Raw genomic sequence first — 121896 nt, forward strand, 5'->3', positions numbered from 1 at the left:
TCACTATTGCCTTTCCATATTACACAATGGCATGGCCTAATGATAGCACCTGGCTGCTATCGCAACGCTTAGCCCTTTGATGCCCTGGATCCTCCTCCAGGTTGGCACATCCAACGACGCAGTCACAAGACACTTTGTTGTGTCTCCCAACACAGACTCAAGTGCATGAAAGAGATACCAGGACATGGGTCATTACATGAGGAGAGCTAGACAGGGCTGTAGAAAGGAATCAACCCATCAGCAGCACCAGTATATAGCTTTGTGCGAGTAGGAACAGGAGGACGACTATCAGAACTTTATAAAATGACTATCAGCGGGTTACTACTCTGCATGTTTCTAACCAAACTGGTATAAACAGACTGCATAGGGCCTGACGTCCGGTAGTGGGCTGTGAATAAAGGTCTCTTTACCATGCAGTTTGATTAACATACACCAGGGAACACCACAATTAGTAGGTCTGCCATTGCCAACTCATTCTCTTCACAGATGAGGTTTACATTGAGCATGTGCGCGATGTGAAAGAATGGAGACAACATGGTGAACATTATGCTACCTGCAACATTGTGCTCCCTTACTTTGATTGGTGTATATGTGAATTACTCCAAAGACAACGACTACAGCATTTTGGTACATAGAAAGAATAGACTGCAATCAAGTGTAGGGTGGTTACAAGATTGGATGTTAAATCCCATAAACCAGGGGTCCCCAACTCCAGTCTTCAGGGACAACCAACAGGTTATGTTTTCAGGATATCCTATAGTAAGAACATCTGTGGCAATGTCTGAGGCACCGACAATAATGACATCACCTGTGCAATACTGAGGAAGTCCTGAAAACATGACCTGTTGGGGGGTCCTGAGGACTGCAGTTGGGGAACACTGCCATAGATAACATGCCCACCTGAAGTGGTTGGATAATACATGGTAGTGGCCGGACTGCTGCTGTGGATGAACCTTTTTAATGGGGAAACTACCAAGGATGACAGTAGATGCAGGATGCAATTAGATCATCATGACTATCAGCATTTTCAAATTACACCAAGTTCAAGGTTAAGATGTAAAAGTATACGTAATAGACTGTTTTCTTCTAACAAGTTTCTGTCTTGGACAGAGCCCTTTGTCAGGCAGTTGTAGCATATGATATGCTATGTGTACCTGATGAAGAGCTCTGCCTGAGCCAGAAACGTGTTGTAAAGTGTACATAATGTTTTCTTCCATCTTAGCCTCAAGCTCGGTCCATTTTGACAGCATGATACACATGATGATTATGCGCTGCAACAGCTTTTCGATAACAGATGCTCTTTGACCATAAAAAGGTTAAAGTCTTACACACACAAAAAAGCACAAATTTCTTCCATGTTCATCAAAATGGTTTTATTTCTTTTTTTTCCAAGACTTTCTTCATCTTATTGTTAAACAATAAAGGTTGTTAAAAAAATGTACACAGTATGTTAATTTTCTTACATACAAGTTTGTTATTAGATAGAATTATTCACAACTTCAAAAAATAGACTCTCAGACTTCAGACATAGAAACTGTAACATCATTCTAATGTAGTCTGGTACAAGAAATAATAACCGCTCGCATTTACAGTTTAGTAAAAACTAAACATTTCTATACATAAGCGACAAATGTCAAAAATATATATTACAATTCATTCTTGAATTTTCAAGAAACATATGTCTGTGCTGCCACTCTCCTTCATAATAAACCTTTTGTAAAACGGAGGTTGCCATCTGTCAGGTTAGTAATCTGCTGAAATCTGCATACGGATCGACTAGAAATGTATTGTTAAACAAATTTATGTATACTCTATTACATTGGTTTGTGACCAGTAAAGGATGTACCAAATGTTTTGCTCAGTAATTACTAACTTGAAATTGGTCAATAGGACACATTGTTCTGAAAGGTAAACAGTATTTCCTTGGTAGACAACCCAAAAGCTACAGCCAAGGGAAAGGGGGGGGATATTGCATAATTTTTTAAACTATCTAAAAATCACTCCTCAGTCATAAATTAAAGGGTCATCATGACCCCTTTTTCAAATAAAGCTAGCCCAGCAATTAGCTGATGTTAACCAATTTGCTAAGAGAAGTAGCAGATGCTCCCTGCAGGGGGTGCTCATTCAAATAAATGTGTATTCACGTAACATCTGGCCAATCCGAGCCTGCCAGAGCAGCTCTTTCATGGGGACTGTCCACCCTAGCTACTAAAGGAAAGAGGTCTAATTTTATAGATAATCCTATTAAAAGTGAAAGTCACGTAAGAGTTTTCCTTACTGTGGACTCCATTAAAAGCAGACATAATGATTTCAATGGTCTGTCATTTTGGGGGTGATCTGCAGTGGTTTTAAAGAACTTACAGCTTGTTCCTACAGCTGCCAGCAAGAGATGAGGCCAATTTATTCATAAGGTGCCACTAAAGAGATGAGCCCAATTTATTCATAAGGTGCCACTATCCCTGCCCAACCTCCGTGATTGGCAGTTTTTGAGCTACTGCATAGCATACTGAGAAAAACTCCAATCACAGAGGTATAGATATCAGGGTGGTTAGGAGCACCTCATGAACTAGACTCCCCTCCTGCAGGTTGTTGCTGTAAGTTCCCAGCAAGTTCTTAAAACCCATGGCACATTACCCCATGGGTGGCAGATCGCTGAAATCAGGATGCCTATCACTTCTTTATGCTGCACACAGTGAACAGAAAAAAAAAAAAAAAAAAGACAGGTTTGGTTCCTTTTAAGTAGATTTCTGAAGACCTGTGCGCTATAGCTATATACCATCGACAACAGGCATATTTTCCACTTTATGGATTGTACCCTTTACTTTGAAGGGAAACCCTACGATGCACTAGCATTAGCCAAAAATGTAGAAGAGTACATCTTATCTGAACGTGCCTATTTAGGTCAAGCAGAACTCAGACACAATGTCAGAGACATCTGTAGGTTGGTGTGGCTAGTTGGCACAAAAGCTCTAGTATCTAGTAGGTTCTTCCTGTTTGTGATACTTTAAAGTAGAGTTTCGAAAGAAAAAAAATAAATTTCTTTAAATCTAGTTCCTTAAATCTTCATTATCTCTGTGGGCCATTCATTCTGCTGCAGCTCTGAGGTTTCTTGCATCATACAAAATTTCTAGCTTATTCTAAGCCGGGTATTTGGGAGTTGTGAAATCTCTTTCTCTGCGATTCCCACATGTAGAATGAGATAATCAGCTCAACAATATATATTCGAACAATCTTGAGCAACTAACATGGGTAATTCAAATTTGAAGTTTTGTGCAGCCGATTCAGCCTTTGTATAGCTGGGAATGTAAAAAGCCCTAAACACTGGGAAAATACAAGGAAATACTGTCCCACCTCCCAGACCAAAACGATTAGTAGTCAAGTATACTCAATTAAAGCCAACATGGTCTGCTTTCTACAAAATATTGCACATCGTTGCTCTGTACACCATGTAACTTAATAAAAACATTCAGTATGGTGCATAAAGAGGATGCTACTTGGTTTTTTTATACAGATTTCTTCCATAGAAAATATTAACAGTTTAATGTAGATTTATCCCATTGTTTTACAATAAAAAGAATCACAGTCATAACATGAGAGAGTAGCAATGCACAATAAACTAATCAGGCTGTCTTCATTTCCCCTTACAATGGTAACGGAAGTCCGACAAGCCAGAGTGATTGCAAAGACACAAACTACAATTATCTTAAACGTACATTATTGGAAAAAAAAACTGATAAAGAAAAACTGCAATATAAACAGAAATCCACATTTCACAGTTAAACGTCAGCACTGCAAAACTACTACAGTAGTCAACTTTCCTCATATTGCTTTCTCTGGATAGAAAAGTAATTCCAGCGTCTTGTAACATTTGGTCATACTGAAATTTTTAATGACAAATTTACAAAGCAGGAAATCCCAGACACAAATACGTGCTTCAATTTAATTGACTCTGCAGATTTAAAACATGTTCCACAAGAAAAGTATTACAATCCTGTGCAAAGTAAATACGGAGATTTCTTTATGAAAACCCTCAAGGTATCTGTTTTACAAAATTAGGCCACACAGGAGATTCAATTAGAAAAAAGGTCTCCCACTCAATGAATACACACTGTACACCAGCTCAAAGGAGGTCGAAAACCCAACTTGCAAAACAAAAAGGCAGTTAATACATATATACATATATTTTATACATAAGTATATATAGAGAGCGCAAACATCTGACTTATTCCTACATGAATTAACATGCAACAGCCAGAACTCAATGAAAAGTTAGAACTCCAAACAAGTTTTCAAAGCACTTTACAGAGGTTTGATGTGGGCGCTGTTGGTGACATGGCAGATGTCAAGTTGGTAGTCCATAACAGAGGATATGCTGGGACGCATCTGGCCAGTACTGCACTACCAACTTGACATCTGCCGTGTCACCAACGGTGCCCACATTGAACATCTGCTGGGTGTATTATAAGCTTCAAGAGTTTTTGTATCTGGCTGTTGTATGCCACTTCATATATGAAGAAATCAGCTTTATTTTTGCACCGTTCTTTATGAACCATTTGTATTACACACACAGAAACACACACATGCAGAAAAAGTTGTGTAGTAAAAAGTAGTCGTAAGGGAGATATCTGCCAGCCCACAGTACTTATTAGAAGAGGTGAGTTCATGTATTTCAGAAGCGTTATGGATTTTCAGTAGCAAATCTATCCTAAAAAAGCAGGACAATTAATACTATGGTACATATAGATTAGGGTTTCAAAAACCCATCCACATATGGAGTGGGAAAAGTCTGTGCAAAAGTCTAAACATACTGCAGGTTTTAAAATCCATCAGGTACTCATTACATTGGAAATCTCAAGAGTTTTCAAAATGTGTTTTCACCATTTGTAACATATGAAGATTTGCTACATATTTGTGGCAACGTGGGACTTAAATGATGGGTTCCACTGCCATGATTGCCTCAACTGAGTACGGGTAACAGGTGAGAAAGGCATTTTCATATTCACTTTGCAGCAACTAAAGCACATACTGTTGTAATTGGCACTCTAATGACAAGTTCTTAAAAAAAAAAAAAGAAACCCAAAACTACAGAATAAGAATATACTACAGTGCTAACATGTGAAACACAGGTGATTGCTGAGTGGAAATGCCTACTGTACTGTCAAATGTGTAATAGTAAGAACTGAGAAAATCAGGGGCAGCCAGCCACCTATCATACTTACACATTTATTGTATTGTTCCATCAACAAGGCAGCAAACTTACAGCCCTTATCTACACGTTACTAAATTGCGCTGCAGCAATTTTTTACTAGGCCAATAAGATTCCTGCAGCAAGTCTTTGATTGCAAAGATTAAAGGCCCACTGGACAAACGTCGGACAAACGATGCCAGACACTCGTACCCATGTGTACTCGCTCTGTGTTAATGCACAGGAGCAAGTAACACTGACTCACTCACAGAGCGGCCAGCAGGGGTCGGGCGGCTATAGGAAATTTCACTCCCCGCTCTCCCCCACCCATCTCCATTCACTTTAACAACGGCCGTTCAGTGTAAACAGCAGCCGTTTAGTACTGAACAGCTGATGCTAAACTGAATGGAGAGGGACGAGGCAGAAAGAGGAGAGAAATTACCTCAAGCTGCCCCGGCCACATGCTGGCCGATCTATGAGCGAGCCAGCATTACTCACTCCTGTGCAGCAGCACGGGAGCGAGTACACCCAGGGACGAGTGTCGGGCATCGTTTGCCCGATATTTGTCCAGTGTAAGTGGGCCTTTAGTGACAGCCTGGATTTATATTAGGGGTGCTACTTGTCCAACATTACCATATTTATTTAAGTTAACAGAACTGTTCAAGGACAAATAGCTCTAAATTAAAGCAGATGTTCACTGTTCACAGTTATGAAGAATGTGTATAAAAAGTTAGGTAACGTTGAAGAATATGGTAATCCCAGAGAGTTACAGCCCATGAGACACGCTTCATTAGCCAATGCTAAATAGTGGATGTGTTCTATAAAGCAAAGTTAAAGGGGCCCAATCTGTGTTATAGCTCTGCTGCATTTATAGTTCCAAAGGCTTCATAGCTGAAACCTTAAAGGGTTTGCTCTGCTGAACTACATTCTGGGATGTAAAGTCCTAATACCAGGCACTGTACAGTTATCGGATATAGAAACATTCCTTGTTCCATGGCATTATTGGAAGCTAGTGCACGTAATGCAACAGGTTTACAAAATTACCCAACTTTTTATGGAGTAAAGATACTATGGGCTTTCAAAAGGTTGGCACACACTTTAAACCGTTTAACATGTAGATTTTTAAGAAATAAATGCTATCCTACATATGGGTACCTAAAACACTGATAAATGGGAAAGTCAGATTAAAGTAAGTTTCCCATTTTAATCATTCAAGCATGTCTGGCAGCTGCCAAGCTACTGGCACCAGTTGAGACACCCTTCACTCTCCAAACTAAGCCATGGCACTCTATATAAATAGAAGCCACTCGTCTTTCTGCTGTATGCTAAGTACTAGAGACTCACAGGGAAAACCAGCCATTAGTGGATTTCAAAGAGAACCTCTCATCAACCATAAGAACCATAAACAATGTTCTGGTGCCTATAGTTTAGGTGATGGCAAGTCTAGGGAGTGGTGTCTCATACTCAACCTGGTTCCCTTGTTCCTGCAGTGCCACCTGGCAAAGTCCACATGCACACATCAACATGACTCTTCAGAGGGTTGTGCACGCACACTCCCATAGAGGTGAATGGAAGTGCAGGCACACATCCTTCTGATAAGAGCCATGCTGCTGTGCGCACCAACTTTGTCAGTAGACTCCACAGGAACAGGGGGACCAGGTGAGTACAAGACAGAGCTCCACCTAGACTAACCATCACCTAAACTATACTAGGAGCACCATAACGGTTTATGGCGCCTACAGTTGATGACAGGTTCCCTTTAAGGGTTGGGTAGAAGGTAACAGGAGTTAAAGAAAATATTTCTCTACTCTACAAGATCCGAAATGATTGTCAGGCAATAAAATGACTAATTGCCCATCACCAACTGTGATTATATATATTTTGATTGAGGCGATCTTGCACATTGGGATTACAGTTTCTAAAAAAATACTAAGATTTCCGATCTAAAATTGAAAATTAGGTGCAACATTTAAAATCTAAATCTATATTTTCAGGACACATGACCCCTTGCTCATACTGTAACCAAAAGGGTAGATCCTCCAGTTAAGAACTGGATTTTACCATTACTGTCAAATGAGATTAATTTCCAAATAACTTTTAGAAAACCTACCTTTTGTCCTACTGTTAATTTATGATTAGACATATATGGGACAGTTAAGTGATCCTGTCACAAGTCCCTTTACATTCAGACTCTAAAATGTTCTAATAACCGTGAATTACTGGGTGAAATTGTGCTTCCCATACACACTTCTAAAGACTGGTAATTAACTTGTCATATACGCCCCTTCACTCTGTAAAGGACATTTTACATGGCTCCCTGGTCAGGCAACGTGGTTTTCACCAACTATTAGGCCATTTAAGGGTGCTGCAGACCACCCTACAAACGAGGAAATTCATTTGTCGACTGGTCGCATCCTTACTGTATGAATGGGGATGTGATGCAGACAATGATGATGCTCTATGGGGGACAAATTATGTGAATGATTGCCCTCTAACAGAGATGGGCCCGGTAGACTAGCGCCCTAATCACCAGATTATCTTAATATAAAAGTGCCCTAACCAGTTTCAGCCATTCAGCAGACTCAAGAGTAGTGATCATATGACAAATGTCTAAGAATCGTGAAGAACCTGTTTCTTTGACATCAGTAGGAAGTGCCAAGAGAGAGCAACCCCTAAATCGCATGGCCCACTTGGAACCCCTTGTTTTTTACACAAAAAAAAAAAAAAAAATCTGTTCTGTAACAGCGACCCCAAATATAGCGAACTTGTATTACCAGATGGCCAATCATTTAAATGGCTATTTACTACTATTACAAATGTTTGTCTGTTTGCCAAAAGTGGAACCTAGTGTACGCAACCGTTTGCCCAAAGCACCACATTCTGAAAGGGGTTGGTGTCTCTTAGCACAACGCCTTTAATTCTGGCTTCATCCTACCACTTTGCTCTTTACTATGTGCAACAGTACCCACTAGATCAGGTAGGATACAGCATCATACTAATGCACTAGCTACTCAAAAGCAAGCATGTGACAGATTTCCTTTAAATAATCCCAAATTATGAATAAAAGTAGTAAACTAATGAAAGTACTAGAATAGAAACACCACATTTATCACGTCTGCAACCATTTAATTTACAACATTCATTCAACAACTCTACAAAACATAGCTGTAGAAGGAAAAAACTGTTATACAAAACTGATGCTTATGGCAGTGTTCATAGATATCAGACTACAGACCTGCTGCTGGGATTACTACTGTACAAGTAAAGCCAAAACCACTGCTACATTTTAACATTCATGGCAGGGAGCCTTTTATTGGCCTACATCATTAATCATGTTAAGTGGCCTGCAAAATTACAAATCAAAAATGCATGAGTGCGAAGAAATTTCAACAAAATATTCTAAGTGCACCAATTTAACTTGGGGAAATACTGGCATTTTCTAGACAACGAACACCATGGAAAAGACGTCTTAAAGCTAAAATGCATCACTACATGCTTACAGCTACACTAGGATGGTGAAAACCGAAGGACAAAATAGGAAGTGTTAGGAATACACAGCAGAAAGCCTATTGCCAACATAAGAACTTGGGGCACTTTCCCATTTGAATAAAAAACTGCTAGACTTCAGAGTACTTTTAGGTCTACAGAGTTGTCATTATGCCAGGCTTCCAAGAGAAGCATACAACAAAGTGACAATGCCTCTGTGCCCATTAATGGACTAACGCTATCCAGGAGGAAGAGATTCTTTATGGATAATGAGAAGAATTATAGTTATTTTTCATATACAATGATAACAACTATCCAACTTACGGGGGTCAGGCTTAAAAGTTCAAAAGGGAAAGTACCTTTAAAGTTGTACCCATGTTGGGGAACTTCACAATCTAGAAACAAGAAACAAAAATCATTCCTCATTTTTACAAGAGTGAAATGTTTTGATATTTTTAGGCATGTGTTTGGTTCACTTTTTAAGTGTTATTGGTAACTATGTAAGCTTAATACCGGGAACTGCAGATGCATGGGGAATACATCTTGTCTGCAGATATCAGTTTGGGATAAAAGTAAGTTGAAAAGGAAAACAGACAACAGAGGCATGCATTTAGGATTCTTGGACAGTGTGGCGTGCATCCACATTTATGACAGCTATTAATATTTGGTGTGTTTGTGGACCTCTACAATTAGATTTCCAACAGAAGACCGTTAACAATATTGGATAACTGAAGAAGCAGTGATGCAGTTTAGGATGATTTCCAAGCATTATGGCTTCCAGAGCCTACAGCCTTCATTATTTTACTTCAAAACACTGAATTAAGTAAAAAAAATATAAGTGCAATTTTTAGATTTCTTAATTTACTTTCAGAAGATGCAGTTTTCTAACACTTCTCTGGATTCTGCAGCAAGAAAGCTGTTTTTTTTACACTTCTCTATATTACAAACTATACAGGGTACTGTTTGTTGTACCACATCTGACTGAAGACCAATCAATGTCAGACTTTTCAATGTACACCCTTTAAAACATACATAAAAAAATAAATACATTGAAAAAGAGAACAAGTGTCTGTAAGCGTAATTCTTTCATGTGCATTTTTACTTTTGGTAAAAAAACAAACAAAAACATGAGGAAAGACTCTTTAAAAAAAAGATTACAGACATATATAAAACAGAATGCTTGCTCTCTGCGTCAGCAAAAAAAAAATAAAAAATTCCCCTATTCGGTAAAATTATTGCAAAATAGACTACAGAAATGGAAGGCAAAATGAACATTATAAAGTCATGGAGAAGGGTGACAGTATCTTATGTGTCACTGTTCGTTGCTGCTGAAGTGATTTTCATATATTGGTTGAAGATGGTTTCAAATGCTTCATCTCGGTGCACCATGGCGCCAAAGATAAGAGGCTGCAAGAAAACGGTTTACATTATTAAGCAGAAGAGACGAGAGATAAAACAGAAAAAGCTGAGGATACCTAAGGGGAACAATACTCCCAAGTTGGAAAACAGATGTGATAACATACAAATGTGACAAAGCAACCTTGGATGGAGATTACAGATTTAAGAATATCAGTTCGTAGCAGCAGTAAATACCTTTTGTGTTGAGGGGGTTGTCACTGCAATTCCCATGCCCGATCCTGGCAGAACGGAAAGAACTTTATACTGGAAAGAGAGGAGATTTTGCAATATATTAGGCTGAATACACATGTCCGCAAACACATTTCTTAGCACAGGTTGTCCTGTGAACGGCTATACTCTTACACCATCACCAGAAGGCGCCAACTATAATTAAAGGGGTTTTCCAGTGAAATACTATTGATGAGCTATCAAGATAGGTCATCAATAGTTGATTGGTTGGGGTCCGCCGGTCAGGACCCCAACCAATCAGCTGAGCGGGCGCATGCTGTCAGCGCCCCAATAACACAGAGGTTGGTTGATTTCAATAGGAGCCGTGCCTGCAGTTACAAGCGCCAGCCACTATACAGAGGTCGGCGCAGAGACTTCCACTCCGACATCTGTGTATTTGGAGTGGAAGTCTCCGTGCCAACCTCCCATGTAGTGGCTGGCACTTGTAACTTCATTTTGTAACTCATTGAAATCAATTGAGAGCCGTGCTTGCAGTTACAAGCGCCGGCCACTACACAGAGGTCGGCGTGGAGGCTTCTGCTCAGACTTCTGTTATTGTGATGCTGGCAACAGACCCCAGCCGGTCAACTATTGATGACCTATCCGGAGGATAGCCACAATCCCGAGAATGGGGTTCTCGTCTTCATTTCACTGTAACCTCAGCAGTGAGGAGGAGACTGAATGAAGCAACGGTCGCACGTGCACAGTGCTCCTCCATTCACTTTCAATGGGAATGCCGGAGATCACTAGGTACAATTGCTCTGCAATTTCCATAAGCCCCATTGAAATGAATGGAGCAGCGCCAATCACTCCATTCAATATGAAATCATTGCAGTCGGGAGAAGCATCACCACAGTGAAAAGAGCCTAGTATGTTGCTTGTACGTGTTACAATAAAAAGGAATAATACAATGCAGTTTCAAAATGAACGCAGAATAAAATCCCATAGTCGGACTTCAGGTTTCTACCATTTAAAGAAGATTCTTACCATTATAATATATTTATATTGCAAAACAAAAAAATCCATTGGTATCTGGTATCACAACATCTTGTTAACAACTCGTAAAGTTTATCTAAAATTGAACACACATACATATACATACACACACACACACACACACACACACACACACACTTACAGCAGAGATCAGAGAAAACCTCCGATCTCTGCTGTGTTAACCCTTTACATGCTGCAGTCTATGCGACTGCAGCATGTAAAGGGCTGTCACTGCAGCATGTAAAGGGCTGTCACCATCGGACCCCCGGAATGTGATCAGGGGTCCTGATGGGTCCCTGTGGAAGTCCCCTAAAGGGACAAAAAAAAAAAGTAAAAAAATTATAAAAAAATTAAAAACACTTGTCTCCCTTTACTTTGTAAAAAATCAAAAATACAATCACACATGTGGTATCCATGCGTCGTAATGACCCAGAGAAGGAAGTTAATACGTTATTTAACCCCTTAATGACATGGCCCCTTTTTTTCTTTTTTCCCCATTTCTTTTTTTCCTCCCCCCTGTTTAAAAAATCACAACTTGTCCCGCAAAAAACAAGCCCTTATATGGCCATGTTAATGGAAAAATGAAAAAGTTATGGCTCTTGAGACGCAACTGCAAAACTAGTTGAAATTCAATGATTAGACCATTTTAAAAAACCTGCCCTGGTGGGCACGACAGGGTGGTAGGAAACCCGCCACTCAAGGGGTTAAATGGGTTTTCTGGGACACTTGAAAAAATATGTTTTGAGGATTTAAATGATGAGTAATTGAATACTTTCCTATTCCGGCGGTTCCCTGTTGAGCGCTGCAGCCTCAGTGCCTTCCACACAGAATCCAGAAGAAGCTGTGGGCGGTCACATGCCCTTCATTGTGTACGTGAGCGCTCAGCTGTACATTGTGGTCATATGCACAATGTACGTCACACGACTGCCTGCCAGCAAGTATTTAATTTCTCAGCATTTCAAGCCCTTTAGGCCGCCTGCAGACGAGCGGGTCGGATCCGGCAGCGAGAATTCTCGCCGCGGGACCCGACCCGAGAGCCTGCAGGGACGAGCGCGTACTCACCCGCGCCTGGCGGCCCCGGCTCTTTCATGTGCCGGCTGCCGCGCAGCCGGCGCATGCGCAGGCCGGAGCCGGCGGCCGGGTGAGTGCGTGCCCCGCACAAAAATAGGACATGCCGCGGTTTGTTTGCTGCGTGAGATTTCGCGCGGCCAAACCGCGGCCGTCTGCATAGGAGTGCGTATTGTAATGCACTCCTATGCAAACTTTCAGTGGCTATTTGTATAGCTCCACACGTATCTAGAAGTCTCACTACCCGATGTCTGCTCTTAGCAAGTGCTTGAGGAGGTCATGTTTTTATGACGGACAGACCTATTCTCTCACTCCCTCAGGGCTGGTGTCCCTAATATAGCTGAAGCTGCATCTGCTGGGCACCAGGTCTGGTACACAATGTATTTCTTACTATGGGCTATTTGCATTCTAGGCAGACGCGCGTATTTTGCTGGGCATCGGCTTGTTATAGTTTTTGTCTTCTGCCATGGGGGGCGGGGCTTAACTCGATTTCACAATTCAGTGAAAATCCTAAATCGTGAAGACTTCAGATGGCAAATTATTCAAATCGCTCAGCCCTAAGTTATTTATACTCTAAAATGGTACCAGGTAAAAATAAAACTCCTTCTGCAAAAGACCCTTCCACCATTGACAAGCTTTGATAGATTGAGGACGTGAGCTGTGTCCAATTACACAATGACCTTTGCACACCTCACAGAGCATGCCTAGAACATTTTGCAGACTTTAATCCCTTAAGGACCAAGCGCGGTAAATATGCAGCGCTTGGTCCTGGGCTTTAAACCCGGCCATTACCAAAAACAAATACTGGGCAGGATTAAAGCCCCTACTACTGCAATTTTTAATTGCTTTTGCCTTCTCCTTTCCTGGGTGTATAGCACTCAATGAGTGCTATGTACTAAAAAGTGAAAGGGGAAGGGTTTCTTCCACTACGCGACCTGGTGATCACATGACCGCCGAAAGCCGCCTGCTACAGCAGAGCTGCAAGGTCCTAGCAGACCCTGATCAGCTCTGCTAGTGACTATTGTCACTACAGGGGGATGTTTCTCCCTGTAACTGAGGCTCCTATGGATGCACCAGCTACAGTGGAAAAATGTCAAATAAAAAAAACCTAAAACGTGAATATACCCCAGGGGACTTATATGACGTCATGGGAATCATAGATGGTAAAAAAAACAAAATTGTAACAAAAATAAGTTTAAAAGAAATTACAGAATAAAATAAATATACATAAGAAAAAACAGAATGACACAGCTGATGCCAACCAAAACAGTCGCAGTATACCCCGTAATCCAAAACCTGGTTTATATATCAAAACATACGAAAACAAAATGAGGAACCTGTTCCTATAGTATATTTATGCTAAAATAAAGTAATTCAAAAACAAAACTATGTTAAAAAAAACAAAAACTTTTTTTAGTTTTTTACCCCCAATAAAAAAAAAGGCAGTGAAAAAGATTTAAAAAAAAATAAAAAATAAAAAAAATCGCCCTATATGTCACAGAAAAATAAACGCAGTAAAAATTATTTGGTAGCTGAAGGAAAAAAAAAATAGGGCAGCTTACCACATGGGTAAAACCCCTAAAAACTGAGTAGTCCTTTAGGTACAAAACTGCCTGGTCTTTAAGGGCCGCCTACACACGTACGGGTCAGAATCCGGCAGTGGAGTTCAACCCGGTGCCCAGCTGGTGACCCCAACTTATCAGTGCGCAGTACAGAGGACGCCGATACATAAAAACTCAGCCTTATTTGCATTCCACTACAAAAATATTTGTAGGTATGAATATATAAGCTATGAAGACACTGCTGGAAATATATACAAAAAGCTCAAGGACAGGCAGCTGAAGAAAAAAGTCGAGAAACAGCAAAATTACCTTTTGGACGTCTGTTATGTCTGTTAATTTTATGACTTTATTCCTCTTCGATGAACCAGATTTTGAGCTTTCAAAACACAAGTAACTGAAAAAGAAAAAGATATTATTGTATCCGTAATTATTTAAATCGAAAAAAAAGGAAAACCGTTTTTAACTCCTTAGTTACCACGTTATTGGGGTAGTCATGAAGAGGCCTTAGGCTAGGCTGCCATAAAAACATTGCAGTTTAGACAAGAGGCTAGCAAAACTATCAATATCAGATCAGTGGCGGTCTGTCTCCCTGAACCTTTTCTCATCTGATTCCTTAAGTAACCACTGCTTCCACCACGTTGTTTACTGGGCAGAGCACCCTGAATTTTGCAATGGCCGTGTCTGGTACTTAAGATCTCTGCCATAAGTCCTTTTCAGCCAAATGGGATTGATACACAATCAATAGACCATGAAGAGTAGCCACAGAAAACCCTTTAAAATGTATATATGAATGTGTGTGTATAAACTCCGCGCCAGAAGTATATAACAAGTAGCTGCAACCGTAAGTAGGCTACTACCGCAGCCTACCAAAATAAATGAAATACAAAAGCGATAATGTACAAACGGTGAGCTAAACTTTATGAATGTGCCTATACAACCAGGAAAAGAGGCATTCAGAATGCCCCTGTGTCTCAGCGCTCCCGTGCTCCTGCACGGGACCTAGCAGAGCAGGCTGGTTCACGGAGCGGCCAGCAGGGGGGCGAGGCAGTGCAGGAGATTTTTCTCCTCTTGCTCCCTCGCCCCCCTCCATTCACCTAACACAGTGGCCTTTCGCTAATGAACGGCGGCTGTTTAAGCTGCACAATGGGCTTCATCGCTGATCTTTCATGCTGCATTAACGATCAGTGATGGAAGTTCATCGTTCAGCTTAAACAGCCGCCGTTCATTAGTGAACAGCGGCTGTGTTAGGCGAATGGAGGGGGGTGGGGGAGCGAGAGGAGAGAAATCTCCTGCACTGCCTCGCCCCCCTGCTGGCCGCTCCGTGAACCAGCCTGCTCTGCTAGGTCCCATGCAGGAGCACGGGAGCGCTGAGACACAGGGGCTTAAGTGGCTTATGTGTACTCCATTCTGCTGCATTCTATATGCCTCTTTTCCTGGTTGTACTAGTATAGGCACATTTATCAAGTTTAGCGCACCGTTTGTACATTATCCGTTTAAAACTGTAGTTACATTGACAGAAGAAAAAACAAATCCCTCAGGTTTTCATCATACAAGAAATGTCCAGGCTGACCTCTAGGAAATCGTTCTATTTAGGTTAACCTATGTCCACAGCTTAAAGTCACTGTATAGGAAAGAAAATGTGACCTTGACTATCTCATCCCCTGCAGCATCTCACACGTATGCATTTCCAGATCCAGAAATAACATGTCATCAGAATAACCTTTACATTTTAGAGATTTCCTTTTCATATTGTATTTCCAGCACACACATTAATAGATTAGTCCCTGAACGATCTACATGTTTTACAGGATCAGCAGCATCTCCTTTCTCCTTCTGTAAACCTGGCTACAAGTATGTGATGTCATCATAATGACATCACACAGAGGTGGTTTGTTGGGTAGTGAATAATCATAAGCATAACTACTGATTATAAATTGTTACATCGTGAGTTGCAGGAGTTATTTCAAAAGGAGCTACAAAACATGGTTTACAGCTAGCAGAAAGGTCAAATTGACTGGTTTATTTCTTGTGTAACACAATGCACAGGAAAACTTACTTTTCTGTAACATAAAGCACACCATTTCGGATGTAGTCTGTGGGCATTTTCCGATCTCTGTTAATCAAACAGCAGCGCCAACCAGTGTCACAAGCTAGAAGAGAGGGGGAAAAAAAAACAAAAGGCTACTTGGTATCATCACCAAATGACGTCTTGTCTATATAACTACACTCTTCTCTAAGGCTAGGGATACACCTAGACTTTTCTCTTGGCACAAAGAAATGACTTCCTCAAGGAATGTATTGACTAGCTTGAAAATCTCCTTAAATATCACGATTCTGAAGAGTAGTAGCCACTTTTCTATTCTATAAATGCAATAATCAATTGCAAATCTTTTGACTAACCACTTGCTAACGTTTGGCTAAAGTACTTTTACTATGCAATTTTGGTGCATTGCCTGCCAATTGCAATGCAATTTTGAAAGTAAAATTACAGTTTACTGCATAACGCTGTGTGGCCATCAACTAGGTTTTAGGCCGTCGCAAAGTGGAAGCATACCTTTATAATTACTAGATTGACCCGGTGTTTGCTACACAAACAGTTTGGAAAAATGGTTGTAAATGTTTTAAGAACTGTCGAGCCGAGGATTTGGCTTGAACTGTTCGCCATCCACGGCTTGGTCTTTCATGTTTTGGGGACATGGCAACAGTCAATTAGTGTGTATTAAATGTTGGTATATTACAACACTTAGCATATTATGTGTTACTGTGGTAGAATCACACACTGGTAGAGTTGGAAGGGACCTCCAGGGTCATCTGGTCTAACCCCCTGCTCAGTGCAGGATTACCTAAATCATCCCAGACAGATGTATGTCCAGCCTTTGTTCGAATATACTGGGGCACCCAGTAAGTCTTCAGTGTATCCTACGGTAATATCTTGCATCTCTGATATACTATACAGATTAGATCTACTACAGAGAGAATACAGTCACTGAGCAATAGACCACGATATAGCTGCGTGTAGCAGAGCTGATTGCATTTACCTGCATGTAGCAGAGCTGAGTCTATCTCCGACCCGAGCATTTCGCTTCTACTGTTCACCATCCACAGCTTGCTATGAACATCGCTCAGCAACACTTTACTGGTTGAGGAGCAGCAGCACCGCTAGACTTAACATAGGAACTTTGACCTGGCCTCAAGGTATCGGACTCAAATTTTATGATTTTATGGAGATGGCGAGCACGTAACAAATCTAATGACACCAAAATAATCCGCCAAAGGTCACGCAAAGGGGTCAAAGTGTGGTGCACGAAAAAGGCTGCAGGATTTTTTCATATTAAACTAGCGTGTCCTGTGTTTTTATAGTGATTCTCAGATGGAAAGCAGACATGCTCTGTCAGTGCACATTCAGGGACCCAGACAAGGTAATTAATGGCTTCTTTACTTACACCCCCCAGGGTCCCTGGATGTGTGCAGGCAAAATTCATCTGCTTCCTTTCAAGCAGCACAAGCCAGCGCTGAACACAGCCACCAGTATTTTTAGAGACATCTTCAAGGTTGCAAGAGTCACAGCCTGTAGAAGTGAGCGGTACCACTTTGGTAGCTCCAGGAATTTCCCAAGGATGAGGCACTTTTCTTATGTTTTTCTCTCTTTTTATAGTGCTTGCTATTCAAGTTGTGTAGCTGAAGACAAGGTTGCTTAAAAAAAAAGTTAAGCTCGAAAGATATTTCCATTGAAGTGCCAGAGCAGTAAAACATCCCATCCAAATATCAGCATGCTGTCTGCAGCCAAATTTCAACTCCAGCAATGTTATCCATATTAAAAATACAAATGAAAAGCACAGTCACCCCGAAACATATAGTTACAATATTTATGGAGAATGGGATTCTTTTCCTTTAGACAACTTTATCATCTTTAAATATGAACATAACCGATTCCAAAGATGCTGCTATACAATCAGTTTACTAGGAACATTGTCCAAGGGTATAGTTACACGATGTTATTACAGGAGAAACAATTATTTTACACGTCTCAACTGTAAAACTGTGCTGCCATCATCGCGAAATTGCAGTCAAGCTGCATGCAGTTATTAACAGCAAAGTGTGAGTACACTCCAAGGGCTCACAAGGCTGCTGATAATGGGAGATAAGCAGGACAAATCCAGAAACTTGACCATGAAAATAAAATGTCATCAATTGATTATTTAAAATCCATAAGCATTAAAAAGACTGTGCAGACAGTGTGCTTCTGATGCTAAAGTAGTCGTGAAGCCAGAAAATCACATGTAAACATTTTATTAACTGAGCATCAGATTATGTGGTTAAAATGCGATTTTTGCAAATTTAGACATGTAGGACTTGAAAATCAGCCCAACATATCCGGTGTAGCAAGACACTTAACTGGGATTCATCAGGGCAATCTTAGTGCCTTCCATTTCATTGGTTTCAAAACCTTATCTGAAACAAATCAGGGATGGTGATTGGAAATCTCGAGTTTTTAAAAGAGGAAGACGCCTGGATCCTTAAAATGGCTATCAGGTTTCCTGAAGGGTTGAACTACAAGAATGATTAGATATTCATTTACTAAGACACTCCATTTTTGTACGGTATTAGGTTATTTATGACGATTTATATGACAACTGCCAAAAAGATGGCCAAATTCAAATCTGTAAAATGCGTGCGAGACTTCATTCCTTGGTTCACAAATCGATCAGGCTGGAGAATCTATGGCAGAGATAAAACTAGGATAGCATTGGGGCGAAGCTAAACATGGACAAAATCTGGAAAAGTAGGGGTATCAGTATAGCAACTAAACACAGGATAATGCAAACCACCATTTTCCCCATAGCCATGTATGGATGTGAAAGCTAGACTTTGTAAAAAGCTGATAGGATTGACGCGTTTTAGTTGTGGTTCTGGCGAAAGCTGCTGTGTATGCCCTGGTGGGCGAGAGTAACAAACAGAGAAGTCCTGAATCATATAAGACCCGATACATTACTGGAGGGCAAGATGATCAGACTCAGACTCACGTATTTTGGCCATGTAATGCGAGCAGAGTTGCTAGAAAAATCTATAATGCTTGGACAGATCTGCGGCAAAAGAAGACCTGGCTGCCAAAGAACACAATGGTTGATACTGTTAGAGCTGATACTGGCATGGATATCACATCACTGAAAGAAGCCGCACAAAACCAAAAAACATGGCGGCAGCTCGCCTTTAGGGTCGTGAACGATTTAATGGCTAACAACATATGACCTTATGACCGCTTTGTTTGATCATGTCTGTGGATAGCAATTATAGAATTAATGTTTTGTGTGCAGTTATTGGTTCGGTATTTGTATTTTAACCCGTGCCAAATACGCATTTGTTCAGCCATGGCTAAGGACAGGTGTTCCGTCAGAAACACGCAGGATTACTTGTGAGAATGTCTGCACAAGCTTTGGAATGCTTATGGATTTTAAAGAGCTGAAATGTAATTTCTACAGTCAAGTTGTTGGATTTGTCCTACTACCTCTGCTTGCTTCAGCCGATGGTAATATATCTGAGCATCTGTGGAAAGAGTGCAGCAGCTTATTCCTAACCTGAAGTTATGTGGAGGTGAGCACAGTTTGTGAACTGTGATCAATCAGAGATTATACCTTGACTAATTTATTTTGGGATTATGAACCAATCTTTTAATCCAGTCTCACTCATTTTTAAAATTCTAAGAGCCATAACTTTAATTTTCCCCACGAACACAGCCATATGAGGATGTATCTTATGCTATAGTGACATAATATGTCACTTTTTTCAGTGGGGAAAGCAACTCTGCCTTTTTGTAAACCCTTTATGATTTCCAATCTAAACAAGGGATAAGGAGAAAAGAGAAGGAGTCTCTTGGTATATAATTATGCAGGAAATTACGTGTCAAATTTACATGATTCAGAAGTACAACATGTGGTAATGCAATAAGGATTACCAAGTATGATTTTTTTCCTTTTAACCTTTTTTTACACTGTTTAACATCCAGTAAGCAGCACTCCGCCACCACTATGTTTTCATCAACATGACATACTAAAAGTGAGGATTGTTTAATAGCTACAGTGCATGACAGAACAATGTCTGGGAACCCCTTGGATTGGTCGATTCTGTGCCTGAGAGGTATTTAGACATGTGCGTTGATTGGAACGCACACCAGTCTATCATGGTGTCAGAATCAGCAGATGGCCATACTGTTTCACACTTGAAAGTCCCCGAGACAAATCAGCTACTGAGCGAGTCTATATCTAAGCTAATGTGACTGATCAAACTAAGTCACAACTATCTCTTTCTAAGCTGTCAAGACATTGAAAACTCAGTTTATCAATACGTATGATGCATGGCATATATTAGTACTTATCCAAATTTAGATTGTAAGAATTACTTAGTGAGGATTGATATATTTTTGTCATAATTAAAGTGAAAGGGATTGTCCAGTTGTACACTATTAATGGCTTATCCTCATTATAACTCATCATTAGTAGATCAACAAGGTTCCGTCACCTAGGATCCCCACCAATCAGCTCTTTGCCATGCCTGTGCTGAGCTTATTGCAGCAAGAAGCAGACTGCTCTGTTCCCACTGCAGTCACCAGGCTCGGTATTACAGGCAAAACTCCCATTCACTTCAATGAGAACTTAGCTTGCAATACCAATTCTTACCACTTTAGTGAGAACAGTGCTGCCTGTTTCCTGTAGAAAGTAGCTCAGTGCACGAGTGCCCTAACCTAAAGAACAGATGATCGGTGGGGACCCCTGGAAATGGACCCTTGCTGATCTACTATTGATGACCTTTCCTGAGGATAGGCAATCAATAGGTTACAACTGGACAGCCTGTGTAAGTTTTAAAAGGTATGCCATTTCTGTGCAAAAAACAAAAAACAAAACATGGTTGTATAAGACAGGCTGTAGTTTTAATTACTACCATTTTAGGACACTTCTTTCTTGGCTAGCTTTTACCACTATTTTGGGGATTGAGTACCCAGCAGTGCCAGATATATCCACTGTTTGTTAAGGGGTTAACCAAAACGCTCCATCTATCGGAGAATCTTACTTGTTCTACAGAGCACTGGCTACAAAAGATTTTAGATTGATATTTCTAACAAGCTGAAACTTTAAAAAGTTATCTCCCTCATGCGTCCAAGCTCTGCCAGCAAGTAGAACAATCATCCATAACAATTCTTTTTTATTCCACTTTGAAAGGAGGCTTTTTACTATTATGATATAGTTGCTTTATTCCCTTTTACCCAGTTACCTGGCAAAGGGCGCTCCGTTTCTGATAAACTGAAGACCTCGTGAAAACTGCTCTTTTTTGTAGTGTGGTATCTTCCCCCATCGTCATCTCTGCTTGTTGTTTGTGGCGCTCCAGAGGTCACGTTAATTCTTGATACCGATTGCATCTGAAAATTAAGCAGAATACACTATTTTTATAATAAACCAAAAGTATGTATAACTAGTAAAAGGGAAACCACAGTTAGGGCAGATACATAAAAGCAGCAAGCAAAGGTCTAAGACAGCAGAAGCTTAGTAATAACTAATCTAGTAATATTCCATATGACTTACAGTGTGAAAGTAAAACAAAGCAGGCTTCTGCGGGGTAGAGAGCTATACACACTGGGAGCTTCAAAAGGAGAGATGCCAACATTCGGTAGACACTTGTCAAGATTTCACCATAGCAAAATACTTTATGTCAAGACGGGAGGGTGTGTGATAACTGCCGTCAAGAATAGTAAAGCTTAAGGACAGGAAGGGCACAAAACCATACAAGCATACACGTTCCCAGAAGGATTTCTACAGATACACAGCCCATGTAAAGATGCCTATTATTCCAGAAATATCAGCAACGGCCTATGAACAGACATTGTGCCTTTTCTGCAAACACAGCAGACTCTTATTCTGTTCCTGGACAAACTTCTTTAAGAGTATATCAGAACTTCAAGACACTTTCCACACAAGTCCAAGCATGGCCATTTATACCAAGACGTCTCTATACACTTTATTTAGCTCAAGCACTCTCTAAAACACTAATGAGCACCAAGTCATATTTAGACATAGCGGTTCTCACACACATGCAATAACCATGCATCAAAAATTACAGCTTTGTGATCTTAATGAGCTACACCTATATTAACGAAGGAGCCACGCAGCCAATAACGTGGCGCAGCTGCACCGCCTGAATATACTATAAGGGTACGGAGGTTATTCATTCATTTCTAGGAGGCATAATGAAGGATGGCACGATGCAGAATTCTTAGAGAAGGTGCTATGTTACTTCACAGGGAATACATGGACGTCTTAACACAGACATGTTGGGAGAACAAACATTGTTTAAATTAAAAATAAAAGTCATCAGACCCTAATTGTACCTGGCAATGGCATGGTTTTATTGACCTGGCACATTAATTTTTCGTATAGCAGGAAATAGTCTGAAGGCATTTAATGTAGGGGGCTTTTTATAGGTTTTTATATTATTGAACATTGTATTAATCTGCAACCCAACAATGATATGCATATCATGTACTATACAGTATACATCATCTGTTTCTTTTATCAGGAGTATGGAATGTATATAGTCTGAAGCCTTTGTCCTTTAATTACTGTGTATATAAGATATATATTAAATGTATTATATCAAATGCATTCCTGGTGACATTTTTCAAGCCCATCATTTTCATTATTATTGGGTCACTCTCATCCACAAAGTTCAAAATCTACAAGTTTCCAAGATTTGACAGTTCCACACTATACACAAGTTTCCAGACCAGGGGCATAACTAAAGGCTCAGGGGCCCTGATGCAAAAAGTGAGCTGGGGGCCCCCCCCTCTATCTGTATCTGTACCCGTACCCATACCTAAACCATGCTGCACAGAAACATAACTTGAATATTCCGGCCCCCAATGCAAAACGTGTAACAGGCCCCCCAACTATAATGCTTTATTCATATTTCTGGGCTCCCTAAGGCTCCTGGGCCCGGGTGCAACCGCATCCCCTGCACCCTCTATAGTTATGCCCATGTTCCAGACTATCCATGTATATTTGCCCCACTATCATAGCACCGGGGCTACTTGCCCAAGAACGACTGTGATGGAAGAAGGAAGAATTCAGACGGCCTTTTTAAAAATCGTCTGTGGCCCGATGTGCACGGACAATAGTCACACACAACGATACATAGCACAAGTATGGTGGACACAAAGTAAAAGTGAACACTTTTGAATAGAAAGGCTTAAAAAAATTGCTCTAAATAAATGTATTCTATGATAGAAATCAGCAAGTACATTACTCTTCTAGATTTTGAAGACCTGTAAAATTAGTCTTATTTGATCATTGCGTTTTTTGGTGACTGTACAATCTATCCAACTTATCTACTTGTAATGTTGGAAACTTCCTAGCATGTAGTGGTGATTAGAAATACATAGTATTACATCATGATAATGGAGAGCTACCCCAAGAAAGGAGTGGAGTAGCAGGATCTCAGAAATAGGTAACGATAGATGGACAATGTAGTCATATGCTTATGTGGGCAGCTCCATGCTACACACAAATGTAGAGGCCATGCACAAGTGGAAATTGGAAATGCAGCTCTATGTGTCAATGTAAAAAATAGCCTGTAAATGAAGACAGTTAAGAGATGTGGTGCAAAATCAATAAAAGATAAGCCAAGCAGACTAGATCAGGTGGGTAATGAAATCCAAAAGAAAACCAGTTGCACTCTAAAGTTCCATACCTTTTCATGCCCTGACAGCTAGCAGGAAAGGAAACAAACACATATGTGACAGTGACAAAAGAAAAAGGTGACAGCTTCGACATTTTATCCACGCAATACACACAGGAGCTGAGCAGAGCAATGCACAAACACTACAGATATGCGCAATTAAATCAATACTCTACCACCGCCGGCTGCAGTGAAATGCGGGGAATATGATGGAAACAGTGGATACAGCTGGTTTTAACAGTAAATGATGGATTATCTACCATTCCAATCCACCTAGATCTCCACTAATACTCATCGATGCCCCAGTGGTGCTCCCTCCAGCGTTCTTACATAGGAGCGAGTATTGTTGACATCTCTCACAGCGCTGACGGAATGAGACGAAGCGGGCCAGGGAGCGTTCTCCCCACCGCCTCCATTCACTGTAAGCAGACAGACCGCCGTTTACACTGAATAGCTTGTCGTTCAGTTTCTGCATGCGTTTACACTGGACAATTCTGAACGGATCGTCCCATGTAAAAGGGCAATGAAGTACTGGAAGAACCTCAGGATTCAGAAGCTGTGATCAAGCAAAGCATTAGAAAATATCTTTATATACGAAAAAAAGGGGGGGGGGATTAATGGAATACATATATTTTTTTTATTCCTTTGGTCATCAAGTATTGGTTCATTTGACCATTGTCAGTAACTGCAGCGGTATAACGGTTTTCAAACACACAAATGTATGAACTTATGTTGTACAGTTGCACAAAACGTAACGGAGCTGGGTATGCCTTGTGGCGGAAAACATACATGTACTTTTATTAACTTCCATGAAGAAAATGTGACTTACATGGCGCAGATGGAGCACACTGTGGTTTTATTTCTTTTTTGCATACCACCATATAAACATATTGCAATGTGATGCCTATTTAGGATCTTTACACTACAGGGACCCATATCACATGCATATTCACAGTCAATGTTGTAGGCAAAATCAACTTCTGTGATGTTTTTTTATATAGGAGGATGCATTTAGGACCCAAAAGCCAGTCACTACTAGCATATCCTTACCGTCTACATAGCGCATATCCCGTATGTAGTGGGCATGCCTACTACATGGAAGAGTCATTTTAGTGATAAAACATACAAAATTAAAGAAAATATAAACCATAGCTATATAGCATGCACAAAAGAGGAATCCCAAAATACAGTACAGCACAGGGCAATGAGTTACAGGGTCTTGGCCAAGCTAAGCACTTACTTTTCCCTCAAAGGAAATGGCATATTTTGCTTAATCAAGTGCTGTAAAGTCAATTTCTTAATGATTTTTTGCATAATTCCATCATCGCTATCTTTACACACAGTTTGAACAAATTCACAGCTGAAGTTTCATTTAAATATATTGAAAGATATAAAACTTAATGTGGGGTGTCCTTACTGCTTCACACGATTGCATTGGAGAAATAATGACACTAGAAGTAATGTGAATGCAGCCATTGGCCGGCATACAGACTACCTCTAGTTTGAGAGTATTTATTTCAATAAAAGTAACCAATTTTACTATTTTTTTCTTTAATGGTATGATATAGGCCTCCTGCAGACAGCCGGGTCGGATCCCGCTTGGAGAATTCTCACAGCAGGATGTGAGCCGTGCCCCTGCAGTGACCCGGCGCTCGCCTGCCCCGGCGTCTCCCTGCTCTGCTATGTGCCAGCTGCCGTACAGCAGGCATATACGCACAGCAGAGTTTACTGATAAAAAGAGGGCAGGTAGAAGCACCACATCCCTCAACATGCGGAGAGCCAGACTGCTAAATTGAGGAGCCACCGCACAAGTGAAGGTACTGATGAGCAGCCACTCACACACCTTCCTTAGGGTGCCTTCACACTGGCCAGAAAATTGCGCGAGATTTGTGTGTTGCGAGACAAAAAAATATCAGGACTCTTTCACACAGGCTACAAAATCTCACTACAAAATCATTGCTACAAATCGCATGTATGTGAAGCCCATGGTTTCCAATGGGTTCTTTCAGGCTACAAAACATCTCTCATGTGAAAGAACCCATTGGAAACATACGTTCTGCAGCGATGACTTTGTAGCCCATGTGAAAGAGGCCTTAGTCTGCATCCACACAGGCTACAAAACCAAGCTCATAGTTTCCAATGGGTTCCTTCACAAGAGTAATGTTTTGTAGTAAGATTTTGTAGCCCGTGCGGATGCAGCCTTAAACCCATTCTTTTGGATGGGTTCATTCACATTGACAATGTTTTCCTGCATGGCACAGTGTTGTGATGCCATGCAGGAAACACATTGCAGCATGCCCTTTTTTTAAGATATTGCCAATTATTTACAACACGGTTGGCAGCAGCAGCGCCGGTTCCATTGAAAACAATGGCAGAACATCGCAATCCTCTGCCGCGGCTGTGACACCTGCAGCAGGGGATTCCTTCAGTCCCACAGGGATGTGAGGCTGTTGCATCCAGGGGTTACTACATGTCTTCAATGGAGTCGGTGGCAGCAGCGCCTTCTCATTGATGACAGAGAACATTGCGATCCCCTGCCGCGGCTGTGACAGCTGCAGCAGGGGATTCGTTCAGCCCCGCAGGGATGTGAGGCTGTCGCGTCCAGGGGTTACCACATGTCTTCAATGGGGCCAGCGGCAGCAGCGCTGGCTGCATTGAAGACTATAAGAGAACATCTCCTGCCGCTGCTGTGACAGGGATGAAGAGAACCTCTGCAGTGATGTGAGGCGGTTTCTATTTGAAAACTTCTCGCTTCCAGGGGTTTTCAGAAGGAGTGCGATGGCTATATCGGGCTGTGTATTACGGCCCGATATCGCCTTCGCTAGTGTGCAAGAGCCCTTATACTGTGGGGGCAGCTGCTTAGTACTATTCTGGCATACAGAAAAAACCATACAGGATGTCAGGCCACATAATACATGTAGAGCACCATGCAGGCTTACAACTTATTAACCCTTTCCAGTCCACTGTCTGACGTCTTAAGACATTATGATTTAAGGCCGTACAGCTCCGATGTTGGAAGACATTCGTCGGGGTTCTCTTACTGTATATTGCCAGCCTCTCTGCTGTTGGAGCCAATCCAATGTGCCACCTCATGCAGTACTGGCTTTAGCCAGCAGATAGCGCTGTTGTATAATAGCAGAAAAAGAGTAAGCCCCCTAGGAAAACCAGGATACAAATTTGATTGGAAAGGGTTAATGACGCCATATTTCAATCCAGCAGGCTGCCCTGCATCCCAAAGGTGAACCACATTTATTACAATAAAAGTAACAATTCCCTATAGAACATTTTTCTTCAATGGTATATGTAGGCAGATGATGCCTGTATCACACACCAGCAGTTTTTTTCTCTGTCTTCTAGAGTTTTGGGTGTGTCCTATTACTTGTATCTGTTATTTTTGTGTTGCCAGACATTTATAAATTTTTTGGTCGCATAATCAGAAAATGGAGGTCTTATCTGTTCTATGGTTCTGTAATAAATAACCTTTTGACCTAGATTACTTAATGTGAGCTGAAATAAAAGACAGAATGCAAAAAAATCCTGGAGAAACCCATCAACAATATTACAATCAAGGCTTTGGATTGCAGAATTAGGCTACTTTCATGTAATGTTGTTTTGAATCCAGCACAGATTTGGTTTCTGCTTTTAGGAGTTTAATGCTCAGTTAATGTTCTGTTTGATTTTCTATAAAGGAAAGTACAGCAATAACCAAAAATGCTCACCCTTCTTGATGCAGTTACATTAGTTCGCTCTTTCAGTTGTGGATCTGTAGGTAGGTTTGTCCAGATAATGTATGGAGTGTCATATTTGTCTCGAAGCCTCGGACATCGCTTGAAAATGAAGTCAATGAGGAAAAACTTAATGCCTGTATAGAGCCCTAAAAAGCAATGAGACCAAATAGTTATAATATCCTCTAACAGAACATCCCAACTTTTTGGATACTAGGGAATCTATAGTGCGTTGAACAGGTATTCAGACCAAAAAAGTACGTACAGAAAATTGTCAAAATTTATAAGAATTTTCTAAAAGAATCAATACCACATTAACTTCAATGTACAAATAACATTGAAATATATTAACTCCTCAGTTAATATATTTGTTGGTTTAACCCCTTGAGTGGCACGCCCGGAAAAGTTCCGTGACGAGCTCCACTGCCTAGAAGATTTCCGGGCTATGTATCACTATGGGAGCTGCAGAGCACAATGCCACAAGCTGTGACAGTGTGCTCTGCCTGCACAGACCCAGAGAGAACAAAGCAAGGGCTTTGAAAAACATGTCGGCAATGTCCTGCTTTGTTTACAGGTTGCCATAGAGACCATCGGCTTGTCAGAAGCAAGCCGATGGTCTCTGTGGCAGGGAGAGCTGGTTGTTAGCTGTCAGAGGACAGCTAGGTACTAGCTCTTACAGCAGAGATCAGAGAAAACCTCCGATCTCTGCTGTGTTAACCCTTTACATGCTGCAGTCTATGTGACTGCAGCATGTAAAGGGCTGTCACTGCAGCATGTAAAGGGCTGTCACCATCGGACCCCTGGAATGTGATCAGGGGTCCTGATGGGTCCCTGTGGAAGTCCCCTAAAGGGACAAAAAAAAAAAAAATTTAAAAAAAATTAAAAAAGAAAGTAAAAAAATTATTAAAAAAATAAAAAAAACACTTGTCTCCCTTTACTTTGTAAAAAATCAAAAATACAATCACACATGTGGTATCCATGTGCGTCGTAATGACCCAGAGAAGGAAGTTAATACATTATTTAACCCCTTAATGACATGGCCCCTTTTTTCTTTTTTCCCCATTTCTTTTTTTTCCTCCCTCCTGTTTAAAAAAAATCACAACTTGTCCCGCAAAAAACAAGCCCTTATATGGCCATGTCAATGGAAAAATGAAAAAGTTATGGCTCTTGAGACGCAACTGCAAAACTAGTTGAAATTCAATGATTAGACCATTTTAAAAAACCTGCCCTGGTGGGCACGACAGGGTGGTAGGAAACCTGCCACTCAAGGGGTTAAGGACCAAGTGACATCGTGGCATTGCAAGAGACATAATTCATTAACATATCTGAGTATGAGGGCTTGTTATTTTGGGGACGAGTTGTACTTTTTAATGTCACCAACGTAGAGTACATATAATGTCTTGCATAACATTTATTACATTTTTGGGGGGAGGAGGCAGAAAGACTCTTCAAATTTCACCATTGTTTTTAGCATTTTTGTTTTTACGGCATTCACCATTCAGTTAAATTAACGAGATAAGTCTCTGACCTGGATCTACCTAGGTTTTATTGGTGCCAGTGTGAGGTACATGTGACTTTCTAAACCTCCCCAAAAAACGCAATAAAAAAACAAGGCAAAATAGCAATTCTGGTGTTAGCTTTTTTAAATTATTTTTATGGCATTCATCCTGTGTGATAAATAGGAAAATATTTCCATTGTCTGGATCGTAAACGCAGTAATGCCCATTTCTAAAAATTTCTTTTGGTATTTCAACCATTTGAAAAGTGTTTTTGTGGAGGGAAATAAATACATATTTATTTGAAACTGGGTTTTTTTCTATAAAATTACAATTTATGGAACTTTGACACTATTTTTAGTCCCTCAAGGGGACTTGAAGATGCGATAGTTCAATTGCTACTATAATACATTACATTATTTATGTAATGCATTCTACTAAGCCTATGGCAGTAGTCTATAAGACTGTCAAAGGTGGGGTCTAATAGGTTGAGTTACATGGCAGACATGGAGGCCTGTTTCTGGCTTCCAGATGCCATGCGAACCCACTGATACCTTGCGATTGCGCTGCGGAATGCCAATGGCTAACAAAAAGGGCACCCCCTACTTCTCATCTGCTTACATGCTTCAGTTATTGAATGTGGCATGTAGGGTGTTAAACTGCCAGGATCTGAGGTTTCTCTGCTACTGGCTATTAGAGCAGAAGCCTGGCTGCCAGTAGTCAGCCAAGGCACTACCTTAAGATGTGCAAATTAAAAGCCCATTAGTAATGTCAGTAAAAGGTGTATAGACCATCACTAAGGGGTTAATAATATAACATGTAATTGCTGGTTGACACTTGTGCCTGCGCAACAAACATTAGAAGCAGTCCCGGAAGTTTGTGGAGTGGCTAGCAGAGTCGCCTGAATGGAAGAAAATTTGTGGTGGAATTTAAAGGTGACGGTTGCCGCATGCCAACAAAAGAATTTTAGTGAAGTATAGGCCAGTACACATGAGGAATGGGCCAAGATGCCTCTGGAACGCCGTCAGCACAGCTGATGTCTGGCTATGTAACACTTTTGCAGCAGGTTAGCAAAAGTGGACCCCTTTAAGTACTAAACAATCTTCTCATGAAGGAGTTGAATCATTCTGAGGCTACAGTAGTCATTAAAAGTGGTATGTTGTATTGAATTTGGAGAAAACCCTTGTAATATATTTGTTGTGTTGAGCTATTTAAATTGTTTTTTTGTTATTTTTTTTGCAAACGGCTAAAAGTTTGTAAATTTGGCAAATAAACCTAATTCGCAAACGAGGCTGAATAATTGTGATTGCAAATTTAGGAAAGGAAATGTTCTTAGAACTGCTTTAAAAGGAGAACTATGTTGCATTACCCCAATAAAAAATATTGTATGTGGCAACGTGGCACAACGTACAAAAATATAACAGAATAGACTTACCTACACAGAGTCCAATCAATCTATATGGAAAAAAGCAGGAGGCGATGAAGGCTACCCATAAGCAAACATATAATTTTTGTGTAATTTCTGGCTGGACCCACATGAAGAGACTGTAAAATTGTAATGAAATAGAAGTATAGGTTAGTTAGTCATACCTAAGAACTTAGGGGCACTTTTGTAAACTAAAAAGAGATTGAAAAAAGTAGAAGCATACTTTTTGATTTTTTCCAGTATGTCTGCCATCTTTCCAAACAGGTTCTAAGAAGTAACAACAAGTATTAATATACTTTTGAAAGCTGTGACTTTAACAAACGCAATCCTATGCAGACGGCCGCGGTTTGGCCGTGCGAAATTTCACGCAGCAAACAAACCGCGGCATGTTCTATTGCGAGCCCCGCACAGAAACCTCACTCACCAGCTGCCGGCTCCGGTCTGCGCATGCGCCAGCTGCCTGGCAAGCCGACACATTAAACAGCCGGAGCCGCGGGCACGGGGTGAGTACGCACTGGTCGCTGCAGGCGCTCGGGTCGGATCCCGCAGCGAGAATCCTCGCCACCGGATCCGACCCGCCCGTCTGCAGGCGGCCTTAGAGGACATTAACACAGGTATATTTCTCAGAGTTTCTCCTTTTGGGAACATTTTGAGGGTATTGTTAAAGGAGATACAGGTTCCTGATGGAAAGGATTAACCCTTTCCAATCCAATTTGTATCCTGGTTTACCTAGGGGTCTTGCTCTTTTTCTGCTGTTATACGACGGCGCTATATGCTGACTAAAGCCGGTACTGCATGAGGTTATCCCCGTTGGATAGGCTCTGACAGCAGAGAGGCTGGCAATATACAGTAAGAGAACCCTGACGGATGTCTTCCAACATCGGAGCTGTACAGCCTTAAATCATAATGTCTTCAGAGGGCAGACAGTAGATTGGAAAGGGTTAAATATCATGGTACTACATTAATCTACATCCATGCTCAAATCATTAGCACACCTAGAATAATATTTAATTCTTCAGACAGGCTAGGTTTTGCCCCTGGTCTAGAGGTGTACTCCCAATCAGTTAAGTTGAACAAACCTGTGCTTTCTGTGCTACATCGAGAACCAACTGAAACTTTTCAGAAACCGTAAGGTCTTCCTTTGGAGGCTCCTAAAAAAAAAAAAAAAAAAAAAGGATAATAAATAATTTCAAATTCATAAATTGCATCTTTAGAGCTCATTCACATGGGCATATGCGTGCAACACTGCGAGTATCTTGCCGTTTTGTAGCATCACAGCCCATTCGCTCTGCCGGGAGAGGTTGCGTAGGGCTGCGATTGACAATGCGCATGTTCGGGCTTCTGGCGTCACAGACATGCACAGTGTGACTTTAATCTCTTTTAATTCCCCTGTATTGAAACGCTGTTCCTTTGCAATGCCTCCAAATGGACAGCGTTTAATAATGATACGGGTAGAGATAGAGCATGTTACAATTTATTTCTCCTGTGTATTATACACAGTGTCCACTCACAGTTCAAACGCAGTTGTGAATGGAAGAATGAAAGTCCATAGACTTCCACTGCCTCCATTCACTGTGTGTTACACACACTAAATACGTGTGCATAATATGCGGTGACAATACGTCTATTTGAATGAGCACTTAAGTCCTAGAGGTCAAGTTAAACATAATGGGGCTTATTCACCAATACTGTCCGAAAGTTAGACAATGCAAACTTTGATAGATCCGATACATTTTAAGACTGCCTAGTCTCAGTACGTTTGCTGAATGCTTCATCTGTGGAATTTTAAGAATGTCTAGTCTAAGTTTAGACCATCTATTAGTTGGCTTACTTTCCACCAAAAATTGTTTGGCACAATTTGTCTTGATTTGGCACAATTTAGGCTGTGCATTATTCTATTAGTGGCATTATTCCAGTCCTGCGACAGTCAGTCATCTGTTAAGACTAGAGTCACAGACACTACCAGTAGTATACCAATATGTGCCTCATAACACATGATGATCTTAGATATTATGAGACCTGTATATCTCAAATGGGAAAAAAAACAAACCATTTCCCTGCATCTGAATGCTGCGCAGAGACATTCTGCACTACTCAAGCCCAGCGTCATGCTTTCCTGCATTACATGGTTGCAATTCTATAACAAAATGTTATGACCCAAGTGGGTTCATTTCATCTGTGCTAATCTAAACCTACAACACATATATATTTTGAAAATGAGATAAAAGGGCTACGCACAGATAACAGGCCATGTTTATGATAAAGTTACTGAAAGTAATGAACACGCTCAAAATACAAAACTATGCACAGCCATTTCACCAAATCACCTATGAAAACACACATTAAACCCCTGGCTAAAATGGTGTGCATCCCTTTGAGAGACCAACTCTACAACACCTCTAAAAGGTGTCCGGTGGCATCTGTAACCAAAATGTTAGCAGCTCGTTCAAGTGCTATAGGTGGGGATGGCACCAACCTTTTCAGCAATTTGTGCCACAAGCAGCCCTACTGTGGGACTGGACAAGATAGGCTCACCATCATGACCCAAGAGCATCAATTAGACTTGCCACTAGTTCATCGCTGTCCTTTCCACCTCACAAGAGCTACCATTTCCGATATACCCCCGACCGGCATCTAACTATCAAAATACAGGTGCTCCCCGACTTGCGAACAGGTTCCGTTCCGGGAGCCCGTTCGCAAGTCCGTTTTGTTCGCAAGTCGAACAAATGGTAGTATGGAGCGGGATCGCAGGTGGATCCCGCTCCATACAACGTCGGGTGCCGGCTGTTCTTACAGCGGGCACCCGGCGGCAGCAGTTCCGACGAGCCGCGCCGCTTGTCCTAACTGTTAACACTTTAAATACCGCTGTCAGAGCGGTATTTAAAGTGTTAACAGTTCTGACGAGCGGCGCGGCTCGTCGGAACTGCTGCCGCCGGGTGCCCGCTGTAAGAAACAGCCTGCACCCGACGTTCAGGGGGCCCGTACAGCGTCCCACGATGAGATCGCGGGACGCTGTGTGGTTGCTAGGCAGCCGGGGACCTCCTGAAAGGCCCCAGGGCTGCCTATGCAGAGTGCCTATCAAGCGCACGGCTTGATAGGCGCTCTGCATAGACAGCCCTAGTGCCCTTCAGGAGGTCCCCGGCTGCCTAGCAACCGCGATCTGACCGGACAGGCTTCTATCAGGCTTGATAGAACCCTGCCCGTTCCCTGCACAGTATGATGTAATGCCATAGCATTACATCATACTGTGCAAAACAGATAGTTCGTATCTAGCGAAATTCGTAACTCGAATGTTCGCAAGTCGGGGACTATCTGTATAACAATTACCGAAATCGCCCAAATCCTTATGCTTACCCATTTCTCCCGTTTCCAAACAACTTCAAGAACTGACTGCTCACTCGCTGCCTAAGGGTGTTTTCACATGAATGGCATTTGGCTACGGTATCAAAAAATTCTGCACAAAAATGTGCATGCCTCCATGTGGATTTTGATGAGAAATTGACAATTGCTCAATTCTGCTGGCATTTCCGCATCAAAATCCACATTTACACAGACGGATTTGGATGCCGAATTCCACAACAACATACTCAACTGCATGATGAGGTCCATGAGAAAGCACTCTATTATATCCCACTCCTTGACTGGAACCATTGTGACAGATCATCAAGATTACTCACTTCACCTTTCAGGGGCTTTAATGCTATGACTGAGCCGGTGTTCACATCTGCATTCAAGCGTTTTTCTGTTCTGTCATCGGAGCACGAAAACAAACCCAGAAGGGAACACTTTTGTCCTTTGGCAAGACTGAATGACACCGGATAGATCCCATTGACTAGAACGGGGTCTGTGAGATTTCTGTCATGGTCTGTCAAAGATTTTGGAAAGAATCCATGGTGGAGGCTGTGAACAGATCCACTGATACAGATATGAACAAAAGCCTGAACGGTTTATGCTCCATTTGGCTTACAGCCACCGCAAATGGTCAAAGCTAACCGTACACTTAAGGAGCAAGGCAAAGTATGTTAGGAGCCCCTTTGGCAACGCAATTTTGGGAGGGGGGGGGGGATGGATGGCAGAGCTTCATAGGCAACAGTAAGGACATGTTCAGATTGAGGATTCTGGCGTAGTTTGGTACCAAAATCCACATCGCATTCATTTGAATGACAATCTGGATTTTTTCATTTTGGTTTGAGATCCACATTGCAGAAGTTAAAAAAAAAAGTTTTACTTAAGGCAAATGCATGTGGAATCTGCAAAGAAAAACCTGCACACGGATTTTGACCAAAGAGTTAAAGCCGCAAGTGGAGAGTGACAAAATACAGGACAGGGATATACAACTCAATGAAGCAATGCAGTATACACAGTACAAGCTATCATTTCATCAAAAAATTAAAAATTAAAAGTGAAACCTTAAAAAGTTTAAAAACAACTTTTCCACATTAAAACCCTAATGAAAAACATTTACCATGTGCACTGTATGTTAGTACCATTTCCCAAGAGTCCTTTTATTTTGGATGTCAAGACGTGTGTAATTAGAGCAGCATTTTTTTCTAATTATGATGAAAATATACAAAATCTATTTTTTTTTTAAAAAAACGGCCCAATTCCGTTCTGAGGTGACTTTGAGAAACCTATAAATTAGAAACACCCATAAATGAGCCCATTTCAAAAAGTGTCTCCCTCAAAGTTTCCAAAACAGCATTTACAAATTCTATTAAGGGGGTTTTCCATGGAAAATACTATTGATGACTCAGGATAGGTCATTAATAGTTGATCGGCTTCCGCTCTGACCTCTGTGTATTTGCGGCGCTGACAGCATGCGTCCGCTCTGCTTATCGTTCGGGTCCCGAGTGGCGGAACTCGACCGATTAACTATTGATGACCTATCCTGAGGTATTGTATTGTACTAGATGCCTGTACCCAACAAGTGAAGGAACCCCCCCATAGATCTCGTCAGGTTAAAAAATTAAAAAAAATATAGCAGCGCCTCTGCCTTGGATGGTAGTTCATCTAGTAGTACCAGTAGGCTCGGTTAGGGATCGTCCTGGCAGCCACTATACTACATTCCAAAGAAGTGGTTTCCTCCCTGGCTATATAGCCAGTTCATGTATTCTAGGCACAGACGATACACTATTTGTACTTGTGCCTGGAATAGATCTAGTCTCTCATTGGGTTATTGAACTATTTTTGTCCCTGTCATATTAGAACAGCGGGACTACCAGACGTTATTTTCAATCGAGACTCTGTGTTAGCATCTTTACCCAGTATCAACGCAAAGCTCTCGTACCTCATGAGGATTTGCCTTAGAGGCGGTGAAACGCATTCAGCTAGAATACACAGTTGATAGAATTCTATGCGGTGGTCTATTTACCTTCCAACTACTGAGTTGGTTCCATCAGTACTATCCAGTTTGTGAACACCTATTCTGCAGTGGGTGATTTTTATCCTATCCCACTCCACGTTTATTATGACCAGTAATTAGGGACTTTCACCCTCTTTTTATCTATTTCTGAGTGTTTTGTTTCGTTGCTAGGATGGTGAAATCCACTACAACTTATAGGGACATCATGCCTCAGCTGTCAAGCCCTAGTGTGTGTGTTTAATATCTTTACTTAATAAAAATTACCTACGTGATTTTATAAAAAAGTCTAATCTGTGAAAAGAAAAAATGTAACAATTAAAAAAGCTACAAAAAAAACAAAAACATAAATTTGGTATCATTCTAATCATACTCAATGATACCTGCTGAATAAAACTACAAAACTAAACCCACCAAAGAATCGCCCAATGGCATTTTTTCATTTCACTTCAATCAGACTTTTTCAAAAGCTTTACAGTAAATTACCATATATACTCGAGTATAAGCAGAGTTTTTCAGCACATTTTTTTAATGCTGAAAAAGCCCCCCTCGGCTTATACTCGAGGGAGGGGAAAAAAATTAAAAAAACGCAATACTCACCTCTCAGCCTGCGTCTGTGTCCCTGGCGTGATGGTCTCCCCGGTGGTGCAGCAAGCTGCTTGAGAATTCTCCCCGCTGTCATCTCCTTGCTTGACTTTGAATTCCCCCACCGTCAGCACTGTGTAAGTAAGTGCTGTGATTGGATCGAGCGCCAGCCAATCACAGTCGGCGCTCAATCATTCAAAGCCATTCAATGAATGACATCACTAAATGGCTGTGATTGGCTGACGCGCGATCCAATCACGGTGCTTACTTACGCAGTGCTGACAGCGGGAGAATTCAAAGCTGAGCAGGTAGATGACAGCGGAGAGAATTCTCAAGCAGCTTGCCACACCGCCAGGGAGACCATCGCGCCGGGGACATAGACGCTGGCTGGGACATGAGTATTGCATTTTTTTACCTAGTATATACTCTAATATAGCTAGACTTATACTCCAGTCAATAAGTTTTACCAGTTCTTTGTGGTAAAACTTATTGACTCGGCTTATACTCGGGTCAGCTAATACTTGAGTATATACGGTATATGGTAAGCCTTTAAAAAAACTAACTCTCCCTCACACAGCTATGTTGACAATAAAGTTATGGCTCTTGGAATGTGGGGACAAAATAAATCAGATCTTCAGTTTTTGTTTTTAATTGGTGAACACATAATATACATGTGCAAGTGTAAATGTAGATTAAAAGGTATACCCCACAATTAAAATAGGTCTCAATACCTGGGATATTGAAGATTAACATTTGCTATAAACAATGTATCAAAATGCAGCTTTCCATAGACTTCCCTACCCCAAATACCCCAATTCCTACCAGCATAGTGATCCTGTTGCTATTGGCTATGCCCTGTTCATCTATAGAACGAACATGCATAGCAAATGCTTCCTCTTTCACTGCAGTGCCATCGGAGCAGTGGCAAGCCATGATTTTACAGTACCTGCATCCTGTCTGTACAGAACGGGCACTCGCAGTGGACTCGATAACATGGCTCTACTATAGCAGTGTAAGGAGAGCAGCTCTTTCCAACGAATTCATGCACAGTATGTCTGCCCTGCACAGTATAGGGCAGTTATGTGTAGTGGAGTCTTCACTCACACTGCTGTTGAGTCTCTCCGCTCAAAGGAGACAATCCTCAGCTCGAGTGGTGCACAGCAATTCAACCACGGACCAACAATGATTTATCTTGTACACAGCCTCCATAATAGAATTCGTATCTCATCATTTCATATTTCCACCTTCAATGTGACCCACCATCTGTACAGTTCCATTGAAAAACAAACAAATCTTTTAAAGGTACAAAAATGAAAAAATAATAATAATGTGGTTGTATAAGTATGAACACTGTAAGGCCTCCTTCACACGGGCGACAAAGTAACGCGATTTTGTAGTGTTGCTACAAATCGCATGTATGAGAAGCCTATGCTTTCTTATGGGTTCCTTCACACATGCGATGTTTTGTAGCATGCTACAAAACGACACAAAAACCTTGCGGGTCCAGTGATATGCACGCAACTTGTGAGGTTTTGTAGCCCATGTTTCCCTATGGAGCCTTCCTCTCTGTTGCATAGCATGAAAACTTCGATAGTAGCAAATGCTACTGTCAAAGCTATAATCTAAACCCTAACTGCAGGGGAAAAAAATACACATACATCACCTTAGATGCGCTGTCAGCCCGGCCGCAGCTTCTCCCCAGGTCCCGGCACTGATCATCTCTTCTGGCCGGGGATTAAAAAAATCCCAGCTTCCTTGAAGCACTGGCTGTGATGGGCTGACACTTAGCCAATAACAGCAAGTGCTCGATGAATGTCAGTGATTGAACCAATCACAGCCATTCTTTGAGCACTGGCTGTGATTGGCTAAGCGGCAGGCAATCACAGCCAGCGCTTCCAGCAGCCGGGGATTTTTCAATCCCCGGCCAGAAGATGAAGAAGATGATCACTGCCGGGACCTGGGGAGAAGCTGCGGCGGTGCCCCGGACAGTGTGGAAGAGGTGATGTATACTTCTTTTTTTTTTCCTTTATTTACAGATTATTTTTGGGGAAGGGCTTATATTTCAAGCCCCCCCCACCCCATCCCCCAAATCCTCACATATGATGCTACAAAGTCGCATGAATTTGTAGCGCTACAAAATCACGGTATTGCTGCGAGAAGACGCAGCGATATTGCACGGTGCAGCGATGCGATATTGCTGCGATTTTCTCGTGGCGACGCAGTGTCGTCCGTGTGAAGGAGGGCTAAAGCTAATACTTTGCTGATGTGCCCTTTGACTTTATGACAGCATTAAGTCTTTTTGGGTAGATGTCTGTCAGCATGACATACTTGGCAATCTTTGCCCACTGTCTCTTGCAAAAGCGCTCCAAATCTGTCAGATTGTGATGGTATCTCATGTATAGCGCCCTCTTCAGGTCAACCCACAGATTTTCAAAGGGGTTCAGGTCTAGGCTCGACTAGACTATTCCAGAACTTTGTTCCTCTTCTGGTGAAGCCGTTCCTTTGTTGATTTGGAGGTGTGCTTTAGGTCGATGTCATGCTGAAAGGGGACATTCCTCTTCATCTTTTTACCAGAGGCAAGAAGGTTTTATGCCAAAATGCACTGATATTTGGAACGGTTCATAATTCCCTCCTCCTTTACTAAAGCCTCAGTTCCAGCAGCAGAACAGCCACCCCATAATGCTGCCTCCACCATCTTCTCTCTGGGTATAGTGTTTTGGTGATGCACAGTGTTGGCTTTGCACCAAACATACCTTTTGGAATTATGGCCGAAAGTTCAACTTTGGTCTCATCAGACCAGAACACGTTCTCCCACATACTTCTGGCAGACTTGATGGAGGGTTGGGCAAAACATAGCTGATCTTGGATGTTTCTTTGTAAGACAAGACTTCTATCTTGCTGCGCCCCTCCCTGTCCACCTTCCCCCACAGTCCAGACATATAAAGAACACGGGAGATGGTTGTCACATGCACTACGCAACCAGTACTTGCCAGAAACTCCTGCAGCTCCTTTAATGTTACTGTAGGCCTCTTGGCAGCCTCCCAAACCAATTATTTTTAGCGATTTTTGAGGTGCGTCCAGTTCTTGGTAATATCACTGTTGTGCCAAGTTGTGCCACTATTTGATTCTCCTCTTCACTGTGTAATGCCTTGGTAATGTGTTAGTACTCTCCTGCCAACTGATACCTTCCAACAATCAGATCCCTTTGATGTGCTGTAACCTCTTTACGGCTCTTACTGAAAAATGCAACTAAGAATGTCAGGAAAATCCTACTAGGAGAGCTGAACATTATATGGGGTAAATCAGAATCACTTTACATAATGATAGCTGTGCACTGACTGTTTATTGTGAGTTTTTATGTGATTTTTTATGCGATTGGCTAATTCTGAACACAACCACACCCCCAAATATAAGCAGGTGTTCACACTGATATAACCACATTATTTTAGTTTTGTTATTTTCATCTTTCTATCTTAAAATTATTTCAGTTTGTTTTTCAATGGAATTGTCCAGTTAATGAGTCACATTGAGGCAGAGAGCAGAAGAGCGTGGTTCTCACGCTGCTAAATGTTGCTATGGAAGCGCGAACATGGACGCTTTGTAGAAGTACAGGATCTGCGCTTCTAACAAAGTTAGGACATATGAGTGCCGACTCGCCTGTTAGCTCCTGGTGCGTGCTGTGCAGCTTCCTTTCCATAGGCACCTATGGGAGCCGTGGAAGCAGGCTGCCCGCACCACAGATGTGTGAATGGGATGCTCCACGCAGCTAAGGGCAGCCCCGTTCATGCGCATAATCCCTGCATATCAGCAGTGGGGTTTACAAGTTGCTTGGCAGCGTGTAAACCACGCTCGTCTGACCAGGCCTTAAGGTGTAAAAGAAGATAAATAAAAATAAATGATTCATCTTTGTTGTCTTTTGTTTTGTTTTTTTTTAACATGACAAACATGCCAAACGCACACATTATTACATATAACAATTTAGAGCTCTATTTATCTGAACTCTGATTGGTATTGTATAGGCAACACATAAGGCTCTGTTCACATCTGTGTTGGAGTCTCCATTCCAACCTTAGATCTTGCATGAATTTTCGGACAAAACAGTGCAGCATTCTGTACCATTTAATCGTAGAAAAAAAAATCTTTCTGCATGCTGGAAGCCGGATGGACCCCATTATAATCAGTGGTGTTCGTTTAGCACCGTTAGGGTCTATCATATGCCAGATCTAGCACTCCTAGTTTTTCCGTTCAGCTCCAAGGATGTAGCCAAAAAAAAAAGAACACTAGTTTGAACCTAGCCTAGGAGTGAATATAGACCAATTACAGTGCAGCTATTTCAAGAACAGTGAGTTGTGATTGGTTGCTATAGGAACCAATGAAAAGTTTTTCTCTTAGTTTATAAGTTTATTTTATGTATTTGGGATACGTGGCTTATGTCACACAGAAGAGTTCAGGAAGGTGGGAGGAGAAGCAAGGTGTTATGGGAAATGTAATTACATGGGCAGAACTAGAGAATCCCCCACTGAACACTAAGAAGGGACATAGCGACAGAGGACCAGAAGCCGCAAAGAGGAACATGAAAGCAGCTAGTGAGGGTCTATAAAATGGTTTCCGTTTGTTTAAGCATGCTATTAGATTAAAAAAATATATATATTAGCGCCTGGGATAGCCCCTTTAAGTGCAATCCCCTATGCAGAGCTGTGCCATGAAAAATTAAGGAGAGCTGGTAAGTGGTTTTAGAGTCACCTACTCACTTATCGTTAGGGTTTCTTTATAAAAGCCTAAAATCAAAAAGGCCTTCCTAGTGACCGATACTTTAATGTCCTTGAACAATGAGAAGTATAGAGACATGCAATCAGTAGTAACATATCTGCTGAAGAACTTACTATGGGTTCTGAAACTTGAGGCACAATGCACCACTGTATCCTCCAACCCCTATATACAGAAAGACAGACAAAAGACAAACCATGAAAAATAACGGTAAAAGTAATGCAAACGTGAGGTTCAACAAGTTTCACGAGTGTGTTTTTGTCTCATTAGACTACTATACCCCAACAGTCAGTTTCACACAAACGTATTGTGGCTGTATTTCTATGTCCGTAATTTGGAGAACTGTCCCAGCGTGAGCTCGGTGATCACTGAGCTGAACTGTCACCATCATAAGACTCCTCGATAGTAACACTTCAGGTCAGTAAACCGGTGGTCAGGCTGGGACACAGGTCTGTATCTCAGATGCAGAAATATGGCCATAATACGCTCAATTGAAACTGGCCTTAAAAAGGAAATGACTTCTGCCCATACAAATACGTCACAAATAAAGCATTTGATGTATTCAAAATAACATATATTAGACCAATGAAGATCATCGGCTATATTAATGCGGTTAAAGAGAGTCTGGCAGCATGAAAATGTTCTCCAACCTACAGGCAGCATATTATATAGCAGGAGGAGTGGAGCAGACTGATATATGGTTCTATGGGAAGAGATTTCATATAACTTGTACCTTATTCATCTATATCTCTGCACTTTCTGAGCTGAACAGTCCAATGGGTGGAGCTATGAGGGATTGGCACCTACTCTTGTATGTACGGTCAATAAGATACAAGTTATACTGAATCCTTCCCCATAAAACTATATGCTCAGCTCCTCCTGCTCTATAACATGTCTGCAGTTTGGACAGCATGTTAAAGTTGACAGATTCCCTATAAAACATGTAAGATATAATACACATAACATAATGACACAAGACCTTTTGCCATGTTTAAAAAAAAAGGGCAAAGTACACTATTAGTCAGACACCTATACATCTGTGACCAATGGTACCCCAAGTAAAGCATTACACATACTCATTTTCCTGTAAGGACTATAAAATCTATTTCTAAATACTGCAAGGTTACGTAGATTAGACCTCAAACATTTTATACAACATCTGAACAAAATCTTAGTCCTTTTACACAGGATGAATTCTCATCCTAACGAGCACCGATCAATATGTGTTTCATTGTCTTTTACACAGGCCAAGAATCAGCTTATGAGGACGATCGAACGCCAATAAGTTTGCTCGTCCCTACAGGCCAACTGCACATCTCCTTGTTCACGCTGGGAAACCTATTGCCAATCAGCAAGCATTTTCATGCTTGGATAAAGGAGCCAATCAGCCAACGAACATTTGTCAGTTGATCGTTCATTTAGACGACCAGACTGATGAGTGACCAAGCATTTAGAGGAACGATTAGGCCTGTAATTGGCCCTTGTCAAAGGACTTTTTACTTGAGGCAAAAAAAGGTGAATGTGACATGACTATTGTGCTTCCATATATACCGGAATAAAATGTTAAATGGGTTATCTAATCACTGTATTATAAAACCCACTCAAAATGCTTTCACATCAAAAGTAGTAGTACTCACCTTACGAATCCCCCACCACTCTGATTCCGACACATTCCTGGTCATTCCTACATGTTGGTCCCTGTCAACGCGAATATGTAACAGTCGCAGCTAATCACTTATTTTAAAAGTGTTCTTATGCAAATGATTAGATGAACGATCTTAACACCCGAGTCCCTTAAAGGGTTTCCATGTTTGGTCTACAAAAAGACTGTCAGAGGCTACTTGTGTGTAGTGGCCTCTTTTTCCACTTGTGTAGAACTTGTTGACCACTAGACCCCTCTACGATGTAATCAAAGAGATTTCCCCCAGGTAACAGAGTCTGAGGGGGGGAACATTATTGGAAAGCAAGAAGCTGGATGGTCGTATCAACGAATTGCCCACCACCTGGGCCATTCTGACCAGATTGTTAGGACAAGCACCAGCAGCTCCAACTGTTTCATTGTCCACCATACAGAGACAGGTGACACCATCATTACAGGCCCCAATGTTTGTTGAAACCATTTACATTTGCTTGGCTGGAGGATATTTGGTCACATTGCGCTCATTACATGTACTGCCTTTGACATTCCACCCACAGTCACCTACATGAATAACGGTGTCATGAATGATGAAACCGAACTGCTACGGAGAGGAACAGAATTGTCTTCAGTGACAAATCCAGTTTAAGTTTGGGCAGTGTCGACGGCAGTGTTCGTGTCTTGTATAAGCGTTACAATCACACAAATTTACACACACACACACACACACACACACACACACACACACACACACACACACACACACACACACACACACACACAAAAAGGGTGGCCAGTCTCAAAATCAATCTTGCATTGAGCAGGGGGTTGGACCCGATGACCCTGGCGGTCTTTTCCAACTCCGCCATTCTATGAAATATTCAACAGTTCAATTTTTAGTGCTAGTCTAAAATCCTTCTAGTGAATGTTTGACAGCTAGATGTCTAGTTGTGTCTGAGGAAAAGTCTTAAGAGGCAGTAGTAATACATTTTCCAAGCCCAAGAGAGTTTGCCATAGACTTGTCAGCTTAGCTCAAATTGTTACCGATAAGGACTGACTTCTTCCATCCGAGTCCTACAGCTTTAATACATACTAATGTTTTTTTTTCCCTTCACACACCAGATAGGTAATTATTTTTAACAAGAGCCTGGCAGTTGTACCAGTGAGATTCAGCAACAAGCGGCTTGATGGACAGATTGAAACTTCTTCATAATACACAGCAGGAGGCCTCTATGCAACATCCTTATAGTCGTGCATAGGCCAAGCTCATGGAGTAGAGTAGGTTTGGTATGTACTCTACATTCTGCCCCTGACCTCTAGAATTTTGCAACAGGGCTTTCCTGGCCCATCCACAAGCTCTGGTGTTGCTGAACTAGACAAGATTCAGCAGACCTCAAGCATTTTAGCGCCTCAGGCCTCTTAAGAATTAGTTCATCAGCATAAGCGAACTTCATAAACTTAGGAGACTTCCTGGAACATTTTAGTCTTACTAACTATATCTACTTCCGAGACCATTCCAGGCTAAATGATAATTAACCAGCCGGTTTGGTTCATATTTGGAGCCATCTTTCTGCCTGGTCTCTACAAAGGAGGAAGCCAGGTAGGTATGTGGTTCTTTGTAAGGAATCCTGTAGATTTCTCTGATCTCTATGGGGTATTTTATTATGATAAACCCTAAAGTGTTTCGGAGGGATGAATTGGACAAATGAATTGAAGTAAAGAAGTACTTAACATATTTGGGAACTTATTAGAGATAATATAAAAAGGCATCCCTGGGGGGTCCTCATTAATTTGAATGAGAGAATACCAACCATGTGCTGTTATCAAGGCTAATTTAAGGGTGGCTAATTTAAATAATTTGATGTAAAATAGCTTTGTATTGTCGATTACTTCCAAATACTGTAAGATGTGCAAAGAAGGAAAACTAGTGAAAAGGGCCATTTACAAGAGATGATTATCGCATGAAATTCGTTCAAAAGAACGAAAATGCACAATAATAGTTATGTCTAAATGCAAAGCAATTGTGCACCATTCTTTCACTTTTCTTTTGTTGCTCACTTTCCACTTTCCCCACTGTCCACGAGCAGACAATCATAGCGATTCTCTGCTCACGGGTGGCAAATCGCAGCATGCGATTTGCCGCGGTGAGCCTGTCAGATAGGTTCCGTGCGGAGAATCATCAGCTGTCTCCTGCTCCCCGGCGGCGGCTCCCGCTGCAGGATATCACTATGCCCGTGGGCAGGCAGCTTAAGTTTTCAGTCCTAAACAGCTCACAATTACTTGACTGATATTTCATCATATATGGTGTGTTCAATATATACGGGCGTTGTATTAGTGTGTAGCAAGATAAATCCTTGCACCATACATTGTATGACTATGTTACCCAATACCAATAAAACAGTTTAAACAAACACTTTCTGCTCAGTGTCTCACATAGAATGTGAAGCATTGAGCGAGGAGTTAGTGACAAGTAAAGTGTGCACGCCAACTGGAAATGTAATTATCTACACACAGGCATATTAAACACACACACATTCCGTATCTTTTGGACTATAAGACACACCCCAGGTTTAAACAGAACAGTCAGCTGCTATTAAACCTTGTTTGAATAGACATAGTATGTCTATTCAAACAATGGCGCAGGCATATAAGATAACATGATACACAGCACTGTTGCACGCACATTGTACATGCTCATACAATTCTGCTACATGCACGTGCCACACACACCTGCAGCCCACGTTTTTGCCACGGATCCTCCGCACAGATGCCAATCACGGATTCCGCAATTGGAATCAGTTTGTGTGAGACCCCACCCCCACCCCTAAGGCAGCAGTTAGGGGTCTCTGGATCTATCAGACCCCCCTGCCTCTGAACAATAAGGCGCGGGGCTTGGAGTATTCAGTGCTGTTGACAACTTCTAGAATGCATTCTTTCAGTAAGATAATATTTTGCTGAGAGCTGTGTCTTATATTGATCTTGATGCTGGGTTGATGCTCTATGGCTCTCACCAGTTCTCCTTGTGCGCCCTTGCCCTGGTATCTGCGCCATGCTCTAGACTATGCTATAAGACATGGTAAACCTCCTTGCGATGGCATGTATGGATGTGCCACCCTGGAGGAGTAGGACTAATTGTACAACTTGATAGAACTCCTGGTAACGCCTCATGTAACCACTGGTGACAAGAACACCAGCAAAACTAGAGTAGAGACCGTCAGGAATTATAAGGAATGTAACTGTCTCTGGCTACCACCTGCAAAATCGCTCCTTTTTGGGGTTGTCTTGCTGTTGCCTCTCCAGTCACCCACTGTCACTCACTTGCAAATGATATGGCTTAATCAAAATCCTTGATTGAGATGATTACGTGTTCTTTTCACATATGTTAAACTGCTCGAATAAGTTTATATAATGCATATTACACAAACCCCTGTGGAGTTTTCGTGCAATGGTGTTGAGTATACAGAGAATGCTGTGATCAAGGAAAGACATTCAGCAAAAGGGGAGCCTGTGGATGTAAACAACTAGCCGATAAAAAGGGTCAGAGGAGGATTTCAGCCGAATACAATGCTGGTCTTCCAACTAACGTCATCATTCCTTGGCCAAGGCAGACTAACACCACGCCACTAATTTGAGTGCTATTGCTGTCTCAGAGACAACAAAGTCAGTACTGCAGTGGGCAAAAGAGCACAAAAATTGGATCACTTAACAGTGGAAAAGCATAGCCTGGTCAGAGGAATGCAGATTTCTGTTGCACCCTTCTGATGGGAAGATCAGAATTTGGTAGAAGCAGCATAAATTAAGCAACCCCTCCTGTCAGCTGTTCAGAGCATGTCAGTACCTCCACCCAATTTGTGGCAACTACAACAAGCTTCCTGTCCACATGGGCCAGTTTCAACACCTAATGGATTCTATGCCATAATGAACTGCTGCAGATCGAGAAATCTAAGCCCCATAACCCACTGAGTATACACACTAACTTTTATTTGGTTCAACTTTTTTTTTTTTGCTAGAGACCTCTGAACATTTAATTTAATTCTGGTCACCCTATGTTATCTATACACACGGACTGAGACAAGTTCAATATGTCACCTTTACTTGTTGGCAATGACAGTTACAACCTTTAGTATACTGCAATGCTGTATTCACAGCTCTGTAGGTCCTCACTGAAAACAGTCTACAACCTTGCTATATAACACATCCCTTTATGCAGTCTGAATCTATAAGCAAGTGGTGATATGATGTTTAAATGGTGAACATGCACTTTAAAATGTGAGTAATCATTATGCAGGGGAGGCCTAGTTTTAGGCATTGAAACCACCAATGAGCAGATGGTTACAATTGTCCAAAAGTCAATTAAGTCCCTCTTGGGGTCAGTTTTTCTTTTATGTTTTACTATCCTTGCACAATAAATACACTTAAATGTTGGTATCATCTCATTCCAAGAGCCATAAGACATTCGTAGATTTTCACTGACCGCTGTACCAAGGCTTATTTTTTTGGCAGCACAAGTGGTAGTTTTCGTTTCTTTCATTTTGGGGTCCAGTTTTTGCTATTTTTACACTTCTTGCCATTTCTGACAAATAGTATACCTACAGTATTATGTGCCTTTTGTATGGTAAAATGTGATTACTTCATAACACTTATCATAATAATATCAAATTTTAGTTTTTCGCTCACATTGGCGGATACGAATTGTGTATTCTGCAAGCGGAGAAAACATTGCAGCATACTCTATTTTGCCATGGATTCCGCAGGGGCGGCCACCATTGAAGTTTAACATTGCACATGTGCTGCGGGTATCCACGTCATCGCTAAGCGATGGAGCAGGCAGATACAAACATCCTCACGCCCTTAACATTAGGGCAGGTGCTGAGCCAAACTTCCACTAATGAAACAATTGAGTAGGCCACCATAAAAAGGTGGTAGCTTAGCCTAGGGATGCTTAGTGACCACAGTAAAAAGGCATACTGGTGGTTACTAAAGGGTAAATAAAATTCTGACCCACTGCAGCCACCACTAGAGGGAGCTTACTGCACATTGTTTTATTATTGAGTTCAGTGCATACATCATAGACAGTAAGCTCCCTCCAGTGCTTGCTACAGAGAGACAAACGTATCATTTACCATTATGGCTATGATGGCGAATTTGAAGCTTCCATCTACTCTAATAGGGCAATACCACCATAGCAAATAAAACTTCTCAGAAGCGTGAACAGGGCCAAAAGAAGATCTGATATCCCGATTGTTTGACAGAGACCCTGTGAGCACTCTTTCAATCTCTACTTTCAGTTTTCTCTCCCAGGTTTCAGTGCCTGGATGCAACATTCATCGTTCTACGACAGGTAGAGACCGGCAAAGCTAAATCCTGGCAAAGGGGCTTGTTGAATCCAGGAACCTTTTTGTACACCAATATCCAAGTTTCAGAATCGTTAGTGAAATAGTCAACAAAAAGGAATGATTAACCTACCTGGCAATGAGGTAATTTAGGGATAACCTCAAAATAGCTAAGAATAAAAACATAGGGATGGCCCAGCCATGCCACACAGCATACATGTAGATCTAGGAACAAAATAAATGGTGTTACACAGAAGAATGCTGATGCCAATCAAACAATGCTGCATATTACCAGATATTTTAGGGATAATAGACATGTGGCAGAAATATAACAAAATTTATACAGTACAAAGAGCAAAAAAGACAGTTCTATGCAATAGCAAATACTTACAATAAAGGCAATAGCAGACGTATAAACAGAATGCCAGTCTGATAAGGCAGAAAGGTTCTTCACAAAATTTGTAACAGGTTTGGCACCTCTTTCTATCAAGAAGAAAAATAGAATGCTCGAGTTAATACAAGGAAGAAAGTTCCGGTTTCTTAGTCTCAATAATTTATACAACTGTTTACCCTTTGTCAGAAACAGTATTTTGTTATTTCCTATTGGGTCAATTAGGACAAAGAAGCCCTCCTCTACATATCCTACACCGGGCCCCTGTCAAGCTCTGAATATAATACACAAAAATGAAACCCCCTCCAAGATGCTACATCTCATCATATAGTATCCAATTGACATTTTGTTCACTGCATGTTATTTCCAGAATATTTTCCCCCCCCCTTGGAGAGGGGAAAATGGAAAGTTCAATACAAACCATGTCTGACTAATTAGATAAAACGTTACAAGGTCTTGTTAATTAGATTTTATAGGTCCTCAAGCTGCATAATCAAGTCACATTTCTTAGTCAACCAAAGTAATGAAATACACTCATTGTCAAAAAATAAATAAAAAAATAAAAAAAATCAAGCATCTAGAAGTCAGTTTTACTGCAAAACTCGGCATGCAGTTACATCTTAGGACAGATATACAAATGATTAGAGTTGTTGCGTGCTTAGATGAATTGTCTTGTCACCTGAGGCCCTGAAAGTGGTTCCATCCTTGGTCTATACAAAGGCTCCCAGAGGCTCCTTGTGTGTAGCGACCTCTTTTTCTGCTTGTGTAGAGCTTGTTGACCACTAGACTCCTCGACGAAGCAATCAAAGAGATTTCACCCAGGTAACGTGGTTTGAGAGGGCAGCATTATTAGAATGTGAGAAGCTGGATGGTCATATTGACGAATTACTCACCAACTGGGGTTGTTCTGAGCAGACAATTAGGAGGTGTTGGGGTCATTGGATGCATGAGGGCAGACCACCAGTTGAGAATCGTCTGATCGTCCAACAAGCACGAGCAGCTCCTACTGTTTTGTTGTTTGGCATCCAGAGACAGGCAGCACCATCATTACAGGCCCCTGTGTCTGTCTGAACCATTTCCAGGCGCTTGGATGAAGGACAATTGGTCTCACAGCAATTGGTCTCATGCGTGCCTATGGCACCCACCATCGTATTCATTTGCAGTGTTGTCATGAACAATGAAACTAAACTGCTATGGAGTGGAACCGGGTTGTCTTCAGCCATTAATCCAGGTTTAGTTTGGGCACCAACAACGACCATGTAAGGCTTGAGGTACAGTTAGGAGGGAAGGCCTCATGGGATCTGGGAGCTTTATGTACATGATGGATGGATATGTCACCTTCTATGGAGGAGGTTTTCTGGTTAACTATGATATGTTACAAAGGTCATTACTGGGTCAGATGAGATGGCAGAGAGTGAGTTCTGCCCAGTGATGGACTGGTTGGCAGCAGCAGATGATTGGCTGAAGAAAAATGGCGGGAAATGCCTGTGGTAGTCAGGCAGAATCTGGTGGCCTGACAGTGGCTAGTGATTGACCTAGAGGAACAAGCTGAGAGGAACCACAGTGAGATATGGAGGTGAAGAGACGTGGGCCATCATCATCTGGAAAGGAAGCAGCATCCCGCCCTCCCTCCCTTAGGTTCGTTGCGGTGTAGTTAATGGGGGGATTGTCGCCCACATTAGGCGGGTGGGCAGGTAAACTTGGGGACAGTTTGGTGGTGGTAAACTCGTGTCTGTAAGACAGAGTTTACATGAACCGTTATGGTTATTGATTGGTTAATAAACTTGGGCCTGTAAAACAGAGTTTACAGCAAGTGTTATGATTATTGGTTACATTTCTCCCCAAATGTTTGTAACCCCGTTAATAAACACCGCGGCCTTCTTTATCCAATATTGGTGTCTGTCGGTTATTTATAAGAGTTTGGTAAGGTTTTAATAAAGCGTAAGATCCCATGTTCGTGTTTGAAGACCTAAGGGCAAGTGTCTCAATCATGCCTTTGTGGTGGAATGGCACACTGTCCCCACTGCTGGTTGGATTGTCTAGGGAAGACCTAGCACGTGACAGTCAATCACCCCTTGCAGTGGTACAAGGGACAATGACCACTCAGTGTTCTACTCAGGATATTTTGCAGCCACATGTGTTCCTCTCATGGCAACTTTCAAAAGGCATTTTTCCAGCAGGATAATGCTCAGCCGCACACAGGGTGTCACAGGAATGTCTCCAGAACATTGCCAACACTTGCGTGACCTGCCCAGACTCTAGATTTATCACCCATAGAACACATATGGGACCATCCGGGACACCAACTTTGACAGCCAATGATTTTGCACGATCTGGAGGCTCAGTTACAGCAAATGTGGAGCGATATGCTCCAGTATACTATACAGCACCTGTATGCCTTAATGCCCACCAGTATTACATCTTGTATCCAAGCTAGAGGCGGCCCAACAGGGTACTAGAGCCTCCCTCAAAGTGTTCAGTTTTCGACAATAAATTAGCCTTTTGCTCTGACATTGTAATCACTTACTCGCATCAGTGTTACAAATCACACACAGAAAGTTTCCGACAACTTTATGTCCAACAACTCCTGCTAGAGGATGGATTTTTTGACAATGAGTATACAACACTGGCCAAACAAGTGGCACTCTTCTTATTAGAGACTCCCATCAAAACCTGTGCAAGCACAACAGCCAGTACTTACTTAATCTTCTCATATTTTCTGTCAACCTTTATAAAAAAAAAAAAAAGACCATATTTAAAATGCAATAGAAGTGTTTACACAGCACAACAGCATTTCCCACATTGTTCATTTGCACCCCTGTTTTCCCATACCAACTCCTGGCACTGTGAATGTGTCAAGTGGGCAGTCCCCACTGCTCACTGGCAATCATGGCTGATGTCATCTACTGACAGTGAGCAGTGGGGACCACAGTGTTGAGAGCCAAACATAAGAGTCAGTATGGCGGGATGATGGGGAATAGGGGGTGGGGGGGGAGAGGTGTTACGTATGAATAAAAGAAAGCTTGTTGGAGTCAGTGGGGCCATGGATGCAAAGCCACGCAGCAGAGTTCACAGCCATGGGGATATGGCAGGTCTTTAATGTGTGATGGCAATGTACATTTAGGAAAAGATCAGAAATCTTAGTAGAAAGCAGCTTATGTGGAGCCTTGCACTGTAGATTGGCAACCCAAAATTACCTTCGAGCACTCAGTGGCTCTTCTGTTTCTACAGTGTTCTCTTCTGGCTGAAATCGGAAATCCTCAATATATTCACCAAATCGGTCATAAAACCATTTCTGAATTCTAGAGCACATCGTTTGTTTTCTGGGTTTATCTTGGAAAGAGAAAGTAAAAGGTTAAGGTGTCATACTTCTGGCATTCACATGAGCATACGCGCATTTGCGTGCACATTTATGCGGGGTTTTTGCACATCGGGAGTTACGCATTTGCAAGTGCAACAGTGTTTTTTACTGTACGTTTTGCATGCGCAAGTTGTGTGCATTTAAAAAAAAAAAATAAATACTTTCAGCCATCAAAATGGCCAATTAATTTGAGTTTAAGATTAAGATGTGTTCTTTCTCTGCGCAATTGTGCAGGAAAATAAGAGCAAGCTGCATTTTTTTATTTTTGTGCAACAGAATTGCACTTACCAAATATGCGCATGTGAACAAACCCATTGAATTCAATGGGTTCTATTTTCAGGGTATAGCGCACAAACTCGTCCGTGTGAATCTGGCCTAAAACTGCATAACAATATAGGAAAGAACAGAGAACAACCAGGATTTGCTTGATAAAGGAGCGTCAGAAGCTCTGAAACGCGTTGCATATTATATCCTTCGGATTGCATCCTCTTCTGCCATACATGTGCTTTGCTTTTGGAATATTAAAAAAACCTTTATATATTAAAAAACTAAGACCAGTATTCCTCTCTCTGTTGAGAATTTTTTCTCAGGGAGGTCTCCATTCAAGCAGAAGGTTTTCGTAATGTGCGAGATGCAGAAAACCGTATAGCTAATTTTACTACACTCTTTCTGCAACTCCCATTCACTTCTATGGGATTTAAGGGGAGTGCATAGTCTGAGTGCTGGACTATTTCCGTAAAACTGACCACTTTTTGCAGCCTAGATGCAGCAGCCAATGGGAAGAAAGCAGTGAGACTTAAACTGAAGACACCGATTCCTGACACTAAAAAAGCCAAAGCATTGTGGGATCTCAGATGAGTGTTACCCAGCAAGACCTAAGCTTTGATGCCAAATGAATGTCCAGGAATGCACACCAATCTTCCTTAGGGCTCCTGCACACTGGCGAGAGCGATATCTGGCAGTAATTCACGGCCCAATATTGCTCTCGCAATGCATGTGGAACCCCTGGATGCAAGGAGTTTTCATGTGAAAATCACTGTGGGGAATCCCTTCAGCCCGTTACTTTCAATGGGGGGGTGGAGGGGGAGTTGTAACAGCAGTGGCAGGGAATTCCTTTATCCCTGCGGGAAGTCCCCTCATCACTGAACACCCTGCCACTGCTGTCAGTGTTTAGTGATGAGGGGGCTCCCCGCGAGGATGAAGAATCCCCTGCTGCTACTGTTACAAGAGCTGTCACAGCAACGGCAGAGGATTGCAATGTTTCATCATTGCTTTCAATGGGGCCAGCGCTGTTGCCGCCGCCCCCAATGAAAACAAGGGGATTGTGATGTTCTGTCATTACTTCAATGAGGCTAGCGCTGCTGCCGCCTGTCCCATTGGAGACAATAGGCGATATCGCAGAAAGAGAGAACATGCTGATTTTTTTATGCAGCATTGAAGTGAAACATTGCAAATGAGAATGAAACCATTGAAATTCATTGGTTTCATAATCATTCGTTTTCCCTTCCTCTCACAACACAAGAAAATGGAGGGAAAAAAAACAAAGGGGAATTAAAAATGGTGTTTACATTTGTGTATAAAAGTCACAAATTTTAGCACATACCATATCTGTTGCAAAGTTTGTGACCTATAGGGTGGATTCCCACAGGCGCATGTACGCGTGCAATACACAAGGAATATAACCCATTGAGTTTAATGGGTTTATTCTCATTTTCGATTGTGCATGTGAAAAAAAAAAAAAAAAACGCAGCACTGGCCCCCCCAATGAGGGGTGTGCACCCAATACCCACGCACTTTTGTGAAGAGAACACAATCAGAAACTAATTAGCCTAAATTGCCATTTAACTCAGGGCACAACTGTGTTCCGTGCCCGAGAGAAATGACCCAGCCAGTGCAAAATTTACAGTAATATGCACAAAAATGTAACCTTTATGGCACAAATACATCGCGCTAACACGCTTTATTTGCTGCTTCTCTAACAGCAGGCGTGGCTTGACATAAAGGGGGCAGGGCCTTACAGGCTCCTAGGATTTTCTATATTTTATGCCAGAAGCAGAACTAAAATACAGACATACACTAGGTTTACTAAATGTACTTGGCACACTTTAGGCTGGATTCACACAGGGCGGATTTGCCGCGGTTCTGCCGCAGCAGATCCGCTTGCAGCAAAACCGCCCGCGGCCGCTAATCTCGGGATTAGCCAGCCATGTGGACGAGGTTTCTCAGAAACCTCGTCCACACGGGACGGCTAATCCGCTGCGGTAAATCCGGTTGAAACCGTTTCAAAAGAAGCAGCATGTCTGTTTACAGTCGGTTTTTTGTTTATCGTTACGGCCGCGCTCTCCTCTATGGGAGAGCCGGCCGCAACGGAAAAGCATGCGGCCAGACCGCTTCAAAGCCGCGGTGGTTCTCCCGGCGGAAATCTCGCGTTTTTTGCTGCGGCCAAACCGCAAGATTTCCGACGAAAATACGCCCCGTGTGAACCCAGCCTTACTCTGGGGCAGTTTTTTTTTTGTTTGTTTTTTTTTTTAAACCAGCATATAAAAACACAGATCTGAGTAAATTCCCCCAATAAAGCTTAAAGGTTTTTTGGGGGGCAAAAGCTATTGATGACCTATCCTTAGAATAGGTCATCAATAATTAACCGCCTGTCGACCCGAACTAGGGATCAGTGCTGTGGGCCGGGTGTGCATCATAAGAGACGGGAGAGGTAGTGGTCTAGCTGGCTTTACTTTCATTGAAATCAATGGAAGCTGAAGCAGCTATTACACTTTCGCGTCTGTCCCATGAGTCTGAAGCTGTAGCGCTGGAGGCGTAATAGCAGCTTCAACTCCCATTGAAGCCAGCTAGGCCACTACCTCTATGACACACGCTCGGCAGCCAGCTGTGTGATCAGGTGATCACTGGGGATCCGGAGTGGCAGGTCCCCACTGATTTCTTATAGGTCATCAATAGTTTTTGCCCCCCAAAAATTCCTATAAAATCATCTCTTTATGCAGAGATAAATGTGAACATATAGTTTAAAAAATGTGAATGTACGTTTAATTTTAAAGGGGCTTTTTTAATAAAAATCAGTGGTGCTAATGGGGGGGACCCAAGTTATCTACAGAAAAAACAAAAACACACCACCACATGCAGCACAATTCACTAAGGTAAAGGAACAGGCACACAACAGACTTCTAACCAACTTTCTTTTTACTTTACTGCATATAAATAGTACATTTGCTTGTTTACTAAATTATAAAAAATTAGAGTGCTATATTGATATGTTAGCTGGCAGAAGTACCTGATCCGTTGTTCTGAGACTGCCCCTTGGAGGATGGTTGCGCCAAAGATTCTTCACTCCTTAAAGAAAAAAAAAAGAAGAAGAATTGAGAACAAGTTATTAATGAAGTGTTAAAGCATAGCTGCCATTTGTGTACATGGGAAAACAACAATATCTGGCTATTATATTACAGGTATCCAGTCTTTATTAGTTTAACACTGTCACTTCCTTTAATTGTTACGGCAGCAGTATGCAGTCCAAGCTCTCACTCACGACCTGAAGGTTGCGAGTTCAATCCCTGCATGGTTCAGGTAGCCGGTTCAAGGTTGACTCAGCATTCCATCCTTCTGAGCTTGGTAAACTGAGTACCCAGCTTGGTGCGGGGAATAACAAATAAATTACCTGAAAGCGCTGTGGAATAAGTTGTCGCTATACAAATCGTACATTCACTTTGACGCTTTCCCTCTGTAGCTGGGGCATCCATAGGAGCCCTAGTTACAGGGAAAAATATCCCTTGCAGTGACATTAGTCACTGGCAGTGCTGGCGAGGGACTAGTATGACCCTCCAGCTCTGCTGTAGCAGGAAACCCCGGTGGTCACATGATCCCCCTGCTACCGAAGTGAAAGTTACACTGTACTTTCAGTACACAGTGCTCATTGAGCACTGTGTACTCGAGGAAGCAGAAGGGGTTAAAAACCCCTCCTGCCTTCTTCTCTGGGTTATCAGCTGTCACTAACAGCTGACAACCCATTCCTGCCTCTGATTGCAGAGGCAAGCGGCTTAAAGCGCCGCCGTAATTTTACTATCAGGGGTGTTTTAAGCCCAGGACCAGGCGCTGTAAATTTGCCTGGTTCTTAATGGGTTAAACCGAACAAATGAGCCAAGTGAGGATTTTTATGCTTACATAAAATGAATGGTAAGCGAACAAATTATATCGTTGGCCATCTTTACACTGAACAATTGGCCTTCAAATTCAAATGATTCCGCAGTGTTTCGCGTGGTCAATAGCATTATCTAGTGAGTCGTATCACAAGACAACTAAGGACATGTGTGGGGAGGGGAGAGCTCAGGCATATAACACATCTATATATTACATGCACATACCGTCCTGGTATCAGATAGTGGGAAAATATAGTCAGTATAAAAGCATCTCGTCACATAAAGAGAATGAAAGAGGTGAAAAGACAAAAAACAGCAGCATCAATGACTAGAATGTACTAAACATTAATACAAACACTTGCTTGATTTTATGACACTACCATTGAATGCATCGCAAAGACTAATAACTGCAACCACATACTGAAATGCTTCATTTTCCTAATCGGTTATTTTCTGATTTAAAACATACATAAATCAAGGCGTCCTGCACATGGCGGAGCCGGATTCCGTATGCGGAATCTGGCTCTGGCAGCAACGGCGTCCGCACTTACCTGCTCTGTCGCAATCTTTTCTGTACTACGGATGGACCCGGCAGCCCACCCTTCATTTATTGTGGATGAGCTATAGGTCAGACGGCTTCCATTGACTTAAACGGTAGCCATCTGTGCGGAGCCCGCATAAAAATGGAGCATGCTGCGATTTATCCTCCATGAAAATGCAATTGATTTCCCCTTGTATGCAGGAAGCAGCGGATCTCCATAGGAAGTAACAGGCGGTACTTGCTATGGATTCGTGGTGCGGACGCCGCCCGTGTGCAGGAGGCCTAAGGAGGTGGCCATCTTGGGCTACGTTCACATCACCGTTACACATTGTGCTTTTCTGACCCTTCCTGGGAATAGCAAAACTGAATGAAAGATCCGTCCAACGACTAACAAACCTTGTACAGATCCCACTGATTATAATTTTGCTGGATGCAACAACACAGGATGCGGCACCATTTCATCAAGGATTTTATGCCAGAGAGGGAAATAAGGAGTGTTGAGACATGACACACCAGTAGCAGATAAAACACCAGTAACATGGTGACTGCATGCAAGGCTGACTTCCAGAAGTACCATTAGTAAGTTATGAAGGTTGCACAGCACTCCGAGGAGCCTACTGATTGAGCTAAATTACAAAACTAACCCAGCACTCAAACTGATGTTCAAATACATGAAGTCAGTCGACAAATGGAAAACATTCCTGTCTAATCCCTGACTATCCTCAAACCATCAGGCTGCATCTGAACATGAAATCAGCCATATGTATTAAAATAAGTCACTGGAAATTAAACCTATCTAGCCGGAGAATTTTAAAGACTGGAAACCCCATCAAAGCTTTCAGTAAAATGTTTTCTTCTTGACATAGCCCTATGGAGGCTAGTATTTAGTGGGACAGGTTGGAATGTTGGTACAATTCTGAAGGCAAATAAGTGTGAACTTTTTAAATCTAAATTGTGACACTTGGAGACTGGGTGCTAGTGGGGGGAGAGGAAGAGTTCTCTCTTCTTCACACCCTTCATTGATCAGAACAGTTTTAAAATGTATTGTATGCCATGTTATGAAGATGTTTAATGCAGCACGTTTACAGCATTTGATGCACTGAGACGCATGCAAAAACTAAAGTTTTTTATTTTAGATAATGAATAAAATCTTATTAGAAAAACAGCTGGAAAAATGAGGTAAAGGATATGAGAAGTATAGACGGATTGACTTCAATGGGAGTGATGCCTTCCATTACGCTTTTGGCTCTGACCACTGATGTGGACATACGGCCCAGACTCAGCTGATTGACGTAAATCCCGAAGGGCAGACCCCACTGATCAAACATTGATGACCTAGATAACAAATGGTAACTGTCCGGAATGCCCCTTTAAGTATATAATTATATCAGTACAAGTGAGTGGCTGGATTGATCTAGAAACGTGTTCAGCTTTAAGGTATAAAAAAACGAATTCATGAACAAAACTATATGAAACTTTTATTAAACCGTGTACCATTTCTAACAATATAAAGAATTGTACATGCACATCAAAACAAAATGAAGAAAGCAAGTGACAAATAGTGCAATTTTTTAAATTTTTGCATGATAACATGAATCGTTACAATTTTAGGAGGAGGGATTAAAAATGGCAGTTCATTATAAGTTTGGTTTTTTTTGCTTTTTTTTTTAAATATCATGGTGGTAGTTCGGAGCAGTTCTTGTTACTAGCTTGATGGGTAATAACGGTGTGGGCTGTCAGTTTAAGAGATTGTGCAAAATGTCATTTCTAATTTGTTCATAATAGGCTCCTAATGTAAGCCTACGCGTTTTCATCATCCATGGCATGACTAAAAACCAAGTTCATCTTCTTTGTGATTCATAATGTTGACAGCCTGTCGTAATATTTTCCCTAGTACATCTTCATTTGCAGTTTCAGATCTCTTCTTCTGTAGTTTGTGCGAGTACTTGAGAAGTAATGTGTGGTATACTGTGAAAAGAACATAGAAAATAAGTCATTACAATATTAGACAATTTTGTTTTCTTACAATTTCCATCAACCGTTGAGTGGCTAACACAATTGGCGGACCATTTGCTAACCATTAGAAGCTGCCAAGCAGCGTAGGAGCTATAGATGTAAAAAAGTGTGCACTACATACTATTCTGTACGCTGAGCGGAGAGCAGAGGGTGTGGCGCTATTCTGCTGTCCAGCATACTACTGGTTATCAAGCACTCTGCATGTCCAACTTGTGCATACTTCACATGTAGTAGTGTATGAATATTGGAAGTGTACTCACATAAATATCATTCTGTGTGTATAAGGTGTAGAATAAAGAGACTGCAAAATTACCTTTGTGTCTGTTGCATGGTCTTCACTGCTGCCCAAGGTGGTAGGTAAAGTTGAGCTTCATAGGGTTTTATATACTCGACTTTCTTATTTTTGGTCAGTGGTCCAACATACCACAAATGTGGAACAAATCATCAGCTGAGGCTCCTTATCTTTGAGGCTTCAAATTTAACTCTTTTCTAAAAACAGTCCACAGAGATCTTATTTTGCACATAATTCACATCAACATCAAGGATCTTATACAACTCCAAAAGTACTTGTTAAAAGAAACTTGTCAGCTTGAAAAATGCAGTCCATTCTGCAGCCAGCATGTAATAGAGCAGGAGGAGCCGAAGAGACGGACATGTAGGTTACTGAGAAACGTTATACTGAAGCTTTACTTTATATCTCTGCTCCTTCTGAGCTGCAGTCCAGTGGGCGGTCCTGTCAATAAGTGACAGCTATCCATTTTTTATATTTCTGTTGACATAGTCCTGCAAAGGTTCATTTTCCGGCCGTCATCACGACGGCCCCATTACATATGGAGGTTGCCCGCTGACCTCGGTAGGGAAAGGAAGAGCCCTTAAAAGCACCCCCTTTTCCACCATCTTCTCGGTGACTTCCTGTCCCTACAGTGGGATTACTTACCAAGGGCACGCTGTGCCGAAGATCCCTTGGAGGGAAGAGGTCAGGGCTGCACACCGCGGAGTCCCTGCATCCCCGGCCTGCGCCACCATGGAGCCATCAGTCACCGAGCAGTGCAGGTCTCCATGGTCGGGTCAGCTTCTCCTGGCCACTGCTGCTGCACCGCTGGACAGATAGTTCCTCCTGGCAGGGGAACGGCTGCGGCGGCCTCCTCTGTCGAAGGGGCGCATAGTGGCGACGTCATTTGGCGGTGACGTCACACGCACGACATAGGGGGTGTGTATCGGCACAGACCCAGAAATGGCGCCAAATTTAAACCTGCCTTCACTGACAGGCTCTGCTCCTGATTGAGATTACCCTGCAGACCAAAGGAACTGCTCCGGTATGTCAGCTCGCGACATCTCAGCACGGGAAGGAGAGGCAGATGCCCTACAAACAGTGAGTGGCTGTTCAGGAAAAAAAACAATTTTTTCCGATAAGCCAGACTCTGCAACAGGTCATCTCGGACGAATGGCAGGAACCAGAAAAGACCATCTCAAAAGAAATTAAGGACCGGCTGGCATTTGCTCCAAAAGATGTCCGCAAATATAGAGAGACCCCAAAAGGTTGACATGCAGATCGCCAACAACAGGAAAATCTGAGAAAGGGCATCCAGGAACTTAAAGACCTAGGAGTCATTATGCAGGTTCCCAAACACGAAAGGGGTGTGGGTTTTTATTCCCCCCTTTTCTTGATCAAAAAACCAAACAGCTCTATCAGAACCATTTTTAAACTTTAAGCTCAAAACAAATTTATTTCCTACAAGATTTCAAAATGGAAACGGTCAGGTCCATCGTACTTCTAATAGATCCCGACAGCGTCATGTGCACCATAGACCTTAAAGACACGTACTACCACGTCCCAATAGCCGCAGCTCATTACAAATACCTGAGGTTTGCTCTGCAAATAGGCGATGTAGTTTATCACTACAAATTTATTGCTCTACCGTTCGGTATCTCTACTGCCCCTAGAGTCTTCACGAAAGTAGTGATAGAAAGGATAGCCTACTTTAGGAGAAATCAAATTCTCATCTTTCCTTACCTGGATGATTTCCTGCTAGTATCAGAGACAGCAGAGGCCATACACGCAGACTTGTCCGTAGTCCTGTCCACTTTGGACAACTTGGGGTGGATAGTAAACAAAGAAAAGTCAGACCTGGTCCCAGGGATGCAGAAGACATATCTAGGGGTACTCCTAAATTCCCGCACCCAGGAATCACGGCTCCCCCCTTCCAAGAGTAAGGACCTTATCCAATCAGTGTCGTCCCTATGCCAAGCCACAACAGTGTCCATCAGAGATGCAATGAAAGTACTGGGCCTATTAACAGCCTGTATACAAATGGTCCTATGAGCACAAGCCCATACCCAACAGTTTATCCTTGCCCGGAGGGACAAACGGCAGACCTCCCTAGATAAGGTGAGCATGTCTTTCCAGGTTAAACAGTCCCTGCGCTGGTGGACTTCCCAGAGTAACCTTAGCAAAGGTACCCCTTGGTCACGAGAACCCTCTATCTCCATCAAGATGGATGCAAGCGAGACCGGGTGGGGAGCATAAGTAGCAGACCTGACTTTTCAGGGAACCTGGGACTCTCGAATAGCCGCATGCTTATCCAACTATAGGGAGCTAAGGGCAATATGGGAGACCCTCTGTGTGGCAGAACCCCACCTTAAAGGAAGGCATGTCAAAATCCTGACTGATAACATGACAGCCTTATCATTTGCAGATCGATCTGTTTGCCACAAGGGCAAAAACTAAATGACGGGACTTTTATTCCCTGAATCCAAGGGACAATCCATGCGGGGTAGACACCCTTTTGCTTAGAACTAGGACAGACTTGGTGTATGCATTACCCCCCTTCCCACTGATCCCATACATTCTCAAAAAGGTTCAGGTCAGCCAAGCAGCGGTAAGCCTAGTCGCCCCCATGTGGGACACGCGACATTGGTATCCCCTATTGAAGGCCCTAGTAATCCAGGGTCCACTTCAACTGCCAGTCGAGCAAGATCTCCTTTTCCAGGGCCCACTAACGTACTCGAGAGTTGAAAGACTGAAGTTAGCAGCCTGGATGCTGAAGGCATAATACTTCGGGGGAAAGGGCTATCACAAAAAGTAAATCACTACTCTGAGTAAGAGCCGCAAATCGGTAACCACAGCCATTTACAATAAAGTGTGGAAGAAATTCTCAGAGTACTGCAATTTAGATCCGAGTGAGGTTCCGAGTATAGAACTACCTATAATTCTGGAATTTCTGCAGGCGGGCCTTGAAAAGGGTCTAAGCCCAAGAACTCTTAGAGTACAGGTGGCAGCATTAGGATCCTGTTTGGATTTTCCTTTGGCAGAGCATCGCTGGGTCTGCAGGTTACTTAAAAGGAGCTAACAGACTCCAGCCCTTTATTAGGGAAACCTTTCCTACACGGGACCTAAATTTAGTCCTAAATGGTTTTTGTAAGCCACCATTTGAACCCCTCTCCCAACTCCCCATAAGGGTGCTTACACTAAAAGTCTCTCTCCTAGTCGCCATAACCTCGGCACGAAGAGTTGGGGAATTACAGGCTTTAAGATGTGTTGAACCACATATGGTGGTACAAGACGATAGAATCATCTTCAATCTAGATCCCGCTTTCCTTCCAAAAGTCGTGTCTAAATTCCACAGAGAGCAAGCAATTACCCTACCCTCTTTTTGCCAGAACCCTGGTAATGACAGAGAGGAAGAATACCGTAGCTTATACGTCAGGAGGGCTGTTCTAGCATATCTAGAGGCTACCCATTCCTTTTGGAAGTATAATAACCTCTTTGTCCAATTTCAGGGGCTTGGCAATGGAAAGACGGCATCTGAGAGTACCATTACAAGATTGAGCAGGATGGTCATCCATGAGGTGTACAAAGCCAGGGGGCTCGATTCTCTGGGAAATATCAAAGCCCACTCCACACGATCCCTCTCCTCTTTATGGGCAGAGAAAGCCCAAGCCTCCGCTGAACAAATCTGTAAAGCGGCTACCTGGTCTAGTCTGCTTATATTTATTAAGCACTACAGGGTTAATGTACAGTTTGATAAAGACCTGGGATATGGACGGAAAGTCCTCCAGGCAGTAGTTCCACCCCAGGTTACCTATAATTTGGTATTGCTCCATATGTAATGGGGCCGTCGGGATGACAACCGGGAAATGTACGGATTACTTACCGGTAGTCCTTTTTCCTTTTTCTTTTCTCAATATAAAATGTGACCGAATAAAGGTAAATTTTTGGTTCAGTAAACATTATCCACCGAAATAATTTGAAAGTTACTGAGGAGATGGTGGGAAGGGAGGTGGTTTAAGGGCTCTTCCTGTCCCTACCGAGATCAGAGGGCAACCTCCATATGTAATGGGGCCGTCGTGATGACTCCCGGAAAAAGGACTACCAGTAAGTAATCTGTACATTTTTTGCGCGACGTCCTGTAGTGTCAGCTGGTACCATTCTTTTTGCTCACTTTTTATTTCATTTTTTCTTGGAGACAGGGTGACAAAAAAAGCGCATTTCTGGCGTTGTTTTTTTCTTCTGACGACGTTCATCGTGCAGGGTAAATAATGTGTTACTTTGATATATTGGACTTTTATGTACGCAGCGAACCAAATATGTATTTTTGTATTAGGATTCAGATCTTTCTATTATAAATATGGTATGAAGAGGGCGATTTTAACTAACACACACACACACACACACACACACACACACACACGAAATTCCAAGAATAAATATATATCAGCCCATTAGCCCCCAGGATCCAACTGGCCATTGCTGTAGTGGTTTCTCCAATATAGCTATCCAGACTATTGAACTCAACGTTTCATTACTCATAGGATCTTGCTAAGAGGGAAGGAGGATTACAAGGAAAACCTAATTTCACATTTGCCCTCCTGTCAGTGTGAGATCGGAGGAGAGAGGAGTGCACTTACGGCTCCTGTCCACGGGCGTAATGATACCCTGCGGCAAATCCCTGCCGCGGGAGCGGCTGGCCAGGAGCAAGTAAGAGCTGATGGCTCTCCGCACTGAGCCTATCTGATAAATAGACTCACCGCGGAGAATTGCGGCAATTCGCAGCATGCTGCGATTTAACCCCTTGGGTGGCGGGTTTCCTACCCCTCTGTCGTGCTTATCAGGGCAGGTTTTTTAAATGGGCCAATCATTTAATTTCAACTAATTTTGCAGTCGCTTTCCAAGAGCCATAACTTTTTCATTTTTCCATTGACACGGCCATGTGAGGGCTTGTTTTTTTGCTGGAGAAGTTGTACTTTTTGATGGCATCATTTTTGGGTATATATAATGTATTGCATAACTTTTGTGAAAAAATTTGTAGGGAGATTAGGGGGAAAAAGTAATACAAGTTAAATCACCCTCCTTTTGCCATATCTATAATAAAAAAATCAAAATCATAAAAGAAAAATACATATTTGGTATAGCCGCGTCCGTAAATGTCTGATCTATCACAATAGTGCATTATTTACCCCCCACGGTGAACGTAGTCCGAAAAAAAAATAAAGAATGCCAGAAATGCACTTTTTCAGTCACCCCGTCTCCCAGAAAAAATGCAATGAAAAGCGATCAAAAAGTCGTATGTATTCCGAAATGGTACAAACGTTAACTACAGGACGTCCCGCAAAAAATGAGCCCTTGCTCAAGTACGTTGATGGAAAAAAGTTATTGCGCGCAGAAGATGCAGCAGAAAATAATTTTAAAATCTTAAATGTCTTTGAAAAAAAATACAAGTGCTATAGTAAAAAAAAGTATACACATTTGGTATTGTAGTAATTGCACTGACCCATAGAATAAAGTTATCAGGTCATTTTTGTTGCAGTTTGTGCGCCGTAGAAACAAAAGACACTGAAGGATGGTGGAATGTCATTTTTCTTTCATTTTACTCCACTTAGATTTTTGTAAAAGTTTTTCAGTACATTATATGGTACTTTAATGGCACCATTGAAAAATATAACATGCCGCAAAAAACAAGCCCTCATACAGCGACCTCGATGGATAAATAAAGGAGTTATGATTTTTTAAACGGGGGAGGAAAAAAAGAAATGGGGAAAGAAGAAAAAAGGGACCGTGTCATTAAGGGGTTAAATAATGTACTAACTTCCGTCTCTGGGTCATTACGACGCAGGGATACCACATGTGTGATTGTATTTTCAATTGTTCACAAAGTAAAGGGAGACAAGTGTTTTTAATTTTATTTAAAATTATTTTTAATTTTTTTCTTTTTACTTTATTTTTTTTTTTGTCCCTTTAGAGGACTTCCACAGAGATCCACCAGGACTCCCTGATCACATTCTGGGGGGGGGGGGGGTCCCATGGTGACAGCCCTTTACATGCTGCAGTCACAGACTGCAGCATGTAAAGGGTTAACACAGCAGAGATCAGAAGTTTTCTCTGATCTCTGCTGTAAGAGCAGGTACGTAGCTGTCCTCTGACAGCCAAGCACCAGCTCTCCCTGCAACAGGGACCATCGGCTCGCTTCTGACAAGCCGATGGTCTCTATAGCAACCTGTAAACAAAGCAGGAGATTGCCGGAATATCGGCAATATCTTTCTGCTTCTCAATGTCCTGCTTTGTTCTCTGTGGGACTGTGCAGGCAGAGCACACTGTCACAGCTTGTGGCATTGTGCTCTACAGCTCCCATAGTAATACATAGCCCGGAAATCTTCCGGGCTATATCGCTATGAGCAGTGGAGCTCGTCCTGGAAAATTTCTGGGCGTGCCACTCAAGGGGTTAAATCCCACGTGCAGAGAAATCGCTAGGATTCTCTGCTCGTGGACAACGGGGCTGCACTTTCCATAGCAACACTATAGAAAGCGTTCACTGCATTCCCTGTGGCCGGATTATCGCCACAGGGAACGCAGTGAAAATTCGCCCGTGGACAGGAGGCCTTAGAAGGGGATAATGTGGGGCTATTATAATCACCTACACCAGTTCGTATAGAGGATTATTAACATAATCCTGTACTATACAGTTTTTCTAGAACTAGATTAAAATTTATAACGGTACATTTACATGCAGTGATTCTGGTGCGAATCCACACAAAAATATGCATCAAAATGAATACCATTTGGTGCAGATTTTGGCACGCATCCACAGTTCATTTCACCCCTTTCAAAGTCTGCTGCACATAAAGGTTAAAATCTGCACCAGGGGTATAATGCAGAATTAGATGCGGATTTTCCATTGTGCAAAATCCACACTAATTCCACTACATGTAAACGTGTCCTTACATTAAACCAGCACCATGTATATACTCTCAGTCTCAGCACTTCTTCCAAGTGCCCCCAACCGGGGCACACTATTCACATCAGCCCCTCTCTCCTGTCCTCCCCTATGCACAGCCCGCACGCACTCTATACTTTCTTACTAAGCCTCACACCCCCTAATACCACTAACAAACATTACTGCCACCCCCACAAATCTCCTAATCATCTGCTCACGCTTGCTATTTTGCTGCTACTAGCAGCTGGGGATATCTCTCCCAATCCTGGCCCTCCCTCCACTGCTCTTAACTATTACCCCCTACCTGACTCACTAGGACACCCCTCAAGCCCCACTGCTAGCCCATGCATACCCTCCCCCAACTCCTTTCAATGTGCCCTCTGAAATTGCCAGTCAGCATGTAACAAACTCCCCACCATCCACGACTATTTTACTGCCCATTCTTTTAATCTGCTCGCTCTCACAGAAACGTGGATACAACAGTCTGACACAGCTTCCCCTACTGCACTGTCCTACAATGGCCTGCAGTTCTCCCATACCCCGAGACCAGACGACAGGCGTGGCGGAGGAGTAGGTGCTCTTCTCTCCCCGAAATGTACCTACCAGGTCATCCCCCCTGTACCCTCACTCACTTTTCCTTCATTTGAGGTACATATGCTACGGCTTTTCCGCCCGCTGTCCATGCGAGTAGCAGTCATCTATCGCCCCCCAGGTGCTGCTCACCTGTTTTTGGACCACTTTGCTGCCTGGCTCCCCCACTTCCTATCCTGCGAAATCCCAACCCTCATCTTAGGTGATTTTAACATCCCCACTAATTACCCCAACTCTCCATCTGCCTCTCAGCTTCTTTCGCTCACCTCCTCCCTTGGTCTCTCTCAATTCACAGCCTCTCCCACTCACAGGGATGGCAACACTCTGGATCTGGTCTTCCTCCGGCTCTGCTCTGCTTCCAACTTCACTAACTTCCCTCTCCCACTCTCAGATCATAACATCCTCTCTTTCTCTGTCACACTCCCTAACATCTCTCCACACCCACCTACCTATCGTACCTACAGGAACTTAGAGGCCATCCACACACAAGACTTTGCTGAATCCCTACAGTCCTCTCTGTCCCCATCTCTCTCCTCTCCTGCCCCAACCTGGCTGCCGCTCACTACAACACCGCTCTCAAACATGCCCTGGAAGAAGCGGCGCCCCCCAGGACCCGAGCCATCCGATGTAGACCACGGCAACCCTGGCTCACACCTCAAACGCGCTTCATCCGGCGGTGCTCTAGAAGTGCCGAACGGCTGTGGAGGAAGTCGCAAACGTCTGCAGACTTTCTCCACTACAAATTCATGCTCAAAACCTACAACTTCGCCCTCCACCACGCCAAACAAGTCTACTTTACCTCTCTCGTCTCCTCACTATCGCACAACCCTAAACAGCTCTTTGATACTTTTCACTCCCTTCTCAGCCCTAAACCGCAGCCCCCGGTGACGGATCTCAGTGCTGTTGAACTGGCTGCCTATTTCAAAAAGAAAATTGATGACATCCGTCAAGAAATAACCTCCCAATCCCAGACTAGCCCTGACCTTAGTCTTGTCAGCACTGCAGCTAGCTCCTGCTCACTGTCTGTACTCAGACCAGCAACAGAGGAAGAAGTCTCCAAACTGCTCTTCTCTGCTCGCCCCACCACCTGCGCTAGCGACCCTCTCCCCTCACACCTCCTCCGATCCCTCTCCCCAGTGGTCATCTCGCATCTCACCACTATATTCAACCTCTCTCTGGCCTCTGGCATCTTTCCCTCTTCTTTCAAACATGCCATCATATCCCCATTGCTAAAGAAGCCGACTCTTGACGCAACTGACGTTGCCAATTACCGACCCATCTCAAACCTCCCCTTCATCTCCAAATTACTAGAACGGCTGGTTTACTCCCGCCTTGTAAGCTATCTATCAGAGAACTCTCTCCTCGACCCCCTACAGTCTGGCTTCCGACCCCAACACTCCACAGAAACTGCCCTTACAAGGGTATCAAACGACCTACTGTCAGCCAAATCGAGGGGTGACTACTCCCTACTGATCCTCCTCGATCTCTCTGCAGCATTTGACACAGTTGACCACAAACTCCTCCTCAGTATGCTTCGCTCCATCGGCCTAAAGGACACTGCTCTCTCCTGGTTCTCCTCCTACCTATCTGACCGCTTTTTCAGTGTCTCCTTTGCTGGCTCTACCTCTCCTTCTCTTCCCCTTGCTGTTGGGGTCCCCCAAGGCTCGGTCCTTGGCCCCCTCCTTTTCTCTATCTACACAGCCCCTGTTGGACAAACCATCAGGAGCTTTGGCCTCCATTACCACCTCTATGCTGATGACACCCAGTTATACACCTCTGCCCGTGACATCTCTGCACCCTTCCTCCAAAACATCACTAACTGTCTGTCCGCTGTCTCTAACACCATGTCCTCTCTCTACCTAAAACTAAACCTCTCTAAAACTGACTTACTGGTGTTTCCTCCTTCCACCAACCGACCTCCTCCTGACATCTCCATCTCAGTGTGTGGCGTCACCATAACTCCTAGACAACATGCCCGCTGCCTTGGGGTCATATTCGACTCAGATCTCTCATTTACTCCCTACATCCAGTCAGTGGCCCGAACATGTCGGCTGCACCTAAAGAACATCTCAAGAATCCGCTCCTTTCTCACCATAGACACGCTGAAAACGCTTGTTGTTGCCCTCATCCACTCACGGCTCGACTATTGCAACTCCTTGCTGGTCGGCCTCCCCTGCACCAGACTCTACCCTCTACAATCCATCCTGAATGCGGCAGCCAGGCTCATATTACTGTCCACCAGCCGCTACTCAGATGCCTCTGCCCTGTGCCAGTCACTGCACTGGCTGCCAGTTAAATACAGAATTCAATTTAAACTTATTACCTTCATCCACAAAGCCCTCCACAGTGCAGCGCCCCCCTATATCACCTCCCTCATCTCAATCCATCACCCAGCCCGGGCTCTCCGCTCGGCAAACGAAACTAGACTGCACACCCCTCTAATTCGAACTTCTCACTCCCGCCTCCAAGACTTCTCCAGAGCAGCACCGGTCCTCTGGAACGCACTACCAAAGAACATCCGGGCAATCCAGGACTCGAAAAACTTCAGGCGTGCTCTAAAGACGCACCTCTTCAGGGATGCATACCGCATTCCCTAAACAAACCCTTCTGTACACCGCCTGATAACATGTTTCCTGACCTACTGACTGCAATCCCTGCTAGCCATCATAAACCGCTCCTGTAGTCATATTGATCCTGCCGTCGCATAGCTAAATGTCTGACTGTTGTCTGTATATAGCATCCCTCACTCTCCAGCACGCGATACTGTGCACACCTCCAGCCATTTTACCTTCTGTATCACCCCATTACTTGTAGTATGTAAGCTCGTTGGAGCAGGACCCTCACCCCTATTGTTTCCATCAGCTGATTACGATTGTAACCGTGGTTCTGTAATTTTTTGTACTTTTGTCTTTCTGTATTTCCCGTCTATGTAAGCGCTGCGGAATATGTTGGCGCTATACAAATAAAGATTATTATTATTATTATATACATTATAAAATTAAATAGGAAAGATTAAAAAAAAATTTATCAACATTTGTAAAATTGATGTTGAATTAGTAAATCTCCTGAACTGCTCAGAAACTTGATACAAGTTTCAAATTTGCTTACAAAAGTAAACTGGAAATGTGTATCTGATGAAAAAAATAGTACAATATGTTTGTACATATTTTTCATATGGAAAATGAAAAGACAAATTTTAAAACTTTTCTTCAATTTTGGTATTAACCCTTTCCAATCCACTGTCTGACGTCTAAAGACATTCTGATTGAAGGCTGTACAGCTCTGATGTCAGAAGACGTTCACCAGGGTATTCTTACTGTACATTACTAGCTGCTCTGTTGTTGGGGGCCTCTTCAGCTCGTCCAATACCGCAGAACTAGCTCTAGCCAGCAGATGGCGCCATTGTATAATGGCAAAAAGAGAAATCCCCCTAGGAAACCCTGAATCGAAAATTGGATTGCAATGGGTTAATAAACATATGCAAGTCATATCGGTCTATTTTACCACCTAAATAAAATACAATATGTGACGGGAAAAAAATGTAATGATTAACTGGATGTGCAAAACCTTTAGAGCTTTTCATTGTCAAAGTGACACATACCAGTTTCCCAAAATTTAGCCTGGTCATTAAGGCATAAACAGTCTTGGTCTTCAGGGGTTAATTTTAACTGCCTTTACCCTTATAGGCTTATCAAGTATACATACTACATATTATACACGTTTTTAAAAAAAATTACGAATGTTCCCAATTTTACAAGTGTTTCTAGAGGCGTCTGAATGAACATTCATTTCAGCAGCCTTCCATGTCTGCATACTCTCTGCCTACTTGTCCCTATATACAAGCACCAGTGATGCCCTGCCAATAGCCAGACTGGCACATACACATATGATGGACAGAAGCAGCACAATTTCTGGGGGGAAAAAAGCAGACTGTCTTTAAGATCTCACAGAACAGGGCCGATGCTAGCTGCTTATACTGCAGCATTAGCATATGTACAATATAGAATCCTACCTTTTTAGGCTTCCATGAGTTTCTATGGGGGTGATTAGGAAGGTTAAAATAACACTTATTTTTGGAGTAGAATAATACATACTCTTGCCTGAGCACAATGTAGGAAGCACTTGGATGAAATGGACTGCACAGACTTCTATCTATACAATGCAGAGCCCTGGGCTACATCTGTAAAGGGATAAAGGCTCGATGAATCGTACTAAATTAAAAACCAGGCAGCATCTGTTCCCATCAAGGTTCAGCTGAGGGTGCATCGGAAGCATTAAGGTGAACAGTTAGAAAAGAAGAATACCTTGCTCCTCCAACCAAATAATAATCTGCGCCTTTTTTGTAGACCTGTTAATGTCTAAAATCTATTACCATTATGTGCTATATTATACAGCTTAAGACCCAAAATATAACAGATTACAAGCAAATGAAGGAAATCTGTAGCAGAAGAAATGTGAATGAAGAAGATACACAGTAAAGAATACACACAAGTACAAATAAATATAAATGTGTATGGGCCATTGGCAAGCTGACAAAAGTTGGGAGTCACTTATTAAAAGGGGTATTCCAGGACATTACTTTTGATGACTTCTCCTCAAGACAAGTCATCAATAGTTAGTCAGCAGGGACACCGCTCCTGATCCCCACCGATCAGCTGCTCTCCACACGAGCTGTCACTGCGGACCGAGCAGGAGGCAGCCAGTTCTGATGTTGCAGGCGCAGCTCTCATAGAATTATGACTCGGAATTGATGACCCATTCCTGAGCATAGCAACTACAGAGACCAACACTATATGCACACTAAAAACGTGTCTTTTTACCTTTTTTTTTCAGCATTTCTATTATTGAATAAAGAAAATTTAAAAAGTCACTGGTGTGGCCCTTAAAAAGGGCTGTCCTACTTTTAGCTACTGATGACCTCTATTTCTGATGTTTATCTGGAGGACTTCCTCCAGATAAACCAAGTATGACCTGGTCCTTCTATTTTTAGTGATGTAGGGTGATCTATTCATTAGGTTCATACTGAACAATTAAGTAAATAAGCCCCGGTACTTGGTGACTGAAGCATCCACAGATGGACCATAGTATAGGATGTGTGGGTGTTGAAATATATCACACCCAAGTTCATGGTGGTTAGGTGAATGATGTGAGATAAAGATAGTATAAGGTAATGAGCAAGCCAGCTGTATTGGCAGATGTGCTGCTCTGTGGCACAACTAATACCCCGTTTCTCTGAAAATAAGACATAGCACGATTTTACAGAAATTGAGGATGCAAAATGATTTTTCAGGCTTTTTGAGGATGCTTGAAATATAAGCCCTACTCCGAAATTAAGCCCTGCTAACAGTTAATTAAAAAAGTCAATTTAAATAGTGTCCAGGCAGCTATACATGTAAAAAAGTTAAAGGGGTTGTCCCGCGGCAGCAAGTGGGTCTATACACTTCTGTATGGCCATATTAATGCACTTTGTAATATACATTGTGCATTAATTATGAGCCATACAGAAGTTATAAAAAGTTTTTTACTTACCTGCTCCGTTGCTAGCGTCCTCGTCTCCATGGTGCCGACTAATTTTCGCCCTCCGATGGCCAAATTAGCCGCGCTTGCGCAGTCCAGGTCTTCTCCTGTTCTCTATGGGGCTCCGTGTAGCTCCGTGTAGCTCCGCCCCGTCACGTGCCGATTTCAGCCAATCAGGAGGCTGGAATCGGCAATGGACCGCACAGAAGAGCTGCGGTCCACGGAGGCAGAGGATCCCGGCGGCCATCTTCACAGGTAAGTATAGAAGTCACCGGAGCGCGGGGATTAAGGTAAGCGCTCCGGTGAGCTTTCTGTACGTCCCTGCATCGGGGTTGTCTCGCGCCGAACGGGGGGGGGGGGGGGGTTGAAAAAAAAAAAAAACCCGTTTCGGCGCGGGACAACCCCTTTAAACCTTTTTGAACAAAAATTAACATAAGACACTGTCTTATTTTCGGGGAAACACGGTATAACATTGTCTATCCATCTAACATTGGAAACCTATAATAGACAAGGATGAAAACACTTTGTTTATTAAACGTGATCATTGAGTAAACCACCATGCTAGCAAGTAGTATAATGAACCTGATGAGGAGCATGGTACTTTAATAGTAACTAAAGAGTATGTCTATATCTTTTATTCTACTGTCCTTTCCCTACACCTTAGAATCATAAATGTGTCGTCACGCTCAATGATTATCTGAGATATATCTGATATATGTGACTTTTTGTGTTTGTCTACATATGTGTACACGCCAATACTTGATTTTAAAACTAGAACATCGCCTTGGGGGAAGGGGGTGATTAGCAAGCAAATGTAAGATGGTAAAACATTTTGCCCGGAATGATGTGTGCAGGCTTTTGTGAATTATGTTTGTGCTAAACAAAAAGAGGCACAAGGGAAATAACTGGCATGTTCTGATCACCATGTGACAAACAACGGAATCTGGAAGTGTGAGGGGTACAGCTGCAATCAAAGCAGGTAATCTGCACGGCGAAGGTCTTCTATGTCCCCGTGGAAAACACGGAGCAGTCAAGCCAAGTTATTAGTAAGCACATCTATTTTTACAGCTGATGCTTGACAGGGGGAGGTTATGCTGGAGAGATTGCAGAGGTCTATGATATCTATTAGAGATGAGCGAGCACCAAAATGCTCGGGTGCTCGTTACTCGAGACGAACTTTTCGCGATGCTCGAGGGTTCGTTTGGTGTAACGAACCCCATTGAAGTCAATGGGCGACCGGAGCATTTTTGTATATCGCCGATGCTCGCTAAGGTTTTCATGTGTGAAAATCTGGGCAATTCAAGAAAGTGATGGGAACGACACAGCAACGGATAGGGCAGGCGAGGGGCTACATGTTGGGCTGCATTTCAGGTTCCCAGGTCCCACTATTCAGCCACAATAGCGGCAAGAGTGCCCCCCCCCTCCCAACAATTTTTACTTCTGAAAAGCCCTCATTAGCAATGGATACCTTAGCTAAGCACCACACTACCTCCAACAAAGCACAATCACTGCCTGCATGACACTCCGCTGCCACTTCTCCTGGGTTACATGCTGCCCAACCCCCCCCCCCCCCCTGCACGACCCAGTGTCCACAGCGCACACCAAACTGTCCCTGCCCACCCTTCAGCTGCCCTCATGCCACGCCACACTGATGTCTATTTATAAGTGCGTCTGCCAGAGGAACCGCAGGCACACACTGCAGAGGGTTGGCACGCCTAGGCAGCGACCGGCTTTAAAAGGGGCGGAGCGATAGTCCACAATGCTGTACAGAAGCAATGAGAAATCCAATCCTGTGCCACCTCCATCTGGAACTGCACACGTGGGCATAGCAATGGGGAACCTATGTGCCACACACTATTCATTCTGTCAAGGTGTCTGCATGCTCCAGTCAGACCGCGGTTTTTTATAAATAGTCACAGGCAGGTACAACTGGGAATCCCCAACTCCGCAATGGGAATTCCGTGTGCACCCACAGCATGGGTGGCTCCCTGGAACCCACCCGCTGTACATAAATGTATCCCATTGCAGTGCCCTGGACAGCAGAGCTAACGTCAGATGAAATGCAGGTGGGCTTCGGCCCACACTGCATGCCCCAGTCAGACTGGGGTTCTTTAGAAGTGGACACAGATGCATTTACAACTCCCTGTGGACCCACAGCATGGGTGGCTCCCTGGAAGCCACCGGCGGTACATAAAAATATCCCATTGCATTGCCCATCACAGCTGAGGTAATAATGTCATGTTTAATGCAGGTGGGCTTTGGCCCACACTGCATGCCCCAGTCAGACTGGGGTTCTTTAGAAGTGGACACAGATGCATTTACAACTCCCTGTGGACCAACAGCATGGGTGGGTGCCAGGAAGCCACCGGCGGTACATAAATACATCCCATTGCAGTGCCCAACACAGCTGATGTAACGTCAGCTGTAATGCAGGTGGGCTAAAAATTAATTTGATTACACTGTAGGCGAGGGCCCCAAAAAATTGGTGTATCAACAGTACTAATGTACCTCAGAACAATTGCCCATGCCCAACCAAGAGGGCAGGTGAAACCCATTAATCGCTTTGGTTAATGTGGCTTAATTGGTAACTAGGCCAGGAGGCAGCCCAGTTAAAATAAAAATTGTTTGAGTCGAAAGTTTCAACGCTTTAATGAGCATTGAAACGTATAAAAATTGTTTAGAAAAATTATATGACTGAGCCTTGTGGGCCTAAGAAAAATTGCCCGTTCGGCGTGATTATGTGAGGTTTCAGGAGGAGGAGGAGAATTATTATACACAGATTGATGAAGCGAAAAGGTCCCCGTTTTTGATGGTGATAGAGAACGATGCTTCCATCCGCGGGTGCAGCCTACGTATTGCTTAGGTATCGCTGCTGTCCGCTGGTGGAGAAGAGAAGTCTGGGGAAATCCAGGCTTTGTTCATCTTGATGAGTGCTAGCCTGTCGGCACTGTCGGTTGACAGGCGGGTACGCTTATCCGTGATGATTCCCCCAGCCGCACTAAACACCCTCTCTGACAAGACGCTAGCCGCAGGACAAGCAAGCACCTCCAGGGCATACAGTGCGAGTTCAGGCCACGTGTCCAGCTTCGACACCCAGTAGTTGTAGGGGGCAGAGGCGTCACGGAGGACGGTCGTGCGATCGGCTACGTACTCCCTCACCATCCTTTTACAGTGCTCCCGCCGACTCAGCCTTGGCTGGGGAGAGGTGACACAGTCTTGCTGGGGAGCCATAAAGCAGTCAAGGGCCTTAAAGAGTGTTGCCCTGCCTGTGCTGTACATGCTGCCTGATCTCCGCGCCTCCCCTGCTACCTGGCCCTCGGAACTGCGCCTTCGGCCACTAGCGCTGTCGTATGGGAATTTTACCATCAGTTTGTCCGCCAGGGTCCTGTGGTATAGCAACACTCTCGAACCCCTTTCCTCTTCGGGAATGAGAGTGGAAAGGTTCTCCTTATTCCGTGGGTCGAGCAGTGTGTACACCCAGTAATCCGTAGTGGCCAGAATGCGTGTAACGCGAGGGTCACGAGAAAGGCATCCTAACATGAAGTCAGCCATGTGTGCCAGGGTACCTGTACGCAACACATGACTGTCCTCACTAGGAAGATCACTTTCAGGATCCTCCTCCTCCTCCTCAGGCCATACACGCTGAAAGGATGACAGGCCAGCAGCATGTGTACCCTCACCAGTGGGCCAAGCTGTCTCTTCCCCCTCCTCCTCATCTTCCTCCTCCTCCTCCTCCTCACCGCGCTGAGATACAGACAGGAGGGTGCTCTGACTATCCAGCGACATACTGTCTTCCCCCGGCTCTGTTTCCGAGCGCAAAGCGTCTGCCTTTATGCTTTGCAGGGAACTTCTCAAGAGGCATAGCAGAGGAATGGTGCCGCTAATGATTGCAGCATCGCCGCTCACCACCTGGGTAGACTCCTCAAAGTTTCCAAGGACCTGGCAGATGTCTGCCAACCAGGCCCACTCTTCTGAAAATAATTGAGGAGGCTGACTCCCACTGCGCCGCCCATGTTGGAGTTGGTATTCCACTATAGCTCTACGCTGCTCATAGAGCCTGGCCAACATGTGGAGCGTAGAGTTCCACCGTGTGGGCACGTCGCACAGCAGTCGGTGCACTGGCAGATGAAACCGATGTTGCAGGGTGCGCAGGGTGGCAGCGTCCATGTGGGACTTCCGGAAATGTGCGCAGAGCCGGCGCACCTTTACGAGCAGGTCTGACAAGAATGGGTAGCTTTTCAGAAAGCGCTGAACCACCAAATTAAAGACGTGGGCCAGGCATGGCACGTGCGTGAGGCTGCCGAGCTGCAGAGCCGCCACCAGGTTACGGCCGTTGTCACACACGACCATGCCCGGTTGGAGGCTCAGCGGCGCAAGCCAGCGGTCGGTCTGCTCTGTCAGACCCTGCAGCAGTTCGTGGGCCGTGTGCCTCTTCTCTCCTAAGCTGAGTAGTTTCAGCACGGCCTGCTGACGCTTGCCCACCGCTGTGCTGCCACGACGCGCGACACCGACTGCTGGTGACGTGCTGCTGCTGACACATCTTGATTGCGAGACAGAGGTTGCGTTGGAGGAGGGTGCTTTAGTGGAGGAAGCATACACCGCCGCAGATACCACCACCGAGCTGTGGCCCGCAATTCTGGGGGTGGATAGGACGTGAGCGGTCCCAGGGTCTGACTCTGTCCCAGCCTCCACTAAATTCACCCAATGTGCCGTCAGGGAGATATAGTGGCCCTGCCCGCCTGTGCTTGTCCACGTGTCCGTTGTTAAGTGGACCTTAGCAGTAACCACGTTGGTGAGGGCGCGTACAATGTTGCGGGAGACGTGGTCGTGCAGGGCTGGGACGGCACATCGGGAAAAATAGTGGCGACTGGGAACTGAGTAGCGCAGGGCCGCCGCCATCATACTTTTGAAGGACTCCGTTTCCACAACCCTATACGGCAGCATCTCCAGGCTGATAAATTTGGCTACGTGCACGTTTAACGCTTGAGCGTGCGGGTGCGTGGCGGCGTACTTGCGCTCAAACACTTGCGCTAGCGACGGCTGGGCGGTGCGCTGAGAGACATTGGTGGATGGGGCCGAGGACAGCGGAGGTGAGGGTGTGGGTGCAGGCCAGGAGACGGTAGTGCCTGTGTCCTCAGAGCGGGGTTGGATCTTAGTGGTAGGTTGGGGCACAGGGGGAGAGGCAGCGGTGCAAACCGGAGGCGGTGAACGGCCTATGTCCCACCTTGTGGGGTGCTTGGCCATCATATGTCTGCGCATGCTGGTGGTGGTGAGGCTGGTGGTGGTGGCTCCCCGGCTGATCTTGGCGCGACAAAGGTTGCACACCACTGTTCGTTGGTCGTCTGCACTCTCAGTGAAAAACTGCCAGACCTTTGAGCACCTCGGCCTCTGCAGGGTGGCATGGCGCGAGGGGGCGCTTTGGGAAACAATTGGTGGATTATTCGGTCTGGCCCTGCCTCTACCCCTGCCTCTTGCAACCTGCCCTTGCCTCCCCCTCTGAAGACCTGTCCTCAGTAGGCGTAGCAAACCAGGTGGGGTCAGTCACCTCATTGTCCTGCTGCTCTTCCTCAGAATCCTCGGTGCGCTCCTCCCTCGGACTTAATGCCCTTACTACTACCTCACTGATAGACAACTGTGTCTCATCGTCATCGGCCTCCTCACCCACTGAAAGCTCTTGAGACAGTTGCCGGAAGTCCCCAGCCTCATCCCCCGGACCCCGGGAACTTTGCAATGGTTGGGCATCAGTCACGATAAACTCCTCTGGTGGGAGAGGAACCACTGCTGCCCAATCTGAGCAGGGGCCCGAGAACAGTTCCTGGGAGTCTGCCCGCTCCTCAGAATGTCTCATTTTCATGGAGTGAGGAGGCTGGGAGGAAGGAGCAGCAGCCAGAGGATTCTGAGTTGCAGCAGTGGACGGCGCAGAACTGTGGGTGGACGATAGGTTGTTGGAAGCACTTTCTGCCATCCACGACAGGACCTGCTCACACTGCTCATTTTCTAATAAAGGTCTACCGCGTGGACCCATTAAATGTGCTATGAATGTGGGGACGCCAGAAACGTGCCTCTCTCCTAATCCCGCAGCAGTCGGCTGCGATACACCTGGATCAGGAGCTCGGCCTGTGCCCACACCCTGACTAGGGCCTCCGCGTCCTCGGCCGCGCCCACGTCCTCTAGGCCTACCCCTACCCCTCAGCATGCTGTATTACCAGTAATGCAGAAACAGAACGCTGTAATTAAATGTGCCGCTTATTGGCCTGTGGTTGGAGGCTGACTTCGCTTACGGAACGCCAGGAAATAATTTGGCGCACGCCTGCTGTAACACTTAGCTGGCTGCGTATTTATTTGTAGAACTACTACATCCAGCACACACGGACCCAGAACACTGAGCACAGTGACAGGCAGGCCAAATAGATTTTCTGCCCAATATTTTTTTGAAAAAGCCCACTGCGTATATTCAATCAATATTATATGTCTTCTGTCCCTGCCTCCACAATTCTGTCCCTGGAGTGTGTCACAGAACTGCAGAGTGTTGCACTGTTATTAACTGCAACAGAGCGGTGATTTCACAGCCAGGAAATAAGTGTTACAGCAGGCTTGCGCCAAATTAGCTGGCTGCGTATGATTTTGTTGAAGTACTACACCCAGCACACACGGACCCAGAACACTGAGCACAGTGACAGGCAGGCCAAATAGATTTTTTGCCCAATATTTTTTTGAAAAGGACCACTGCGTATATTCAATCAATAATATATGTCTTCTGGCCCTGCCTCCACAATTCTGTCCCTGGAGTATTACTGCAGGGCGCAATGCTCTGCACGGCCGATATACCAAAAAAAAAAAAAATGTGCAACACTGCAAAAAGCAGCCTCCACACTACTGCACACGGTTAGATGTGGCCCTAAGAAGGACCGTTGGGGTTCTTGAAGCCTACACTAACTCCTAACACTCTCCCTACAGCAGCTCCAACACGATAGCACTTTCCCTCAGCTATGTCACAACGCATCTGAGGCGAGCCGCGGGAGGGGCCGATTTTTATACTCGGGTGACACCTGATCTCGCCAGCCACTCACTGCAGGGGGGTGGTATAGGGCTTGAACGTCGCAGGGGGAAGTTGTAATGCCTTCCCTGTCTTTCAATTGGCCAGAAAAGCGCGCTAACCTCTCAGAGATGAAAGTGAAAGTAACCCGAACATCGCGTGGTGCTTGTCACGAGTAACGAGCATCTCGAACACGCTAATACTCGAACGAGTATCAAGCTCGGACGAGTACGTTCGCTCATCTCTAATAACTATCATTTGTTGACTTCTTCACCAATAGCTTCTAAATATCTGACAGTGACAAAGTGAAGCAGTTTATTACTGCCTTTCTATATCTCCTACTTCTGTAATATGTGATCATTCACGTTATCTCTTGGACAACTACTAAAAAAAGAAATCATCTGTCTTCAGCCTGACTCAGAATGAAACCAATATTTATACCAGAATCGATGTTATCATTTCCAACCTGTACCAATAAGCACATACTCAATGTGATAGACATGATGATTAGTTAGTATAAAATGTCTATCGATTTGTATAAACCAAATGTATTATGCTGTTGTAATGACTTTTAGCCCTGTGGAGTTTAATGGACGCACAATCTAATCATGGTATTTGCTCTGATTACACAAGTTGCACAACCAGCCTCTAAGAGTTATAGGTTATAGTGTTATATGTATATACTTGTCCAATACTGAGTGTTTTCCTAGCCCTATCACCCCTCCCATCCTGAAGTTAGTTAAACAATGATTTATCACTACACAGAAATGACTTCAGCTAGGACAGAGTCCACGCCACATCAACACTTGGAGAGGGTGGGCAGAGAGGCGGGAGATTCTATATGATCCGACAAATGAGAATCCTATATGTTACTGATGTAACCTGTTGCACGCCCATGTTATGCTTTACAATAAAAGGAGCTGTCTGGCTGTTTTTGGGCAGAGAGCCATTTTGGATATGAGACTGATCGCTTGTGTCTAATCTGCTCGATGATGTGTGCACACTATACAATTTGGAAGCTACAAAATACCCCGAAACCTGCTGGAGAAAACCATATCCAGTTCATCAAGATATGAATTCAGCAGATCAGTAATGCTCAGCTGTTCTGTCTCGTGGAAGCTAGTCTTACACCGGAAGAATGGCAGCTGCACTATGAAACAAGATTCACAGCGGACTTAAAAGGGAACTTCACAGCGCCATAAAGTTATGGCGCTGTTAGAGGAAGTGACAGGGACCAGATGATGTATTTTTTATAATCACCCGCTCCCACAATCCAGCTGTGTTCGCTCTGGAGTCTGGTTCCCCACAGAGTCCCGTGCACTCGCTCTCCCAATAGATTTGAAGACAATCACAAAGGACTCTGAAAAGAGGGCTGCTGACTAACACCCAAAAAGCAGATGTTGGGATAAAGAGAGGTCATTTATGTTGGATGTGTCAAGCAGCGACTTATTCCCATTTATCCATTGAAATAAGCATGAATACATTCATGGGAAAGGAAAAAAGTAGAGATGAGTGCGCGTACTCGGTAAGGACAGATACTCGAGCGAGTATCGTCCTTACCGAGTACCTGCCTGCTCGCAAAGATTTGGGTGCCGGCCGGGGTGAGTAGGAGGGAGCTGGGGGAGAGAGAGAGATCTCCCCCCCCCCCCATTCCCCAACGCTCTCCCCCAGCCGCTCCCCACCAGCACCCGAACCTTTGCGGGAGAGCAGGCAGGTACTCGATTAGGACGATACTCGCTTGGGTATCTGTCCTTACCGAGTACGCTCGCTCATCTCTAGAAAAGAGCATCCTTATGGTGGAGTCAGAAGAAATAATTACTTGAGACCGACTAGCCATAGCACATGCGTCTATCTCAGGCATTCCTCTGCAAGACGGGTTTGTTCATAAGAGAAATCTCTGAAAAATCACCCCATTCATGTGAATGCACTATGCTAAGAAAATTACCCCATTTTGATACACGGAACAAATTTTCGCAGAAATGTGTACAACTCTGCCAAATGTAAACATATCCTTTGTCGGCACAGACAATGACTGTCACCAAGCAAGTTATGGCTTTCTAGATCTCAAACTGGATTACTACTTTTCTGGAAGTAGATTTAGGTGGAGAACTTTTTTAGCAAGTATTTAATAGCATGTAAAAGTGGTTGTTCAAAACATGGAGTTCATAGGTTACCTCGCTTTCACCAACTCAGTCATCTTCTGCTCCAGTTCTACCCGTTTTTGCCTCTCTTTTTCCAGGTCCTGTTTTAACGTTTCAATGTTGGTCTCTTCCCGTAGCTTCCTAAGCTCTTCCTCTGTGATAAGGCAAAAAGGAGGAAAGATAAAATAATGCGATTTAAGAGTGCCAAAACCTACAAGTTTTAAAATACTTATTAACCCCTTAAGGACCAGACACTTTACACATTTTACCCATGTGGTAGTTTTACTGCCTTTTTTTTCCTGTAGCTACCAGAATTATTTTTACTGTGTTTTTTTTTCTGTGACATATAGGACTATTTTTTAATATGTTTTTCACTGACTTTCAGTTTTTTTGTATTATTGGGCTAAAAAGGTAAAATAAATGATTCTTTTAACTTTTTTTTAATTAGTATATTTACGCTAAAATAAAGTATGGGAACAGGTTCCTCATTTTGTTTTGGACGTTTTGATATATAATGTGTATGGTTTTGGATTACAGGGCGCATACAGTGATGGTTTTGGTTGGCATCGGCTTTAGGTTATTTTCTTATGTATACATTGTTGTTTTATTCTGTATTTTTGTTTTACTTATCTATGAAGTTATGTTTTTACTAATTACTGAAACACTGATCTCAATTAGGCCCCCTGCACACTGGTGGAAATTCCGCGGCAGGATTTCCCGCAGAATTTCCGCTCGTGCCTGCCTGCATAGGATGCATTACAAAACGCAATCCTGTGCACACAGCCGCGATGTGTCCACGTGGACAACAAATCACAGCATGTTCTATTTCTGTGCGGATCTTGCAGAGGCCCCCATAGAAATGTCCGTAGTGACAAGCCTGCTCCGCTCTGCGCATGCGCCGGCTGGCCAGCGGCTAGCGCATAGCAGAGACGGAAGACGCCGGGAGCGGGTGAGCCGCAGGTCTCTGCACCCTGCTGTCTGCAGGCGGCCTTAAGCATTCACTGTATTTAGATGAGTGTTATTTATATATTTTTTAAAAACTAACCAATATTTCACTCACTATTAACCACCAAGGTATTATTGTATCTCGTCACCAACAGGAAGATACAATACTACCAACCACCAATACACCTTTTTAAACTCATTGTCAAAAAGAAAAAGCACCTAGAAGTTGTTTTGCTGCAAAAAACGCAGCATGCGGTTACATCTCAGGAAGATATGCAAATTATTAGAGCTGTGGCCCGATTAGATTAACAGTCTTGTCACCTGAGGCCTTAAATGTGGTCCGAGCCTTGGCCTATAGGCTCTCAGAGGCCACGTGTGTGTAGGGACCTCTTTTTCTGCTTGTGTGGAGCTTGTTGACCACTAGACGCCTTTAAGACGCAATCAGAGAGATTTTGCCCAGTTAACAGAATTTGAGAGGGGGCATTCTTGGAACGTGAGAAGCTGGATGGTGGTATTGATAAATTGCCGTTCTGACCAGACTGTTAGATGTTGGGTCCAGTGGATGCATGAGAGCAAGCACAACAGGCTCAGGACGCCCCCGATAGACCACTATTAGAGAGGACTGTCAGACAAGCACGAGCAGCTCTGTTTTATTGTCCACCATCAAGAGACAGATGGCACTATTGTTACAGGCTCATGTCTGTCAGAACCCTTACCAAGCACTTGGCTAAAGGACATTTGTCATGGCACCCATTACGTGCACTGCCTTTGCCACCCTTTCATTGTTTCCTCAGTTTGCAGTGGTGTAATGAGCTACAAAACTGGACTGCTATGGAGTGGAACCGGGAGGTCTTCAGCAATAAATCCAGGTTTAGTTTGTTCACAGTTGGCAGCTGTGTTAATGTCTGTAGACCTAGGGGTGAGCGCCTCAATCCTGCCTTTGTTTGTGGGGTGGCACACTGCCCCCACTGCTACTGTGGTGGTCTGGAGGCTATCACATATGACAGTCAGTCACCTCCAGTAGTGGTAGGAGGGACAATGACAGCTCAGTGATATGTTCAGGACATCCTGCAGCCACATGTGTTCCTCTTATGGCAGCTTCCAAGAGTCATGTTCCAGCAGGATAATGTGCGGCCGCACACAGAAAGGCTGTCACAGGAATGTCTGCGCATCATTGCCACACTTCTGTGGTTTATCCAGTCACCAGATTTATAACCAATAGAACATGTATAGGACTATCTGGGACGCCAACCTTGACCGCCTACAATTATGCACGATCTAGAGGCTCAGTTACAGCAAATGTGGACCGATATATCACAGGATACCGTACAGAACGTGTTTACCTCCATGCCCCCCCGTATCACCTTTTACAACCAAGCTAGAGGCGGTACAACAGGGTACTAGAGCCTCCATTCAAGTGTTCAGTTTTCCGCAATAAATTATCCTTCTGCTCTGATATTGTAATCACTTACTTATATCAACGTTACAATCACACAGAGGAAGTTTCATTACACTTTGACAACTCCTTCTAGGGGCTTGAGATTCAACCAAGCACAGGAACAGCAGCTCGCTGTTTAATAAAGGGCTAAAAACACAACTGATAGTGTCCAAAAGACCAAAGCATTCCTACATTTTACCAGTTATATGGTGGGTTCAAATGACCACTGGGTGCAGTTTGTCAGCTCTCATAACAGAGCAGGGAAGGCTGGTTTCAGAAGGGCGATAGAAATCGCACGATTTTCTTGTGATGCCGCAGATTGCATGTACGTAAAGCCCATGCTTTCCTATGGGTTACTTCACATTAGCGATGTTTTGTAGCCTGCGACATTGCGAGGGGGAAAAAGAATTCTGGGTTGGTAGATATGCCCACGACTTGCAATGCTTTGTAGCCCAGGTTTCCCTATGGAGCCTTATTTTCTGTTTCATCGCATGAAAACTGTTTTCGTGCAGTGCGACTTTTACAGTAGGAAATCCTATTGTAAAAGCCTTCGCTGCATAGAAAAAAAAAAACAAAAAAAAAAACCAATCACCTAACAGCCGCTTTTCACTCCACCGCTTCTTCTCTGCAGGTCCCCGACACTTGCTTGTAGTTTTCTCTCAGCGCTTCCTGGTCAGGGGTACAAAAGTCCCCTCTCCAGGAAGAGAAAACTACAAGCAAGTGCCAGGGACCTGCAGAGAAGAAGCAATGGAGTGAAAAGCGGCTGTTGTATTTGTTTTTTTTTTATGCAGCTAGGGCTTATATTTTCAAGTTGCGCGGCTTTGTAGCAACACAAAATCACAATATCACCGTGATAAAACGCAGCGATATCGCACAGACCACCAATGTCGCGTCGCCGGAGTGAGAGGTCTAAAAGCAACAAGGTGACCAAACACTACACAAAGCAGAACTTGTATGCCAGTTTTTTTTACATAACCAGGAGAAAGTAACCTTACATAAATGACACTACATTGTCTATATGACCGTATAGGGCAGACTTGTGTATATTCTGATGAGGGCAGCAGCATAGAACACCATCAATTATTGTGGGCAAGATTTAAAAGAGAATAAAGTTATTAAAAATGGTACAAATTAATCCTTTTGGCTGGAGAGCTGTACAACTCCTAGGCAGATACATGCATAAAAGTGGGGGTCCCCATTGAAGAAGAAGAAAAAAAAAAAAACACCCATAAGGATACCAGGTAGGTTTTGTCACCCAGGGCAGAAGGGCCTGATGTTCATCTCCCCTCCTCGTGTCCCACCCTTTCCATAACCCTTGGGCCACCTCCCTAGGTTTTTTTTTTGTACCAGCCGAATCCTTCTGGAGACTCAACCCCATGATCAGGGCTGGTCCCCTGCGCCCCCTAGCAGCTACATCTACTACCTCTATGGTACCTGCTCCTTGGTTATACAAAGGCTGGTAAAACAAAGCAGTCTGAATACTGCAGGTTAAATTGGAGCTAACATTGAAGCTTAGTATTAACGATATTAAAAGCCACTTACAGATGTTAATACAAGGCACCCAAGTACCGTAATAAGGGGGATAAGATGCATTCTGCTCAGACAGTAGGTATACAGATGAAATATCACATCACATCATACTTCTTACTTACGCAAAAAGTGTTTTTCCAGTAAGGCAATTTCCAGATGCCCCTTAACTTCATTGAGTCGATCAGTCTCTGTCCGGTTATATTCCGGTATTCCAGAAGCCATGATGATTGTCTCTGAATTAGCCTAAGAAAGGGTTAAACAGCAAGATCAACCAAATGCAGCCTGAAAACATTAAAAATGCAAACTATAGGCATGTTCATAGCTAAACGAAAACGGTTCCTCTGTAGCCAACTGTTCCCATCCCACAGTGCCTGTCCCTTCTAAAGCAAGAACAGTGGGAAGTAAGGAAGCATTAACCTTATTCCTTGAGCTGCGGTCAGAGCACAAATCCTGCAGTATCAGACGGGTCACGTAAAGTAGAACGGCAGCATTGTGTGGAGGTCCAAACCAGAGCCCAAAGCCTTGTTACCAGCTTAGACAGTAAGAGGCATTGGACATCACGCAGGCGCAGACATGACAGCCAGCATTCCTGCAGCAGTCCGGGAAGCAGAGACGTCACTGAAGCCTTCTACATTACAGGGAGGGACCACTGCAGGGCTGCATAGCAGCTCGCACACATCCTCTCCGGTCCACAAGAAGATGCTGCTCCATCAAGCAGACGCTCCTACTTACACATACATACAAGGCTGCTAGCAGCTACAGCAATGCCATGCTTAGTGTATTCCTATTTATGCTACAAATTACAAGTCATAGGGAAAAGCTATTGTTTGTCATTAACTAGAGTACCTGTCATTTGTCATGCAGCTTAATAAGCATATGTAACAAGTTGCATGTTGCTGCTGTATTGATATACAACGCTGCAATAACCCCCCTGAGGGCCAGGGTCACAAACATATTACAGGCGAGTATCCCATCCCACCTACTGACCAGAACTTCCCATCATGCTGAGAGTATGGGTCAGCAGAACGGCAGTGGGACCAGGGACAGTTATCCGTGTCACCTGTAATACACACGTGCGAGACTGGCTGAAAGCATAGTGCCCTATGGACTGCATTAACTTGTAAAGAACACATTTCTATATACTATGTACAGAGAGCAATTTTAGTTTTCTTCCTTTCTCATCTGTAGATTTTTTCCATGGATTTTCCTGTCTACGGACATTGCGGTATCCCGCGGCGGATCTCCACCACGGGAGGCAGATCTCCGCGGTGAGCCTATCTGACAGATAGCAATTCTACGCGGTCAGCCTATGATTCTACGCTCGTGGATAGGTGGGCTGTGCCCTCCATAGCAACACTATGGAAAGCGTGCATTGTGTTCCCCACGGCCGGATTATCGCTGCGGGGAACGCAATTCAATACCGCCCGTGGACAGGCAGCCTTAATGTTGCCACATGCATTTTTTTTTTTTCACACATAAAGTATTTGTTTTTAGAATTAGTGGTGTGCAGAAATTTAACATGAATAGCAAAAAAATGTTACATTTTCAGATGCAAGAAATGAGGGAAGTTACACTGGTTAGTTCAGAGATAGTCATTACTGATTTTTCATGGTTTGCTTTTTTTCTCTATTATTTTATTGCCTTGTAGTTAACGTGGTCACCTGGCTATTGTCCCAGCTGCCGCCTCCAACTAGTGCACTGAGGTGTAGAAGCTTCCAGGCACAGCATTTTCCAGGCGGACGCCATTCTGAAGCACTGCAAAGTGCCTTAACAGAAGCCCCGTATATACACTAAGGGGTTAAACTCTAGATTGGACTCACACCCCAAGAACTATACAGTTTGCATGAAATGGTTAAATAGCTTAGCACATTCAGGGTGCCATTATCCGGACACCAGTAACACTCATTTTACCTGTAACGGCCAGGCTGCACTAGAACTTGAGACCGCAGCCACTAGCCCCCTTAGGGACAATTCACATGGCTGTATTTTTGGGCATGTACTGTCCATGCCTATCACAGATAAGCTACTCGCATGCATTTACAGAATATGACATGCAAGTATGGTGTCCATAGACATTGGCTGCTCAGACAGAGGTCTATGTGCTGTCCAAAGAGTAGACACCAAGTTTCTCAGGAGCAGCTTGCATGTAGTGGTGATTCATGCAGAGAATTACAATATTTACATAGTGGATTATCAACCAATTTGTATTCAGAAGTTGCAAAATATAAATACAGCATCAACAGAAACGTTAAAGCACATTCCCAGAATTAGAACTTAACTATCCCAGCGATCTGGAACCCCACCGATCATGAGAAACAGGGTCCCGTATCCCCCAATTTTAATAGATAGTTAATACCCCTTTCAGCTGCCCCCACACTTTCGACAGCTGTTGGCCAAATGGCTGTAGGGCTGACAACCATTCCTCCCACTCTATACGTAACACACTCTGGGGGGATGTGCTGCTGACAGCGACGACACTATGGGGGGACGGATGTTCACATGAACGACTGCTCATCTCTCATACTCTCTGAAGCAGCCTATGTGATGGCCCAATAAACTAGCGCCAATCTTGTTGCTCATTCATCACATAGCTCAGATGGAACCATGCAAAGGGCTCTTAACTCTTTATAGTCTGTAGGGACATCTAGAGGCATGCCCACACCCTTTACACAGCAGCTCTTTACTGTCAGTGAACATGTGACTGACAGCTTATTATTCAAATGCCCATACTAATTACATTCTGATTATTGTATGGTATTTAAAGTATGTAATATAAGTCTTGCCAACCTGGGTGCAGCGCTGAATAATGTGTGAGTGCTAATAAACCAAGAGGTAAAGCCGCCCAATCATCTACTGTGTATAAATAAGAGGTAACATCCTAAACTATGCAAATCGACTACTAGAGGAGCCTTAACTTATGTGCCTAATACCTGCCTTTGTCTATCTGTTTTCTGCTTCAACTGCAAAATAACTAACACAAAACCCATTTTTTATGAAAAAAATGATTTTCATAAAAAGGAGACAAGACTTCAATTACTGATAATACAGCAAGAGATAAACAGGACTGGTTAGGTGTATTGAAATAGAGAGCTTAGAATTCAGAATAAAGCTAGTTTTACCAAATCAAGAGTGATCTCACACCTTTCCGCTGGCATCCATAGGAGTGCGACAGCCAGACAGAACAGTCATGATGAATGCCTCCCAGTGCTAATATCACAGAACAATAAGAGCACATTACACAGCAGTGTGGTGGGTGAGCACTAATGTCTGCCCAAACTTACCTGCCAGATACATGACAAATTATAGACCAAGACGTGATCACTCACCGGGTCCTTCAACTCCTCATTATCTTTTGATGATCGAGATATTTTCAAGGTGATTTCATCGCCACATTCTGTATCGGAAGCATTGGGGGACTCCGCTAAGTATGGAAACTCGTCTCTCTTCTGACCTCTGAACCTGATCTTGTCCAGTCTCCTTAGCATGTTCTGCACGGCACCTTTCTGCTTCACTTTAACATGACTGTTTACGTCGCTGTAAGGTGGAAAGAAGGAAGACATTGAGCAAACGAGCAAGGCTTCAGCATTTCAGACATAGCCCTATCTGCACGTACTTAACTCTCCAAACTCCACACCCATATAAAGCATGTGACAGATTAACAGGGGCTGCAATCGTAATAGTGCAGAGCGGAGCCAGCAATGCACGGACAGACTGGGCACACTGTGGATCCTGGATCTGGCAGAGGAACACTCAGGGGTTAAGGCCTATAACAGCTGGCAACTAAGTATGCACCTCATATCTGTTACCCCTTCTCAGTCATTTTTCATATTTGCCTTTACCCCCCCCCCCCCCCCATTTCTACCTTCCAAGAGCCATAACTTATTTTCCTATTGACATAGCAGTGTCCAAGCTTTAATGACATTTAAAGAGGATATATGCAGAATAATAGGTCCTGAACAAAGCTTGAGAGGCTTGCTGCTATGGGGGACCGATCTCACGTGTAAGTACTCTACCTACACCTATGTGGGTGACTCAAGGTCTGGAATATCGCCCTCCATCTGATACCTGATGAAGCAGCCAAATGGTCACCCCACACTCCCCTATGGAACAGTTCCAATCTTCCACACTTCCAGTGCATACCAGATACCGTCTTCTGGAGACTTCATGGAATCACTACGATCTCGGATTTTGGTGGAAGGGGGCGATCTCTGCTCTTCCTTACAACTGATGATATATTTTGGCTTCTCCATTAGATCCTTTTTAGATACTTCCAACTCAGATACGCCCTTAGAGCCCAATTTGGGGGCTTGAACATTCCCCTTGCTTTGACCAGGCTGAAAGACCTGGCACAGATGGCCAACCTCCTGAAACCTCTCTAGTTTTTATAGGCAGCTGATATGTAGCCTTACTCTACTGGATAAGACTCTTGAGAAATAGGGCTCAGATATACCGGACCTCGACTCTGACGACTGGAGTGGCCTCTTGGCCACCTCCAGCCCCCCCCCCCCCCCCCCGATTAATGCTAGGGACAAACTAGTATAAGTTAAGCTCCTTTATAGAATATATCACACCCCTACATGCTATTGGCCAATCCCTTGAGGTGGTCTATCCAAGATGCCTGACAGGTGTGAGCACAATCATGCATATGTTCTGGGAGTGTCATGTCTTACAGACTTACTGGTGTGATATTCGAGTTTCTAGAAACAAATTTGGGAACCCCACGTATTTTGCACCCCAAGGTTTGCCTCTTAGGCCTTATGGAAGATATCCCGGTTGATGCAGCAACACGCACTCTATACAAACTACTGCTTTTCTACGCAAAACAAGTAATATTACTCAACTGGAAGCACCTCCAAAAACTCACCGAGACTGCCTGGCTGAATGAAATAAAGTGTCATCCCTTTATATAAGCTAATGTACATGGCTCGAGGTTGCCCTGCCAAATGTAATATGATAAGGGGTCGGTGGACTGAATACCGTAACACTACATCAAACATGTCTGACTAATTCCTTTAGGGAAATTTAAAGTTCTTCCTCTCTCGAGTTTTGATACTTGCATAAAGACTAAAGGTCGAAGCTTTAGTACTGGCAATAGCGCTGTGGGTGAAGGTAAAGTTAGAGGTTTAGTATATCTTTACTTTGTTTTGTTTTTTTGTTGTACTATATTTTAGTGAATCAGTATTCCTCTTTTCTGCGATTATTCATTGTTGAAGCACTAGCGGTCCTCCCAATCCTTGTTACCAATAGCTAGCCACTCCACTGGCATCACAATTCCCATTACTGTATGGGGATGACGGTAATTCGACATTTGAGCATGGGGCCACTGATTAGCCTCAGTGGTCACCCGCTAGCTAGTTGTAAACAAGCAGTGTATCGGCAGGAAGAGAAACAGAACTCTTTTTTGCTTCAGAACATTTAGGCCACCTGCAGACGAGCGGGTCGGATCCGGCAGCGAGAATTCTCGCCGCGGGACCCGACAGCCTGCAGGGACGAGCGCGTACTCACCCGCGCCTGGCGGCCCCCGGCTCTTTCATGTGCTGGCTGCGGCGCAGCCGGCGCATGCGCAGACTGGAGCCGGCGGCCGGGTGAGTGCGAGCCCCGCACAAAAATAGGACATGCCGCGGTTTGTTTGCCGCGCGAGATTTCGCGCGGCCAAACCGCGGCCGTCTGCATAGGAGTGTGTATTGTAATGCACTCCTATGCAAACTTTCAGTGGCGGAAATCCCACGGGAAATACCGCCGCGGGATTTCCGCCCGTGTGCAGGCGGCCTTAGGCTGGGTTCCCACACAGCGTATTCCCGGTGGAAATATTGCGGTTTGGCCACAGTGGAAAACTGCAAGATTTTCGCTGAGAAAGCGCTGCTTCAAAACCCGGGGCACTTAGCCGCAAAAAAGAATGGACATGCTGCGGCCAGCGATTTTTAATGTTGTTTGCCATGCAATATAAATGCCTCAATAATGTTATTCTGAGGGGCAGACGTTACGGCTACAGTAAATTTATAATAGTTGATGGAGTTAGATTATGTTTTATTACTCAATAAGGCAAGGTGATAACAATTCTGTTATTGTGTATTTTTTATGGCATTCACTGTGCAAGATTAAAAGTTTAAACCTTTAGAAATAGAGTGTTTAAGAACGCAGTGATAACAGTTATCTTCATTATTAATGGTTGCATTCTAGCCATAAAAAAATTGGAAAACGGGAAGATTTGTTGTTTTGATATATTTAAAAATCTTTGTCGCACTACTGGACCTGAAGATAAGCAATACGTGAATCGCTCATACTATATACAGTGCATTAGTAGTCATGATACCCCTTTGCACCCCACAGTTATGTTGCAGAGGGACCTACGGGGTGATTGAGGAAGCCCCCCCCCCCCCCTAAACAGCTCTGGTGCCATGGATGCTAATGACTCAGACAACAAGGTGGCTGAACAGCGAGAATTGGTTATCTCCGATCACGGCCGCTGCAGGTGGGTGTCTGCTACGTAATATTATTCAATCGGCAGCTCCAATGGCCGCTCTATTCACTCCACTGCAACATGTGATGCGTTTGCCGCACCCCCCCCCCCCCCACCACCACCTCAAACCTGCCACACCTCAGTTCTCTGAGGTCTCTGAGACATGACTAAGGGTACTTTTACACCCGAGCAAAGAAACAAGCCATATGACAGATTGCTTGTACCAGTGAATGAGAATGACTGACCAATCGCGAATCATTCGGTTTACACACCAATCACTCCAACTAAACAGCAAACAAGCAGGATTTTCATGCTTGCATGAAATGAACAATGATTCTGCAAAAAAATAAAATTAATTTATCTTTGTGTTTGAACTGACCACCTGAGCGAACGAGCAAACCGGGTCTTCATTTGCTCAGGCGAACGACTATCGCCATGTGTAAAAATGCCCTAAGTTGCTCTTGTCACATCATGCCTCGTCTGTGATAGTTTGTACAGATAAGACTGCTGTGCGTTCTGAGACAGGAAAGGTAGATTCAGAGTTCTACTCTATGCAGGAAATAAGATACATAATGACAATCTCTGAACACTGCAAATATTTTGATGCTGTATAATCAACGGCAAATAAAGATAAATACGACACAAATACATTGGAGAGCTAAGGTCCACTAAAGAGGGAGCCTCTCTATCCTATTTCCCTGAAAATAAGACCTACCTCGAGTATAAGCCCAGTCTAATTTTTGGGGAGGCTTGAAATAAGCTTGAAAAGCCCTACCTGGAAAATAAGCCCTAGTTACACTACATAAAAAAAGGAATACATTACCTACCTAGCAGGCTCGATCCAGGTCCCTCCCGCTGCTTTCTAGAGGTTCAGCGCAGTCCTCAGCCACTCGTACAGTATCAATTCCTGGTTATGAATTCATAAATCCCACCTCCAGGAAGCGATGGCTGTGATTGGTTCTTCGACCGCTGCTCAGCCAATCGATGCAGCACTGGATAAAGCAATCACAGCCATCGCATTGGTTAATCCAGTGCTGCATTGATTGGCTGGGCAGCAGTCCAAGAACCAATCAATGCCATCACTTCCTGGAGGCGGAGTTTATGAATCCTGTAACCAGGAAGTGAAATTGTACGAGTGGCCGAGGACTGCAGGAAGCACGTCGAAACTGTGGAAAGCAGTGGGAGGGACCTAGATAGATCCTGCCAAGTATAATAAGACCCCCCCCCCCCAAAAAAAAAATAAGACCTAGTATCTCTTATGGCAAAAATATATAAAACAGGGTCTTATTTTCAGGGAAACACTGTAATATGACACATGGACAGGGAACTCTGAAGTGACTGTCACCTACTTTTAGCCCTATAAGCTAAGCTTATGGGCTGGAAGTAAGTCACCCACTGAGTCTGAGGATGTGTTATACTTACCTCCCCCCAGTGTTAGCTAAAAGCCGCCGCTCAATGCATTGAGCAGCGCTGCTAAGCAGTCCTCCCATTATAAGATTAGAACAGGCGGGCTACTTGGTGCAGCCACTCAATACATTAGTGGATGCACCCACTCAAGACCGCTTTTAGCGCTGACACCAAGAAAACAACGGGGGAGGCAAGTATAAACACTTTATACATCCTCAAGCTCAGCGGGTCAACTACTTTCAGCCTATAAGCTTAGCTTACAGGCCTAAAAGTAGGTGACAGATTCCCTTTAATAAGAATATATCTGGAAATTCCATATACTATAATTACAGAATTGAGTTTACACTTGCCTTTCAATGATATCAGTTTTATAATGGTGCAGATTGCCAGAGGCTTCTGACCGGAACTTGGTGGCTCCTTAGGGCCTAGCAGGCCAGCTAGGTACACTTTTACCAACTGTATCATGGCAAACAGAATTTGCAGAAAATTAACATCTGAACTAAACACTGCCTAGTACAGAAGTAGGAAAATAAAGCTAAACTCTCAAAAATCTAACAACATTCCTTCTCGCATTACACATCTAAACCCACATGAACTTTGATACACTGAGCAGGAGGAAAAGTCAAGACATATTGTATTGTGTAAGAGCGGAAAGTTGCAATTACAAGGGTAAACAAAACCACAAACATCGATCTTGAGGTCGTAAGCAAAGTAAAACATCACAGTATATTTATCCTTCCTCTTCCCTTATAACACGAGTGCGCGCAACTGGGCAAAACTTTTGTTTTTACTTTGTCGTCTATTTAGGGCAAGAGTAAGTGAAATGAAATAGAGGAAATAGAACCGACAAACTCAGGAAGACCAACGTGCAGCGTCCTACTGAAAACAGGGGCCGGCAGTCTCCGCTTGGCTATCGGTACAAGGCATAGCAAACCTAAAGCAGCACTTCTCAAACTCAGGAGCCAACCAGTTGTTGGGGAAGCAAAGCTGGGAGGCAATTTTGACAGAAACGATCATACAGGTCTTTATGGTTGCACCAGTTTCTGGATTAGTAACATAACTTACAATCTGGGCTTACCTTAAAAGGGGTAGTCAGAGTTTACAGGATGTCACAGTGGCTGCAGTCACAACAGAGCTCAGCGATCAATCTTGCAGAAAGGCTTTTACCAATATACCATAATTCAGACTACTCCTTTAATGTTCACCAGGAATCAAGAGGTCATCTTTGAGATAAGGCCGGCTGCACACGGCCAGATTTGCATTGCGGAATCCGGAGCGAGTGTCTGCCTCTGGATTCCGCAGCAAATACCACCCATAGTTTGCTATGGAAAAGCGTTTTTTCCCTGTACACGAGCAGAAGTCAATCGCGATTTTCCGCTCAGAGTAAAAGTCGCAGTAAGCTCCATCTAGCGCGGGTTAATGGAAGCCGTCCACTTGACGTTGCAGAAAGGTCACGGATTCCGCGTCATTGCCTAGCGATGGCGTGGGAAAATCTGTATCGCGCACGTCTGACAGCGCCCCGTGCAGACCATCCACAGTACAGAAAAAGGCGGACGACAGGTACGCAGGTAACCTGACGGGCACAGTGTCGGATTCCACTGCGGGCTCCCGCATGCGGGATCAGACCCAGCCGTGTGCAGCAGGCCTAAACTTACAGAATCATTAACCCTTTCCAATCCACTGTCTGACATCTGAAGACATTCTGATTGAAGGCTGTACAGCTTCGATGTCAGAAGATGTCCGGCAGGGTATTCTTACTGTATATTACTGGCCGCTCTGTTGTCGGGGGCCTCTCTAGCATGTCACATTCTGCAGTACTGGCTCTAGCCAGCAGATGGCACCATTGTATAATGGCAGAAAGAGAAAGCCCCTAGGAAACCCTGAATCCAAAATTGGATTGCAAAGGGTTAAATATTTTTGGCACGGACTATGACCAAAGCAGAAGCCTAGGTATGGCCAAGTTCAGGCTGGTGAGGCCCCCATAAAAAAGATTGAGATGCTGTAATCTATAGCAATCTTACAGTGACAGATTGAAGATGAGCTCCCATATCCTGCATGTCATTCAGAAGCTGTATGTAGCCATGTGTGCATACAGGGCCACATTACAGCCAAGGCGAAAGGCAACAAAAAAGGGGTGGCCTTCCTCAGATGCCTGTATTTCTCCGTCCCGCTGATACTCCCAGAAGCAAGACAGAACGGTAAAGGCAGAAGAGGCGGTTATGCAGCTTTCATTACTACTAAGGATGGGAGCCCCCTACTCTGTCCAGAGTGTCAACACATCATAATAAGGCTGGGCTCACTCAAAAGTATCTAGCGGTGTGCAGGCTGTGAGATATACGCGGGCAGCACGCAGCCAGAAAACAGTGACACTGCGCACTGGCTGCGTGCCGCCCATAGGCATATGCCATCTTGGCGTGTATGCACGCTTAACACATGCCAAGATAGAACATGCTACAATTGTGCGTGTGTTTTGTGCAAGTCATCAGTAGTAACTTGGCCAACTACACCAGATTGGTACAGAGTATTACAAGTGCAACACCCTGCGCGGAATACGCTGTACCGACACGCTTTTGTGAACCCGGCCTAAATCCTAGAGAAATTTACAAAAAAAGTTAGTTTCTGCGGAGGGCACAAGTGATCTGTTTATTTCTAAATAAAGCCATTTAGAACATCAAAATTAGAAACATATATGGGCACACAGAACACAAAACAAACGGGAGGAATTATAAGTGGTGCCATAAACACCAGGCTTTAGGCTACGCCTTTTTCAAGTGCCCTGATATTGCAGGAGAAGGAAATAGATTTGGGGGAGGGGGGGTTATAACTGCCCCCTAAACAAAACAAAAAAATAAGCCCCCTCGAATAGCCAAAGGCTCCAAAACAAACTAAAAAACACACGTTCCTCAACTTACTGGGACTGTAGGCCATTTAGCAGGGCCGACAGCAGTCATCTGAGGAGCTTCCGCATAGCTGTGACTCACTAAGATTACTTATAGGCAGTTCGGCACGTAGCTTTGACAGGACACTGCACAGACATCAGCACAAGGGAGCATTTCATGGCGACGGGTTCTCTTTAATTGGTTTTATTACTCCCAAGATGTGCAGTCGGATCTACTGGTAATCATAACCAAGAAAAGAATCTTTAAACATTCTGTAGCTAGTTTTGGCCTTCCTAGTCAGGCCCCATTGTTCAAATCGCATATGTCGCTAAGTGCTTTCACATCAATCCCATGATGCATCAGGCAGAGCATTAACTTGAGGCTATACCATATCAGCCTGCTGGGGGGGCAGTTAATCCTAGCCTCCTATATTCACCTAAATAAGCTACTGAGCACAAGTATGTGAGCTGTGATCTCCTTCAATATAACTGTGTGACAGCAGCTGTGTGGTCATCAGTAAGGCCTCTCTCACACGAACAGATTATTATCGTGATTAGTGTGGCGTCCTGAGCATGCACTAACCATGGTACAATGCTGCCATTGATTTTAATAGGGCTTCTCAGACCTGCGCTCAAAAACAGCATTTGCAACACCGCGATTTATGACCACTGTTTGTTCTATTTCAGCGCTTTTTAATACACCCGATCACAATGTTGTGCGTTAAAAGCAACACTCGAAATCGCAGTAAAATACTGTGATTTTGAGACATTTTCTGAATGCATGTGTGAGTGGCCTAAGCCTGACAGGAGTGTCTGTATCCTGCCGCAGACAGTTCGTGGTAGGATGCATGTAACAGCATCACACAGACTGAGAAACTGACTAGTTTTAGACAGCATAACCCCAAGTAAATCTAGGCTGGTCAGAACTGAGATTACATGACCCACTGAGGATACAGAGGCCAGGATATTTTACAAGAGGAATAACTAACCATGGTAACACTAACTAACTTACATATACTGGGGGGAAGCTACATAGGGAATGAATAACTCAATCACCGGATGGCCCTTTAAGAACTTAAAGGGTTGGTTCAGCTTTAGTAAATATGACTGCTCTCTTCCAAATTTACACCAGACTTGTCTATAGGCTGTACATGGTACTGCAGCTCCATTTCACTCACCTTAAGGCCGCCTGCAGACGGGCGGAAATCCCACGGCGGGATTCCCCGCGGGATTTCCGCCACTAAAAGCCTGCATAGGAGTGCATTACAATACGCACTGCTATGCAGACGGCCGCGGTTTGGCCGCGCGAAATGTCGTGCGGCAAACAAACCGCGGCATGTCCTACTTCTGTGCGGGGCTCGCAGAGCCTCGCACAGAAACGTCACTCACCCGGCCGGCGGCTCCGGTCTGCGCATGCGCCGGCTGCCCGGCAGCCGGCACATGAAAGAGCCGAGGCCGCCGGGCGCGGGTGAGTACGCGCTCCTGCCTGTAGGTGCTGGGGTCGGGTCCCGCGGTGAGAATTCTCGCCGCCGGATCCGACCCGCCCGTCTGCAGGCGGCCTAATGGAGATAAAAATAATGGACAGGTGTAGTGCTGTCCTTGGAATTACAGCAGCCACATTTTTCTAATCCTGATCAATTCCTTTAAATTTCTCATGACTTTCAATATAGTTATTTCAACAAGCTCAAGCAAAACTCTTCTCAGGCTGCAACTAACATCACAACCAAATATAGCATATACATCTTTTTAACTGTATCTGCAGTTGAGAAATCAGTTATCCCCCACCACCACCCCACCCTCCAAACCTAGTTATCTCACACCACACATCTCGGGATATGTCGAGCCAAGAGGAAAGGTGAGGAAGGAAACATCTGTAGGCTAACACATGAATTCTGCTAGCTTACATAGATAAAAATCTATAAAATATGACTACATAGCCAAAACCTTAGTGTAAAAACATGCTAAAGGGCTTCTGGCCTTCTATTCTCCCTCCCACGAATTGTACTGAGAACCTGTCAGTTGACGTCAATGTCATATCGATTAACAATCAGTCTTAATAAACTGGTTTGCAGCATGTAGTGAAAGTTCCCGTCAGTCACTTTACAGCTCATTCATGCAAGGGCCTCCGATAAGAGCTGGCAACAGAAAAATACTGGATCTGGGGCAAAAAGCATCCATATACCCCTAAAACTAGTCTGCAAACACCCAACCTACAGATTCTGAAACCCACAGCTGAGAAAATATCAAAACTAGTGTTCCACTCCCATAAACCCAACCAACAGGCAGGAAACGGCAGAACCCTGTGAGCTATCTGGGTGATAAGTGCGGCACAATAAGATGGAAATAGCATCTAAACCTAGAATAAGTGAGAGAGAGTGATCGGGATGGAGTCCAGCAAGTACCGATGAACTAGTTATGTGTCCATCTCTACCACCAAGAAATAGTACAAAGGCTCAAACTACAAGGCTTCTAACAAGCTGGCCAGTGTTTATTAACACTTTCTGAATATATGCTTTAGGGCTTATTTACACGAGCGTATATTGGCTGTCGTTTTCACGGCCGGCCAATATACGCTTCCATCTAAGCAGTCCCCCCCTTCCCTCCCCGGCTCTCTGCCTCTCTCCTCCCCTTCAAGCGCAGTGGGCAGGCCAGGGTGGAGCCAAGCTCCCACCTTCTCCCCTTGTCCATAGCCAGCAATGGGAGTGGACGGGATAGAGCGGAGCTTAGCTCCGCCCCCCACCCCCTTTCATTGCAGACGCCGGAGTGGAGGAGAGAGGCAGAGAGACGGTGAGGGGGAGGGAAGAGGGGGAACTGCTTAGATGGAAGTGTATATTGGCCGTGAAAACGCTATACACGTACATTATAAAAACAGAACCTGTGGAGATCTAACACAAAAACCTTCACCGCCACCCCCGTTCCCACCCTCAAAAAGGAAAAAAAAAAGGAAAAAAAGCACCTGCCTACCTGCATAGCATTTTGTGTATTTATATGTTCTTATAGACCATGGGTGCAAAATTCATTTTCACAAAAGGCCACTTCAGCTTTATGGTTGCCTTCAAAGTCCCAATTGTAATTGTATGGCAACAGGGTTCACCCATTGTGGCCCCAATGGCAACAGTCTTTCCTATACTGGCTTCCATAGTAATAAGCGACTCCCATAGTAGTCCAAGTAGTAATAGCAACCTCCCTTATTGGCCTCTGGCCAGGCAGCCCCGGCCCGTCACTGCCCACTGACCTCTCCCCTCAGCATGTGCACTGCATACAGAACGGTGCATGCAGACACCGGGAGGAGGAGAGGATATAGTGACAGGCTCTCTTTAACGTACTGAAATAAAGAGTGGTCACTGGCAATTAAGATGGTGGGACTGTGCCAATACAAATGGCAAGGTCCAGGTCTGTAGTAGGATAGAAAAGTAAACCTAACTTTGTAAATAGTTACACCCTTATCCAAAGTGCTGGAAAGAAATTCTCCAACACGGTTCCAGAAACATTAACTAAAAGAATCCCATTCTGCACGTGGTTTATATTCCACCATGCAGAATAATTTGCATGGATTTTCAAAAGTCTAAATTCCACTGTAAATCCGTGATACATATGCAGATTTTGGTGCGGCTTTTCCGCAGCAAAATATTCTGTAACATGGTAAAATCTGCCCCAAAATACACATTTACCACAAATGGGCATCAAAATACACGTTAGTTATGAGAATTATAGTGCGGATTTCTGACAAGTGGGAAAGCACCCTAAGGCACAACACTTCTAATAGAGAACTGCCGAATATACAAATGCAGAGAGCTTCAGCCAAATCACCTTTACATTAATGTATAAGGCCCAATGTCCACGGGAGGATTTGATTTGTGGAACCACAAATCTAGCCGCTCATAGGGATGCATTAGCATCCGCAAAACACTTTAAGCATGCGGATGTGATTTTTGTTTTCCATGTGCGCATCGCACACGCGGGAAGAGATCGCAGAATACTCCATTTTTCTGCGGATCCCACAGGATGACTTGTATTGAAGTCAATGTAAGCAGTCCGATCCATAGCACAGCCACAGCGGTCACTGTGGACCTGCCACGGATTCGCAGGAAAGCAGGAGATTTTGGGAAGAATTAAAGTAGCACTGCGCATGCGTCAAGTGTGCAGTTTTAAGTAGTTTACCCTGCTCAGGACTGCTAGCAGGTGCCTTGTAATTCTTCTAAGGAAGCTTCAAACAGCACCAGGAAGAAGCAGTCTTCTCCTTCCCATTGGACTACATACATGGCCACAAAGATGTGGGGTGGCGGGACACATCATGGGGAAGTAGGAGTAATCTCAAGTGGCTTACTGCAGTGCTGCATCTATAAAAGTCCAGCAACAAGCGTGTAGTTCCCACAGCTCAGCAGTAACATGTACAGGCATCTTTGCTATAATTTCATCACTTACAATGTATCAATGTCATTTGTATTGATACAAAACATAAGTGGTGTTCTGAATGCTTCTGCAAAGATGCATTTAGCAGCAAAGAGCTTACAATCAAAGCACCCGGACGTTGGTAGATGGGCCAATAGGATTTGATCAAATCATATACCAAGACCCTTGAATTATTTAATACGGTTAGTGCATTTATTATAGGCATGTATATTTCTGCTAGCAAATGTATTTTGAGTGCTGTTGCCACTTTTTGGTTTCTGCTTCTACAATCAAAGCACTGACATCTGACACTATAGATCGGGGAATGACAGCAATCATATCTGGCACTAATCAAGTTGTACCAAGATAAAGTTAGCCCCTATGCACAGAACAGGAGATTAGTTAATTGTGAGGGTCCGACCACTGGGACTCCCACCAATGCCAGAGAAGGCACCCAATGGTCCCTGCATTGGCGCCGCTGCTCCATTTCAATGATGGTGCTGAAGACTGCCAAAAGCTCATAGAAAGCAATTTCTGACGCTATCATGAAAAGCATTGGAGCAGTAGTACGCATGCGTGCCCACCTCATTACCCAACGCTTCGGACCTTCCTTCTACTGTACAATGGAACGGAGGATAACCTGGAATTCTGAGAATACCCATCAAGCTTAGTGATCTCTTTCTAGTGTGCAATGTGCTGGAGTCATTTATTTTATGCAGCATGTTTTCTTCCTGAGCGGTCTTGAAATAGAGGAGATAATATGGCTGCCTTCACACAGGCGATTAAAAAATCACATAATGCAAGAGTAAAAAAGCTGAATTATAAAAATGAATGATTTTCAATGGTTTCCTTCACATTTTGATGTTTTATCTGATGTGATGTAGCAAGCAAAAAAAAAAAAAAAATTGTGGCATGCCCTGTCTTTCTGCAATTTTTATATCCCCCATGTTTCTCTATGGAGCCTCCTGTTTATTGCATCGCAACACAGACTTGCGATTTTCATGCAATATGATGTGTTAACATTAAAAAAAATCTTACTGACTTTCGTGATTTTAAAAAAAACAACGCATAATTTTATCGCGATCAGCAGCGTTGGGAGATTCTCAAGAAAAAGCATCGCTGACACTCAAAAATTGCAGCAAGCAGGTCACGATTATGCCATGTTTTTTTTTTGCGGTAAAATCACAATCGCTCATGTGAAACAAGCCTTGAGGTGTCTTCACACTTGCGAGAAAAGTCACACGTTTTTTGAGCGATGCGAGAGTGAGAATGCAGAATTATGAAACCCATGATTTTCAATAGTTTCATTCCCATTTGCAATGTTTTCACTCCTGCGATGTATAGTGAAAAAAAATAATAATCACAGCATGCCTTAACTTTCTGCATTTGCCCTTTTTTATCTCCCACTTTTCCCTATGGAGCCTCCTTATTGCACCACAAAGCATGAACTTGAAATTTTCCTGCAATGCAATTTTGGCGTTAGAAATTCCTATTGTCCATCGCGAGAAAAACACAAGTGGCAGTGATGTTTTTGCAAGAAAAAGCATGCCTGATGCTCAGATAAGCAAAATTGCAATCGTGAAGCAGTCCTTAGGCTGCCGTCGCACAGAGCAGAAATCCTGCAGAAATCTCATGGAGTGACTTCAGTGGGACTGCATAGAAATTCTGCAAAATTTCCATGGCATAAAGTAATCTTCAAAAACCGTGCTATCCGGCATGGGTTTTGAAGCGGTCTCACCTTAGGGCTCCCCCACATTTGGGTTTTTTTAACGCTGCGTTTTCTTTAAACGCGAATGTCAATGGGACTTTCTAATGTTAAAAACGCATTTCAAGTTTGTGCTTCGATTTCACACTCTGGATGTCCATGTATATTGCAGTCACTTCCTTGCAGCATAGCCTTCTGATGCATCAAGCACCATCTTGATGTTTGGATGTTTTCCTGCTTTCCTTTTCTCTATGCTCTGCTATAAATCCCATGATGCATGTCAAAAGACCAACTAGAGACTGTACCATCTCTGCCTGCTGGGAGAGCACCAATCATTACTTTCTACATTCACCTAAATAAGCTAAAGTTCATAAGTATACAATCATGAGAATGAGTCATCATCTTCATAATAACTATGTGACAGAAGCATCTAACCACAGCAGTAACTGTGACAGCAGTTTATGTCCCCACCTGTGAAGGGTATGTGGAGTACAGAACACAATATCATACAGGAGGTCTTGGTGACTGAAATACTGACTCCTGGGCAATGCATTGAGACAAGTAATTTGCAGGTGGTCTCAATGAGATCACATGCTCCACCTGTTCAGATAGAAAGGAATAACTAACCAAGGTATTACTAGCCATACATACATATACACATACATACATATACACATACATACACACATACATACACACACTGAGGGACTACTTATATCGGGGGAACAAAAGAAAAAAAAAAAAAACACTCTACTCATGTCTAAAATTACACCCCTATCACCCCCTTGCAATGACCATACGCTATTCATCACTCATGTAACTGCTGCCGGCAACTATCATCATCAGTGATCATGTGTGCACGAATGGCACGTGACTTCTGAGGTCAGTAATTGGCTGCATTAACTTCTGCCACCAGAGCAGTGGGGCTGAACCAGGGGCATTTAGGAGGAGAGAAAGTTTGGATTACGGACCAGTTCACACAAGCTTAAGAACATTTCGGCCACATAAATACGAAAATTGCTTATGCCCACGGATTTCACCTGCTCTGACGCATTTTTGTGTGCGTTAATTTGCAGGTTTTCTGCACATTTATGTATGTTCATTGATTTCAATGGGCTTCTACAGTGCGATATATGCACCAAGATAGGCCATGGCGTGTCATTTTTCATGCAATATGCATGAAAAACTACGCTCACGTGAACAGACTCATAGAAATCCGAGGGAACTATTTACTGCGTATTAAAGAGCGCAAAAATTACACATAATACGCTGCACAAATACGCTCATGTGAGCGAGCCCTCAAGGTATGGTGTCACCAGATGTATGCTCCCTGAACCATGGCCAGCATGAACAGGGATGGCTGTTGCCCCTGTGTATAGGTTATTCTGAAACGCTGACATCTGACTTGGAACTGAGCCCCGAGTCATGGAGGTGGGCCATGCCGAACTCCCCCTGCCCGCATCATGAAGATTGACAGCCCTCTCCCTATACTAAAGAGAACTGTCAGTCTACATGCTGCGGATGGGAAAATCCGGCATGGCCCGCATCCATGACTCGGGGCACACACTTCTAAGTGTGCCACGGCATTTCAGAATAAAATACACAAAGTATTTTATATGCAGTGGGCATACCTGTCCCGGGTTCATACTCCTGATTTGGGCAGCATGACCTGGTGACAAGTCCTCTTTAAGGCAGCAGTTTGAGGAATAATGAAAAAAAGCGTTAGATTAGCGAGTGTAAACACAGTTACCTTAGTTTAAAAAAGTGGGAGCATCATGTCCATCAATGATGAAAAAAAAAAAGATAAGCTCTTCTATAGATCTGGTGTGTTTTATATATTACAAAGTCCTGGATGCTGCAGAACATCTTTAAAAAGAGGAATGCTATGAATCTTTTATTGACTGGTCTCCCATTTTAAAAGGGATTTTGAAGCAACTGGCACACTGTATAATTCACCCCCTGAATACTACAGAATCCCTTCATGGGGACAAATAAGTAGCTTTATGTCAAACGTCAAAAAGAAGCTTTGGTGTGCATTACAAAGCATATTGTGACCCCTCCTGTATAGCAGCACTTGGGGGGCCAGGGTTTAATATGGGCACTAAACTCCTGCATGACTAGACTCCATTCTGTGACAACCATACGCAGTGCAGATTTCTACCGCTTCCATCTCCTTCACCACAAGCCTATAAAGGGAAATCCTGTGTATACCGTGTTTCCCCGAAAATAAGACCGTGTCTTATATTAATTATACATGTATAGCTGCCTGGACACTATTTAAATTGACTTTTAATTAACTGTTAGCAGGGCTTATATTTCAAGCATCCTCAAAAAGCCTGAAAAATCATTTTGCATCCTCAAAAATTCTGGAAAATCATGCCATGTCTTATTTTGAGGGTCTTATTTTCAGGGAAACAGGGTAACAAGTGGCAGAGGGGGCTAATACTTCATGAGATGTAGGTCCCATCAGCCTTCACAGACTATTAGGAAGTGCTTCTGACTAAGTACTATGGCAGCACGGGCACCAGAGTGATGACAGCCATGGGTGCACATACCAAGGATAGTCCGATACATCGTAGATGGCTCAGAAAAGAAGAAAACCTGCCAGGCTTAAAGGGTTACATTGTAGAGTAGTGAAATTCCATTCTGCTAATTGATATATTCGTTAGCGGAAACCAGGCTAATTCAGCTAATAAAGAAGCCACAAAGATACGGGCCGCCCAGATGCTTCTATTATGTCCTTGCTTGTAGCAAAACTGACTTACCACCTATCCCCCACCGAGACCCAAACCATTCCCAAGGAGGGTCCCATGTCCTTCTCTTATTACAGGCTCACTGCACTCAGGTGTAGATTGAAATTGGCACCATGCATGTGCAATACTGCTCTCTCTATTCAATGGGACTCCTGGAAAGAGTACAAGTGCTTGGTCATCCGCAGCAGCATATAGAATATTCCCAAACATCAACCCTTTTGCTCAAAATATTTTATCTTCAAGAGTGAATCCATACGACTTACAATAAGAGAATGTAGAAGGATAGGAAGGATTATCGAGCTGTCAGGCATCTACAGTTCTAACCTCTTGAGTACAGATATTAGTAAATGTTGCCTGCAGTCCTATGTAAGGCCACAGATAACACACAGTGATAACGCTCTAGGTATCACACTGCCTGCTGCTTTTCCCTGAGCTCAGTGTATGCTTGGCTGTGGGGAGCAGTCAGGGATGACCAGTGATGGATGAGACCAGGCTGTATCGATCTATTGATGATCATGGCACAGACATCCTCTTCTTGCATCTAAATATCACAGATCCAGAACGTCATGATGCAGAAATAAGTGGGCATTTTTCATGGAACCATAAAAACCAAGTTATTATGGCATTTTGCCACAGATGCAGCAACACCACATATGGCTTTTTGATGGGTTTGTATGGATGCCGTATAAACCACATGACTGCACCCTTCGGTCAACTTCACACGGGAGAGTGCAATATAGGGAGTTTCTCCTATTGTTTAAATAGCAAACCTTACACTGCATCGCACCTGGGGAACCCAGCACGAGCTGCGATGCTGCAGCCGCCCCCATTGAAAGCAATGGGCGATGCGAGGGCACGCCCATAGATAGGATGTGCTGCAATTTGTTTCCCGCATCACATGCGCTGTGGGAGGAAAAGAGAAAAAAAAAAATTTTTAATCGTTCCTATGTATGACCCCATTCAAAACAATGGGGTTCATGTTCGTGCATCTTGCAACACACAAACCTCACACGATTTTCTCGGCTGTGTGAAAACAGCCTTAGGGCTCTTGTCCACAGGCAATAGTTCACTGCGTTATCTGCGGTGATAATCCAGCCGAGGGTAACGCAGTGAACGCTTTCCATAGCGTTGCTATAGAAAGCGCAGCCCGATGTCCACGAGCGGAGAATCATAGAGATTCTCCACTCGCGGGATTCAAATCGCGGCATGTCGCAAATCTCCACAGTGAGCCCATCTGTCAGATAGGCTCAGCGCGGAGAACTGTCAGGGCTCCCCCGCAGCAGAAAATCGCTAGAGATATTCTGTCACGGCTGTGGACAGGGGGCTTTAATGGAAAATTGTCAAACAATTCCAACAGCATTCCGCCTCTACACATCAAAATTTTTATTCGTGGATCCACATGCGAAATATCAAAGGTGTAGAAACATTTCAAAGATGATCGAAAAATGGGAGGCCCCCAGAACTAAATTTCAAGTGTGTCACACTAAGGCTAGGGTCACACAGGGCGGATTTGCTGCGGTTTTGCCGCAGCAGATCCGCCCGCGGCAAAACCGCCCGCGGCCGCTAATCCCGGGATTAGCCAGCCATGTGGATGAGATTTCTCAGAAATCTCGTCCACACGGGACGGCTAATCCGCTGCGGTAAATCCGGTTGAATCCGCGGCTGCCGCAGCCGCGGTTTCAGAAGAAGCAGCATGTCCATTCTTCGCTGCGGCCGCGCTCTCCTCTATGGGAGCGCCGGCCGCAGCGCGGCCGGGCCGCTTCAGAGCCGCCGCGGCTTAAACCGCGGCGGTTCTCCCGGCGGAAATCTCGCAGTTTTTGCTGCGGCCAAACCGCGAGATTTCCGACGAAAATCCGCCCCGTGTGAACCCAGCCTAAAGGGTCGGAATACTTCTGTCAATGCAAAGTGGTAGGATTTATAACATTCTGTCTTAATTTTGCCATTCTGCAGTATTAAGTGCAGAATCATATGGGGGTGGAGGGGAGGAATAGAATTTTTTCAATTTGCATAATGTCACAACATATATACATAGTACTGTACAAAGTGTAGACGTGCTGATAGTTGATTTTTGTCAATTACCAAAAAGGAAGGTATGCCTCTTTGCAAGCAATTCTTCATTGAATACCACGTCTGCGAACATATAGGTCCTTGTCAAGCCAGCCTAAATGACTGTTTCATCCTAAATATGAAAGTGATAATACTTAGCACCTGTTAGGGGTCTTATAGGATTTCAGTTTGGTATAATTGGTTAATGAAACACGTGACTTTCTGCAAATGTACCAAGAACTACTGATGCAGTTTTGAATACACCAAAAATAAATAAATCGAAAAAAAAGCATTTTGATTTTAGAAAGCATTCTTATTTTGCAGCACTTTTGCACACTTGTCTAAAACTTTTGCATAGTACATTTTATATACTATACACACAGGTATAAAATATATTAATCAACTACATTATCCCATGTCTAACAATTAGTCAATCATGGAGTACACATAGCCATAACCTCCACGTAGCAGAGCCCTGACCTTGTTCACTTTCTCTAACGAGATTGCTTCTCTCTATTCAGGAGTCCATCTCTGAAAGTTGGCAGGGTTTTAGGAGGTAACAGTATATGGAGAAGACGATGCAACAGAAGGCTGGTTAGATCCTGCAGTCAGGAGGCTCTGGGGGCCTCGTAAGACCTGACTAAAAGGGAGATTTCTTTCTAACTGAACAGTAAATGCACCCTTTAGAGAATGAAAGTCTCCCTTTATGAATAAGTCAACTTTTTTATTTTACTGACAGAAACTGAAAAACAAATGCTGCTCCAGTAGCCTGGCGGTATGTGGAACTATTGACACACACACAATGTGCTGCAGACAAAGCAAGGAACCTGCCTTTAATAGAATATGTATATATATATATATATCTATATCTATATCTATCTCATGGTGGTGGCTATAGTTCAAGTCTAAAACTTTAGAAGTGAAATACTTTTGGTTGTCAGATAAAAAATACAAAAGTAGCTAAGAGTATACATGGCCCCTTCAACCAGACATAAGAATTAACTCCATGTTAAGAATGCTCCAGATTGTTCAGCGTTATTCCTTAAATTAAAATATTGTGACTATACAAGCACTAAACTCATTTATTCGGACAGATTAAAGCGGCCAGCTGAAAACCACGAGTTTGGTGCCGAGACTGGGTGGTTTGTCAGGTTAAAGGGAATAAGAAGTTACACAATGCAGTTTGAGTACAAGATAGTGTCAGGAAAAAGGACATTAATAAGATGAACCCAGCCTTATAGTTTCCATCCTATTCGCAGTCAGTATCATCAACTAACAGTCAAGGTACTTCTCTACAGCAATGTAGCACCAGCATAAACCATTCCTATGGGTCGTTTTTTCACACCATATATCTTATGTGTTTTTATAATGACAATATACCCAAATAGGAACTTACTACTAAATATAGCGATACAATTTGAAAATACACATTTTTTATTTTTATTTTTCATTGACAATCATGAAGGCGCAATATTGGATGAACTGATTAACCAATTGCTGTGCAGTAGAACAATCAAAATTTAGCTGTCTGTTTAAAATGCACTGCATTACATAATCTTTAATAATATAGCGCCAACGTATTACACAGCGCTTACAAAACAGGGGAGAACAGATACAAAAAACAAAGATACAGAAACCATCGTTACATCTAGTAATCAGTTGATGGAAACAGCATGGGTGAGGGTCCTGCTCCAAGGAGCTTACATACTACAGATAATAAGGTGATACAGAAGGTAAAGGGGCTGGAGATGTGCACGGTATGGCGAAGTGGAGAGTGAGGGGTGATATACACAGACAATGGTCAGGTCTAAGCCGTATAGTGGCTGAATCAGTAGGACTGCAGGAGGCGGTTGATTACAGCTAGCAGGGATTGCAATCGGTAGGACAGGGAGCATGTTATCAGGGGGAGTATAGAGGGGTTTGGTTTAGGGGATATGGTATGCCTCCCTGAAGAGGTGCGATTGTAGAGCACGTCTGAAGTTGTGTGTGTCAGGGTTTGCCCAGATAGTTTTGGGGTGCACGTTCCAGAGGACTGGTGTTGCTCTGGAGGCATATTAGCCTTTTACACCCCACCTCTACACGAGCCAACCTAAACAACCAATCATCGTGAATCAGCCAACTCAATTAACCAGCCACCATGAATGAGTAAATTCAAACAACCAATCAGGTTGCGAATGGTGTGGAGTTGGGGTGTAAAAGGCTAATGTGTACTCTGGAGAAGTCTTGGAGGCAGGAGAGAGAGGTTTGAATTAAAGGGTGCGCGCTGGGTGGTGGATTGAGATGAGGGAGGCAATGTAGGGCGGTGCGGTGCTATTCAGAGCTTTTTGTATGAAGGTAGTGAGTTTGAATTGAATTCTGTATTTGACGGGCAGGGCAGCCAGTGTAGTGGCGTCCGAGTAGCGGCTGGACAGGAAGATGAGCCAGGCTGCCGCATTCAGAATGGATATTCTTGAGGTGCAGATGACACGTTCGGGTGAGAGATTGGATATAGGGGGTAAAGGAGAGATCGTATTCAAATATAACCTCGAGGGTATTATTGTATCTTGACGCCACCGGAAGCTAGGGGTGCAACAGCCCTTCAATGGAGTAACGTCTCTGTCACAGCCCTAGGTCCAGATTGGCTGTCAGTATCTCTCCTTTGCCCGTCCTTCCTGTGTCTCCACTTCTCCCGTGCCGTCTGTGCGCCCTTCTCAGGAGTCCCTGTGTACCACTATGCCCCGTGCGCCCGTCTGCTGCCCTCTAGTGCCGGGTCCGGCCGCAGTGTTTCCACTGCTTTGCTGCTCTACAGTGTCAGCCTTACTTTCCGGGTCCCTACTCCACCTCAGTTCGGTGCTTTCGTGGGACTTCGTCATGTGTGGAGTTCTGGATCTGCTCGATGTTACCCTACCGTTGCGCGCTTATGCAGCACCATAGGCTGTTTGCGTCATCCCCGGCCATCACCGCAGGAAAGCTGGGACTGACAGCGCACACACGTTTCTGTCAGGCAGTCCGAGGATGCGGCGGCGGGTGGGGGAACGGGGAGCTGCATGTTCGTTCTCTGCTCCATCGCCGCTCTGTGGACACCTGCTGGGCGGGGGGGGGGGGGGGGGGGGGACACTAAGATCTGCAGCAGTGTCTGCAGTGATTGTGGCCCTTGCTGCAGGGTTAGGATTAGGGGTGGTTTTTGCAGTTAGGCTTACATTATAACCTGAAAATGCTGCCATGTTACAGGTGTAACATGCAAGCATCTACAGCTAATAATGTAAGCATAACTGCAAAAAAACACCCCTATCCCTAACCCTGCAGCACAGGCTACCATCGCTGCAGATGCTGCTAGAACCTTCAAGGACCTTTACCAATCCGCCAAATCGGGAGCTAGGGGTGTGACAGGGGAGTTCCTCCATTGAATGGCTGTCACACTCCTAGCTTCCTGGTGGCGTCAAGACACAATAATACCAACCCCAAGACAGCAGGCATGCTGTCTGGGAGTTATGGTGGTGCCACATATTGAGGTCAGGTAGTAGAGGGTGGAAACACCAGTAGGTCAGTTTTTGAGAGGTTCAGTTTTAGGTAGAGAGAGGACATAGTGTTAGAGACAGCGGACAGACAGTCGGTGGCGTTCCCGGAGGAATGTTGCTGTGATGTCACAGGAGGAGGTGTATAACTGGGTGTTGTCAGCGTAGAGAGGATACTGAAAGCCAAAACTCCTGATGGTTTGTCCAATACGCGCTGTGTAGATGGATAAGAGGAGAGAGACGAAGAATGAGCCCTGGGGGATTCCAACAGCAAGGGTGAGAGGAGGGGAGGTAGAGCCAGCAAAGGGGATGCTGAAGGAGCGGTCAGATAGGTAGGAGGATAACCAGGAAAGAGCAGTACCCTTCAGGCCAATGCAGCAAAGCATGCTGAGGAGGAGTTTGTGGTCAACATTGTCAAATGCTGCAGAGAGGTCGATGAGGATCAGTAGGGAGTAGTCGCCCCTCGATTTGGCTTTCAGGAGGTTGTTTGACACTTTTGTAAGGGCAGTTTCTGTCGAGTGTAGGGGGTCAAGAAGAGAGTTTCCTGATAGCTTAAAAGGAGGGAGTAAACCAGGCGGTCTTATAGTTCGGAGATGAAGGGCAGATTTGAGATGGGTCAGTAGTTGGCAGCACTGGTCAAGTCAAGAGTCAGTTTCTTTAGGAATGGGGATATGATAGCATGTTTGAATGAGGAGGGGAAAATGCCAGAGGTCAGAGAGAGGTTGAATATAGTCGTGAAGTGGGAGATGACCAACAGGGAGAGGAACGGGAGGTGTGAGAGAAGAGTGTCTCTAGCACAGGTGGTGGGGCGAGCAGAGGAGATCAGCCTGGAAACTTCTTCCTCTGGCCTTAGTCACACGGGCGTTTTTTCACGCGATTTGCGCATCGCATGACGGATGCGCATGCGCAAATCGCGTGACCGGCGCCGAAAAATCGGCCCAAAAATCGCCCGAAAATCTGCTCCTAGCCGCGTTTCATTAGAAACGGGCCGGAGCTGTCCAGCGCATTGCATTCAATGGAGACGGCAATACAGCGGCTCCATTGAATGCAAGCGCTGCGGGCGAGTGTGGGATGAATTGTCGGGAAGGGGTTAAATATATAACCCCTTTCCTGCAATGCATCCTGAAAAGTGAAAAAATAAAAAAAATGTATGTACTTACCTGCTCCCGGCAGCTGGAGATCCCGGCGGCCGGCCTGCAGTGGGTGTGAAGGGGGTGTGACTCAGGCTTGCCCCTGATTGGCTCAGCGCTGAGCCAATCAGAAGCAAGTCTCAGTCACACCCATTCATGAATTCATGAATGGGTGTGACTGAGATCAGCCTCTGATTGGCTCAGGCTGAGCCAATCAGGGGCAAGCCTGAGTCACACCCCCGTCACACCCACTGCAGGCCGGCCGCCGGGATCTCCAGCTGCCGGGAGCAGGTAAGTACATACATTTTTTTTTATTTTTTCACTTTTCAGGATGCATTGCAGGAAAGGGGTTATATATTTAACCCCTTCCCGACAATTAACCCCACGCACGCCGGCAGCCCATTGCTTTCAATGGAGCGGCTGTATTGCCGCTCCATTGAATTCAATGGGCAAACATCGTTCTTCTCTGCCACAGCTGTTCCAGCTGTGGCAGAGAAGAATGATTTATCTTCTATATGTTCTCATTGGGGTCGGCGCTGCTGCCGCCGGCCCCATTGAGCGCATATAGAGAAGAGAACAGGAATCGCAGATCGCAGATAGGTGCGATCTGCGATTTCTGTTCTCTAATTTATCGGACGAGCGCATAAAAAGCGCTCATGTGTCCGATACCATTGCAAAGCAATGGTTTTAAAAAAATCGCCGGACGCATGCGCAAATCGCGGCAATAAACGCCCGTGTGACTGAGCCCTCTGTCGTTAGTCTTAGTACGGAGAGTAAGCAGGAGCTAGATGCAGTACTGACAGGACTAGGGTCAGAGCTAGTCTGGGATTGGGAGGTTATTTCCTGCCAGAGGTGGTCGATTTTCTTTTTGAAGCCACCTCTTAGTTTTTAGCTTGAAATTTTACTTAATCCCAATACACGAGTTTAAAAATGTACCCCAATTTTTCTTTTATGGTGCTTCTATATCCAGGGTTCCTTTACTTGGTGCCACTAGTACCAGTAGTTATTTGGTCATCCGATGCATAGATACTGCTCACAAGCACGTGGACATTGTTGTGTTTCATTTTGGTGAATCACTGGGGCCTAATAATTACGCCCTAGATGGCAGGGCTTAAAGCCAGAACTTCAGCTTTAGGGAGTGTGATGGCACATGTCCTTACATTTACTGTAACCTGCACCAGAAACTGCTGTAGAGTAATGCAAAAGCCTACTTCAGACTGGAGCTGCCATTGATTTTCATCTGACATGGAAGTGCTGCCAGATAAGACAACTGTGTCAAGAAGCTTGCTCCTCCAGACTATAATCACATGTTTTTGTATCTGGTTTTAATTGATGAAAAAATTATTTATTATTTTTTTATTGTTTATTTTGTGATTGTAGTTTTTTTATTCTATTGTCTATACATGATTACAAGGGGTGTCATCTATCCTGAACTAAATTTAGCAGCATTTAGAGATTTGCCTTACAGCAGCCTCATGGGCCATTCACATAATGGACAGGATTGACCCATGGACTTTGCATGGAAGACTATTTAACACATGCTCTGTGACCGCTGCAGGGGGTTATTGTGCAGGAAGGGGAGTAGATATTCACAGTATCACCAATTGTAACTGGTGGATCCTGTTGCATCTACATGTGTTACCACTCATTGTAATCCTGCCCGTGATGTTAGTGAGAGTACTGCTCTACTGAACAGTTCTCAAAAGAATAGGAAGTATCAGCCTATTTGGCTCTGAGATCAGTATGAAAAAGCTTTTAGGTTTTGTTTTTTTTACTTTAGGTCACAATCCACATTTAATAAAACTAGCACTCTATAGAATATATTTAACACAAAAATGTGATTTACATAATAGGTCATTTTCTGATGACACCTTCCCTTTAATACATTTGTTGCTCAGAGTTGGGCACAGGGTTTACTTAGTTTGGCATGTGAAACACCTGTCTAAGGCCTCCTTCACACTGAGGATTTGCATTGCGGAATCCGGCGCGGGCATCCAGCATGCTATGGAAAAGCGTTTTTTCCTGCATATGACTGGAAATCAACAACTGCGATTTTCCGCTCGCAAGGGAAAAATTACAGCTTGCTCTATTCAACTGAAGCCGTCTGATCCACGTCCCTTCCGCAATCATCAGTGTTGAAAGGTCACGCGATCCACATCAGTTCCTAGCGACGGTGTGGCATTATCTGTACTGCGCATGTGCGCTGGCAGGGGCATCTGCCCTACAGAAGCGGTTTCTGCATCTCCCATGAGCACTAAGAAGAATCCGGACAGGTACGCAGGAGTCACTATCCAGGCACAGGGTCAGATTCCGCTGCGGGATCCAACCCGGTTGTGTGCAGGCGGCCTAAGTAAATAGGACCCATTGTTTTTGCATCTGTGTTTTCCCTTTTTTTGCCCCAAGATAGTTTTCTCTGTAGACATGACACTTTTTTAACAACTCGTTCCACATCATAATGGGCAGCATGTGCAACTGTCCTTCACCGACTGCAGCATCAGAGCCTCTCCTAGTATTTGGTGCCCTCACCGTTCCTACAAGTCTTTGAGGAAACATAGGAAATGTAAATGGATTTTTCCCAGCAGGATAATGAGGCTTTACATAGGACATATGAATTGTAGGTTGTCCATGTGAAAAGGTCAAAGACTCAGTGGCTATTTGGAATACCTACAACACTTTACTGATCTGGTCCCTTATATGTCCCACCAATATAGTCATTGTAAGACTTGGCAATCGGGGGTGCAGGGAGAGAACCTATGCTGGCCCGTATCAAGTACAGGACTTTTACGGGCATTGCTGTGTATCATGGGGCCCAAGTATGCAGGCCATTTGTCCTTTCACAAAAGAACACTGAACAAATGGCACTCTCATCATCTCATTGTGTTTCCTTATGAGTGCCTTAGGAAAACTCGTTTGTCATGGCAATATCACTTAGGCCGCCTGCACACAAACGGATTTTCATTGCGGTATCCGCAGCAGTTGTGTCCGCACTGTGGATCCGCAGAGAATACAGTTCATAGCACGTTATGCGAAAGCGCTTCTTCCTGCACATGAGCGGAAACAAATTGCGATTTCTGCAAGCGGAGGGAAAAAAAAATCTGTTATTTATGTGGGGTGTCTGCACCCGACCCCCCGCTCTTCCACAATTGACATTGTGGAAAGGTCACAGATACCTGCTTCATTGCCTAGCCACGGTGCGGAGAAAATGAACTTTTTTTTTAAAAATCTGTACTGCGCATGTCTGACAGCAGCTTGCCACAGCCATCCACAATACAGAGAAAAGAAGACAGATACGCGGGGATCGCCGGGCGGACACAGGATCTGCTCCCGCTGCTGGCTCCCACATACAGAATCCGACCCGTTCGTGTGCAGGCGGCCTTAGTCTCACCTGCTCATCCAGAAGATACCGGATTAACCCCAACGAGGCGTAGAAGCAATCTATGGAAGGGGAATAATACTGTCCACCGTAGCGGTCAACCATCCCAATAAGGCTGCCAGTGATACCAATGCTATTCACTGAACTGTTTGTACATTTACAGGAGTAGCAGATAAGATATTATATATATGGTATTATATCTAAGATGATGCGAACCACTTGGGGAAATTAAAAATAATATAATGTCATTTGACCGGATAGGAGAATTTCTTTGCTTTGTTTTTAACATAAACATGTATGTATGTATGTATGTATGTATGTATGTATGTATGTATGTATGTATGTAGCTGATAATAGACAGGATGATCACAAGCCTAGTAAACGTGCTGTCTGTATATCATATCACTCTTTCCTTTCTATTTATGCCTGCCAGCAATAAACAGTGCTGGTACCAAATGTAGGAATATTGCTAATCTGAAGGGGAACAAACATGGGAACGCTTTACGAGAATCTGGAGTTGGTCATTAATGTTTTTGAAATGAACCCAAGGCATGAGTCTTGTATATGTGAATGTGTACAAGTAGTAATATGTGACATTGCTGTGATACACTTTCATTTTGCTAATATAAAAATTACAATAAAAAGTTTAAAAAAAAGAAAAAACACGCTATTGAGCGCATTTGAAAACGCTGTTCCAAAATGCTGTGAAATGCAGCCTTTTTACGAACTCTTGTGTGAGTCTGGCCTAAGCCATTAAAAAGCTATTGGTACTTTATCTTTGTAAAGTAACTGAAAGGGCAAACAAACTGCACAGAAAGTTGTAGCGCATTAAAAGTCACATTAAACTGCACAGCATCTGTACCGATGTAGTCCTAAGTCAATGGAAGCCGCCCCCCTGGAAGGTCGCGGGTACTCGCATCATCACCTAGCAACGACGCGGGAAAAGCCGGGATTTTTAAAAAAAGAAAAACAACTGTACTGCACATGTCCGAGAGCTCGCCTACCGGAACATCTGCAGTACAGCCAGGCAAAGAGGAAAGCAGGTACACACGGATGCCAGCTGAGCACAGGGAATCGCATGCAAAATCCAACCCGGTCGTTGCAGCCAGGCTTAAAGTTTCATTTTTCATGCAAACTTCTGACTAATAAAGGCCCATTTACACGCAACGATTATCACTCAAATTTCACTTAAAAGCCATCTTTTGAGCGATAAACGTTGCATCTAAACACATGGCCATCGTGCACAATTCATTCATCGTAGACTTGAACCAAGCTAAAAGTCGTCAATGACTTATCAGCGCCGCACGCCGAGTTCTCAGCGGGATACCGCTGATCATATTCTTTCAGCTGATATCCCGTTCGGAGCCCTCAGTGAGATACCGCTGACAGCTCCGAGAACAAAGCAGCTGCCAGCACTCCTGCTGGTCTCGGAGATATCAGCTGTATCCTGATCCACCTTCATTTACAAGCCAATAAACACTTTAGTAGCCAATTAGCTACTTAAGAGGTCATGCAAAGGGATTGATCAAAGCGGTCACTCAAACTGCCATTCGAGCGAATTTTGAGCGATCGTTTCGTGTAAATGGGCCCTAACACAGAAGAAGTTAGCAGATAAAACACAACTCAATATTTATTACCCTGACGCTGCAGTTGTTAGAACCTACACGTGCTCCTGGTCTGCAACATGACAAAAGTACCAGCATCAGAAATCTGCATTTTGGGGCCTCCTTTTCATTGGGACAATTTCTAGAGGCTTCGAGGCATCAAAACATAAAAAAGACCCTGTTTTTTACGACTACACCCCTAAGGCCACACTCAAACAATTGCTTTTTAGTGCAGCGTCCCGAGCACCGCACTAATCCCAGTACAACGCTCCCATTGATTTCAAAAGGGCCTCGCTGACCAGCGCTCAAATGCAGCGTTTCTAACACCGCAGAGTTTGATGGCGCTCTGTTCTATTTGATGCGTTTTTGCGGTTTTTCATGCACCTCATCACCTATCACAATGATGGGGTGTGTAATAAAGCACTGTCAAACGACGTGGCATGCAAATATGCCGCTGTAAAGATTCTGTGATTTCGTGCCGCGTTTTCTGAACGCATGTGTGGGAGTGGCCTAAAGGAATCCATAAAGGGTAGGTAATTTTGACTCCACAGTTGTAATTAATTTTCAAAGCCCGTTTCTACCTCAATTTTTCCAAAAACATATGGGCTGGGAGCCACATTTCTCACCCTCACAAGGGGCAATAGAGCTTGGGCACATTGCGGCACTCAGAAGGGAAGGAGCACTGTCTTTTGAAACACGTTTCAATGGCATCTATAGGGTTAAATGACTAGGATCGGAGCTAGCTCCGATCGCAGTGGCACCAAGACAGTTAGTTACAGCCCAGTTACTGGAGGCTCAGCTACGGAGCCCCCTGAAACCAGCGCCGATGCGGGAACACCCCCACTGCGCTGCACATATACCGCACGGGTTTAGAGTATTATCTTTGGGCGTTATGCATTGTGCACAGCCAACACCATGAGTTGTGATTGGCTGCAACAACCTGTAATGTCAACAAAGTACCAGCGGGGGGAGCGGTGCTGAAGATGCAAGGCGCTGGGACAGCCGAGTAGAAGCCATTTTATTCTTTTTTGACCACAGGCAGTTGGTTTTTCAAAGATATTGTATATGTAAGTTGGAAACCCAGTTTAATGGTAAATGTCATTAAAATAAAGCCCCACAAGCCTAAAGCACTTGTAGTTGTACAGTTACACACTGGACAGGGGTCAGTGACATTTCTTCTGCAGCGGTCATAACCGGGGAAACCTAAGCACTGGGTGCAGCTTCCTCCGCTGATCACAGGGAACTCTAAGGGGGCTTTTACACGGGGCCGATCTGTGGGACAACTGATACCCGACAGGTCGTCCCGGCAATAATCATTCCTGTGCTTTTACACTGTACCAAGCACCACCGAGTGCATGGAGGAAGAGCAGGTTGGGGATCGTTCCGTCCCGGCCGCCTCCATTCGCAGTAAGCAGATAGTTGTTCATAAGTGCCCGACTGCCTGCTCACATGGAACCATACGTAGAAATTGAATGAGGAATGAGAAGTGAATGACTTGCTCAGTCGGTGCATACATATACACTGACCGATAATCGTTCAGGTTCTCACTGGATCACGGAAATCAGAACAATCGTTCCGTGTAAAAGCACTTTTAAAAAGTGTGCTGATGAGAACACTCTGAATCACTACTGACTCTGCCATGACAAACTTTATAGCCTCCGGCCGCTCCCACATGAATGCAGCAGAGCGCCGTCATTTCAGACACAGTGCTTTGCCACGATCTTACTTTTGCTTTCAGCTACAGCTACTTTGGCTGGGTTTTCGTGGCTGTAATACGGACATGTGCCTGATCGTGGGTCTCCTGACTCAAACGCCATGGGATCTATGATGCGTGGAGTGTGGGTCAGGAGGCCTGTGATCAGGAAGGATGGACATCTGTTTTATGGACGTGGCTGAAATATGATGCTAGGTCACAAGACTAAAAGGGGTTGTGTCATTGAAAAAAAAAAAATACTTCTATACTCCCCTATTCCTCCCCAGGCAGACTGCTTACCACACCTTCTCGCTGATCTTCAGTCCCCCGAGTTACCTCACCTCCAGCCAGACGGATCCTCTTCTTATGAAGCCTGCATTCCTCACATTCTCCTTCTGGCAGATGAGTGAAAGTCAGATCCCTGTGACATAGCCTTCGCTGGCTAGGAAGGAATGCTGATCTATTGTAGAGACAACAGGCATAAGCAGTCTCTACAATAGCTCGGCACTCCCCCTGCTAGGCTGTAAACTAGTGACAGTACAGTGGCTGGCAGGAAGGAGACTGCCTGTGAATATATGTAACCTGACAGGAAGGAGAGGAATCAGCTAGCTGGAGGTGGGCTGACCCCGACCGCCCGGGCTTCAGCTGGCAGAAGAAAAATCAGCGAGGAGAAGATCTGGCAAGTAGACTGGCGGGGGAGGAGTAGGAGAGTATAGATATATACTGTATATATTTTTTTATGACAGACCCCTTTAAGCTCGCGTTTAGGCAGAATGATTATCGCTTTAAGAAAAAAAAAAAATCATTCAATCGAGTGAAAGTGAACGATAATCATTCGGTCTAAACGCAAGCGAACGATTAGATGACAAAGGAGAATCTTCCGCTTTTCTTTCATCATTTAGTTTCAGCCAGGATAAAAGTCGTTGCCGGCGCGGTCATTTGTCGTCGTGTTTAAACACAGGAATGTGAAACACTGAATGAGAAGAGACCGACTGCCAGCGATGATTGCCTGCCTGGGCGCTGCAGGAGCGGGCGAGCTGGCGATACTCATTCTGAATCATTCCGTGTAAAAGCAGCTGATGCTTCACTCAAGAGATGAACTTAGTATCTAAATAGACATGTAGTCCGTTCCATGGGATTAGAAACACACGAGTGGATTTGTATTGCGGATTCTGTGATCGCCGTCCATGCCGACGATCTGCGGTAAAACACGCGCATTGAAAGACATGCATTACTGATTTCTCGTTCACACTTGTGGATAAGGATTGCGAATTCCGCAATCGGATGAAAAATCGCAGCATGCTCTATTTTGCTGTGCGAATCCATGCGGATGGCCTCCATTGACGTCAATGGAGGCATCCAACCCGCAGCTCACTTGCAGTTAACATGTGCATGGGTGGCAGGTACCCGCGTCCTCGCTAAGCGGCGGTGTGGGGATTACAATGAAAAAAAAAAAACTACTTCGCATGACTGATGGTGAGCTGCCGCAGTCATCCGCCATACAAAGTAATGCTGTATGCAGGGTCACCGGCCGAGCTCACAGCCGGAATCTGCTGCAGGCGGAATCCAACCCTCTTGCGTGAGCCCGGCCTTCGGGGGTCAGCCAACCAACATTTAGCCCCCCTCCTCAGGATAAGTGTACGATCGCTGGGGCCCAATCAGCACCCACGGCACAGGCGATACGCGCGCGACGCACCCACGGCACAGGCGATACGCGCGCGACGCACCCACGGCACAGGCGATACGCGCGCGACGCACCCACGGCACAGGCGATACGCGCGCGACGCACCCACGGCACAGGCGATACGCGCGCGACGCACCCACGGCACAGGCGATACGCGCGCGACGCACCCACGGCACAGGCGATACGCGCGCGACGCACCCACGGCACAGGCGATACGCGCGCGACGCACCCACGGCACAGGCGATACGCGCGCGACGCACCCACGGCACAGGCGATACGCGCGCGACGCACCCACGGCACAGGCGATACGCGCGCGACGCACCCACGGCACAGGCGATACGCGCGCGACGCACCCACGGCACAGGCGATACGCGCGCGACGCACCCACGGCACAGGCGATACGCGCGCGACGCACCCACGGCACAGGCGATACGCGCGCGACGCACCCACGGCACAGGCGATACGTGCGCGACGCACCCACGGCACAGGCGATACGTGTGCGTGGGCAGCTCTTAAAGGTTAACCACTGCTGGAAAGTACAACATCACAGAAAGACGGCACGTGTGACCAGCACAACCCCCTCACTTCCCAGCAGCGCTGGAGGCCGCAGCGCCCCTACAGTCCGGGGGACTTTCTCCATATCAGGTATGCTACAAGAAGAAATCAGCCCAAAAAATGCCCCAATTTCCAGAAGTGACAATAAAGCCCACCCGCCTGTAAGGGCACCCTGCAAGCCGGACCTGGGCTCCAAACTTTCCTGGCAGCCCAACTTCCTGTAGAGATGTGAGGCCGCTACTGTGTGATCTGCACCAGCTGGGCACTGGAGCAAGGAGCGTACAATCCATGCCGGTGCCAGGCACGCAGGTGATGCCCACAGGTAGGTCAGGGCTGTGCGATGCCCGGGAACAATGGAGCCTCCATCCCCAGGCAGCTGCAGGTAACAAGTGTGAATTATTCACCACCAGGTGAGCGGCTCCCCGTCCAACCACAGGGGGGCAGCCTCCCCGTTAACCCCTGCCGTGCCGGCCACACAGGCCTTCCTTACCCTGCACCGACATCTGAGCAAACTTTCATCCAAACAGCAGCCCCCGGGCTCCCGGCAGCGCGCGGTCCTCTGCTCCCCTCTACGTGTTGCGGCGGTCCAGCGGCAGCATAGAGTCCCGGTGTAGGAGTGAGCAGCCGCCGCCTAGCACACAGACATGAGCCGCGTCCACTCTGCTTATCCCCCGCTCCTGTTCCGTCACCTCCCTCCGCCACCTACTGACAGCGCCGGGCACAGACCGCGCTCCCCGGGCTGCCTGCTCTGTGCTGACGTCACGGCCCCGCCCCCTGCTCCGGCTATTTATACTGCGCCGCCGCTGCACGGCTCACGTGGAGCGTCACTGACGGGGAGCGCGGAGCACCTACCGGAGCGGCGCTGGTGGGGAGCACGGCGGCGGGCCCACCCCCACGTGTGGCTGCAGTAATGTAGCCTTGTCCGCCGTGCATTGTATACGTACATCTAGTGGGGCAGACGGGCATCACTGCCGCTGTACGTCCAGAACTACTACACCGAGCGCCGCTGATGCTGGCGGTGTGACCCTGGGCTGGTACTTGGTGCCCACAGGGGGCTGCCGGCTCCTGGCACGGTGTGGTGCTTAGGGACAGCACTGCACCCATGGTGACAGGGCGCCACATCCTGACGTCCATGTGACTACCGCCATGAGGGGTGTCTATGTGTGTTTGGTGGCGCCTTATTACTTTGTACAGCCAGTTTCCCTGGAATTAACGGTCTATAGAGAAGCCTAGCGGAAACCCCACAGCTGGCGATAAATAACCTTATATATCGGACCATGTGACGCCCGGGAGAAGCGGGTCAGAAGGCAGAACTTGGCCGTGGCAATGGAGGCTTAGTTCTGAAAGGGCATAAAGAAGTTTAACGGGTCATGAGAAAAAAGTTATACAAGCTTAAGGCCGCCTGTATACGAACGCAATCTGCAGCGAGCGTCCGCACCGCGGATCTGCAGCAAATAGCGCCAATAGCATGCTATGGGAAATAGATTCTTCCTGCACACTTGTGGAAACCAATTAAGTTTTCACAAGCAGAGCAAAAATCGCAGCATGCTCCATTTTTTCGCGGATTCCATTGAAGTCAATGGAAGCCGCCCGACCCACAGGCTGAATGCCATTAACGTTGCAGTTTCCGCGTCATCACCTAGCGTCAGCAGGGTCGACATTTGTGGTCACAGCTTGAATCTGTTGCGGGAACCCGCATGTGGAATCCGGCTCTGCCGTGTGCAGGCGGCCTCAAATGAAGACAAATTGAAAGCTCTCTTATTCCAGCGGCTCCCTGCGCGATGCTCGTCGCACTGAAGTCGGAAGATGCAGAAGCTCACCTGTCTCGTCCGTGTGACTGCTCAGCTGCTCACAGGCTTCACTGGTGATTTTTTAATGGCCGCTCA

The 121896-nt window shown here is 44.3% G+C and overlaps 1 protein-coding gene across 1 annotated transcript; it reads right to left on the bottom strand.

Moving 5' to 3' along the window:
• Positions 1-9752: 9752 nt before the first annotated feature.
• Positions 9753-120712, bottom strand: GRAMD4 (GRAM domain containing 4). Its single transcript, XM_066591891.1, has 19 exons — positions 120501-120712; positions 88163-88370; positions 84959-85079; positions 80957-81077; positions 55012-55070; positions 51562-51697; positions 51066-51091; positions 48365-48456; positions 48107-48198; positions 41121-41169; positions 31373-31444; positions 30517-30560; positions 30303-30412; positions 27366-27520; positions 21190-21334; positions 15980-16073; positions 14233-14317; positions 10265-10333; positions 9753-10078 (listed from the first exon to the last, which is right to left on the bottom strand). The coding sequence occupies exons 1-19, from the start codon at positions 120527-120529 to the stop codon at positions 9977-9979; spliced, it is 1809 nt and encodes a 602-aa protein (XP_066447988.1). The 5' UTR covers positions 120530-120712; the 3' UTR covers positions 9753-9976.
• Between the last annotated feature and the right edge of the window lie 1184 nt (positions 120713-121896).

Source organism: Eleutherodactylus coqui, chromosome 2 (genome assembly GCF_035609145.1).
Source record: "Eleutherodactylus coqui strain aEleCoq1 chromosome 2, aEleCoq1.hap1, whole genome shotgun sequence".
Lineage (NCBI taxonomy): Eukaryota > Metazoa > Chordata > Amphibia > Anura > Eleutherodactylidae > Eleutherodactylus > Eleutherodactylus coqui.

Bases quoted from the DNA above. Each gene is read 5' to 3' on its own strand.
- GRAMD4 (XM_066591891.1), bottom strand. From the start codon at position 120,529: ATGAAAGTTTGCTCAGATGTCGGTGCAGG. The intron at 30,413-30,516 runs GTATGCTTCTAC...ACAATTTTACAG, and splicing joins ATACTGGAAAAAATCAAAAA to TCTCTTCATGTGGGTCCAGC. The intron at 14,318-15,979 runs GTAAGTTTTCCT...TTTCTTTTTCAG, and splicing joins GTGCTTTATGTTACAGAAAA to TTACTTGTGTTTTGAAAGCT.